The sequence below is a fragment of the Chiloscyllium punctatum genome, chromosome 11 (genome assembly GCF_047496795.1).
Source record: "Chiloscyllium punctatum isolate Juve2018m chromosome 11, sChiPun1.3, whole genome shotgun sequence".
Classification (NCBI taxonomy): Eukaryota; Metazoa; Chordata; class Chondrichthyes; order Orectolobiformes; family Hemiscylliidae; genus Chiloscyllium; species Chiloscyllium punctatum.
Genome location: NC_092749.1, coordinates 109,011,576 through 109,155,754, shown reverse-complemented (window position 1 = coordinate 109,155,754; position 144,179 = coordinate 109,011,576). Strand labels below are relative to the sequence as shown.

Sequence of the window (144,179 nt, the reverse complement as noted above, 5' to 3'; positions counted from 1 at the left end):
CAAGAGTTGGAAAACGGGATTGTAATAGTGAGGTGGTTGTTTTTGACTGGTGTGGACACAATGGGCTTTCTCCCTTTGTTGTCAGATCTCTATGACTCTATGTCCACTGCAACAAGAGTGTTCGCTATTGGGTCAACGGCAGATTGTAAACAAGTGGATTCTGCAGAATCACTGCAACACAATGCCAGTTTGCTCGTGCTGGTGGACAGAGCAGAGCTGTGGTGTTACAATGACACACACTCATACCCTCACACACACACACACACGTGCGGACACACATACACAGACACAGACACACATACTGTCACACACATACACAGACACAGACACACATACTCACACACATACAACCAAATACATAGACACACGGACACAGACACAGAATAGAGAACAGACAACAGATGAAATCTGACAACAAGACCCTTGCTCTTGCCTTACGGGGGAAAGCCTTTTATTGCTTTAATAGGAACCAGATGAAGGTGTTTAAGATCAATGGAAACAAAAAATAAAGCAGGAATTTAACCCTTAAACTCTCATCAGCACCTCGGAAAGCATGGTTTTTAACAGATTTCCTCTCAGTTAAAGCGATGCTATGATAAACTCTGATATAAATCATACTGCTGCCCAGAAAGAGGTTTCACATGAATTTCAAACTCAGTAAATATGCACTTAAAATGTAATTTTAAATATAAATGTGATTTTAAATATAAACCTAAATGGAGCAAACTTTAAGGGAAAGCAATGGCCTGTTGGTGTGGAATGTGAAGTTATTCACCCAGTGACCTGGGTAATGTTCTGGGGACCTGGATTCAATTCTCACCATGGCAAATGGCGGAGGTTGAATCTAATAGAAATCTAGATCGTTAGGATATTGTCAATCGTCAATCGTCATCTGGTTCAGTAATCCCATTTCGACTCATGGGCTCATACATCACGCAAATGGACCCTTTGGCCCTACCAGTGCATGTCGAACATAATCCCAACCTAGACCAGTCCCACTTGCCTGCTCCTGGCCCATATCCCTCCAAGACTTTCCATATTCATGTCCTTATCCAAATGTCTTTTAAACGTCGTAATTGTAGCCACAATTCATTCCACACATGAATCACCTTCTGTGTAAAAAAATTTGCCCGTCACTTCTTCCTAAAATCTCTCTCCTCTCGCCTGAAAAATATGCCCCCAGGCTTGAAATTCCCCATCCTAGGAAAAAGACACCTACCATTAACATTATCTACACCCCACATTATATTGTAAACTTTTACCAAGTCATCCCTCAACCTCCTACGCTATCCTTACGCTTGTCTGACCTACATGTGACTCCAGACCCACACAGTGTGCTCAACCCTCTGGGCAATTAGGGATACTGGTGTCCTGTGAATGAATTTTTAAAATTCTTTAAATTCTTTCAAAATTTATCGTAAGCTAAATCTTTGTATTCAAATACATTGCCCTCCAAACTCAAGCTTTGAAATACTCTCCCTGCCTTGATTCTGGCTCTTTGATCATTAACTGGCTGGGTACAAAGACCACTCCTCTCACTCCATAAAATGAGCCAAAATAGAAATACTGATTTGTTCAGAGTCTTTGTGATGTGTCCCAGTAGCACTGGGAGGCTTTTGGCAAACTCTTCTGTTGCTTTTGGAACCCTGTTATATATTATTTAACCATCACTGGCCCATTGCAAGCACAAATAATCCACAAACTAACTATTTATTTCGGTTGTTCGGCCGCTCAGGCCTGCTATCCCATTCAGTTAAACCAAGGCTCATCTGGTTGTGTTCTCCACCTCAGTTTCTTGCCTGGCCCTAACTCACTTGCCTACCAAAGGTCTCTCTTACTCAGTCTCAAAGAGAAGTAAAGACTCTACTTCCACTTCCTTCTGGGAAGAGGATTCCACATCCTCTGAGAAAGAAAATAATCTTAGCAAGTTTTGAGAAGACTTGTAGTTCAGGATGAGGTTCTGGATGTAGGTTTGCTCGCTGAGCTGGAAGGTTCATTTTCAGATGTTCCGTCACTATACCAGGTGACATCATCAGTGAGCCTCTGGTGAAGCGCTACTTATGTGTTTAGGTTTCATTGGGTTGGTGATGCCATTTTCTGCTGTGATGTCATTTCCTATTCTTTTCCTCAGAGGGTGTGTCAGCTGAGAAAAAGAACAGGAAGTGACATCACCACAGGAAATTACATCATCAACCCAAGGAAACCTAAGCACATAAATACAAAGTAGGACATAACACCAACACTTCACCAGAGGCTCACTGATGATGTTGGCTTAAAAATGTGTTGCTGGAAAAGTGCAGTAGGTCAGGCAGCATCCAAGGAGAAGGAGAATCGATGTTTTGGGCATAAGCCCTTCTTCAGGAATCCTGAAGAAGGGCTTATGCCCAAAACGTCGATTCTCCTTCTCCTTGGATGCTGCCTGACTTGCTGCGCTTTTCCAGCAACACATTTTTAAGCTCTGATCTCCAGCATCTGCAGTCCTCACTTTCTCCTCACTGATGATGTTACCTAGTATGGTGACGGAACATCTGAAAATGAACCTTCGAGCTCAGTGAGCAAACCTACATCCAGAAAAGCATCTTCTCATTTCTTTCTTAAAAGGGAGACATCTTATTCCCAAACTATGTCCCTAGCTCTAGTTTCGACCAGAAACTTCTTTCTGCAATCCATTCTATCAAGGATCCTGTATGTTTCAATAGTATCGACTCTCATTTATCTAAACTTCAACAACAGGCTCAAACTTTAATCTTTCTTCATAAGGCTAACCCCACACCCTGGGAAGGACTTGTGTGAATATTTCTCTGAACAGTTTCTAATGCAATTATATATCTATTTTAAATAAGGAGTCCAAAACTAAATACAGTGGTCCAGATGTGAAATCTCACCCAAGCCCTGTACAGCTACAGTAAAACTTCTATATTCCATTCCACTTTCAATAATCCTAATCACTTGCTAACTAACTTATTGCAATTCATACACCAGGACATACAAATCCCTCTGTACCTTAGAGTTCTGCAATCTCTCTCTATTAATAACATGCTGCTTTTCTTTGCTTCCTGCCAATATGGATAAGTCCCTGTTTTCGTACATGATATTCTGTCTATATTTTAACCTGTTTCTATTCCTAGGCAGACTCTCTACTTCCTCTGGACAAGTTATTTTCCAATCTATCTTGGTGTCTTCAGAAATTTAGCTACAATATGTTCAGGTCCCCTCATCCAAGTCATTGATACAATTGTAAATAGTTGAGGCTTGAGCCCTGATCCTTGAGAACATTCTATTAGTTACAGTTTGCGAACCTTGAAACAGACCAATGTATCTCTACACACTGTTTCCTGTTAGTTAACCAATCCTTTAATCCTTTATTTGTGCTAGTGCGTTCACCCCACTCCTCCACTGCACCTTATCCCCACACGCACACACTTGCACACTCACACACACACACTACACACACTCACATATACATGCACACTCACAGACACACACGCACACACTTAACTCACACTCACATATACATGCATATTCACAGACACAGACACACACACTTAACTCACACTCACACACACATATTCACATATACATGCGTACTCACACACACACACACATATACATGTACACTCACAGACACAGGCACAGACACACACACACTTACACTCAACACACACGCACTCACATATACATGCATACTTATACACACACTCACACACACATATACATGCACACTCACAGGCAGACACACACACACTTAACTCACACTCACACACACACAATCACATATACATGCGTACTCACAGACACACACACATACTCACATATACATGCGTACTCACAGACACACACACACATATTCACATATACATGCGTACTCACAGACACACACACACATACTCACATATACATGCATACTCACAGACATACTCACATACTCACAGAATTCCTGAAGAAGAGCTTATGCCCGAAACGTTGATTCTCCTGCTCCTCGGATGCTGACTGGCCTGCTGTGTTTTTCCAGCACCACATTTTTCAACTCTGGTACTCCAGCATCTGCAGTCCTCACTTTCTCCTACTCACAGATACACACACACATACTCACATATACATGCATACTCACAGACACACACACACACACACATACTTACATATACATGCATACTCACAGATACACACACACATGCTCACATATACATGCATACTCACAGATACACACACACATACTCACATATACTTGCATACTCACAGACACACACAGACATGCTCACATACACATGCATACTCACAGATACACACACACATACTCACATATACATGCATACTCACAGACACACACACACACACATACTTACATATACATGCATACTCACAGATACACACACACATACTCACATATACATGCATACTCACAGACACACACACATACTCACATACACATGCATACTCACAGACACACACACACATATACTCACATACACATGCATATTCACAGACACACACGCACACACATCTGCTCACATATACATGCATACTCACAGACACGCACACACATACTCACATATACATGCATACTCACAGACACACACACATACTCACATATACATGCATACTCACAGACACACACACACACACACACTCACATATACATGCATACTCACAGACACACACACATACTCACATACACATGCATACTCACAGACACACACACACACACTCACATATACATGCATACTCACAGACACACACACACACATACTCACATACACATGCATATTCACAGACACACACACACACATGCTCACATATACATGCATACTCACAGACATGCACACACATGCTCACATATACATGCATACTCACAGACACACACACACACACATACTCACATACACATGCATATTCACAGACACACACACACACATGCTCACATATACATGCATACTCACAGACATGCACACACATACTCACATATACATGCATACTCACAGACACACACACACTCATACTCACATATACATGCATACTCACAGACACACACACACATGCTCACATATACATGCATTGTCACAGACACACACACATGCTCACATACACATGCATACTCACAGACACACACACATATTCACATATACATGCATTCTCACAGACACACATACACATGCTCACATATGCATGCATACTCACACACACACACACACATGCTCACATATACATGCATTCTCACAGACACACACACACACGTGCTCACATATACATGCATGCTCACAGACACATACACACACATGCTCACATATACATGCATACTCACAGACACACACATACTCTCACACATATATACATGCACACTTGCAGACACACACACACTCACATTCATGCTCACAGACACACACCCATACTCACATATACATGCGTACACACACACACACTCACATGCATACTCACAGACACACACACATATACATGCATACTCACAGACACACACGCATACTCACATATACATGCATACTCACAGACAGATACACATGTTCGCATATACATGCATACTCACAGACACACACACAAATGCTCACATATACATGCATACTCACGGACACACACACACACACACACACACACATACTCACATACACATGCATACTCACAGATACACACACATACTCACAGACACATAAACACACATGCTCACATATACATGCATACTCACAGACACACACACACATACTCACATATACATGCATACTCACAGATACACACACACATACTCACATACACATGCATACTCACAGACACACACACACACCCACACACACATACGCACATACACATGCATACTCACAGACACACACACACATGCTCACATATACATGCATACTCACAGACACACACACATACTCACATATACATGCATTCTCACGAACACACACTCACGTGCTCACATATACATGCATACTCACAGACACACACACACATGCTCACATATACATGCATACTCACAGACACACACACGTACTCACATATACATGCATACTCACAGACACACACGCATACTCACATATACATGCATACTCACAGACAGATACACATGCTCGCATATACATGCATACTCACCAACACACACACAAATGCTCACATATACATGCATACTCACGGACACACACACACACACTCACATACACATGCATACTCACAGATACACACACACACACACACACATACTCACTTACACATGCATACTCACAGACACATATACACACATGCTCACATATACATGCATACTCACAGACACACACACACATACTCACATATACATGCATACTCACAGATACACACACACACATACTCACATATACATGCATACTCACATACACACACTCACATACTCACATATATATGCATACTCACAGACACACACAGACATGCTCACATAAACGTGCATACTCACAGACACACACACACATGCTCACATAAACGTGCATACTCACAGACACACACACACTCACATATACATGCATACTCACAGACACACACACATGCTCACATATACATGCATACTCACAGATACACACACACACATGCTCACATATACATGCATACTCACAGACACACACACATACTCACATACACATGCATATTCACAGACACACACACACATGCTCACATATACATGCATACTCACAGACACGCACACACATACTCACATATACATGCATACTGACAGACACACACACATACTCACATATACATGCATACTCACAGACACACACACATATTCACATACACATGCATACTCACAGACACACACACACATGCTCACATATACATGTATACTCACAGACACACACAGACATACTCACATATACATGCATACTCACAGACACACACACATGCTCACATAGATATGCATACTCACAGACACACACACACACATACTCACATATACATGCATTGTCACAGACACACACACATGCTCAAATATACATGCATTCTCACAGACACACACACATGCTCACATATACATGCATACTCACAGACACACACACATGCTCACATATACATGCATACTCACAGACACACACATACTCTCACACATATATACATGCACACTTGCAGACACACACACTCACATTCATGCTCACAGACACACACACATACTCACATATACATGCATACTCACAGACACACACACACATGCTCACATATACATGCATACTCACAGACACACACACATACTTACATACACATGCATACTCACAGACACACACACATACTTACATACACATGCATACTCACAGACACACACACATACTCACATATACATGCATTGTCACAGACACACACACACACATGCTCACATATACATGCATACTCACCGACACACACACACACATACTCACATATACATGCATACTCACAGACACACACACACACATATGCATGCATACTTACACACACACACACATGCTCACATATGCATGCATACTCACAGACACACACACACATGCTCACATATACATGCATACTCACCGACACACACACACACGTGCTCACATATACATGCATGCTCACAGACACACACACACACATGCTCACATATACATGCATACTCACAGACACACACATACTCTCACACATATATACATGCACACTTGCAGACACACACACACTCACATTCATGCTCACAGACACACACCCATACTCACATATACATGCGTACACACACACACACTCACATGCATACTCACAGACACACACACATACTCACATATACATGCATTCTCACAGATACACACACACATACTCACATTTACATGCATACTCATAGACAACACACACTTAACTCACACACGCATACACAAATACACACACTCATAAGCACAGTCACACACTCATACTCACGCACATACACACTCATGCACACTCATACATACTTGTGCACACACATACATGCACACATACTCACATGCACATACACACTCACACACTCATACTCATGCACACACACACACACTCTCAAATACTCACATATACATGCATGTACATACACATATTCATACTCACCCACACATACATGTACACACTCCACACTCATACTCATATGCACGCACACACTCATACTCTCTCTCACACACACACTCATACTCTCTCTCTCTCTCAGACACACACTCACACTCATATTCACATGCACACGCACAAACACACACACACACATGTGCATGCACATCATGTGCTTATATCTTGTGCAGCAACTTTTGTTGTGGCATCTTATCAAATGCCTTTTGGAAGTCCATATTTATCAATTTCCTTCAATCCCATGTCAATGCTGTTTCCTTTACATTACTAATGTATTAGTTAAACATGATTTCCCTTTCACAAGGCCATGTTGACTCTGTCTGACCACTTTGTGATTTTCCAACTATCCTGTTATCACCTCCTTAATAATGGATTCGAGTGTTTCCCTCAAGACAGAAGGAAGGCTAATGAGCCAACAGTTCCCTGCTATCTGTCTTCTTCCTTTCTTGTATAAAGTTGCTACTGCTGGTATTCTCCAATCTGTTACGATCCTTCAGAATTTAAAGACTTTGGGAAGATTATAAGCAGAGTTATTTGTGGTGTCACTTCTTTTAAGACCGAAAGATGCAAACAATCGGGGTCTAGGGACTTGGCAGCTTCTAAATTCAAAAGTTTTCTCAACACTTGGTAACAGTAGGAGAAAGTGAGGACTGCAGATACTGGAGATCAGAGCTGAAAATGTGTTGCTGGAAAAGCGCAGCAGGTCAGGCAGCATCCAAGGAGCAGGAGAATCGACGTTTCGGGCATGAGCCCTGATTCCTGAAGAAGGGCTCATGCCCGAAACGTCGATTCTCCTGCTACTTGGTAACAGTAATTGTTTAAAGCTCATCTCTTGATTTTCAACTATCTCTGGGATGTTTTCCAAATCTTGGAATGTTAAGATAGACACAAAATACCTGTTTAAAGCCTCTGCCATTTCTTTCTTGTCCATTACCAATTTCCTAGAACCATCCTCCAGAGAACTGACACAAGCCCTGTTCCTGTTCAAGTATTTGTAGAAACTTTCTGTTTTATATTTCTAGCTAGCTTTCTCTCATACATTGCTTTCTCCCTTTTCATTATCTTTTCAGACATTATTTACTGGTTCTTAAAGACTGCCCAATCCTCTGATCTACCACTAGTTTTTGCAGATTTGTGGAGTGCTTCTTTCGATTGAATATTATTTTTACGTTCTTAATTTAGTCACTGATGATGTAGCTTTCTTAAAGAGCTTTTCTTCCTAACTGGGATAAATCAGAGTTGGCAAATACCTCCTTAAAAAGCAGCCACTGTAGCTCTACAGTCCTACCTTCTAACCGAGCTTCGCACTTCATCTTAACCAGCTCTGCTTTTGTAACCTTCTGCTTGTAACCTGCTGGTTTTCAAGGGGGTTTTTCAGACTAGTATATTCCAAGGTCCAGGATAAGGGTATAGAACACACTAAAGCTTGGAGCAGCCTCCTTGGTGGTGCATTAGAGAAGGGTCTGTGTCTAAGACCCTGCTGCCAAAGGAGGGTGGATTATATGTAGCATAATCTAGCATGAAACAAAAATGAAAACTGTAAGTATAATAAGCAATGGCCAGTGTGGTGAGATACCTTAGGGGACCATGGATTGTGTTGAAAGAAAGGGTGACTGTTTGCACTTTATGGAACGTCAAAATTGACAAATTGCACAATGATAAATTTACAAATTTTACATTTACTTGTGGAAAAGGGCGTCTGGAGACTTCTAGGGATGTTTCAAGGATTGAGTTCAGCCTGCTATTTTGTGAAAATTGCACATACTTGTTTATTTTAAAACTCAAAATACTCTGTTATGTGTGGGGGGAGGTGTGGGGGGAGGTGTGGGGGGGGGTGGTGGTGGTCTCTGATCCACAGGTGAATTGGTGACTTCACCCCAAGGGCAGGGTGAGGAGGAAGTACCAAACCCAGCTCAACCAATGCAGGAATAGAACCCGGTGTTTTTGATGTTCTCCTAAGCCATTGTTAGCCAATTGAGCTAACTACTCTCCTGCTCCTCGGATGCTGCCTGACCATCTGTGCTTTTCCAGCACCACACTATTCAACTCAGACCTCCAGCATCTGCAGTCCTCACTTTTTTCAATATAGCTGCTGTTATATTTAAACATCAAAATGCCCGACGAGATTGTACAGAATCTGTCTCACTTGTACACACCCATCACGCTAAGATGGCATGCCTATATCACAGACAAATTGTCAAAGCTTTCAAGATTATTCATCAATATCAAATGCCATTCTCCAATACATTTCCTTTTTATGCTGATCAGGAAACAATCTTCCAGTTATAATTGATATAATGAAGGCTATTGGTAATGTAGAGCTTCAGTTTTATTTCAAAGTTCCATAGCAACTTCTAATCTCAAAGAATGTTAGAGCTGTACAGAACAGAAGCAGACCCTTCGGTCCAACTTGTCTATGCTGACCAGATATTCTATATTAATCTAATCCCATTTGCCAGCCTATCCCTCTAAACCCTTCCTATTCATATACTCATCCTGATGACTTTTAAACACTGTAACTGTACCAGCCTCCACCACTTCCTCTGGCAGGTTATTCCTCTGTGTGAAAACGTTACCCTCAGGTTCCTTTTATATCTTTCCCCTCTCACCTTAAACCCCTTTCACCTCTAGTTTAGGACTCCCTCACCCCAGGGAAAAGACTTTGTCTATTTACCCTATCCTTTCCCCTCATGAGTTTATAAAACTCTATAAGGTCACCCTTCAGTCTCTGACACTCCAGGGAAAACAGTCCCAGCCTATTCATCCTCTCCCAATAGTTCAAACCCTCCAACCCTGGCAACATTCTTATAAACTTTTTCTAAACCCTGTTAAGTTTCATAAAAACCTTCCTATAGCAAGGTCTTAGTATTTTTTGTGACCTGCTTTAATTCAAATTTTGGGTATTATCTCTTGTCAACAACAGCCCTTCAGGTAGCCACATGTTCCAACACATTTAAAAGGCATGTAATCTTGCTGTGTTTTGATATCACATTAGGACAAGAACATCACTTCCCCTTGGGTGAGGGACACTTGGGTCTCATGCTGTGATTCCAGATTCACAGCCTCATCTTCTTCTGCCGAAAGCAGAACACACCTAGAGTGCCACATCCTCCACCGAAGGTAGGACTGGGAGTCTTGTCCCATTTCCACCCCAGCGGGGGTCAGGGGATTGAACCCTGTGCTGTTGACAATGGCCAGCCATTTGGTTGATCTGGTTTCCAAGGAGTCGAAGTTGCTGTGACGGCATGCAGTATAAGATCGTAAGACACAGAATTTTTGCTATACCATCTTATACTCCACAACCTTTCCTGAAGAAGGGCTGATGCCCGAAACGTCGATTCTCCTGCTCCTTGGATGCTGCCTGACCTGCTGCGCTTTTCCAGCAACACATTTTCAGCTCTGATCTCCAGCATCTGCAGTCCTCACTTTCTCCTATACTCCACAACCATCTGATGAAGAGCAGTGCTCTGAAAGCTAGTGCTTCCAAATAAACCCAGTATTATCACAGATTTGTAATGGTGCAGGACGAGGCCATTTGGCCCATCCTGCCTGCACCCAATCTTCAATTGAGCATCATTACCAACTGCCAATCTCCTGCTTTTCCCCTTGCACATTGCTTCAATCTAAATAATACTTTCTAAAACGCTTCAGTTGAATCTGCTTCCACCATATTTCCAAGCAGAGCACTCCAGACCTGGATGAATCACTGCAGGATAGAGCTGTTCCTCATCTTATGTTTGCTGCTTTTGCATATCACTGTCAGTCTGTGCTGTCTTGGCTCTTGACCCTTTTAAGAATGGGAACAGCTTCTCCCTATCTCTTCTACCCAGTCCTTTCATGATTTTGAAAATTTCCATCGGCCTTCCCCTTAACCCTCATCGCTCCAGGAAGAACTGCCCCAATGTTCCCAATCTTTCCACATCGCTGAAATTTCTCATCCGTGGAACCATTCTTGTAAATCACATTAAGCACTCTCTCCAGTGCGTTCACATCCAGAATGGAGGAGAGAGTGAGTGCTGCAGATGCTGGAGATCAGAGTCAAAAAATGTGGTGCTGGAAAAGCGCAGCAGGTCAGGCAGCATCCGAGGAGCAGGAGAACTAACGCTTCAGGCAAAAGCCCTTCATCAGGAATGAAGCTTGTGAGCCGAGGGGATGGCAAGATAAATGGGAGAGGGGTGGGACTGGAGGGAAGGTAGTTGAGAATGTGATAGGTAGATGAAGGTGGGGGACAAGGCGATAGGTTGGAGAGGAGGGTGGAGCGGATAGATGTGAAGGAAGATGAACGGGTAGGACAGTTCAAGAGGGTGGTGCCAGATTGGGAAATTGGATCTAGGATAAGGTGGGGGGAGGGGAAATGGGGAAACTGGTGAAATCCGCATTGACCCCGTGTGGTTGGAAGGTCTGAAGGCGGAAGATAAGGCATTCTTCCTCCAGGTGTTGAGTGGTTAGGGAGTGGCGATGGAGGAGGCACTGAAGCAGATGCCCACTGTGTATTATTTCCAGGAGTCAAGTAAAGCCTGCTTTGGAAGTGTTTTGTAAAAAGGTATAAATGATCTTAACTCCCGGCAGGCAGGATTGGTTCGTTTTGGGACATAATGGAAGACAAGAAGCAAGTGACAGCTGCAGCCCACCTTCATTGTGACTAATAACGCAGTCACCTTCCGAGAGGGTGATCCGAGCCGAAAACTCAGCAAGTCACAGATGTGAGGAATGAGATGAAAGCGTTGAACAGAGCAGTACTCAATCAATTACTACTGGGCCGTAAACTCTCCAGGATATAGAGTGGTTTTTCCTCCAGGATCATTTCTCCTGCTCCATTCCATCTGTGCTGCTGTGCGGGATCACTGATCAAAGGAAACATACAGCTCATGTGAGGTTCCCACATTTAAGCAGCTCCCACCTCAACGACAAAGTGTTTCGAAGAGTTGTATTTTGTTTACAGTGAAATAAGGGACGTGTTACCCAGGGCTTTACACCTTATGCGCATCAGGACAAACACAAGGATGCCATATTTCAGAGGAGCACAATAATTTATACCATAATAATTATCATTTATCCTGATGAAGGGCTTATGCCCGAAACGTCAATTCTCCTGCTCCTCGAATGGTGCCTAACCTGCTGTGTTTATCCAGTGCCACACTCTTCACGTTTATCCTGATGGGCCATGACAACTGTTGCCAGTAACATGATGGAAGAGAGCATTACCAGGGTGGGAGCATCTTTGATGATGTTGGCAGCCTTTCCGCACAATGAGCCGTGTAAATGGAGTCTATGGATGGAAGGGTGGCTTCCATGATGATCTGGGCTGTGCACACCATCCTCTGTAGTTTCTTATGGCAATGGGCAGAGCAGCCACTTGTACCAGGTCGTAATGCACCCTGACAGAATGCTTCCTTTGGTGCATCCTTCGATGTTAGTGAGGGTCCTTCTGAAGCAAAGAATCATAGAATCCCTACAGTGTGGAAACAGGCCATTTGGCCCAACAAGTCCACAACAACCCTCCAAAGAGTATCACACGCAGATCCATTTCCCCTACCCTATTACTCTACATTTACCCTTGACTAATGTACCCAACCAACAAATCTCTGGACACTATGGCCAATTCACCAAACCTGCACATCTTTAGACTGTGGGAGGAAACCGGAGCAGCCGGAGGAAACCTACGAAGACACAGGGAGAATGTGCAAACTCCACACAGTCGCTCGAAGGTGGAATCAAACTCGGGTTCCTGGTGCCATGAGGGAGCAGTGTGAACCAGTAAGCCACCGTACTGCCCAAAGAGAAGAATAGTTTTGGTCAGTGCTTGACTGCGATTACCTTCCTAATCAACTTGTTCAGAGGTGTTGTGATACGCCTCTGGCACAGGTGAGATTTCTGGCTCAGAGGTAAGGATGCTGCCACTGCATCACAAGTGCCTTGCGGTTGCTGCCTAGGATTGAAGCCCTTGATGCTGAACCTGAGTGACAGAGGTGTGTCTTACCCCCAACCCTGGCATGTCTCACTTTGAGAAGAACAGCCAACAGCTGATTTCCTAATTGGAGGTGGATACTGATTTTAATATTGATTCTTGAAAGCATTAATCCAAATGAGCTAAGAAAAAAGATATTTTAAATAAATGCCTTGTCTTCCTTTAAACCTCTCCCATTCTACTTGAAGGCATACGATACTGACGATGACTATGATCGATACTGATCGATGACTTCTTCACACCCCCCAGTCAGACACCCATTCTTCATCTAATCCTGCTGTGTTTAAGTCTCTCATTACTACATCTTCCCACCCGGTCCGAGACTTCCTCCTTCTCTTTCATTTCTCCGTCATCTACCTCATCACATTTCCTCTTTCTCACTCTCCATGATAGATGACCACACTATCTGAAGCCCGGCTGGGTTACTTTTTTTTGACGCTCCCTTTAATCTTCATCGACTCGCTGAAGTATTGTTTCCTGATTTTTGTCCTTTATCGTTATTCCCCAAGTCCATCTTGGTATTGGCACCTCGTTAGTATCGAGTCATTGTTCCTCTCTTACGGTCTTGGAGATTTAAGCATGGAAACAGACCCCTCAGTCCAACTCATCTATGCCGACCTGATATCCTGAACTAATCCAGTCCCATTTGCCAGCATTTGACCCAAATGCGTCCAAACCCTCCCTATTCATATACCCATCCAGATGCCTTTTAAATGTTGTAATTGTACCAGCCCCCACCACATCCTCTGGCATCTCATTCCATACACGCACCACCTTCTGTGTGAAAAAGTTGCCCCTTAGGTCCCTTTTATATCTTTTCCCTCCCACCTTAACCTATGCCCTCTAGCAGTGGACTCCCCTACCCTGGGGTAAAATTCTTGAGTGTACACCCTATCCATGCCCCTCATGATTTTACAAACTCCATAAGGTCATACCTCCGACACTGCAGAGAAAATAACACCAGCCTATTCATCCTCTCTCTATAGCTCAAACACTCCAACCCCAGCAATATTCTTGTAAATCTTTTCTGCACCCTTTCAAGTTTAACATCTTTCCTACAATTGGGAGACCAGAACTGAACAAAACTGAACTCTTCTCGCGCAATGTGACAAAGCCAGTCTCTGAACTGTCTTACCTCTGCCTTTCAATTTCAACAATACTTTACTATCATGCAACATTTCACTGCACTCCTCCCAATTTCTCCACCCAGAACTAATCCTTTGCTTAATTTCCCATTTCTATATTTCGATCTTCTGTCACCGCTGACCTCAGACACCTCACGTTCTGTAAGTCTTCACCTGTAATCTTCACAGTTTCATTTGGATGTACCTCTCTTAACTCAAACTAAGCATCCATAAATAGGGTCTTCCATCTCCTGATCTTCATCACGCTGTCTTCCAGTGCTTGTCTCCTGCTTTCCAGACATCCAGTCATTTTCTCACCAACCCCATCACTCTGCTCAATAGTCATCGGTTGGTCTCATTGACCATGACACTTGCAACTTCACCTGCTCAGAACATTCATGATCATTGAGAAGAGGAAGGAGGTTTATTGTCAATCCATGGTGTGATTCAACTTTGCCTTCAAAGCTCTCACTCTTCCCCTCACTGCTCCTTTTTCTTCTCTGACCCTCTTTGCACCTATTTCATAATAATCCCACATCCTTCTCAGGGACTTTTTGTGAATTCTAGTCCATCCTCCCACGACACTCAGTTATGGACCTTCTCTCAATCAAAGAGCACAATCTTCAAATTGCATTGGCCCTCCCGATATTTCTCGCTAACCTGCCTCAAAACAAAAATGGCATCAGTGTGAGCACTTCTGGGTGTGCCCGAACTGGTCTACATGGGTTTCCACTGTTTCTTTCAGCCTCTGGTCCCATATCTTTAAGGCACGTGGTAAAACTTTAAATCCTCGGCAGATTTTACAATTTTGAATGTTTCCCTTTCCTTAGAGCCACAATAAAAATTGAAGGAACTGCAGATGTTGTAAATCAGAAACTAAAACCAAAGTTGCTGGAAAAGTTCAGCAGGTCTGGCAGCATCGGTGGAGAGAAATCACAGATAATGTTTTGGGTCGAGTGACCCTTCCTCAGAAAACACTTGACCCGAAACGTTAACTCTAACTTTCTCTCCACTGGTGCTACAATGCTGTGTTTGCATGATGTTCACCCTGTTCATAAGGGAAAAGTGTTGTTTGGTTTGGACCTTGGATCTGTGTTCACCCAGCCAGGTCCATACATACGACAGCACCTCATCTGATCCTACACTCCTTGGCCAGCTTTAAATCCTGTTCTGATTTCTTCCACAGATTGGAATTTTCACTCCCTGACTTGCAGCTCCCTCTTCTGTCTTTGTTCTTGGGCTTTCTTTGTTCATAAACCAGTTAAATTGTTGGCCCCATCTCGCTTTGATTTCCTTCTCTTATTTCACCTGCACCTTTCATTCCTCTTTTCTCAGCCTATCTTTCTTTTTCAGGCAGTGTTGGCGAGGGCAGCATTTGCAGTCCAACTCTGATTGCCCTAGAGCTGAATGGCTGCCCAGGCCATTTCAGGGGGCAGTTAAGAGTCAACCATATTGCTCTGGGGTCAAATCTAGCCTAGGCGAAAGTGAGGGCTGCAGATGCTGGAGATTTGAGACAAGATTAGAGTGGTGCTGGAAAAGCACAGCAGGTCAGGCAGTATCTGAGGAGCAGGAAAATCAACATTTTGGGCAGAAGCCTTTCATCAGGAATCATCAACAGGATTCTTGATGAAGGGCTCCTGCCTGAAACGTCGATTCTCCTGCTCCTCGGATGCTGCCTGACCTGCTGTGCTTTTCCAGCACCACTCTAATCTTGACTCAAATCTAGCCTAGACTGGTTTAGGATGGCAGTTATCCTCCCTGAAAGGAAATTAACGAACTAGATAATTTTTTTTTAAACAACAATTGATAATAGTTTCGTGGTCACTGTCGCAGAGACAAACGTCATGATTCAAGGTTTATTAATTGAATTGAAACTCCTAGCTGCTGTAATGTGATTTGAATCTGGGGCACTGGATTACAAAGTCCAGTGACAGAACCATAACCATTATCGCTACAGCAGCTGCTAGCCTGGTGATGTCTTTGAGCACCTGTTTTATATTCAGCTTTTTATTTTGATTTCTATGGCCAGGGGTCTTTGTTCAGCAGTAACCATCTTTGCATTTCTCTATATGCTGTCCTGTGACTTTCACGCTGGGCTGTTTTCATTTCTGTAACCGTTCCTTCACTTCCTTCACTACATTTCCCGAGGTTTGATCCTGCTGCTTGGTTTCTTTGCCTGCCTTAATTGCTGATGACCTCCTTAGCCAAATATAGAATTTGTAAATTGACGATTTTAATATGTGGTATTAAAACAGGACTGATACCATCTGTAGAAATTTGCATGAGCTTTTGATTTACAGTTTCTGAGGAAATCTACTAAACCCAGATATAAGCGGATTAAAGATATTGCAAATGTGCCTGAAACATTACAAAATATTAACAGGTCTCAGACAAACACTCTGCAATATGGTGTGCGTGTTATATCAACCCATGGTGAACAAGACAAGTATATCAAAAATTAACAGAGTTGGGCATTTAGTAAATATGTTTAAGGGATACTGGCAGTGTTAAAACAGTCACTATTTATTACCCAATCCTAATTGCCCCTTCAGAGGGTAGTGGTGAGTTGCATTCTTAAACTACTACAGTCTATGTGGCATACGTACACCTACTATACTGTTAGGAATGGGGATTTTGACCCAGTTGACACTGAAGGCTAGGCAATATATTTCCAAGTCAGGATGGCGAGTGGCTTGAAGGGAATGTCCTCATTCCTGGATAGTACAGGTTGCAAATTTGGCAGGTGCTGTTGACTAAAGCATTGAAGTCGATACAGCACATTGTGTAGATTACACAGAGACTCTGAAAGCTGGTTGTGACTTAGTGACTGCTCCAAGTAGTGAAGAGGGTGGAAATCGAGCCTGCTGCTTTGTCCTGGATAGGGTCCAGCTTCTTGAGTGTTGTTGGAGCTGCAGTCATCCTGGCAGGTAGGGAGGCACTTCTAACTTGTGCCTTGTGGACAGTGGGATAAAATTTGGAGAGTCTGTGGGGTAAGTTGTTTGAAGTAGAATTCTCAGCCTCTGACCCTGCTTTTGTTGTCACAGGATGCCGTGGTTGTGGGGTATGTTTGCTGAGCTGGGAAGTTGATTTGCAGATGTTTCATACCCTGTCCAGGTGGCATTTTCAGGGCTTTGGAGCCTTCTCTGAAGTGCTGCTGTATTCCAAAGCACTGAAGATGTTACCTAGACAGGGGATGAAAGGTCTGAAATTAAATTCCCAGCTCAGCGAGCATGCCCAACAATCATGGCAACTGGCACCAGAGCTACATATCTTTACACAACAGCATCTATATGGTTAGTCCAATTCAGTTTCTGGTCAATGGCAACCACCAGGATGTTGATGGGGGATTCAATGATCGTGATGCTGTCAAAGGTCAAAGGCGTCAGGACGAAGGACATTTCTTGCGGGGTGTGGTGATGAAGGATGGGTGTACAGAGTTGTTTGTTTACTTTCTGTGGAAGATGGCCAACTATTATAGACACCACAACATTTCCTGCACTTGTCAGTTTCCCTGGGTAACATGAAATACTGTTTTGGCCAATTTCACCTCAGGCTTCGAAAGGTTCTGACGATTTGTGAAGCTTTTATTTCAAAAGTCGTAGTCGAGGGAGTGAGTGGTGATTTTTTTTTTGCTTTTGTTTTTGAGCAATCCGTTAAGTGGAAACTCAGCCAGATTCATCAAATAAATCCTAAATGAGGAGCTTCATCTAGTGGATGGTTCACTTGCAGTGAAAGGGAACAGAGAGAGGTGAAATTCCATCCGTCACCTCCAGTTTACTTTCAATCCCCGATCGACTTGTTTAACTTTGTTACTATTTGCAAAGCTATCATTTAGTAAGAGAGACCAGGAGCTCATTTTAAAGTTAATTACACCATCCCCATATCAAGTGTTACTTCTGAACATTCTAATTTAGATCATTTAAAACATCTTTAGAATTAAACATGCAGAATTTAAATCTTTTTATTACTTTTTCCCAGTGAGCTGTTAAGTCTCTGAAGCTGAGGGATTTGAATACTCACCATTTCCGACACTCGATGGTTACATTTTGCATTCCTCTGTCACTTGTTGCTGAGGTTAAGTGCAAAGCAATGATTTGACACTCTGCCCCAGTTGTGTACTTCAGTAACGTGCTATGGTTAGCATCAGGGAGCTGGGTTCAATCCCAGCCTTGGGCTACTGTGTGGAGTTTACACATTGTGCCTGTGTAGGCTTCCTTCCCCCAGTCCAAAGATGTGCAGGTTAGATGCATTGACTGTGGTCAAATTACCCATAGTCTCTAGGTACGTGCAGAATAGGTGGGTAAGCCACGGGGAAAGTAATGTGACACCAAGTTAAGTTCCAGCAGGTTTATTTGAAATCACAAGCTTTTGGAGCACAGCCTTCCCCTTCAGTGGAAGTGCTTTCAAATAAACCTGTTGGACCCGATGTCACGTCACTTCAGCTACCTCAGTCCAACAACACCACCTCCACATAACAGCTATGCAAAATGCAGGGTTACAGTGATAGGGTGGGATGTTCTTCAGGGGGTTGATCTACTTGATGGGCTGAACGGCCTGCTTCCACACTGTGGGGATTCTAGGAGATCCATTTCATACAATTGACTGCACAGGTCCAGATGAAGAAATCTCCATCCCAGGAATGACAACCTCCCCTATACATGGTATATTCACTTTGCACCCTTTTGGGGTGGATCCATTTTGAAACACCCCCCCCGCCCAGGTGTTGAGGTTGCTTCTTCACAAATGTTCAAAAGCATTGGTGTGATTCAAATTATACAGGGCTTCCGCTGTCATTCGCAATACTCCGGTGATTGTCTCAGGGGGTCTCTTCCACCTGAATTGATGCAGCACCTTTGAGTTTTTCCTGCATTCACAACACATGGATAACACTGGCTTGACCAGCATTTACTGCCCACACCTATTTTGCCAGTGCACATTTGAGAGGCAACCACATTGCTGTGAGTCTGGAGTCATGTGTTGGTCAGACCAGGTAAAGGTGGCAGTTTCCTTCCTGAAAGGGCTTCAGTGAACCAGATGAGTTTTTCTCATAATCAACAATGGATTCATGATCATCATTAGACTCTTAATCCCAGATTTTTTTGTTAGTTGAATTCAAATTCTACTATCTACCATGGTGGGATTTGAACCTGGGACTGAGGACATTACTTGAGTGTCTGGATTAACAGGCTAATGAGCGGCACAGTGGCTCAGTGGTTAGCACTGCAGCCTCACAGCATCAGGGACCCAAGTTTGATTCCAGCCTCAGGCACCTGTCTGTGTGGAGTTTACACATTCTCCCTGTGTCTGTGTGGGTTTCCTCCCACAATCCAAAGATGTGCAGGTTAGGGTGAATTGGCCAAGCTAAATTGCCCGTAGTGTTCAGGGATGTGTAGGTTAGTCAGGTGAAAATGTAGGGTAATGGGTCTGGGTGGGATATTCTTTGGAGGGTCGATGTGGACTTGTTGGGCTGAAGAGCCTGTTTCCGCACTGTAGGGAATCTAATTCTAGTGATAACACCAAAGAGCCATTGCCTTGGAAATTGTCCCAAAGATGCTTCCTGAGTCTAGGAGCAGACGGCATTTAATAAGGAATCACCCATTTAAGACAGAGGGTGAGGAGGAGTTTTTTCTCTTGTGAATCTGTGGAATTCGTTAGAACAAAGGGTTGTCAAATATATTGGCTGAGATGGACAGATTTGTCATCAGCATAACTATCAAGGGTTATGGGGAAAAGCTTTTACTGTGGAGTGGAGGATTTCCAGATCAGCCGCATTCTTATTGAATGGAGCAGCAGGCTCAATGGGCTGAATGGCCTATATCTGCTTCTATGACTATGCTCTTATGGTGTCTGACACTGAACTACACGGGAGGGGCCATAAGACAGATGATCAAAATCCCAGTCAGAAGGGTACATGTTTTAAGCCATGGCTTCAGTGGAGAGACACAGATTGAGAGATACATGCAGGAAATTCCAGAACTTGGGGCGAGAAACTGAAGCCAAATTCACCAAAGGTGAGGTGAATGGAGATTGAAATCAGGTGGGGTGTAAATTAGCTGTTCAGACCTCGACCCACCTATTCCCCTCAGACTGGGTTCACTTCAAGTGACTTGCACTACATTTTGAACCTAGAAACCATAAGCTCCTATTGGAAGTAGGCAGCAACGTGGATGTGTGGTTACAATCGAAGGGTTGACTCCTGTTTGGATTTGATTGCTGAAATATCGAATGGTTGCATTACAAAAGAATGCATTTAGGTAGTTCTTCTAAAATCGATGGTTGCATTATTGTGCAACCCCGCATTATAGAAAAATTGTGCTTTAGAAACAGCGCTTAAAGTGTTGGCGATGTAATCAGCTTACAGCCAACACATTTTAAAAGTTTGCACTTTAGAAACAGTGTCCCCAATTTGTCAATCGGGTTCCGGCAAACCCCTTGTTAACGAAGCGTGTGTTACAGCAGAACGACCCATTCATGGGATGTTGGCGTCATTAACTGGAGCAGCATTCATTGCCCACGTCTAATTGCCTTTGAGAAAATGGTGGTGAACTGCCTTCTTAAACTGCTGCAGTCATTGGCGAAGGAACGCTGCTATGATAGGAGCTCCAGAACTTTGACCCAACCACAATGAAGAAAGGGCAATATATTCCCATTCAGGTTGGTGAATGGCTCGGAGGGGAACTTAGAGTTGGTGGTGTTCCTATGTATCTACTGCAATTGTCCCTCCATATGGAAGTAGCTGTAGGTTTGGAAGGTGCTGTTGAAGGAAACTTGGCGAATTGTAGATCGATTTGGTCCATTATGTCCATGCTAGCTCTCTGTAAGTCCATACAAACATACACACGATAGGAGCAGGAATAGGCCACTCAGCTCCTCAAGTGTGTCTGCTATTGAGTAATCTGATCTGATTACTCCGCATTCCCACCTAGATCCATAACTTTTAATTAAGCCTTTGTCCATTAAGAGGAAGTGAGGACTGCAGATGCTGGAGATCAGAGTCAAAAAGTGTGGCACTGGAAAAGCACAGCAGGTCAGACACCAAGTCAACGTTTCGGACATTAGCCCTTCATCAAGAATGCTGCCTCTCAGGGTAGCTCAGTGGTTAGCATGCTCCATGCTCCTCAGTTCGGGCATCATTCCTAGTGAAGGGCGTATGCCCGAAACGTCGATTCTCCTGCTCCTCGGATGCTGCCTGACCTGCTGTGCCTTTCCAGCACCACACTCTTCGACTTGTCCATTAGGCATCCATCTACCTCCGCCGTAAATGTACTCAAAGATCTTGCTTCCACTGCCTTTTGAGGAAGAGAGCCCCAATGGCTCATGACTGTCTGAGAAAAAAGCAATTTCTCTTGAGCAATTCCAGTTATTCCATTCCATTCTGCCGTCCAACCTCTCTCCTTAGTCCTGCTGTCAAATAGTTACTTGATTTCCTTCTGAAAGCCATGATTGAGTCTGTCTCTACTATACTCTTAGACAGTGGGTCCAGATCCTAACCATCCACCACACAAAAGTGTGTTCCCTCATGTAAACTCTGGTTCTTTGTCCAATAAATATAAATTGGTGTAATTTAGTTCTTGGCCAGTCGACCATGTTTTCTCTATCTGCTCTGTCCCTCACGATTTTGAACATCTCTTTCAAGTCTCCTATTAACCTTACTTCCTCTAAGCAGGACCACCCAATCAATCCCTACAACCAGCGTCCTTCATCCCTGCAACCATTCTCATGAAGCTCTTCCACTGGGGGTCAGACTGCATTGGAGACTGTGCAGAAAAGGATCGCGAGAATTATTCCCGGGATGATGGACACTTACGAGGATAGATTGGGCAAGCTGGGATTGTTTTCCTTGGCAGTAGAATGACTGAGGGGTGATTTGATTCAAATCTTCAAAATCACGAGACGTCTGAATAACATATCATCAGAATCCCTACAGTGTGGAAACAGGCCCTTCGGCCCATCAAGTCCACACCAGCCCTCCAAAGAGTAACCCATTCCCCTATTACTGTACATTTGCCCCTGACTAATGCAGCCAACCTACACATCCCTGCATGCTATTCGCAATCTAGCATGGCCAATTCACCTAACCTGCACATCCTTGGATTGTGGGAGGAAACCAGCACAGACACGGGGAGAATGTGCAAACTCCGTACAGTCGCCTGAGGCTGGAATCGAACCCGGGTCCCTGGTGGTGTGAGGCTGCAGTGCTAACCACCGAACCACCGTGCTTGTCGACAGGCAAAACTGCTCCTTCTTGCAAGAGGATCAAGAACGAGAGGAGACACATTTAAAATGATTTACAAAATAAGTAAGTGCAAAGTGAGAGAACTCTTTTTCATGCAGTCAGTAGTTCAGCTCTGGAATTGTGGAGGCAAGTTCAATCGAGAATTCAAAGAGGACATTTGATGGTTTTTCAATAGAAACATAATCGGGGGATGGGGTGGGAGAGTGGCACTGTACATGAGGCTCCTATGGAGAGGCAGTGGAGATATGATAAACTGATTGACCTCCCTTCTGCACTTTAACACATCTGAGATTCTATCTTAATGTTTGATGGCTGCTTCAGAAATGGAACAGCTGACAGCCATTCACTGGTTAATATCTCAGGGCAATGTCTTGACCCACCAGAGTGACTCTGCCTGGTTTATATTTAAACAAAGCTCAGGAGTTAACTGTCGGTCATCATTTAGCTGGTGCATTCTCCTCTTTGCCAACCAATCAGCATTCTTTTCTCATACAGAATATCAAGGTTGTTTTCCATTTCCACTGGTTTTTCTTGCACGTTGTCCCCATGAGTACAGGACAAAAACCTTTGATAAAATGTGCTTTTACAGCAGTACTCAACTTAATTTCTTCTTTGGTGTGATGGTGCTGCTACAGGTTACTTAGAAACATCTAAGTTACTACAACAACAGTTTCACAGACATGTTTAGGGCCATGGTCAGTGACAGTAAAGGCTCCAGTATTCATTCCTTCACATGGCTGACCTGGAATTTCTCCTGCTCTTAAGCGGGAATGGGAAAGTGTGCATGGGAAGGATTTGGAGGTTAATGCGTGACCTGTTCGCCAACATTACAAGTGCACCTTCCTCGGTCATTAGTCCCTGGGGGTGCATCCAGGACCCAGAGTTTAGGGTGTAGGGGCAGCTGAAAACCTCAAAAGGTTTACGGCTGTGCGCATACACTCAGTGTTGCAAAGAACTTCTGAATATCACAGCACATGCAGGAATCAAATGTGGTCATCGACAGGGAGCTAAAATAACTTTGATATTTTAATACATTATCTCCCTATTAGAATAAAAATAACAAAGGTTTTGAATAAAAGCCATGGATTGTAATGTGAAATTGGGTCTGAGAATTGGAGCACGTTCAGCTTGAGGCGGCATGGTTAAAGTCTTTTGAATTTGCAACATTAATTTGTTTTCAGTCCAGAATAGGCTGACACTTCATAATGAAAAGTTTGAGCCGTAAAAATAAATTAGATTAAAATGACAGGTTATAGCCAGAGCATGGAGTCATAAATGAGATTTTTTTTTTCTCTGAACAATGTTCTTGCTTCTAGGAATTCAGAATGTGTAACTACATTTCTGGTTAATGTGCTTGTTGCTCTGCAGACATTTCAAACGCAGAAAATGACGCCTGAATCCGGGAGAGCGAGGACGGTAATTGGTTTGAGGATACAGTTTCTCACAGCGCTTTGCATTGTCGTGATCATTTACTGGAACTACAGGGAACACCTAGGGGAGAATCACTGCCACCAATCCTTCTTGATATTAGTTCATGTTACCGATACCAAATGGGTAAGGATGCAGGGCTTTCTGAAGTATGTACCAGAGGCTAGGACACCATTCTCATTTGCTGCACTATTTTACCGTTTACCATGATAGGGCTGTGGGTGGTCAAAGAACTAAACACGTCCAATCACCCGTGCACTTTTGCATATGTGTTGTTGGGGCTGAGGTGAGTTTTTGGAACAGGAAGTCCCACAGCAGCAGTACAACTGGGAGCTGGCTGGACAAACATCGCAGCTCCATACACAACCAGATTGAAAAACCATTCAAGAGCAGTGCAGAGTCTGAACTGACGTTGAAATGAAAATCAATTTGGGCACAGAAAGCAAAATAAAGCGCGTGACAACGAAAGATTAGATTGTGTGACAGAAAGGAAGAGGAGGAGACAAACAGGAAGCGTTGTTCAATTATTGCCAATTTGTTAAATCTCTGACAATAACTAACATCTGAAAGAATAAGAAGCAACACTTGTTAGAGTTAATTTAGAGTGTCAGGCTGTTTGGAAGTAATTATTAAAAGCCACTCTTGTTAAAAAGCTTACAAGTGAATGAATAACCCTTAATAATTTCTGGCCTATTGAATGGGCATCTCATGGATTAATTACAGGAATGTCAGACCCATCATCGGAATGCTGAATCTGTCAGTGATAGACCTTTACTGGGAAGCTGATGGATATAGAACATAGAAGATTACAGCGTAGTACAGGCACTTCGGCCCTCAATGTTGTGCCAACCTGTAAAACCAATCTGAAGTCCATCTAACCTACACTATTCCATTCTCATCCATATGCCTATCCAATGACCATTTAAATGCCCTTTAAGTTGGCGAGTCTACTACTATTGCAGGCAGGGCATTCCACGCCCCTACTACTCTGAGTAAAGAAACTCCCTCTGACATTGTCCTATATCTAACACCCCTCAATTTAAAGCTGTTAAACAGTGTATATTAGACAGAAACCTTTTGATTTCTATGTTTAATAGGGCACAGCTGCTGGAAATTGCTGTTCAATTTAGACTCACCAACATTTCTGTTACAAAATCTAGCTCATTATATTTCAACACTTTCAGAAGGCTATTGGATCTTCTGAGGGGGATAACTCACAAGTCGTTGTGGATGCCAATGTTGACATGTGGAAGCGAGTGACCAGAGCTGCTCACGAACAGGTTGTATGTAGATTTACACCTAAGACGTAGAAACATTGAAAGTCACGGTGGCACAGTGGATAGTACTGCTGCCTCACAGCACCAGAGACCCGGGTTCAATTCCTGACTCAGGCGACTGTGTGGAGTTTGCGCATTCTCCCCAGTGTCTGAGCGGGTTTGCTCCGGTTTCCTCCCACAGGCCAGGTGAAATTGCCTGTAGTGTTAGGAAAAGGGGTGAATGTTGGGGAATGGGTGGGTTGCACTTCGGTGGGTCGGTGTGGACTCATTGGGCCGAAGGGCCTGTTTCCACACTGTAAGTAATCTAATCTAGAAGGAGGAGGCTATTCAACCCTTTGAGCCTGCCCCCCATTCAATATGATCATGGTTGATCATCCAAAGCAGTCTTCTGGTTCTGCATTCTCTCTTGATCCCTTTAGCCCTCAGAACTATATTTCACATCTTCTTTAAAGGATTCAATCTTTTGTTCTCCTGTGGCAGAGTGCTCACCAGGATCAATACTCACTGGGTGACAAAATGTCTCCTCACAGAGTCATATAGCGCGGAAACAGACCCTTCAGTCCACTCCGAACATAATTCCAAACTGAACTAGTCCCACCTGCCTGCTCCTGGCCCATATCCCTCTAAATCGTTCCTAGTCATTTACATTGGAGAAAGTGAGGACTGCAGATACTGGAGAGTCAGAGTCGAAAAGTGTGGCATTGGAAAGCACAGCAGGTCAGGCAGCGTCCAAGAGCAGGAGAATCGATGTTTCGGGCACTTCATCAGGAATGTTGGGACTTATGCCCGAAATGCTGTTTCTCCTGCTCCTCAGATGCTGCCTCACCTGCTGTGCTTTTCCAGCACCACGCTTTTCAACTATTCATGTACTTATCCAAATGTCTGTACCCACAATTGTACCCACATCCACCACTTCCTCAGAAAGTTCATTCCACACGCAAACCATCCTGTGTAAAAAATTTGCCCTTCATGTCTTTTTTTAAAATCTCTCTCCCCTCACCTTAGAAATGTGTCCCCTTGTCTTGAAATCACCCATGCTAGGGATAAGGTGACTCCCACTAACCCTATCTAAACCCCTCTTGATTTTATAAACTTCTATCAGGTTGCCTCTCAACTTTTGTATGCTCCAGTGAAAAAAGTCACAGCCTATCCGACCTTTCTTTATAATGCAAACCTTTCATACCCGGCAACACCCTGGTAAATCTCTTCTGAACCCCCTCCAGCTTCATAATATCCTTCCTATAACTGGGTGACCAGAACTGGACACAGTATTCCAGAAGAAGCCTCACCAATTTCCTGTACCACCTCAACATGGCTTTCCAACTTCTATACTCAAGGGACTGAGCAATGAAGGAAAGTGTGCCCAACACCTTTTTAACCATCCTGACACAAACTTCAAAGAATTATGTACCTGCACCCCAAGTTCCCTCTGTTCTACAACACTACTCCAGGCCCTACCATGGCCTACATTTTATCCTGAGACTATGACCCTTATTTCTGGACGTCTTGGTCATCAGGAAGATTCTTCCGGTGTTTGTTCTGTCTGCTCATGTTAGCATTTTATAGTTTTCTATGAGATTTCGCCATATTCTTCTAAACCCCAGTGAATGTAGTCCCAACCGATCCAGTCTCTCTTCATGTGTCACTCTTGCCAACCCAGGAATTAGTCTGGTAAACCTTTGCTGCACTCCCTCCATTGCCAGAACATCCTTCCTCAGATGAGGAGACCAAAACTGCGCACAAAACTCCAGAGAGAATGAATCTGTCATCTGAAAAGAAAGTCAGGGCAGGGTTACGGGATATAAAGAACGACACAAGGTGAATTGCTCATGTGGACAGCAGTGATGGGCTGAATGTCCTGCATCTGGGTTGTAGCTTTTCCCTGATCCGCTGAATTTTATTTAAAGGGGCCACTGTTATTTTTGTTTTGAATGAGGCATCTTTAAAACAGGCTCCAATGCAGCGTTAAGTAGGCGAGATGGAGAGCTCACCTTAAAATTACCTATAAAAGTAAACGAATTTATCCAAGTTTGGTTAGTTTAACTTCTAGGAATCCAGCCTTGCTTCTCTGTAACCTTGCTGAGGTTTCAATGCATTTTCTCTGAATTATTGTGTAAAAACAATAAATATACTGTTTTAGGAGATATTTACGACACAAATAAATGTATGGAGCAAGAAACCTTCCCAGCAGATGACAAGATGTTGTAGAATCAATGATCACGGGAACGATCGAGGCATGGATAGGGTGAATGCACTCTGTCATTTTCCCAGGGTTGGGAATCAAGGACCAGAGGGGCATCAGATTAAGGTTAGAGGGGAAAGAATAAAAGGGAACCTGAGGGGAAACTTTTTTACACAGAGGGTGGTACGCATATGGAATGAGCTGTCAGCAAAAGTGATTGAGGCAGGTACATTAACAACATTTAAGAGGCATTTGGACAAATACATGGATAGGAAAGGTTCAGAAGGATATGGGCCAACTGCAGGGAAAATGCGGTTAGTGTGGATAAGCATTTTATTCGGCATGGACCAGTTTGGGTCAAAGAGCCTATCTCTGTGCTGTAGGACTCTGTGACTCTAACTGCATTTTTATCACAAAATAATTCACAGTTTGTCACTGGAAAATGCACAAACGGAGAGATTATGTTGGACTTGTATGGAACTTTGGTTAAGTTACACCTGGAATACTCTGAGCAGTTCCAGTCTCGACAGTATTGTCAAAAAGGCTAACACATCAAGGTCTGGAGAAGGTGTAAATTATGATTTACTAATGATACACTGTCTCCAAACTGATACCCTGGAGCAAGGCTAGGCTGGAGTTTGGATCTTGCTGTATTTCAGCTCAGGTGGCTTGAGTCCAGCCAGGGTTGGACATGGTCAAGGGCCAATCAGAGAACTGACCAGAGTACAGGCAGCCATGGAGCTGACCAGTCTGGGACCACACTGTAATGAGTGGATTGTAGGCAAATTATCCTGGTTAGAAACTCAATTATAATGGTACACTGGAGAAATGTCCAGTGTGGCAACAGCTCTGGCTTTTGGACAGCTCGATATGAGATGATGTACCTATGAAATGATACCAAAACTAAAAGGTCAAAACTAATTAGGGAAGTCCCATCTGGGGCTCTTTCTCCAGGAAAGACAAGACTACAGCACAACCTGCTGGTTCTTCAGGACTCTGACGCTCTGACACCACCTGCTCCTCATTGTCATTGAACAAATGATTCATAGGCCTTGGGCCTAAAGCTCGGGAGACATAGACTCAAACCCCATCTTGGTAGCTGGTGGAAATTAAATGTAATTAACAGAAATCTGGAATTGAAAACTAGTCTCTGTGACACATCAACTCTCATCAACTGTTGTTAAAAAAACCCATCTGGTTCACCAGTGTCCTTATCAGGAAGGAAATCTGCCATCTTTACTTAAACTGGTCTACAGGTGACTCCTGACCCACAGAAATGTGATGGGCTCTTCAACTACCTTTTGCAATGTCCCTTACAGGCCACTCAATTCTAGGGCAAATGGGGATGGACAACAAATGCTGAACTTGCCTGGGGTGCCCAATTCCCATGAAAGAGCAACTTATAAAAGACATATTGAGATTGTCATTGATATATCAGAGAAAGAATTGAAATAAGAGATTAATTTTGTGGGGTAGAATCAGGCAGAAACAATGGGTCTGCCCAAGAAGCCCTGTTTATGGATTTGGAAAGGAGATAGAAGCTGGCTGTGCAGAGTTGGGAGACTATGATGTTGGAGGCAGTGGAGGAGAGATCACCAGACGAAAGTAGATTACTGATCATTGTGGATACAATGGCCTGGTGGGTGTCATAGTCCAAGGGGAGATAGGAGGAGGTATCTGAGAGCTGGCACTCAGCCTTTATTCCTGATGAAGGGCTTTTGCCCGAAACGTCAATTTCGAAGCTACTTGGATGCTGCCTGAACTGCTGTGCTCTTCCAACACCACTAATCCAGAATCTGATTTCCAGCATCTGCAGTCATTGTTTTTACCTCTGCAATGAGAGGTTAATATGTCAGACTATAACCGCACCACCTTTAGTGCAGTTTGCATTTGCTGGAAATATTTACGAGGATGCTATCTGGACTGGAAAGTTTGAGTTATAAGAAGAGGTTGGATAGGCTGGGAATTCTTTTCCTGGAGCGTAGAAGTCTGAGGGGTGACCTTTATAGACGTCTGTAAAATTATGAAAGACAAGATAGGTAGCAGACAGCATTTCCCAGGGTGAAGGAGTCAAGAACTAGACAGTATAGGTTTAAGGTGAAAGGGCAGAGATACAAAAGGGTCTGTTTTTTTCTCATACAGAGGGTGACAAGTGTCTGGAACAGGTAGTGGTGGAGTTGAGTACGATTTCGTCATTAAAGAAACGTTTGGACAGGTACATGGAGGGATATGGACCAAACAAATGGGACTAGTTTATATGTGAGAACTGGACGGCAAGTCTGGCCGAAGGGCCATGCTGTAGACCTCAGTGACTCTATGCTGGCAAGACGTAGAAACATAGAAAATTGGAACAGAAGGAGGCCATTCAGCCCTTTCAGCCTGCTCCACCATTCCTTTTAATCATGGCTGATCTCATCTCAGTCCCCTGTTCCCACTTTCTCCCTATTCGCTTTGATTGCTGTAGCCTCACGAACTATAGCTAACTCCTTCTTGAAACGTAAAACTGAAACGTGGCGCCATAAATATAAGGCAGTTACTAGTAAATCTGATGGAACTTTACGAGAAACATCTTTACCCAGATAGTGATGCGAATGTGGTCCTCTCTACCACAGGGAGAGATGCAAGTGAACAGATGCACTGAAGGGGGAAAAGGCAGAAGAACACAAAGACAGGAGTGATGGGGATAGATGGATACGGAGATGGGGATAGATGGATACGGAGATGGGGATAGATGGATACGGAGATGGGGACAGATGGATACGGTGATGGGGACAGATGGATACGGTGATGGGGACAGGTGGATACGGTGATGGGGACAGATGGATACGGTGATGGGGACAGATGGATACGGTGATGGGGACAGGTGGATACGGTGATGGGGACAGGTGGATACGGTGATGGGGACAGATGGATACGGAGATGGGGACAGATGGATACGGTGATGGGGACAGGTGGATACGGTGATGGGGACAGGTGGATACGGTGATGGGGACAGGTGGATACGGTGATGGGGATAGATGGATATGGTGATGGGGACAGGTGGATACGGAGATGGGGACAGATGGATACGGTGATGGGGACAGTGGATACGGAGATGGGGATAGATGGACACGGTGATGGGGATAGATGGACACGGTGATGGGGATAGATGGATACGGTGATGGGGACAGGTGGATACGGAGATGGGGATAGATGGATACGGAGATGGGGACAGGTGGATACGGTGATGGGGACAGATGGATACGGTGATGGGGACAGATGGATACGGTGATGGGGACAGGTGGATACGGAGATGGGGACAGGTGGATACGGTGATGGGGACAGATGGATACGGTGATGGGGACAGATGGATGCGGAGATGGGGATAGATGGATACGGTGATGGGGACAGGTGGATACGGAGATGGGGACAGATGGATACGGAGATGGGGACAGATGGATATGGAGATGGGGATAGGTGGATACGGAGATGGGGACAGATGGATATGGAGATGGGGATAGATGGACACGGTGATGGGGACAGATGGATATGGAGATGGGGACAGGTGGATACGGTGATGGGGACAGATGTATATGGAGATGGGGATAGGTGGATACGGAGATGGGGACAGATGGATATGGAGATGGGGACAGGTGGATACGGAGATGGGGACAGGTGGATACGGTGATGGGGACAGATGGATGCGGAGATGGGGATAGATGGATATGGTGATGGGGACAGGTGGATACGGAGATGGGGACAGGTGGATACGGTGATGGGGACAGATGGATACGGAGATGGGGACAGGTGGATACGGAGATGGGGACAGATGGATGCGGAGATGGGGACAGGTGGATATGGAGATAGGGACAGATGGATACGGAGATGGGGACAGGTGGATACGGTGATGGGGACAGGTGGATACGGTGATGGGGACAGATGGATACGGTGATGGGGACAGATGGATACGGTGATGGGGACAGATGGATACGGTGATGGGGACAGATGGATACGGAGATGAGGATAGATGGATACGGTGATGGGGACAGATGGATACGGAGATGGGGACAGGTGGATACGGTGATGGGGACAGGTGGATACGGTGATGGGGACAGGTGGATATGGAGATAGGGACAGATGGATACGGAGATGGGGACAGGTGGATACGGAGATGGGGATAGATGGATATGGAGATGGGGACAGGTGGATATGGAGATGGGGATAGATGGATATGGAGATGGGGATAGATGGATATGGAGATGGGGATAGATGGATACGGTGATGGGGACAGATGGATATGGAGATGGGGACAGATGGATACGGAGATGGGGACAGATGGACACGGTGATGGGGACAGGTGGATATGGAGATGGGGACAGGTGGATACGGTGATGGGGACAGATGGATACGGAGATGGGGATAGATGGATGCGGAGATGGGGACAGATGGATACAGAGATGAGGACAGATGGATACGGAGATGGGGATAGATGGATACGGAGATGGGGACAGATGGATACGGAGATGGGGACAGATGGATACAGAGATGAGGACAGATGGATACGGAGATGGGGATAGATGGATACAGAGATGGGGACAGATGGATACGGAGATGGGGACAGATGGATACGGAGATGGGGACAGATGGATACGGAGATGGGGACAGATGGATACGGAGATGGGGACAGATGGATATGGAGATGGGGATAGATGGATATGGAGATGGGGATAGATGGATATGGAGATGGGGACACATGGATATGGAGATGGGGATAGATGGATACGGAGATGGGGATATGGAGATGGGGACAGATGGATACGGAGATGGGGACAGATGGATACGGAGATGGGGACAGATGGATACGGTGATGAGGACAGATTGATATGGAGATGGGGATAGATGAAGGGGGATGGGAGGAGACCAACACTGAAAGAATCCTTGGGCCAACAGCTGTCAATATTTTGTGACACTGTCTGAAATGGATGACATAGACGGAGAAAGTTGAGAATCTTTAGAATTCCCTTCCTCAAAAGGCAGTGGACGCAGGATCTTTAAATATTTTTAAGGCAGAATGGGATAGACCCTTGGAGACCAAAGGGATGAAAAGTATCAGAGATACACAGGAGTATAGAGTTGAGGCTAAAATCAGATCAACCACGATCTTGTGCCTTGGCGGAGCAGGCTCAATGGGCCAAGCGGCCTACTCTTGATTCTCGGTTGTATGTTTATCTTCATCATGGCAACTGGTTGCCACAAGGGCAGAGGAAATGCCTCCAGCATCTGACTACTGCGCCATCTTAAGACCCACAGCTCCAGTGTGTAAGGAAGTCACCCTCAGTCCTGAGGAAGCCAAAGCAGAAATTGCTGGACAAGCTCAGCAGGTCTGGCAGCATCTGTGGAGAGAAATCAGAGTTAACTTTTCGGGTCCGGTGACCCTTCCTCAGGACTGGGGGACAGACCAAGAAGAAGAGAAATGGTTTTATTTAGTTCAGAATAGAAAGGACACATGCCCCTTAGCTGTGAGCTGAACTCGGAGCTCACTGAGAAAAGAACTCCTCACGATTCTCTATCCAGCAAACTCCCTGCCAATCTTTAACTTTAAGCACGTCTGAAAAATGATAATTTAAATCACTTTGATCTTGCTCCATTAACCATGATAAATGACCTGGTGCGGAAAAGGGAGCTGTACAAATACATTTAGCAGCGAACGATTTAATTAAAAAAAAGCCTGTGTCTGTTTAACGTGAGATAATACAGAAGGGGAAATGTATTCAAGTCAAATCGTTACATTATTAAAATTGATAGCCCCCAAATAATTGCAGAACTACTAGTGAGACGCAACAGCAGAATAAATATTTATGTGAAGCACCAAAATTGACCAGTCACAGCCCCATCAAACCTCAATTACCATCTGCGGTGTTTCAAGGTCCATTCATACGGAAAAAAAACACATTTGCTGGTGTAAATTAACTTCCTATCAAAATGTTTACTTTACCCAAGTAGCTCATTGTATATTTTAACAAAGTCCCTTATTTACATGACTTCCTACACACAGCACCTCAGGCATGAGGTTATTGGTAACACTAGGAAGGGAAGATCAAGAGGGGACAATTGATCAGAGACACATTCTGTTATTCTGACTTGTTTTAAGCTTGTAATCTTTATAAAAGAGTTTGATGTTTGATCAGATGTGAGGCATGATGTGGATAGGCTGTTCCCACATGAGACAGAAAGATCTTCCATTTATATGCTCTTTGGGAATGGAGGCCATAGATGCTTTCTCTTTAACAGAATATTCACTGATACATCCCGGCTTCACATAGAGCAAACTAAAATTAAAAATAGCTTTACAGATTCTCTGACATCTTCCACACAGCTTCACACTTGCTCATTAAGAGAGTCTTCTCTCTTTTTGTAAATAGAGTCACAGAGATGTACAGCATGGAAACAGACCCTTCGGTCCAACCTGTCCATGCCAATCAGATATCCCAATCCAATCTAGTCCCACTTGCCAGCACCCGGCCCATATTGCTCCAAACCCTTCCTATTCATATACACATCCAAATGCCTCTTAAATGTTGCAATTGTACCAGCCTCCACCACATCCTCTGGCAGCTCATTCCATATACGCACCACCCTCTGCGTGAAAAAGTTGTCCCTTAATGCAAATGACTTTTTTCTTGTTCACTTGTAAGAACATGGGCATCGCTGGCTGGGGCAGCATTCATTTCCTGTCCCTAGTTGCCCCTTGAGAAGGTAGGAGTGAGCCTGCCTTCATGAGCTACTGCAGTTCACGTGCTGTAGGTAGACCCACAATGCCTTCAGGGAGAGAGTTGCAGGATTTTGACCCAGCAACAGTGAACAACGATGTATTTCTAAGACGGTTGGGAATTTGGCAGGGAACTTACAGGTGGTGCTGGTGCTCCCATGTGTGTGTTGCCCTTATCCTTCTAGGTTAAACTGGTCATAAGTTTAAAAAAAAAAGCTGTCTAAGAAGCATCTTCGTAGAAATCATAGAATCCCTACAGTATAGAATTCAGCCCTTCGGCCCAACAAGTCCACACTGACCCTCCGAAGAGTATCCCACCCAGACCCATTCCCCTATCCTATTACTCTACATTTAGCCCTGACTAGTGCACCAAACCTACACATCCCTGAACACTATGGGACAATTTAGCATGGCCAATCCACCTAATCCGCACAGCTTTGGACTGTGACAGGAAATCGTAGCACCCAGAGGAAACCCACGCAGACACGGGGAGAGTGTGCAAACTCCACACAGACGTGCAAGGCTGGAATTGAGCCCAGGTCCCTGGCACTGTGAGGCAGCAGTGCTGACCACTGAGCCACTGTGCTGCCCCTATTCTTATTGGCATACACTTCTGCTACTAATCATCAGTGTTAGAGGGAATGGATGCTTGTGAATGTGCTGCTTTGTCCTGGATGGTATCCAGTTTCTTGAGCATTGTTGGAGCTGCACTCAAAGTGAGGAGTATTCCAACACACGTCTGACCTGTGTCTTGTCAGTGGTGAACAGGCTATGGTGTAATGTTAAAAGATTAAATGGGAATATCTCTCTGGATATTAATGTAATATTAAAGGGTTAAACTATATTATTTTCGGGTGGGGACGACAATCAGGAAGGAATGCAGATGACCCTCCATTATAATTCCCACAATATTTAGGCAGTCATTTGCTATTACTCCCCTGCTATTGTCAAGTTAAACTATCATTCGATCTCTTCCATTCAGAAATGCTTTCTGACCAGAGGTATGCAGTACCTGCATTGTCTTGGGGAATCACCGAGTCAGGAAATCATCTGCATAACAACTCCCCGGGATTAAGGCATTAGCATGTGCATTATCTCCGAGGACGATCTCATCCTGCCCATGCACCTGGGGTAACAGGTAACTGTGAGTGACTGGGGGTTGCCTTGAGTAGCATGTGACTGTGAGGAAGTGGCCAGAGTATCTGTGAGCATTACCAACTGACCTGTATAAAAGGGATGTGTTTTCTTTGTTCAGGGCCTCATTTTGACTCAACCTCACATGCCTGTGAGGGGTGGTCAACTAGCTTGTACAAGCTTTAACAAACTTTAATTGTTTGCAAATGTTGGTGTGTGCAAAACCTTGGAAAAAGAACCTAACAAGGAGAGTCAGGGTGTGAGTTACTCACTGTAGGACCCCTAGCCTCTGACTTGCTCCTGTAGCCACAGTACTTATATGGCTAGCCCAGTTCAGTTTTTGATCAATGGTAACCCACAGGATGTTGACAGTGGGAGATTTAGCAACAGTGATACCACTGAATGTCAAGGACTGGGAGTTAGATCGTCTCTTATTGAGATGGTCATTGCCTGGCATTTGTGTGGGGCAAATGTTCCTTGCCACTTGTCACCCTAAATCTGAATGTTGTCCAGATCATGTGCACTTGGATATGGACTGCTTCAGTATCTGAGGAATCATGAATGGTGCTGAACATTGTCCAATCATCAGTGAACATTCCCATTTCTGACCTTACGATGGAGGGAAGGTCAATGATGATGCAGCTGAAGATAGGATACTGCCCTGAGGGACTCCTGCAGAGATGTCCTGGAGCTGAGATGATTGAGCTCCAACAACCACAGCCATCTTCCTTTGTGCCAGGTATGACTCCTATCAGCACTGAGATTTCCCCCCAATTCCCAATGACACTCATTTCGCTCGCACTTATTTATGCTACAACCAAAGGGGACCTTGCTGTCAAGTGCAGTAATGCATACCTCACCTCTGGTTTTCAGCTCCTTTATCCTTGTTTGAAGCAAGGTTTTAAAAGGTCAGGAGCTGAGTCGCCCTGTTCTGAGGAAGGGTCAGACCTCACTCAGATCTGATCCAATGGTGTTCGAATCGCGCAGTTCTATTACTTATTGAAAATGCTAGTTGAAACCTCATTTATCGGTATGCCTGATACTGCTCCTGGAATGCCCTCCTGCACTCTCCAGTGAACCAGGGCTGATCCCCTGCTTGATGGTAATGTGGGGGAGGTCTGCTGCAGTATGTTTCTGCTGGTTTTGATGTCCACAGCACCTCATGGATGCCCAGTCCTGAGTTGCTAGGTCTATTTGCATTTAGCACTGTGGCACTGCCACACAACATGATGGAGGGCCACACGTTGAATCGGCTGGGGCTGTTTTCCCTGGAGCGTCGGAGGCTGAGGGGTGACCTTGTAGAGATTTATAAAATTATGAGGGGCATGGAGAGGGTGAATAGACAAGGTCTTTTCCCTGGGGTGGGAAAGTCCAGAACGAGAGGGCATAGGTTTAGGGTGAGAGGGGAAAGATATAAAAGAGACCTAAGGGGCAACTTTTTCACGCAGAGGATGGTACGTGTATGGAATGAACTGCCAGAGGATGTGGTGGAGGCTGGTACAATTACAACATTTAAAAGGCATCTGGATGGGTGTATGAATTGGAAGGGTTTGGAGGGATATGGGCCAGGTGCTGGCAGGTGGGACTAGATTAGGTTGGGATATCTGGTCGGCATGGACGGGTTGGACTGAAGGGTCTGTTTCCGTGTTGTACATCTTTATAATGGTATAATTCTATAACAACACGATGGAGGGTATTCTCACTGAAAGATGGGACTTGGTTTCCACAAGGACTGTGCAGTGGTCACTCTTATTGATACTGTTATGGACAGATGCATCTGCAGCCGGCAGATTAGTAAAGGTGAGGTCAAGTATGCTTTTCCCTCTTGTTGGTTTATTCATCATCTGCCGTAGACTCAGTCTAGCAGCGATGTCCTTTAGTGCCCAAGCAAATTGATCAGTAGTACTGCTGCTGAGCCGCTCTTGAAGTCCTCCACCCAGAAGCCATTCTGCATCCTGGTCACCCTCAGTGCCTCCTCCAAGTGGTGTCCAACATGGAGAAGCACTGGTAAACCAGCTCAGGAAGGACAGTCCATATCTGGGGTTAATGTTGAGAACTCCCCAGGGCAACTCACTTCTACATATCACTGTGCCACCAACTCCACTGGCACTGTCCTTCCACTGCAAGGCAGGACATACCTGGGGACAATGGTAGTGCTGTCTGGGACATGTTGTATTCGTAAGGTATGGTTCAGGCTGTTGTTTGACTGGTCCATGAGAAAGCCTGCCCAATCTTAGTCGGGGGAAACACGCAATGGTAGGCACAGCTGAGTTTGCCAGCATTGGTTCCTGTGCTTTAGTCACTGCCAGGTGGCTCATCTGCTTCCATTCTGATTTTGAGGCATTTCAGTAAGTCAATGAACCTGGCCATTTTCGAGGGTAGTTCAGAGTTAATCACATTGTAGGGCAGTAATTAATAGGGCAGACATTAGTGAGTGAGAAGTGTTTTTATGACAATTGATGATAGTTTTGTAGTCATCATTAGACTCTCAATTCCACATCTTTAAAAAGTTTGATCTCTACTCTCTGCCGTGGTGGGATTTGAACCCAGGACATGACCTGTGTGTCTGGATTTGTAGCCTGGCGACAATACCTTCCATCCTCTCTGATATATTGGTTAAGAGTTACAGCTTATGGCAACTGACGTTTGGAAACAAACTGGCTTGTTCAGGCTTTTATTACAGAGAGGAGGACAGCTCCTTCCTCTGTGCAGGTCCAATGGCTTCTGAATGATCATTCACATCCACAAGCTGTTCAGCTACCTGGGAGCCAACCACATTGTTGGCCAGCAAAAGGTCATTGTCATTAACAACTCCAGGACCAATCAACTCCGTGTTACTGGCAGATCTCCCTTTGTACACACTAGCTCATCCTCCCTCCCACTGATCGAACAAACAGCAATTCACAGTTAATGCTGGGCAACTTGGTGTTTAAAAAGTACAGTAATCTTGTGCTTTCAAAATAGTTTGTAAAATAGACCTTTTGCCATTTCAGTCCACAATGAAAAAACAAAAAGTCAAAGCCTTTAGACCAGACTAATGTACCCTTTAATATGTAAGGAGATGAAAGCTGCACACAGTACAATTGGGGAAACTCAAATTCCCCCATTATACCGTGGTATCTTTGAAAAAACACAGCCCAGAAATTCAAACTCAACATGCCCACTTCCAAGAGCCAAGTGGGAATAATAACCTCCAATAGGGAAGGCAGAAAGAGTAACAATCTAAGAAACAGGAACACAAGGAAACCGTACAGCCTGTCGATCCTGCAATATAATCTGGGTTTTAAATTCACTTTCCACCCATTTCCAATATCTCCCAGGAAACTAAACGTCTCTCACTGAGCCTAATGGGAAGAGAATCATCATATTCCTCAGGAGGACAGAGGCTGATGGGAGAAAGAGACACAGGATCATTGCGAGGGCAAACGTGAAGCAAGGCCAACTGCAAAAAGGTGACAGAAACCAAACTGTACAATAGGGCAGGGGACCGGAACAGTAGGAAAGTAGTGGCTGTTTACAAACTTTTGTGGTTGGTAGGTCAAGTACAGAAGGCTGTTTAAAAGAAAAAAGGATCCTTGTCACTTCGTAAAGACAGCATTTATTAGATTGTCTGATGGCCAATAGCTCCTGAAGTACAAATTGGAATTGTGCATTGGGACCACATGGAATCCCCAGTGGTGCAGGCTCTGAGAGAATTCCCTGGGAAATCAAAGATTCTACTGGTCAAACCTGCAAACCACAAAAGTACCTGCTTAAATCAGACAGTACTGAAGGTTTGGCTGAACTAAACTAGGCACTCAATTGGGAAAAGTTAGGAAAAAACCTCGGTCCAACTCCTTGACAACTATTAAACTGACACCTCCCACAAGTTACTACATGTATCCCAACTACATCATCCCAGACTCCCTACAGCAACCACCCCCCCCCCCACCACACCCCACTTCCTACACCCTGACCTGACCACGTCTTCCCCACCATGTTCAGGACCCAATACCACTATGCCCACCATGGAACTCCCTCCACTCAGACCTAACCACTAGGTGCACCCTTAAACCTGACCATCTCCCACCTATTCTGACCTACTTTAAACAGAGCATCACTGACTGAGCCCCTTGCCTCCTTGCAATCCAGCACCTTACCCACTACTCACTATCTCTCTATGTCCTCTACCCACATGGCACCTTACCCCCTACCCACATGGCACCTTACCCCCTTACCCACGTGACACCTTACCCCTTACCCACATGACACCTTACCCCCTTACCCACGTGACACCTTACCCCCTTACCCACATGACACCTTACCCCCCTACCCACATGACACCTTACCCCCTTACTCACATGGCACCTTACCCCCTACCAACGTGGCACCTTACTCCCTACCCACGTGGCACCTTACCCCCTAACCCACGTGGCACCTTACCCCCTACCCACATGGCACCTTACCCCCTACCCACATGGCACCTTACCCCCTTACCCACATGGCACCTTACCCCCTACCAACATGGCACCTTACCCCCTTACCCACATGGCACCTTACCCCCTACCCACATGACACCTTACCCCCTTACCCACATGGCACCTTACCCCCTACCCACGTGGCACCTTACCCCCTACCCACATGGCACCTTACCCCCTTACCCACGTGACACCTTACCCCTTACCCACGTGACACCTTACCCCCTTACCCACGTGACACCTTACCCCTTACCCACATGACACCTTACCCCCCTACCCACATGACACCTTACCCCCTTACTCACATGGCACCTTACCCCCTACCAACGTGGCACCTTACTCCCTACCCACGTGGCACCTTACCCCCTAACCCACGTGGCACCTTACCCCCTACCCACATGGCACCTTACCCCCTACCCACATGGCACCTTACCCCCTTACCCACATGGCACCTTACCCCCTACCAACATGGCACCTTACCCCCTACCAACATGGCACCTTACCCCCTACCCACATGGCACCTTACCCCCTACCAACATGGCACCTTACCCCCTACCCACATGGCACCTTACCCCCTACCCACGTGGCACCTTACCCCCTTACCCACGTGACACCTTACCCCTTACCCACATGGCACCTTACCCCCTAACCCACGTGGCACCTTACCCCCTACCCACATGGCACCTTACCCCCTACCCACGTGGCACCTTACCCCCTAACCCACATGGCACCTTACCCCTACCCACATGACACCTTACCCCCTTACCCACATGGCACCTTACCCCCTACCCACATGGCACCTTACCCCCTACCCACATGGCACCTTACCCCCTACCCACATGGCACCTTACCCCCTACCCACATGGCACCTTACCCCCTAACCCACGTGACACCTTACCCCTTACCCACATGACACCTTACCCACATGACACCTTACCCCCTTACCCACGTGACACCTTACCCCTTACCCACATGACACCTTACCCCCTTACCCACGTGACACCTTACCCCTTACCCACGTGACACCTTACCCCTTACCCACGTGACACCTTACCCCCTACCCACGTGACACCTTATCCCTTTACCCACGTGACACCTTATCCTTCTTACACACCGACCTCATGACGGAGCTGTCAGAGTGAACGTGGTTGTGTTAGTGTCTGCAAAGATTTATCTTGAAACTGACAGCTGAGGGAGAAAAGACGTAGTTGGTTTGCCGTCCCCGTTTGCTGCTGCACCCGCCTGAGATTAAAGGACAGTTCTATATTCCTGATAGAGCCTTTAGAAAGCTTCAATCTGCGGGCATCCACTGCCACATCTCCGAGAATCACTTCAGGAGGGGAATTGCGCTCAAACCTTTAACACACCTCCTGGTCCTCCCAGGGCTATCCCGGCGTGCAGCGCGCCGTACGGTCCTCCCAGGGACGGCTCGGCTATCCCGGCGTGCAGCGCGCCGTACGGTCCTCCCAGGGACGGCTCGGCTATCCCGGCGTGCAGCGCGCCGTACGGTCCTCCCAGGAGCAGGTCGGCTATCCCGGCGTGCAGCGCGCCGTACGGTACTCCCAGGAGTAGGTCGGCTATCCCGGCGTGCAGCGCGAGGTGTAGGTGGGTTCGTCCTTCAAGGGCCGCTCAGAATCATTTCCGTCCCGCTGTCGCCATGGCTGGAGTTGTGGCCCGCAAGGCCCTGGACTATGTGCGGAGCAAGGACTTCCGAGACTATCTGATGAGGTGAGGGAGGGGGAAAAGGATGATGAGTGAGTGGGGGAGGCGATAGAGAGGGGAATGGAGGGGGTGGGGGAAGAGAGAGAGAGAGAGAGGTGGGGGAGGGGCAATAGAATGAGGGAGGGGGATGAGGAGGTGGGTTACTGTCGGGGAAATGGGACGAGAGAGGGCATTGAGGGGGCAGTGGGGCGAGGAATGGGATGGGGAGGAAGGGGAAGGGGGTTATGAGGGAAATGGGACTAGAGAGGGCAATGGGGGTGAGGGTGGGGGGATGGGGTCATGGGGGGGGTGAGGGTGGCGGGATGGGGTCATGGGGGGGGTGAGGGTGGGGGGATGGGGTCATGGGGGGGGTGAGGGTGGCGGGATGGGGTCATGGGGGGGGTGAGGGTGGGGGGATGGGGTCATGGGGGGGGTGAGGGTGGGGGGATGGGGTCATGGGGGGGGTGAGGGTGGGGGGATGGGGTCATGGGGGGGGTGAGGGTGGGGGGATGGGGTCATGGGGGGGGTGAGGGTGGGGGGATGGGGTCATGGGGGGGGTGAGGGTGGGGGGATGGGGTCATGGGGGGGGTGAGGGTGGGGGGATGGGGTCATGGGGGGGGGTGAGGGTGGGGGGATGGGGTCATGGGGGGGGGTGAGGGTGGGGGGATGGGGTCATGGGGGGTGAGGGTGGGGGGATGGGGTCATGGGGGGGGTGAGGGTGGGGGGATGGGTCGTGGGGGGGGGTGAGGGTGGGGGGATGGGGTCGTGGGGGGGGGTGAGGGTGGGGGGATGGGGTCGTGGGGGGGGGTGAGGGTGGGGGGATGGGGTCGTGGGGGGGGGTGAGGGTGGGGGGATGGGGTCGTGGGGGGGGGTGAGGGTGGGGGGATGGGGTCGTGGGGGGGGGTGAGGGTGGGGGGATGGGGTCGTGGGGGGGGGTGAGGGTGGGGGGATGGGTCGTGGGGGGGGGGTGAGGGTGGGGGGATGGGGTCGTGGGGGGGTGAGGGTGGGGGGATGGGGTCGTGGGGGGGTGAGGGTGGGGGGATGGGGTCGTGGGGGGGGGTGAGGGTGGGGGGATGGGGTCGTGGGGGGGGGTGAGGGTGGCGGGATGGGGTCATGGGGGGGGGTGAGGGTGGGGGGATGGGGTCGTGGGGGGGGTGAGGGTGGGGGGATGGGGTCGTGGGGGGGGTGAGGGTGGGGGGGTGGGGTCGTGGGGGGGTGGGGTCGTGGGGGGGGTGAGGGGGGGGGTGAGGGTGGGGGGGTGGGGTCGTGGGGGGGGTGGGGTCGTGGGGGGGGTGAGGGTGGGGGGGTGGGGTCGTGGGGGGTGGGGTCGTGGGGGGGGTGAGGGTGGGGGGTGGGGTCGTGGGGGGGGTGAGGGTGGGGGGTGGGGTCGTGGGGGGGGTGAGGGTGGGGGGGTGGGGTCGTGGGGGGGGTGAGGGTGGGGGGGTGGGGTCGTGGGGGGGGTGAGGGTGGGGGGGTGGGGTCGTGGGGGGGGTGAGGGTGGGGGGGTGGGGTCGTGGGGGGGGTGAGGGTGGGGGGGTGGGGTCGTGGGGGGGGTGAGGGTGGGGGGGGTGGGGTCGTGGGGGGGGGTGAGGGTGGGGGGGGTGGGGTCGTGGGGGGGGTGAGGGTGGGGGGGTGGGGTCGTGGGGGGGGTGAGGGTGGGGGGGTGGGGTCGTGGGGGGGGTGAGGGTGGGGGGGTGGGGTCGTGGGGGGGGTGAGGGTGGGGGGGTGGGGTCGTGGGGGGGGTGAGGGTGGGGGGGTGGGGTCGTGGGGGGGTGAGGGTGGGGGGGTGGGGTCGTGGGGGGGGTGAGGGTGGGGGGGTGGGGTCGTGGGGGGGGGTGAGGGTGGGGGGGTGGGGTCGTGGGGGGGGTGAGGGTGGGGGGGTGGGGTCGTGGGGGGGGTGAGGGTGGGGGGGTGGGGTCGTGGGGGGGGTGAGGGTGGGGGGTGGGGTCGTGGGGGGGGTGAGGGTGGGGGGGTGGGGTCGTGGGGGGGGTGAGGGTGGGGGGGTGGGGTCGTGGGGGGGGTGAGGGTGGGGGGGTGGGGGTCGTGGGGGGGGTGAGGGTGGGGGGTGGGGTCGTGGGGGGGTGAGGGTGGGGGGGTGGGTCGTGGGGGGGTGAGGGTGGGGGGGTGAGGGTGGGGGGTGGGGGTCGTGGGGGGGGTGAGGGTGGGGGGGTGGGGTCGTGGGGGGGGTGAGGGTGGGGGGGTGGGGTCGTGGGGGGGGTGAGGGTGGGGGGGTGGGGTCGTGGGGGGGGTGAGGGTGGGGGGTGGGGTCGTGGGGGGGGTGAGGGTGGGGGGGTGGGGTCGTGGGGGGGGTGAGGGTGGGGGGGTGGGGTCGTGGGGGGGGTGAGAGTGGGGGGGTGGGGTCGTGGGGGGGTGAGGGTGGGGGGGTGAGGGTGGGGGGGTGGGGTCGTGGGGGGGGTGAGGGTGGGGGGGTGGGGTCGTGGGGGGGGTGAGGGTGGGGGGGTGGGGTCGTGGGGGGGGTGAGGGTGGGGGGGTGGGGTCGTGGGGGGGTGAGGGTGGGGGGGTGGGGTCGTGGGGGGGGTGAGGGTGGGGGGTGGGGTCGTGGGGGGGGTGAGGGTGGGGGGGTGGGGTCGTGGGGGGGGTGAGGGTGGGGGGGTGGGGTCGTGGGGGGGGTGAGGGTGGGGGGGTGGGGTCGTGGGGGGGGTGAGGGTGGGGGGGTGGGGTCGTGGGGGGGGGTGAGGGTGGGGGGGTGGGGTCGTGGGGGGGGTGAGGGTGGGGGGGTGGGGTCGTGGGGGGGGTGAGGGTGGGGGGGTGGGGTCGTGGGGGGGGTGAGGGTGGGGGGGTGGGGTCGTGGGGGGGGTGGGGTCGTGGGGGGGGTGAGGGTGGGGGGGTGGGGTCGTGGGGGGGGTGAGGGTGGGGGGGTGGGGTCGTGGGGGGGTGGGGTCGTGGGGGGGGTGAGGGTGGGGGGGTGGGGTCGTGGGGGGGGTGAGGGTGGGGGGGGTGGGGTCGTGGGGGGGTGGGGTCGTGGGGGGGTGAGGGTGGGGGGGTGGGGTCGTGGGGGGGGTGAGGGTGGGGGGGTGGGGTCGTGGGGGGGGTGAGGGTGGGGGGTGGGGTCGTGGGGGGGTGGGGTCGTGGGGGGGGTGAGGGTGGGGGGGTGGGGTCGTGGGGGGGGTGAGGGTGGGGGGGTGGGGTCGTGGGGGGGGTGGGGTCGTGGGGGGGTTGAGGGTGGGGGGGTGGGGTCGTGGGGGGGGTGAGGGTGGGGGGGTGGGGTCGTGGGGGGGGTGAGGGTGGGGGGGTGGGGTCGTGGGGGGGGTGAGGGTGGGGGGGTGGGGTCGTGGGGGGGTGAGGGTGGGGGGGTGGGGTCGTGGGGGGGGTGAGGGTGGGGGGGTGGGGTCGTGGGGGGGGTGAGGGTGGGGGGGGTGAGGGTGGGGGGGTGGGGTCGTGGGGGGGGTGAGGGTGGGGGGGTGGGGTCGTGGGGGGGTGAGGGTGGGGGGGTGGGGTCGTGGGTGGGGTGAGGGTGGGGGGGTGGGGTCGTGGGGGGGGTGAGGGTGGGGGGGTGGGGTCGTGGGGGGGGTGAGGGTGGGGGGGTGGGGTCGTGGGGGGGTGGGGTCGTGGGGGGGGTGAGGGTGGGGGGGTGGGGTCGTGGGGGGGGGTGAGGTCGTGGGGGGGGTGGGGTCGTGGGGGGGGTGAGGGTGGGGGGGTGAGGGTGGGGGGGTGGGGGGGTGGGGGGGTGGGGGGGTGGGGGGGTGGGGTGGTGGGGGGGGTGGGGTGGTGGGGGGGTGGGGTGGTGGGGGGGGTGAGGGTGGGGGGGTGGGGTGGTGGGGGGGGTGAGGGTGGGGGGGTGGGGTGGTGGGGGGGGTGAGGGTGGGGGGGGTGGGGTGGTGGGGGGGGTGAGGGTGGGGGGGTGGGGTGGTGGGGGGGGTGGGGTCGTGGGGGGGGTGGGGTGGTGGGGGGGTGAGGGTGGGGGGGTGGGGTCGTGGGGGGGTGAGGGTGGGGGGGTGAGGGTGGGGGGGTGGGGTCGTGGGGGGGTGGGGTCGTGGGGGGGTGGGGTCGTGGGGGGGTGGGGTCGTGGGGGGGTGGGGAGGTGGGGGGGTGAGGGTGGGGGGGTGGGGTCGTGGGGGGGGTGAGGGTGGGGGGGTGGGGTGGTGGGGGGGGTGAGGGTGGGGGGGTGGGGTGGTGGGGGGGGTGAGGGTGGGGGGGTGGGGTCGTGGGGGGGGTGAGGGTGGGGGGGTGGGGTCGTGGGGGGGTGAGGGTGGGGGGGGTGGGGTGGTGGGGGGGGTGGGGTCGTGGGGGGGGGTGGGGTGGTGGGGGGGGTGAGGGTGGGGGGGTGGGGTGGTGGGGGGGGTGAGGGTTGGGGGGTGGGGTGGTGGGGGGGGTGAGGGTGGGGGGGTGGGGTGGTGGGGGGGTGAGGGTGGGGGGGTGGGGTGGTGGGGGGGGTGAGGGTGGGGGGGTGGGGTGGTGGGGGGGGTGAGGGTGGGGGGGTGGGGTGGTGGGGGGGGGGTGAGGGTGGGGGGGTGGGGTGGTGGGGGGGTGAGGGTGGGGGGGTGGGGTGGTGGGGGGGTGGGGTCGTGGGGGGGGTGGGGTGGTGGGGGGGTGAGGGTGGGGTGGTGGGGGGGTGAGGGTGGGGGGGTGGGGTCGTGGGGGGGTGAGGGTGGTCGTGGGGGGGTGGGGAGGTGGGGGGGTGAGGGTGGGGGGGGTGGGGTCGTGGGGGGGGTGAGGGTGGGGGGGTGGGGTCGTGGGGGGGGTGAGGGTGGGGGGGTGGGGTCGTGGGGGGGGTGAGGGTGGGGGGGTGGGGTCGTGGGGGGGGTGAGGGTGGGGGGGTGAGGGTGGGGGGGTGAGGGTGGGGGGGGTGAGGGTGGGGGGGTGGGGTCGTGGGGGGGGTGAGGGTGGGGGGGTGGGGTCGTGGGGGGGTGGGGTCGTGGGGGGGTGGGGAGGTGGGGGGGTGAGGGTGGGGGGGTGGGGTCGTGGCGGGGGTGAGGGTGGGGGGGTGGGGTCGTGGGGGGGGTGAGGGTGGGGGGGTGGGGTCGTGGGGGGGTGAGGGTGGGGGGGGTGGGGTCGTGGGGGGGGTGGGGTCGTGGGGGGGGTGGGGTGGTGGGGGGGGGTGAGGGTGGGGGGGTGGGGTGGTGGGGGGGGTGAGGGTGGGGGGGTGGGGTGGTGGGGGGGGTGAGGGTGGGGGGGTGGGGTGGTGGGGGGGGTGAGGGTGGGGGGGTGGGGTGGTGGGGGGGGTGAGGGTGGGGGGGTGGGGTGGTGGGGGGGGTGAGGGTGGGGGGGTGGGGTGGTGGGGGGGTGAGGGTGGGGGGGTGGGGTCGTGGGGGGGGTGGGGTCGTGGGGGGGGTGAGGGTGGGGGGGGTGGGGTCGTGGGGGGGGTGAGGGTGGGGGGGTGGGGTCGTGGGGGGGGTGAGGGTGGGGGGGGTGGGGTCGTGGGGGGGGTGGGGTCGTGGGGGGGGTGAGGGTGGGGGGGTGGGGTCGTGGGGGGGGTGAGGGTGGGGGGGTGGGGTCGTGGGGGGGGTGAGGGTGGGGGGGTGGGGTCGTGGGGGGGGTGAGGGTGGGGGGGTGGGGTCGTGGGGGGGGTGAGGGTGGGGTCGTGGGGGGGGGTGAGGGTGGGGGGGGTGGGGTCGTGGGGGGGGTGAGGGTGGGGGGGTGGGGTCGTGGGGGGGTGAGGGTGGGGGGGGTGAGGGTGGGGGGGGTGAGGGTGGGGGGGTGAGGGTGGGGGGGTGGGGTCGTGGGGGGGGTGAGGGTGGGGGGGTGGGGTCGTGGGGGGGGTGAGGGTGGGGGGGTGGGGTCGTGGGGGGGGTGAGGGTGGGGGGGTGGGGTCGTGGGGGGGGTGAGGGTGGGGGGGTGGGGTCGTGGGGGGGGTGAGGGTGGGGGGGTGGGGTCGTGGGGGGGGTGAGGGTGGGGGGGTGGGGTCGTGGGGGGGGTGAGGGTGGGGGGGTGGGGTCGTGGGGGGGGTGAGGGTGGGGGGGGTGAGGGTGGGGGGGTGGGGTCGTGGGGGGGGTGAGGGTGGGGGGGTGGGGTCGTGGGGGGGGTGAGGGTGGGGGGGTGGGGTCGTGGGGGGGGTGAGGGTGGGGGGGTGGGGTCGTGGGGGGGGTGAGGGTGGGGGGGTGGGGTCGTGGGGGGGGTGAGGGTGGGGGGGGTGGGGTCGTGGGGGGGGTGAGGGTGGGGGGGTGGGGTCGTGGGGGGGGTGAGGGTGGGGGGGTGGGGTCGTGGGGGGGGTGAGGGTGGGGGGGGTGGGGTCGTGGGGGGGGGGTGAGGTCGTGGGGGGGGGTGGGGTCGTGGGGGGGGTGAGGGTGGGGGGGTGAGGGTGGGGGGGTGGGGGGGTGGGGGGGTGGGGGGGGTGAGGGTGGGGGGGTGGGGTGGTGGGGGGGGTGAGGGTGGGGGGGTGGGGTGGTGGGGGGGGTGAGGGTGGGGGGGTGGGGTGGTGGGGGGGGTGAGGGTGGGGGGGTGAGGGTGGGGGGGTGGGGTGGTGGGGGGGTGGGGTGGTGGGGGGGGTGAGGGTGGGGGGGTGGGGTGGTGGGGGGGTGGGGTGGTGGGGGGGGTGGGGTGGTGGGGGGGTGAGGGTGGGGGGGGTGGGGTCGTGGGGGGGTGAGGGTGGGGGGGTGAGGGTGGGGGGGTGGGGTCGTGGGGGGGTGGGGAGGTGGGGGGGTGAGGGTGGGGGGGTGGGGTCGTGGGGGGGTGAGGGTGGGGGGGGTGGGGTCGTGGGGGGGGTGGGGTCGTGGGGGGGGTGGGGTGGTGGGGGGGGTGAGGGTGGGGGGGTGGGGTGGTGGGGGGGGTGAGGGTGGGGGGGTGGGGTGGTGGGGGGGGGTGAGGGTGGGGGGGTGGGGTGGTGGGGGGGGGTGAGGGTGGGGGGGTGGGGTGGTGGGGGGGGTGAGGGTGGGGGGGTGGGGTGGTGGGGGGGTGGGGTCGTGGGGGGGGTGGGGTCGTGGGGGGGTGAGGGTGGGGGGGTGGGGTCGTGGGGGGGTGAGGGTGGGGGGGTGGGGTCGTGGGGGGGTGAGGGTGGGGGGGTGGGGTCGTGGGGGGGTGGGGAGGTGGGGGGGTGAGGGTGGGGGGGTGGGGTCGTGGGGGGGGTGAGGGTGGGGGGGTGGGGTCGTGGGGGGGGGTGAGGGTGGGGGGGTGGGGTCGTGGGGGGGGGTGAGGGTGGGGGGGTGGGGTCGTGGGGGGGGGGGGTGAGGGTGGGGGGGTGAGGGTGGGGGGGTGAGGGTGGGGGGGGTGAGGGTGGGGGGGTGGGGTCGTGGGGGGGGTGAGGGTGGGGGGGTGGGGTCGTGGGGGGGTGGGGTCGTGGGGGGGTGGGGAGGTGGGGGGGTGAGGGTGGGGGGGTGGGGTCGTGGGGGGGGTGAGGGTGGGGGGGTGGGGTCGTGGGGGGGGTGAGGGTGGGGGGGTGGGGTCGTGGGGGGGTGAGGGTGGGGGGGGTGGGGTCGTGGGGGGGGTGGGGTCGTGGGGGGGTGGGGTGGTGGGGGGGGTGAGGGTGGGGGGGTGGGGTGGTGGGGGGGGTGAGGGTGGGGGGGTGGGGTGGTGGGGGGGGTGAGGGTGGGGCGGTGGGGTGGTGGGGGGGGTGAGGGTGGGGGGGTGGGGTGGTGGGGGGGTGGGGTGGTGGGGGGGGGTGGGGTGGTGGGGGGGTGAGGGTGGGGGGGTGGGGTCGTGGGGGGGTGAGGGTGGGGGGGTGGGGTCGTGGGGGGGTGGGGTCGTGGGGGGGTGGGGTCGTGGGGGGGTGGGGAGGTGGGGGGGTGAGGGTGGGGGGGTGGGGTCGTGGGGGGGGTGAGGGTGGGGGGGTGGGGTCGTGGGGGGGGTGAGGGTGGGGGGGTGGGGTCGTGGGGGGGGTGAGGGTGGGGGGGTGGGGTCGTGGGGGGGGGTGAGGGTGGGGGGGTGGGGTCGTGGGGGGGGTGAGGGTGGGGGGGGTGAGGGTGGGGGGGTGGGGTCGTGGGGGGGGTGAGGGTGGGGGGGTGGGGTCGTGGGGGGGGTGAGGGTGGGGGGGTGGGGTCGTGGGGGGGGTGAGGGTGGGGGGGTGGGGTCGTGGGGGGGGTGAGGGTGGGGGGGTGGGGTCGTGGGGGGGGGTGAGGGTGGGGGGGTGGGGTCGTGGGGGGGGTGAGGGTGGGGGGGTGGGGTCGTGGGGGGGGTGAGGGTGGGGGGGTGGGGTCGTGGGGGGGGTGAGGGTGGGGGGGTGGGGTCGTGGGGGGGGTGAGGGTGGGGGGGTGGGGTCGTGGGGGGGGTGAGGGTGGGGGGGTGGGGTCGTGGGGGGGGTGAGGGTGGGGGGGTGGGGTCGTGGGGGGGGTGAGGGTGGGGGGGTGGGGTCGTGGGGGGGGTGAGGGTGGGGGGGGTGGGGTCGTGGGGGGGGTGAGGGTGGGGGGGGTGGGGTCGTGGGGGGGTGGGGTCGTGGGGGGGGTGAGGGTGGGGGGGGTGGGGTCGTGGGGGGGTGGGGTCGTGGGGGGGTGGGGAGGTGGGGGGGTGGGGGGGTGGGGTCGTGGGGGGGTGGGGAATGGGGTCATGAGGGGTATGGGGTCATGAGGGGGGTGGGGTCATGAGGGGTATGGGAGGATAGAGGGATGGGGTCATGAGGGGGGTGAGGTCATGAGGGGGGGTGGGGTCATGAGGGGTATGGGAGGATAGAGGCCAATGGGGCGCTGATGGAGCGAGAAGATATACGGGGAAGGGGAAAATGGGACGGCGGAGGAAAGGTTGTGGGGTGGTGGGGGGGGGCGTGGGGTGTGAGGGCCATTGGGAAGGGTGGAAGGGGAAAACCATCAGCGAAAGAGAGCAAATGGTAACTCCTTTTTGGGAATCTGGAGAGGGAATGGGTTGGAACGTGTTAATAGTTAATTCACCGAGGAGTGCGGCATAGAAACAGGCCATTCGGCCCACCATGTCGACACCAACCCAACAAGCACCAAACTGCACTAATCCCATTTACTTGCACTTGGTCCATAGCCTACTACGCCCAGGCATTTTAAGTGCTCGTCCAGATGTACCCTTGATGTGCAAAAGTTCATTGCGCTATAGGGGAGTAGTTTGGAGCATGTTAGCGGTTGATTCATTTCACAGGAAAGCACATTAGAATTTTAAGAAATATAGATGTGTTAATTGAATTTGGAGCTGAAAGACCAGCACAGGTCTATCAGGTAATTGACCTGTGCACCATATTCTGTTTAATGTCATTCTCCTGCAGCTTGTCTGAATTCAAGTCTTTTGGACAGCGGCTCAATTTCCGGGTGATGTAATGTAAACAAATCGGGCTGAGTTGTTGCTATGAATAATTGGCAGTAAACTCAATGTTCAGAAGTTCTATGCTGTTAGTTTGACTTTCTCCCTACTATATATTCCTCATTCCTGCCCTGATCCAAATATGTCATGAGGTTATCCCAGTTGCCAAGTTACTTGCAGCAATTCGCATTCATTTGGTTACAGGGTTAATGATGATAACGTGGGAAATATTTCTGGAAAATAATTCTGCCTGGTAATTCTCTACTCTGATCTGTTCCCTTCCAACCTTTTGTCACTCACCTCATCTTGGTTCTTGTTTTGTGTATAATCCTGTTGATTCACAATAGCAGTCTTTTGTCCAGTTCTCTGAACATAATTGTATGTGATCAAGAGTATAATTTTAACCGATCCCTTTTTATTTTTGAACACATGATTCAGACATCTATGCGGTTTAGTGTGGTGACTTTGAGCTAATTTTAGAGCTGCTCTCTAGTTTTTGAGGCAACTGGATAATATATTAGGTTGATTCAATTTTTTTTTGAAGAACTGAAATAGCATTAAAATAGTTAGGGCTTTTTTTAAAGCGATGCTGGAATTCTCAAAGGCACTTTTGTTGATGATTCTGTTGGATATGGATGTTGCAAACAAGTCGTTGATTCAACAATTGTCCTTGAGAAGGTGGCTTTATTACTGATTGTTTTCCATACAATGCTGTGCTGATTGCAGTAATCCAAAGATGACACCGAATGGTTAGTGACTGATGTGTGACACTGAGAACTTGTCCATTGGCTACTCTTGCTGCACCTTTTCTTGTTAAAGCATCACCTTGGTTAACCTTTTATAACTTCCACAGCTTTTCAATGTCAAAAATAAGCACTTTTTAAAATTCTTGGAGCTGCCAAATCTTCTCTTTGTGGCATAAATCACTTCGCTAAAACTTATTGGTAGAGAGCCTTCGTCACGATCATACAGTAAACTTCCTGTATTTCAGGTATTTAATTGTTGCCTGTTCATAATATGTTGTTTTAAAGCAAAGTTTGCTATAGTTGCTTTAGTTTGCTATAGAGCGGCACATCAGAGTAGCAATTTAACATGTGTCCAGGATAACTTAAATTGGCTGACTTTACAGTAAATGTATTCCACCAACATTGGGCTTGTGATGGTTTGAGCGAGTTTATAAGGCACTTCACATGGTTTGATCATCATGGGATAGACTGTTGGACTGCAGAGGGAAACCTAGGAGGTTGTTATAATTTTTGCCTATAAGTTCAAACATTGTTAATTCTGTAATAGTTCGTTTCACAGGAAATTATACATTTGTGACTTGCATACATGAATGAGTGCAGTGTGAGAGGTGTGACTGAAGATGTAATCTTTATGGAGAACTCAGTGCTAGGTTGTTAATAAGTCATCTCAGTCTGTTTTAAGAGTTGGTGAGTTCTTTATTGCCAGTAGTGTGGGTAGAAGCTTACATTCACCTGTCTCAAGTACACTTGCACCTAAAAAAAAAGAGTGCTGGAACGCAATTGTGACATCTTGTTTGGCAATGTGCCAAAGAGAGTTGTGTGCACTCTATATAAATATAAATACTCATGACTAATACCAGAGTATGGAAGAAAAATCCAAACAAAGATGGCTTGTCATATGACACCTGAACCAGTGCCAGAGAATTTAACTCTGCAGTAGCTTGGCTTAGCGTCAAGTTGTAAAATATTCCTCCTTGTACCTCATGCCTTATCCACTCTCTGACCGATGTCCAATTTAAAATGTTGAGCAGCAAATGTTTTTGAGGGGAGCTTAAACCATTTGTCCATTTGGTCAGTCTGTCATCTTTCTTGCCAGTTAATGTATGTTGAAAAGTGGTGCTGCGATATTTTGGCTAGCGAAATCAATATTGATCAAAAGTATGAAGTCAAAGCTAGTGCAGGATGGTGATGCATGATTGCAGTGGGATTTCATTCAATCCCTGCTCGAGGATCATCCTCCTTATTAAAAGTTTCCATCATTTATCCCATTACCCTCTGGTGGCAAAGGGATGTTTCTGTTATCATGGTGGCAAGTTTGTCTCAGTGATTTCCATTCTAAATCTGGCTATAGCAGCGTAATGGAAAGAGTGTGGGTCAGGTGGCAGGCTGAAGGTTGTGATTGTGCTCCGAATTTGAATTATCTGTGATGGGTGGTTGCACGTGGAGAATGTGATCCGTCTTGTTTGTTGTGACAGTAATTTTTGGCTTCTCCTGCTTCCCCTTTTACCTAGCACTTTGGGCAGTCTGTCAGATAGTCAGCAGTGCTAGAATCTGTTCTTTCAGGGTTGGCTTCAGTGTATAAACATTGTTCTTTATCTTGCTTGCACTTTATACAAACAGCATTTGAAGGCATTTAGAACATACAAGTTAGAAGCAGGAATGAGCCATTCTGTTCGACCATTTGATAAAGTTCTGACTGATTGGATTGTAGCCTGAAGCCCACTTTTCTGCCTGCCCAGTCACCCTTTGACTCTCTGGGCAGTGACAAATCTAACGATTGCTGCCTTAAAAAAATATTCCATGCCCTATCTCCAATCTCTCTGATGAAGAGAGTTCCAAAGGTACCCACCCCTCTGGGAAAGACCTGCCTCATTTCCAACTTGAAAGGAAGACTTTATTTTTAATCTGCCCCTAATTCTAGTCTGATCGACAAGGGGAATGTTCCTCTTGGCATCCATCCTACCTATTAGCCCCAGACTCTCAGGGTTCACTGTGAGCACCCCTATTCTTCCAAACTCCAGTGGGTACAAGTCTACCCCTTGCATGTGGGATAAGCTCTCATCCCAGAAATCAGCCAGATGAGCCTTAAACTGCTAATTTAGTTATTAACTTAAAGTAAAGGGACTCAAACTACACACACTGTGCCATGTACAACTTTTATATTTGCACTGAAATGAACTATCCGTTTGCCAAATCATTTGCTGCCCCTGCACGCTAATTTTATTGGATTCATTCCAGCATCCAGATCGCTCCTGACCTCCAAGTTCAGCGTTCCCTCTATTCTTAAATGTACAATTCCACAACAATATGCTGCTAGATTAGATTACATTACATTGTGGAAACAGGCCCTTCGGCCCAACAAGTCCACACCGACCCGCAACCCACCCATGCTCCTACGTTTACCCCTTGCCTAACACTACGGGCAATTTAACATGGCCAATTCACCTGACCTGCACATCTTTCGACTGTGGGAGGAAACCGGAGCACCCGGAGGAAACCCACGCAGACACGGGGAGAATGTGCAAACTCCACACAGACAGTCACCTGAGGCGGGGATTGAACCCGGGTCTCTGGCGCTGTGAGGCAGCAGTGCTAACCACTGTGCCACCATGCTGCCGTGCTTTTACGCTATTGCTGCTAAAGTAGACAAGTTACTGCTTTTTCATGTTATATGCCATTTGTCAATGGTTTGCATGTTTTCAACCTGGTTTGTCCCTTTGCAGACACCTTTTCACAATTTATTTTCTAACCTATCTTTGTGTCATCACTAAACTGAGTCCCATGTGTTTGGTGCTCTCATCCAAGTCATTGATGTAGATGATAAATATTGGGGGAGAGCCATTGACTCCTGAGGCATTCTGCTCATTTCATCCTGCAAACCTGAAATTCACCATTTACCTTTTTTCTGTTAGCTGCTCAATCTTCTGTGCATGCTAGTGTGTGACTTCCTGCACCAGCCTGGGTGGTAACTGTAGTTGTGTAATGGCAGGGGCACATCCTTGTGTCTTAATGCAAAACGGAGGTACAGCATTTCATCTTCCCTCTCGGCACCTTCCAGCCAGAGGAAGTGGTGGGGTCTGGTACAATTACAATATTTAAAAGGCATCTAGATGGGTATATGAATAGGAAGGGTTTAGACGGCTATGGACCAAGTGCTGGCAAATGAGACTAGAAGTTAGGAAATGTGGTCAGCATAGACGAGTTGGACCCAAAGGTCTGTGTCTGTACTGTACACCTCTATGACTCAATCAGTCAAAAATTGTGAACCAACTTCTGTTTCTTTCAGCTTGTTATCCTGTCCTTTCCCCCCTCTTCTCCTCTCCCCCCAATCCCCATCCCACTTACGGTCTGACAGGAGACACACCATTGTTCTGCAATTCTCACATTCCCATCACTTAATCTGAACTATCAACATCTTTTCTCCATCAGCACCCTCCGCCCACTACCCCCACCCCTCCCAAACTATAGCATAAATGCTGTCCCCTCCACACTTCACTTCATGTTCTGATGAAGCCTCATCCAGGCTCTCTGTCCATGGATGCTCCCTGACTCACAGTGATCTCCAGCATTTGTTGTTTTCAGTACATCTTTGTTAATGTCATGTACCATCCAACATGCCTGCTTTTGGCTTTTCAATAAATATAACCCAAGTTGATTCCTCAAGCCCCCTCTGGACAAACTACATCCAGTCCTGTTACCCCATTCAACTGTGGATGGGATAAAGTGGCAGATTAGTATGATGGTGTGACAGGCAGGATAGGTTTTTGAAGGGTTGCTAAGATGGCACCATGTGTTGGTGATATTGTTTCACTGTAACTAGATACCTGACTAACTGAGATGGCACTGTTAAGTGGAGTTGATAACATGTGGAGCTGGAAGGGCACAGCAGGTCAGGCAGCATCAGAGGAGCAAGAAAGTCAATGTTTTGGGTCAGGACCCTTCATCAGTCCTGATGAAACGCGACTCTTCTGCTGCTTGGATGCTGTCTGACCTGCTGTGCTTTTCCATCTCCATGTTTTATCAACGCTAGCTCTGTAAGTGGCAACTTATAAACTTTTCGTTGTACTCGTTTGCGTATATATGGCAATAAAGTTAATTCTAATTTATGTTCTCACGTAGGTGATGTTGACCTGTTTCCCTGGCCTGGTTAACAGTTAGTGTGTATTGAATATTACTAGTAATCAAGTTGACTTCTTAAGTTAACTTTTCTGAAAGAAATCTGATTTGTGTACAAAATAAGGGATCATTTGTGTTATGCTGTTTATAGAGTGAAATTATTATCATTTTGTGTTCTTGGACTGGAATATCAGTAAAGTGACATTTTGCATTCATTAATTTTTTTTGTATTGGAATGTAGTCTAATTTTATTGATCGTCATTTTGAAAGAATGTTTGCAGAAGTTTCTGAGCATGCAAGATTGTCTTTTTAAATAAAAACCTCCCTGGTTCAAATGACTTTCAAACCCCAGCAAATACAGGTGACAAAACTCCTTAGTTTGGGTTCTGTGCTGTAGCTGCTTTGGTCAGTCAGCAGCTTGGAAGAAGCTGTGCTTAATGCTGTTGCCTCATTCATAAGTTTTTCCCGAAGTTGCCGAGGAGCAAAATCCTTCCTCCTTTTCAAAGCGCCCTAAAAGGAACTTTGAAGGATCGCACGCAGAACCTGTAGGGAACTTTGGAGGTGACCGGCTCTTCTAAGAGTGTGTTGTGTAGAAACTTGTTTCAGGCACGTGCACAGTGCACACCCTCAACCAACTGCCAAGATTTTGGAATGGAGTGTAGAGTTTACAGTATTACTGAGCAATTTTACATTACAAAAAAAATTAATTATCTTTTTTCTTTTTCCCTGCACGCAAACTTCACATGGACTGATCATTTGTCAGCACAGTAAGTCTTAGTAATTTTAAATGCATTGCTTAATCACTTTTGCTGTAATTCTTCTCAATTATGATTCCACTTAACTCCAGGCAATATTCACATTGGTAAATGAGGTGCCTAAACTATATCTGCTTCACTCTGCACCCTCCATCCAGTACAAATAGCGTGATGACAAGCAAGTGTATTGAAGTAGCAGTTTGCTTGATCCTCATGTGCAGCAGTGTTTTGTTGGTCAACAGTGGCTGTGTTTTGTGAGGTGAATGAACTCACTGGCAATTCAACAACTAATGAATGGGTACGGTGCCTCACAGTCTCGAAGTCTGGGTACTGAGCGATAGATTCGAGAGAAACAAGAGTAGGGGATTCTGCATTCTGGTTGCACCAGTTCAATCTGCCCCTTGACCCCATTCTAATGGATTAGTCCCAAATCTTTTCATATCTCCAAACAAAAATGATTGGAGCATTGGGAGCGATGATTGATCTGTCATCGGCAGGCAACAGTTCAGATCGCCACCACCTTTTTGTGTGATGTGGTGCTTCCAGATTCTACTCCTATATGAACCAGCTGTAATTTTGGTAAATTCAGACAGAACCATCAGCGAAGTAAATCGGTTCTTCCTTCACCCATGCCACTGTTAACCTTAGATCTGACAGTTCCAGGTCTGTACTGATTGCTGTTTCACCTTCCGTAATCTTACCCCTGAATCTCTTCCACCCATATCCTGCCTCACAGCAAGTTGCACTGCCCTCTCTTCCCACCATCCTGCGTATGAACCTGAGGGCTTTCGCCTGCTTTTTATAAACAACTAACAGCAAAATCTGTTGGACTAGCATACTGTCTGTCTTTCTGCTTTTCTGTGAAAGGGTGAGAATCTAGAGTTGTAAAAGATGTTGCTTTGCTTCAAAGAAGTGCAAGTCTCTTTATGAACTTTTCTAATTGTGGAACTAAAGAAAGCTCTCATTTAAGTTTGACTCTCCTTTTACTTTCTTCCCATTTCATAGCATTTTTGGGGCCCTGTTGCTAACTGGGGGCTGCCCATCGCTGCTTTCAATGATATGAAGAAAACTCCAGAGATTATTAGTGGCAGGATGACATTTGGTAAGTCAAGGCAGCTTAAAGTTTTGTGTGCTGTTGCAGTGAGCAAATAATGGCACTTTGAATCTCTGGTAAATCTCATTTGGCCAGCTATTTATTTGAAGGTGATGAATTCACAATCTCCAGTAGTGCCTATTTAGAAACATTGGAAGGACAAAGGGCAGAACATACTTGTACCTTCATTAATAATGAGTCTATGGTTCCAAGGGGACTATCCAAGACTTGGTCTTTTAAACTTGTACGCATCAACTAAAACAGGATATTCAGAAATGTAGCAATTTCTAAACCTTCAAATGGTCTGCCAACTGCTTTATGATCTCCTCGGGTTTCCCTGCAGGGAGCTAAGATTTAAGGTCCTCTCTCTACCAGAGCCACACTCAATGATGACCCGATGGAGTGGGAAAATTGATCCGTTTAATTTTTCGCTGATTTTTTTTTCCTGAGGAAGTGGCACTGCTTTGCTCCCACTCCATGGTGACTTTGCTTCCTTGAGAAGTCTTGGACAAAGCATGTAAATCTATTGACCTGCCAGTGTTCCCTTGGTAATCAAGTGTTTCTGTACACATGCAGGTTCCTAGATGTATCAGTATCGTTTTAAAATATTTTTATTCAACATAATGGGACATGTTATTGTCCATCCCGGGCTAGTGGGACTCACTCAGACCTTCTGGCCAAAAAGTAGGTACACTACCACTGTGTCACAACAGCCTATCAAACACTCGCTCAGGGTAAGTAAATGGTTGCCATTAAATACTTCTCTTCAGTACCTTGTAGATGTGTTTTATTTCAAATCAGTTGAAAGTAAATTGTTCTTGTGTACTCTGTTCTTTCGTGACACACTGGGAATAATGTAATAACTCACTGGAAAGATTGCCCCTCATGTGTTTTCTCCATCCAGGTTACCCATATTAAACCACATTAGTACTTTAGATGCACTTCAGTTCTCTACACCTCTTTAAAATGAGTGGTTTTATTTGATTCATCATCAATGAGTTGGAATCTTATAGGCTGCGTGCCCAAGAGGTTTACTGATCTTTAATCTCGACTGATCCACTCAGCTCAGTAATGACAAAGATGAGTGTAATATTTGACAAGTTGGTTTATTCCCTCTCTATCAGTAGCCAGATTGCTCATGTGATATGTGGGTTATTTTTATTTGTGGCCTTGGATCAAGCTGCAGATACTGGTTGGTGGAAGGGTTAGAAGTGAGCTGAGAAATATTACCATCCAGAGAGAAGTGGGGAGCCCGGAACTCATTGCAGTGGGTGAATTGGGAGAACCAGCACTGATGTGATGGATCAAATGGCCTTCTGTATTATAACAATTCTGTGATCCTATGATCATCGTCTTATTTTGCCATGAGCTTAGAGGTAAAGGAAGACGGCTATTTTGCAAAACCATCATGTGGGACAATCAAATAAATTTGCAAAAAAGCCATTTTTTAACCAATTATTTCATTTATCCAATTAGCAGCAATTCATATTGGTAACTATTGATGAGGATATTTGTTAAAGCATTGATATTAGTTTTGAACATAAACCTTTCTGGAATAAAATCAGTCAGTGAGGTAACCAAATCTTCCTGCGTTAATTTTTATTATTTTGGAATTTTTCTGTACCACTTAGGAGTATTACTCCACTCTTTTAAGATTTTTTTTCCTGCAGTTTCCACATTTTTTAAAAATTCAGTAATCACTGGCAGTTTTCTGGAACTAAGGCTAAGATCCCACTTGTGTGTGAATGCCTCCCATGGGTTTATATGAAAATGTCTGAAGTTTCTTTGTACACTGATGGAATTTTCCTTCCAAATTACTTGTATTTCTCTATTCCACACTTCTTCTTAACTTTTGAAGTTGAATCCTGGATGGAGTCATAGAGCTGTACACAGAAGCAGACCCTTCGGTCCAACTTGTCTGTGCCAGCAAGATATCCTAAATTAATCTAGTCCCATTTGGCTCACATCCCTCTAGGCCCTTCCTATTCATGTACTCATCCTGATGCCTTTTAAATGTTGTCTTTGTACCAGCTGCCACCAGCTCTTTTGGCAGCTCGTTCCATGCACGCACCACCCTCTGTGTGACGAAGTTACCCCACAGATCCCTTCTAAATCTTTTTCCCCCTCACCTTAAATCTGTGCAGTCCAGTTTTGGACTTCCATACCCTGGGAAGAAGTCCTTGTCTATTCACCCTATCCATGCCCTCATGATTTTATAAGCCTCTATAAGGTCCCCCCTCAGCTTCCGACACTCCAAGGAAAGCAGCCCTAGCCTACTCAGCCTCTCCCTATAGCCCAAACCCTCCAATCCCAAGGCAGGTGGGACTAGATTACATTGGGATATCTGGTAGGCATGGAAGAGTTGGACGGAAGGGTCTGTTTCCATGCTATGACTCTATAAATCCTTTCTGAACCCTTTCAAGTTAACAACCTCTTTTTCATAGCAAGGAGACCAGATTGAATGCAGTGTTCTAAAAGTGGCCTTGCCAATGTCCTGTACAACTACGACATGTCCTCCCAACTCCTATACTCCATACACTGAGTGTGTGGATGTTGATAACAATTCTCTGGTCCACATGTTTTCTTGTACTCAGGATGTTATTGAACAATGTTTGAGCAGGTTGATGCACCTTCTGCATTTCACGAAGAGCTGATATTTTAATCATCTGTCTACTACTTTTACAAGTTACACTGGCTTTAAATAACTTCAACATCACCTGGCCGTCTATCTTAAACCTTGTTCTGTGCGATGCGAACAAATAAGGGTATTGCATTTGCTTATTGCGGCGCCTTTTTATGTGTTGACCAACCTTCGTATGAAATGACCTGCCTGTATTCTCTCCTGCAGCATTGTGTTGCTATTCTCTGCTGTTCATGCGGTTTGCATACAAGGTCCAGCCCAGGAATTGGCTCTTGTTTGCCTGTCACTTCACGAATGAAAGTGCACAGATCATTCAGGGATGTCGGCTGATCAAGCACAAGTAAGTCCCACTGTTTATGCAAACGATTTTGAGTTAGATGCTAAACACTCTGGCCAGCTTGGGTTGCCTTTGGGAGTTATGCTGTTGTTGTAAAAGAGTCAGCTTGCTGTTGGCTCGCTCGTAGATTCAGACTGCACATGTGTGAATTTGAGAAAGAAGATGGTGAAGCTTGCATCAACTTACACTGGATAGTGCATCATGAGAAGCATTCCTGATTTTGGAACAGAAAAGGCTGCAGGAATAAAGGCAGAATTGAGGAGCCATTGACACAACTGATGTCCTCTTATCTCCAGAGTATTTTCAGAAGATAGAATCCCTGCAGTGTGGAAACAGGCCCTTCGGCCCAACCACTCCGTACCGATCCTCCGTACAGTATCCCACCCAGATCCATTCCCCTATTACACTACGTTTACCCCTGACTAATGCTCCTAACCTACACTTCCTTAAACAATATGGGCAATTTCCGATGGCCAATTCACCTGACCTGCACATCTTTGGACTGTGGCAGGAAACCAGAGCACCCAGAGGAAACCCGCACAGACATGGGAAGAACATGCAAGCTCCTCACAGATAGTCGCCCAAGGCGGGAATCGAACCAGGGTCCTTGGCGCTGTGAGGCAGCGGTGCTAACCACTGAACCACCAGGCCACCCGTGTTTATTTTGTAAAACACTGGCTGTTTCATGCTGGGGTGAAGTAGTGATTGTAAAGCCTCGAATCAGTGAGCGCATGCGAGATCAAACCTGTCTACAACCCTTGTCTTTCAACTCGCTTTCTGCATGGTTTCTTTAGCAGCTGCCTTCTCCTACACAAGCAAAGTAGTTTGGTGAAGTCAGTAAGTTTTTCAGAAGAATCAAGCACAGGTAGAACACATGGTCTCTTAACCCTGCTCTCCATCACTATGACCATGGATGATCTTGAGTTTCAACTACATTTCCCACCCACTTCCCATAAATCCCGAGAGACCAAAAAACATGCTATACCATCCTTAAGTATGAATAATGGCACATTTACAACCCCCTCAAATTGCAAATTTGTCGAATTCTCTACCCTTTTGGAGAAATTATTTCACTAGTCTCAGGATAAGACACGATGTCCCTGTGTTTTAGATTCCTACTTTATTTAGTTATTAAAATGGTTAAATTTCTACATTTCCTTCATACATTGTTCATCTACAATAAAGCAATCCAGGACACTGGGGTTACAGTTCATGTTAAAATCTACAATAATGTGTAAGGGAGTCATTTGAAATGTATATTAGTTAGATGCTCAATAAGTCCATCCAAGCTTTACAGCAGAGTTGCATTTGAAGTGGTGTTAGCTTTCTGTCTGAAGGGTTTCCTCATGACCACTCTTAAACTTAATTTGACCTCTTCCAACTATTCAGTGTGCAGAAATATTCTTGTCTGTACCATTCACCCTGCCTCCTTCCAGGGTAATAGGTTTTGAGTTTATCCCAGTCTTCATCTCTTGACACTAAATTTCTGGTTGTTCCATATTCTGCCATCAGTGTTTGCACATCTTCCTTGCATTTTGCGTACCAAACTGACCTTGTATTGGTTGGGCATGTTGGTTTTAGATTCTTCCAAAACTGTTAGTTTGTTAATCTCCTGTGTCCAGTATTGTGGGCGAATCTGTGTCAATTCAGAAAGCAGAGTTTAATTCTTAACACCGTTGTCTTGCAGTTCATCTGGCCTGTTCGTTATCTTCAGAGCTTTACCTTCTGTGGCTTGTGTAATGAAGAAATTTTTAACATGGGCAAACTTTAGTCTGGTTCTCAATCCTTTTGGACAACAAAACAAACAAATTTTAGTCTGTGTCCTAACCTTTTGACTGATGGGTCTGCCCTGAGGGGGTCAAGGGAGTATTCAACTGCACACGAGGGTCTTGAGGTTCTGGGAGCTGGTGAACCATCCCACCATTTGAGCATGTGTCTGCTGTTTGTACTCATTGCTGGGTGCCTTCAGCTTTGTCGCCAATGGAACACAAGGGGTAACCTCAGTGAGGTCACGTGGTTACCCTAGTAATGGAGAAATTCTTCAGCGATTGGACACACTAGGCTGGAAGGAGATCTGTGAGAAAGTGAGGACTGCAGTTGCTGGAGATCAGTCAAATGTGTGTGCTGGAAAAGGATGTGCGTCATGCAGGTCCTGGGCCACCTCCATCACTAAACCCCCTCCACCCGACGCCTGGAGGAGGAACTCCTCTTCTGCCTTGGGACCACTGTGGGTTTCAGCACCACCACCACCTTGTCCCAGATCCAGTCATGATGTGGAGGTGCCAATGTTGGACTGGGGTGGACAAAGTTAAAAATCTCACAACACCAGGTTATAGTCCAAAAGGTCTATTTGGAAACACTAGCTTTCAGAGCGCTGCATCTTCATCAGGTGGTTGTGGAACAGGTCCAGGAGAGACAGTATTTATAGCAAAAGGGTTATAGTGTCACTGAGTTGTAATGATATATTGTGGTTCTGTTCGCCGAGCTGGGAATTTGTGTTGCAGACATTTCGTCCCCTGTCTAGGTGACATCCTCAGTGTTTGGGAGCCTCCTGTGAAGCGCTTCTGTGATCTTTCCTCCGGCATTTATAGTAGTTTGTCTCTGCCACTTCCGGTTGTCAGTTCCAGCTGGCTGCTGCAGTGGCAGGTATATTGGGTCCAGGTCGATGTGTTTGTTGATAGAATCTGTGGATGAGTGCCATGCCTCTAGGAATTCCCTGGCTGTTCTCTGTTTGGCTTGTCCTATAATAGTAGTGTTGTCCCAGTCGAATTCATGTTGCTTGTCATCTGTGTGTGTGGCTACTAAGGATAGCTGGTCATGTCGTTTCGTGGCTAGTTGGTGTTCATGGATACAGATTGTTAGCTGTCTTCCTGTTTGTCCTATGTAGTGTTTTGCGCAGACAAACAGGAAGACAGCTAACGATCCGCATCCCTGAACACCAACTAGCCACGAAACGACATGACCAGCTATCCTTAGTAGCCACACACACCGATGACAAGCAACATGAATTCGACTGGGACAACACTACTATTATAGGACAAGCCAAACAGAGAACAGCCAGGGAATTCCTAGAGGCATGGCACTCATCCACAGATTCTATCAACAAACACATCGACCTGGACCCAATATACCTGCCACTGCAGCAGCCAGCTGGAACTGACAACCGGAAGTGGCAGAGACAAACTACTATAAATGCCAGAGGAAAGATCACAGAAGCGCTTCACCGGAGGCTCCCAAGCCCTGAGGATGTCACCTAGACAGGGGACGAAACGTTTGCAAGACAAATTCCCAGCTCGGCGAACAGAACCATAACAACAATCACCTGAGCTACAAATCTTCTCACAAATGTAATGATATATTAAATAAACTTTAGCTCAGTGACACTGTAACACTTCGCTACAAATTCTCTCTCTTCTGGTCCTGCTCCACAATCACCTGATGAAGGAGCAGCACTCCTAAAGCTAGTGCTTCCAACTAGTGATTTTTAATCAGATCCAACCTTCCAACTCGGCACTGCCCTCTTGACCTGTCCTACCTGTCCATTTTCCTTCGCACCTATCTGCCCCACCCTCCTTTCTGACCTATCACCTTCTCCCCCACCTTCATCTACCTTGCTCCCAGCCCCCAGCCCCACCCCCTCCCATTAATCTTTCAGCTCCCCGGGCCCACAAGCCTCATTCCTGATGAAGAGCGTATGCTCGAAACATTGATTCTCCTGCTCCTCGGCTGCTGCCTGTGAGGATGTTTGTGTCTGACTCTGTGCTGTTTGGAATTCTAGAGTCATAGGGATTTACAGCATGGAAACAGGCCCTTCTGCCCAATTGTCCATGCTGCCCAGGTTTGACAATTAATCTAGACCCATTGCCTACATTTGGTCCATATCCCTCCATACCTATCCCATCCATGTACCTATCCAAGTGTTTCTTAAATGATGAAATTGTGCTTGTGAATTAAGTCACACAAATGATAAAGGTTGCCAGTTAGACGTGATGTCTTTGTGATTCCAGCTGCAGTGTAGATGCTCAGATCCCATTTACCCATTTGCACTTGGTACTGGTCATGACTGGGTGGCCGAATTGAAAGGACAAAGTATTGCTGATGTCCTCTACCTTGATGAATACATGGAGTTGAAGAGTGCAGTCTGCAGAGAGATGGATTGTGTGTATTAGGGTGGTAAGGGGTATTATTTTAGAAGCAAGTTAATTCCTAGCAATCTGTTGATAATTGAATTTGTACAAATCTGCTTGACAGCTGTATGGTATTAATCAGCGATAATGTTTCTGTTGATGCAGTGCTCAGAAGCGGATGCACCATTCTGAGTGATATCAGTCTGCACCTCCTGAAGCACTCCTTCATTACTTCCATATGTCACCAACGATGGTTTTTTTACGCACAAGATTCCACAGGAAAGGCTTTGGACCCTGGATGACTAATCTTTCAAACATATTTAATCCTGACTGTTTTGTGATATAATTAATTGTAACAAATTTGTTTTATTATCTCCTAAAATTGCCTTAAATTAAAATGAGAGATTATTATTATACATGCCTTTTTAATATGCATTATATATATATATATTCCACCCCTCCCACTCTTCATTCGAAATGAACACTGACTGGTACTATTTATCAGTGTGTAGTAAAGTTAGAAAGAAATAATATATGATCATGGATATTTCCTTGTGTTACAATCAATATTTTGTTGGAGATTAATGGTTTTTGCAGTTTCGAGCTGCATTTAAGTAATGTCTCATGGCAATCTGTCAATTAAAAGGTGTCCAATTCATAAGCAATAAACTGACCTCATGTGTTTCTCTAAAAGCAATAAGATACAAAAACAATAATGTGGCTGCATTACTCCTAATAATGAGTGCTTCCAGTACCGTCCAGTGATATTATTGTGTGTAAACAGGAGCCTGTACTGTTAAACCCAGTACTTTACTGTGCCCCATGGAAAAATGGGCTGTTAGAACAATATGGTGGGGGAGATTCAAAATGCTGTACTGTTCAAACAAAATCAGAAGTCACATACCACCAGGTTATAGTCCAAAAGGTTTAATTAAAATCACAGCTTTCAGAGTGCTGCTCCTTCATCATCTTCAGACCAACCCGTGCATAACAATCATAATCCCAAACTAGTCCAACTGCCTGCCCTTGGCATTTCTTATTCATGTACTCCCCTAAATATCTACTAAGGCATTGTAAATGGACCTGCATCCACCACTCCCTCTGGAAGTTCATTCCAAACGCGAACCACTCCCTGTGTACAAATAAACAACAAAGCTCCTCTGACTTTTTAAAATTTTTCTCCTTTCATCTCAAAGCTTTAACATTTTGCCATCCAGTCCAAGGACCTGAGACTCCAATTACAAGGTGTGTTGGTCATTCATTTCCAGAAGCTGAAGGGGTTTCAGTGTCTCGATGGATGCTTCTCAACATTTCCCCCCCTCCCCCTTCTCTCTCTCCCCCCCCCCCCCCCCCCCCCCCCCCCCCCCCCCCCGCACCACCACCACCGAGTGGCAGGCTTGAAACAATTAAATGTGAAATTACAAATGACAGGGGCTTCTTGAGGATGGTGTGCTGTTCTGCAAGTTTAAAGCTTAAACATCATTGCTGCCTCATTATAAATGGGCTATAACATGGCTGAGGGTGTGAGGCTGAAACTGTATCGCTGCACTCAGTATTTGAGAGAAGCTTGGCAGAAGTGAGGACTGCAGATGCTGGAGATTAGAGCGGTGCTGGAAAAGCACAGCAGGTCAGGCAGCATCTGAGGAGCAGGAAAAATCGATGTTTCGGGCAAAAGCCCTTGAGGAATGAGCTGAAGCTATGAAGAGGACTGAATGATCTCTATGGTGCTAACCATTTTATTGTGTTCACTTTTTGAAGGTTTTTTAAAATTAGATTAGATTCCCTACAGTGTGGAAACAGGCCCTTTGGTCCAACAAGTCCACACCGATCCTCCGAACAGTAACCCACCCAGACCCATTCCCCTTCTCTATATTTTCCACTGACTAATGCACGTAACACCATGGTCAATTCACCTGACCTGCACGTCTTTGGATTGTGGGAGGAAACCGGAGCACGCAGAGGAAACCCACACAGACACGGGAAGAATGTGCAAACTCCACACAGTCATTCGCCCGAAACCTGGGAATCGAACCTGGGTCCCTGGCGCTGTGAGGCAACAGTGATAACCATTTGATTATTCCGACTCCTGCTTCTTCCCCATCACTCTTTAGAGATCCTACATTTTCCTCTGTACAGCGACATTATAAACTGGGTGGATGTTTTCATTATCTGTGAGCTCTGGTGTAAGTGATTTCTCTGTGTTTTGGGTAAGTCTCCTTACATTCCTTATTTCTTATGTAGCTTAACAAAGCCGAGGAATTTCCTGACTTAAAAGGAAGGTCAGGAGTGAATGAATCTCAGCTGGGTTTCAATCTGTGATGTGGTACAGTTGTTTAGTCAGCAATTAGCTATCCTATGAATTACAATGTGTTTCGCCACAATGCTCTATCAGTCCACCCTGCAGTGAAGCAGTCTTTACAATGATCTGTAGCAGTACAATGGGTTGTTGTAATCACAAGAGGTGCATTGTTCCAGCAGACATTCTGTTTGTGTATTTTAAGGTTCTGTGGCAGAGGGAGCAAGATCTCTCAGTACCAGAATTTCTGCACTTGGTGCTGTCAGTAATTCCATCAGCTCCTCCTCTGAAGCATCCAGTACACAGATCTCATTCACTTCCACGAGTCTGCAAGAAAGCAGGAAGCAAGCACATTAATTACTGGCAACATTGCTTTGGAATTACAGCTGCTGAGCACACTGTGATGATACATTTTGGAGTTCCAAACATCCACGTGACCACTTCACTGGGTTAAGGAGCGGGCAGCGTCTGCCTTGAACTTCAGCCTGACCCTGCTGGAGTGTCAGGGGTCAGGAGAAGAGTGTTAGTGAGCACTGTCAATGTGGCTCAGGTTGTTGGAATGGGACACATACGAGGCCAATGCTGTGTGTCCTGCAGCACTACTGACACGAAAAGCAATTTTAGTAAGATGTTACTATTAACACATCAATGTTGCATTTGTCCCTGAATCACCACATGTTTAGGTTGGATTGGGGGTATCAAATACCAAATGTAACTTTATATTTTCTTCTCGTTATTTATATATTAAAAAAATATATTTGTGAGAAGGTTCTGAATCCCCATGTTAGAAAATGTAACTCTTTTAAATCTAATGCATGAAAAAGCACTACCTGTCGTTGCCTCACCAAAAAAAAACCCTCATCAGGTAAATTGCAATGGTCCAAGAAAGCAGTTCACCCCCATCTTCTCAAGGGCAGCTAAAGGATGCCAGTTTAACCAGATAGATGGACTCAAAACTCAAGTGAGTCAGTCCTGTGCCCCTTTCACCATTATGTCTCAAATAATTGCCACTGCGAAATTATTGGTGTATATCCGTGAGCTGGTGCTTCTGAATTTCGGCATTACTCTGTATGCGGTCTGTTAGTCAATTCTGTTGTGGTTGGGTTGGAATCTTTGCTACTTTTTTAACAATTGCACAAACAATAATGTATTGCTTTGCACTTTGGGTGGGATTGGAAACATATCGCCGTTCCTTCCCTGTTGCTGGGTTAAAATCCTGGAATTCCCTCCCCAAGGGCATTGTGGATCAACCCACAGCACACGGACTGCAGCGGTTCAAGAAGGCACCTCACCCCCACCTTCTCAAGGGGCAACCATGGTCAGGCAATAAATGCTGGGCCCAACTACTGACACCCATATCCTACAAAATGGATTAATGAAAGGCAGCAAAAGAGAGTGTACTCAGGAGTACAGCATTAGCAGAAGTGTGCCTTCTGCTCATGGCCATACACCCTCTATAGGACCCAGCTTCCTGATGTTCACAATCAGGAAAGGTTTCTGGGCCCTCACGGGGAAAGTAGACCTTAAAGGAACTGCTCCTTGCTGTTGTGCTTGAAACCATTGGGTCTGTGGTGATTGATGTAAGAAAGACTTGCACTTCTCACAACCTCAGAACGTCCAAAGCACTCTATAGGCAATTAGGTCCATCTGGATTGGCGAGACTGTTTGTAATGTGGGAAACAGGGCAGTCGAAGTCCAAGGGAAATTTGCATGCAGCTGGCTCCCACAAACAGCAACATCCCAGACAATTTGATTTTCATGTTTGAGTCATTTTAGTTGAAGGATAAATTTTGGTCAGAGCATGATGGAAATCTCCCCTGCCTGTCTTAGAAATGACACCATCTAACCTCTTACATCCAGCTGAGAAGGCAGGCATGCTCTGGGTTTAATGTCTCATCTGTAAGGCACACTTCTGCTAATGCTGTACTCCTGAGTACACTCTCTTTTGCTGCCTTTCATTAATCCATTTTGTAGGATATGGGCGTCAGTAGTTGGGCCCAGCATTTATTGCCCGACCCTAGTTGCCCCTTGAGGAGGTGGGGGTGAGCTACCTTCTTGAACCGCTGCAGCCCGTGTGCTGTGGGTTGACCCACAATGCCCTTGGGGAGGGAATTCCAGGATTTTAACCCAGCAACAGTGAAGGAACGGCGATATGTTTCCAAGTCAGGATGGTGAGTGGCTTGGAGGGGAACTTTAAGGTGGTGGTGTTCCCATGTATCTGTTGCCCTTGTCCTTCTGGGTGGAAGTGGTGGTGGGTTTGGAAGGTTTTGGGCAATGTCCTGGCTTTTTGAAATTACTTTTCAGGTTGGGTGCTTGGAGATGTCTCAGAACAGCATTCTAGTAGGTGGAAGACTGTATGAAAACTCAGTTGTATTGAGAAAAGGTCAGATAAATTATAGTAATGTAGAAACATGTGGAAGTGCAGATGTTGCGCTGCTCTGTATATTTTTTTTGCTGTTCTTGAAATTTCATAAGCCTACTTTTCTTTCCTGCAATTGGTAGAGGCACATGATCAAGAGGCATTGAGCTCAGTAAAAGTTCCATGTCGCCATGACGAGGTGGGTTCTTGTTGTTTAACATTCAAATAATCTGATAGGCTGCTGTTAGGGATTATCTGGGACCATATTAATAAGAAGTGAAGCTGCTTTTATTCAAGAAGTGAAATACAGGAACAGAAATGTTTTGCTGAGGCTGTATAACACTCTGGTCAGACTGCATTTGGAATATTGTGAGCAGTTTTGGGCCCTATATCTAAGGAAGGATGTGCTGGTGTTGATGGAGAGGTTTACAAGAATGATCCCAGGGATGATGGGCTTGTCATATGAGGAGCGGTTGAGGACGCTGGCGTTTAAGATGAAGGGAATCTCATTGAAACATGCAGAACACTGAGAGGCCTGGAGAGAGTGGATGTGGAGAAGATATTTCCTCTCATAGGGCAGGGCACAGCCTCAAGAGTGAAGGGAGATCAGGAATATCTTCAGCCAGGGGGTGGTGAATCTACAGAACTCAATGTTGCAGAGGGCTGTGGAGCCCAAATCATTGAACAAAGAAAATTACAGCACAGGAACAGGCCCTTCAGCCCTGCAAGCCTGCACTGATCCAGATCCTCTCTCTAAACCTGTCACCTATTTCCTAAGGGTCTGTATCCCTCTGCTCCGTGGCCATTCACGTATCTGTCTAGATACATCTTAAATGTCACTATCGTGCCTGCCTCTTCCACCTCCCCTGGCAACATGCTCCAGGAACTCACCACCCTCTGCATAAAGAACTTTCCACACATATCTCCCCCAAACTTCTCCCCTCTCACCTTGACCTTGTGATCCTGAGTAATTGAGTCCCCCTCTCTGGGAAAAAGCTTCTTGCTATCCACCCTGTCTATACCTGTCATGATTTTGCAGACCTCAATCAGGTTCTCCCCTCAACCTCTGTCTTTCTAATGAAAATAACCCTAAACTATTCAACCTCTCTTTATAGCTAGCGCCTTCATACCAGACAACATCCTGGTGAACCTCCTCTGCACCCTCTCCAAAGCATCCACATCCTTTTGGTAATGTGGTGACCAGAACTGTATTCAGTATTCCAATTAATCTAATCTAATCTAAAATTAAGACAGAGATGGATAGGTTCTTGATTAGTAAGGGGATAAAGGATTATTCTTTGTAATGTTATAGTCTTATGAAAGAGCAGGGTTATAATTTCAGGTGAACCTTTTCCAAAAGCTAAACAGCAAATTGGTGAATTGACTGTAAGCCAAAAAAATTTCTTCACAGCTAATATCTTCCTGACACAACGTGAGTGGGGAATTTACATGATTACCTCATGAGGAAAAGTCAGAATGTTTTAAGATAAATGAGATTAAAGCTGAATGAGGTAGTAGGTCCAAACCAGACATAACTTGGGCATGGCCTGACCAAGCTTCAGAAGGACAGTGAGCTACTCAGTAAGGTCGAGGTGCAGTGAGCATACTGGCAATGCAAGACAATTGCCTCTTGTCCCAACCCAATGATGGTAAAGTGAACCTATTTTCTCTTCATAACTTTTATTGGTACCTATTTAACATCTCTATCTCTGCTTAACTGCTATTAGTCTTTTAATCTGTTTGTCTTTTGCTCTGAGCACCCTCACCCTCTGTCTTCTGTCAACAGTATAAAAACTCCATATTCCAGCCATACAGCATGGAAACAGACCTGTCGGTCCAAGTCAAGAGGGTGCTGCTGGAAAAGCACAGTCGGTCAGGCAGCATCCGAGGAGCAGGAGAATTGATGTTATGGGCAAAAGCCCTTCATCAGAAATGAGGGTCAGGAGTCTCAAGTCTCCAACATTAGCCATATCTCATCTTCATCGCTAACAACAAAAAGCACTGGAGAAACTCAACAGGTCCAGCAACATCTATGGGGAGAGAAGCAGAGTTAACACTTCAGATCTGATATGAATGTTCTTCAGAACGCAGGGTGTGGTTCATGTGTGGAATGAACTTCCTGAGGAATGTCAAAATGTTAACTCTGCTTCTCTCCCCATAAATGTTGCTGGAGTTTCTCCAGTGCTTTCTGTTGTTATTGATGAAGACGAGTTACTGTTAATGTTGGAGACTTGAGCTTCTTTGAGCCAATGCAGATGTGATTTAGCTTTTTTGTCAAACTCTCCTGATCACCTTGTCTGTCAGACTCACCTATACCTCCCTTGACTCCATTCAGCCTAAACTGTTGATCAGTCTACTCCCTATTTGATTTCCATTCAAGCCAACAACATTAATTTCCCCTCACATTTGAATCCTCCCTTTCCAAAATCCCCCTCTCGAACACTTGGTTCTTGTAATGTTTCACCCAATCTCAAAGGTCCCTTTCCTTTCCAAAGCCTTTGGAAAACTAGGGAACGGCATTTTCCTTTTTCAGTTCGGAAGGTAACATCCTGGGGAGTTTTGCTGAACAAAGAGACCTTGGAGTGCAGGTTCATAGCTCCTTGAAAGTGGAGTCGCAGGTAGATAGGGTAGTGAAGAAGGCGTTTGGTATGCTTTCCTTTATTGGTCAGAGTATTGAGTACAGGAGTTGGGAGGTCACGTTGCAGCTGTATAGGACACTTGGAATATTGTGTGCAATTCTGGTCTCCTTCCTATCGGAAAGATATTGTGAAACTTGAAAGGGTTCAGAAAAGATTTACAAGGATGTTGTCAGGGTTGGAGGGTTTGAGCTACAGGGAGAGGCTGAACAGGCTGAGGCTGTTTTCCCTGGAGCGTCAGAGGCTGAGGGGTGACCTTATAGAGGGTTATAAATCATGAGGGGCATGGATAGGGTAAATAGACAAAGTCTTTTCCCTGGGGTCGGGGAGTCCAGAACTAGAGGGCATAGGTTTAGGGTGAGAGGGGAAAGATATAAAAGGGACCTAAGGGGCAACATTTTCATGCAGAGGGTGGTGTGTGTATGGAATGAGCTGCCAGAGGAAGTGGTGGAGGCTGGTACAATGACAGCATTTAAAAGGCATCTGGATGGGTATCTGAATAGGAAGGGTTGAGAGGGATATGGGCCAAGTGCTGGCAAATGGGACTAGATTGGTTTAGGATATCTAGTTTGCTAGAACAAGTTGGACTGAAGGGTCTGTTTCCGCACCCTACAACTCTATGTAACTTTACAGCCTTCAGGACTTAACACTGGGCAGCGATTGCAGGTCTTGCCAACGGTGCCTACATCCCCTGAAAGAGAAGTAGGAGCACAAACTCGTCTGTTGCTGATGCTCCCAACCATGAGTAATTTCACCCCCAATGCTGCCACGCCACCTTGCGTTTCACTTTCTGAATGGCAGTTATAACTTTACCTGTCATTGGGTTGTAGATGTGAACTCTCTGCTGTCACAACCTGCAGCCCTTGGCCTACACACCATCTCACGGTGAGTCCACAGTGACCAGGCCTTACTGCCAGCTGCACCTTCACCAGCAGTGCCATTGAATGAGGTACAATGAGCTGTGACAACGTCATCGACTGCAGCTTGCCGACTGCCTGTGAACATACACATGATACAAAGCATTCTTACTGTGTGTGAGGCTTTGGGGAAATGATACAAGAGCCTTCCAATTTACCATCAATCATAAAACACTCCGCAAGGAGATAATCTAGTTATATTCAAAGGCCTAATTTCTTCATATCATTGTTACAGAAACAGTAAGGTATTCAGGGTATACCTTTGTTCTCAGGTACTCCTGAATGTTCTTCCATTTTGTCTGTTCCTGTGTTCGATAGAAGGTAAAGACTTTTTCCTTCAGAATCTGATAGTCTTGTTTCATTTGTTCAAGGAGCCCTTTGTCAATGCAGCTACAGCACCCAGGCAAAGAGAGACAAAACATTCATTTAATTCCAAATTACTGAGATCCTCCGACTGTGCTCAAATTTAAGCAAACTTAGTGATTTCTTGATTTATCTATTCACTTGAACTTGCTCTCGGTCAACATGGTGTTCATACTAACCCTTTCAATACCAGTCAGACGTATATTTAAATGAAGTAGGATGTTTGTATTTGTTACAACATTGTGGCAATCAGATCAAACTCAGTTGGTGCATCAAAGGACGTCATGTTACAACTGTACAATACATTGGTAAGGTCACACTTGGAGTACTGCGTACAATTCTGGTCACCCTGCTTTGGGAAGGATGTTATTAAACTGGAAAAGGGTGCAGCAAAGTGTGATACTGAGACCGGAAGGTTTGATTTATCAGTGTCTTGGACTTTTCTCCCTGGAGCATCGAAACTGAGAGGTGACCTTATAGAGGTTTATAAAATCACGAGAGGCAGAGAAAAGGTGAGTAGCAAAGGTCTTTTCCACGTGATTGAGGGGGGGGGGGGGGGGGGTCCAAAACTAGAGGGCATAGGTTTAAGGGGAGAGGGGACAGATTTAAAAGAGACCTGAGGGACAACTTTTTCACTCAGTGTGTGGTGTGTACATGCACCAAGCTGCGAGAGGAAGTGTAGAGACGGGCACACATACAACATTTAAAAGACATTTGAACAGCTTCGTGGATAGGAAAGGTTTAAAGGGATTTGCTAAATGCAGGCAAACGGGACTCTTTTCTGTGCTGTACGACTCTAGAACCTGTCCTGAAAAGGTGTTGCTGGAAAAGCACAGCAGGTCAGGCAGCATCCAAGGAACAGGAGAATCGACGTTTCGGGCATAAGCCCTTCTTCAGCTTATGCCCGAAACGTCGATTCTCCTGCTCCTTGGATGCTGCCTGACCTGCTGCGCTTTTCCAGCAACACATTTTCAGCTCTGATCTCCAGCATCTGCAGTCCTCACTTTCTCCTCTAGAACCTGTCCATCAACCATGGCTGGATAGCATGCCGGAACACCTCTTCAATACATTTTCAACCCGTGTCTCTTACCAAACCTCAGTTAGGTAGGCTCCTGGGGAAGGCAAAGCAGAAATTGCAGGGTCCAACTGTTCTGGAAAATTGCTCTTACACTGCCACCCCACACCCCTCCCTCCTCCACCCCACCCCACTCCCCAAACCCCCCTCAGATGGCGAAGGTCAGTCCAGGATTCAAATGAGCCAAGTAGTTTCTATAAAGGCATTTGGGTTAATGTACTCCCTATGATCATTAAGCCATTCTTTGTGCACGTACGGAGTTATTACTGCAACAGAAAGAAAGACATTAATAGAATGAAACATTATCACTGAAATGCATCATGTCAGAGAAATTTTCAGTAATAATAATCCTTATTTCCTTTTGTCATTTCTGGATTCACTTGTTTGTCTATCAGAGTAACCAATTCATGATTTTTTTACTCACTCATGGGCTGTGAGCATTGCTGGCAAAGCCAGAAACTTGCCCAACCCTGACTGTCCTTAAGGAGGTGGTAGTGAGCTGTCATCTTGAGCTGCCATAGTCCATGGTTCTGGGTACATCTGCAGGGCTGTTAGGGAGGGAGTTCCAGAATTTGACCAAAACCAGGTTCAAGAACAGCTTCTTCCCTGCTGTTATTAGACTTCTGAATTGACCTCTCAAATCTAATGTTGATCTTGCTTTTTGTGCATCTTCTCTGCAGCTGTAACAGTGTAGGTATGATCCACCTGTACTGCATGCGAAAACAGAATTTTTTACCATGCTTAGGTAAGGGCTCATGTCTGAAACATTGACTCTCCTGCTCCTCGGATGCTGCCTGACTAGCTGTGCTTTTCCAGCACCACACTCTTCGACTTAGGCACATGTGACAATAATAAATCGAAAAAAGTTAGCACATCTAAAAGCTGACCTCTGACATTCTGCTGTCTGGGAGTTCCAACCTCTACAGTCTGTGTACTAACCCACACACATTTATCCCTTCATTTATCACGCATCCTCACTGACCTACTGTAGCTCCTGATAATAATGTACTTCCGTTTTCAGATTCTTACAACCCTCTCAAAAAGTAAAGACACTGAAGTCTGGTAAAGGAGATGCGTTGGCGTAACTGGCCAGCCATTTTGAAGTATACGAGTCTACTTATTTCATTTTGGCTCTGAGATCTTTCCAAATCTAGCCTCTTGAGGATCCCAGATTCCCAACGCCAACATCCCACTGACATGCAGCTGCCAGGGCCCAGAGTTCTGGAATTCCATCCTTAAACCTCTCCTCCTCTCTTTCCTCCTTTATATCCTTTACATCCTGAACATACAAGCTTTAGAGCACTGCTCCTTCATCATTACTACCCTGACAAAGGAGCAGCGCTCTGAAAGCTAGTGCTTCCAAATAAACCTGTTGGACTATAGCCTGGTGTCGTGTGATTTTTAACTTTGCCCACCCCAGTCCAACACTGGCACCTCCATTTTGTTATATTGTTGTCAAGCTCTGTTTGATGAGATTCTTGCAAAATGTCGTGGGATATTTTAAAGACTCCACCCAAATGCCATTGTTCATACAGTACTGCAATCTTTGAGGTTCCTGTGCAAAACTTGTCCTTCACTTTTCTTATCGAAGTGATTGAGTTGTTTTCACTATGAGCAAAACGGATTTGTTTTTAGACTCCCTCCAGTGTGGAAACAGGCCCTTCGGCCCAAACAGTCCACACCCACCCTTCGCAGAGTAACTCACCCAGACCCATTTCCCTCTGACTAGTGCACCTAACACTATGGGCAATTTAGCACAGCCAATTCACCTGACCTGCACATCTTTGGACTGTGGGAGGAGACCGGAGCACCCGGAGGAAACCCACACAGACACAGGGAGAATGTGTAAACTTCACACAGACAGTCGCCTGAGTCTGGAATCGAACCTGGGACACTGGTGCTGTGAGGCTGCAGTGCTAACCACTGAGCCACCATGTGCCAATGGTTTCATCGTAAACATTTTATTTAAATTAATATGTCCAGCTTGCTCAATCCCTTCACAAGGCGGATGAGGATAGCTGCCTTATTTTATTGATTCAGGATCACATCCTTCCTGTGGGCTGAATGGCCTACTCCTTTCCAATTTGCATTCATGAAACCTGAGATTTAATCTTGAAACATTGCAATTCAGTGCATCTATGGGCAATATATAACATAATTCCATTGCACAGTCGATGACAAATTATAGCATGAATTTATTGACTCTAATACTTAGGATTTACCCTTACATTTTCACATAGACCATCAGACCTTAAAGTATAGGAGCAGAATTAGGCCATTCAGTCCATTGAGTCTGTTCGGCCAATCGATCATGGCTGAAATGTTTCTCAGCCGCCCACCCACCCCCTTCTCCTGCTTTCTCCCATTGACCCTTGACCCCCTTACCAACCAAGAACCTGTCTATCTCTGTCTTGAAAAAAGTGATTTAAAATTAAATTCAAAATTGTTGAATAATGCGATCATATAGTATAGCAGAGGCCTTTCAGCTTGTCATGTCTGTACTACCGAAAGTACACCACTATTTCTACATGTCCCACTTTCCCACTTTAGCCCCACAGCCTGGAACGTTATGACATTACAAGTGGCTCATCCAATTACCTTTTAAAGGTTGTGAAATTCCCTGCCTCATCTCCCCACCCAGGCAGCGCATTCCAGACCCTCACCACCCTCTGGGTGCAAAGATCTTCCCTCTAATCACCTCGAAACCTCCTGCCTTCCATTTTATGCCCCCCCTTATTACTGACCCTTCATATGAGAGGAACAGCTGCTTCCTATCCACCCTGTCCATGCCCCTCCCCCATCAATTTAAACACCTCCATCAGGACTCCCCACACAACCTTCTCTGTTCAAAGAAAACAGCCTGACCTTATCCATTCTCTCCCCATCACTGAAACGCTCCATCCCAGGCAATATCCCCTCTGCACCCCCTCCAGTGCAATCACACGCTTCCAATAGTGTAGGGACCAGAACTGCACACAGTACTCCATATGTGGCTGAAGCAAATGTTCTGTACAGTTCCAACAGGACTTCCCTGCACTCATAATCTATGCCATGACTGATAAAGACCACCAGTTCGTTATTGAAGAAGCGATTGCCGAAATTTTCCAAACCAGAAGTCTCGCTCTATCACGTCATTACTGCACAGATACATGAATGTACAAATGAACAAAATATTCAGGCTGTACACCAGATGGCTCTGCTCGACAGTTCTACAGTGAGCTAAGTTGTTCAGTGATCTGCCAGAGACCAGTCACCTCACGACAGATCATTCCCATTCTCACATCTGTGAACAGCATCAGCAGGCTGACCCCTGCACTGATGGGATTGTTCTCTGTTCAGAGATGGAGACAAGACTCAGTCCTGAGGAACGGTCACTGGACTTGAATCATTCACTCTGATTTCTCTTCATAGATACTGCCAGCAACCTTTGTTGTAGCTGTTGTTTGAGACAAGATCTGTGCCCTCCAGAGTTTGCAGGAATCAGAGAATTATAAAATTCCTACAGTGCAGTAAGAGGCCATTCAGTCCATCTAGTCTGCACCAACCCTCCAGACATCATCCCTCTCAGACCCACCCCTGTGTTTTCCATGGCTAACCCACCTAGCCTTCATATCTCTGGGCATTTTCCCATGGCCAATCCACCTGACCTGCACATCTTTGGACAGCGGGAGGAAACCCACACAGACACAGGGAGAATGTGCAAACTCCACACAGACAGTCACCCAGGGTGGGATTGAACCCAGGTCCCTGGTGCTGTGAGGCAGCAGTGCTAACCACTGAGCCACCGTGCCACCCGTAATGGTAAGGAGCTCCAAATGAAGATCAGGTTGTGTTGCTGAAGACAGGATCCACTCCTCTTTAAAACCCCTCTCCAACAACCAATCAAAAAAGTCATGACTGACTTGATTTTAACCTCAACTTTACATCCCTGGATAATCTTTCATCCCCTTTGGAATCATGAATCTATCTGTCTCTGCTTTAAAAATATTTAAAGACTCTACATTCACTGCCTTTTGAACACAGAACAATACAGAACAGGGACAGGTCATTTGGCCACCATAACTGAGAAAGGGAATTCCAAAGACTGAGAGAGAATAATGTTTCCTTATCTCTGTCTTTAAAAAGGGGGTTCCCCCCATCGCCAGAACTTTCCAACAAGCACCAAGACGTGGCTTGGCTGGTGGTGAGAAGGGCTCTGCCTGTGAGATCCTTTATGCACGCCCGGACTCTCTGCTGCACCGCACGCTGCCCTCGAAGTGGCTGCGGGGGGGACGAGACTGTCACACACCTCCTTCTGGAATGTGCCTATGCAGAGGAAGTCTGGAGAGGAATGCAGTGGTGCTTGTCGAGGTTCGTCCCGAGCAGCGCCGTGACGCGGGACTCCGTGCTCTACGGCCTGTTCCCTGGGACTCACACCGAGATGAACATTAACTGCGCCTGGAGGATCATCAACTCGGTGAAGGACGCTCTCTGGGCGGTCCGAAACCTGTTGATCTTCCAGCTGAAGGAGTTGACCCCGACCGAGTGTTGCAGACTGGCACATTCCAAGGTCCAAGACTACGTGTTGAGGGACGCGCTGAAGCTTGGGGCAGCTGCCGCCAAGGCGCGGTGGGGAAAGACCACCGTGTAAGATCGGCCTGCCGAAAGAGGAACAGGGGGCCCACACAGACGTTTTTTTGGGCTCTGCTGATGCCTCAGCCAAATATATGTATATATACAAGATTGAAAAATGCACAGGATTGTAAAGGACAATGATAAAGTCGAATCTGTGTTTGTAAATATGGACATATGTATGGCATGATCCAATGTACAGACCATCAAATCATTTATGAATAAAGTATATTTTTGAAATAAAAAAAAAATGGCCGCTGTTCTAGATTCTTCTGCAAGAGGAAGCGTCCTTTTCACATCCACCCAGTCAAGTGTTCCCAGGATTTGACATGCCTTTGGAAAGTCAACATTATATCTACTATGATCACTGTTCCAGACCATACCTCACTGTCTGGAACAAAACAATCGCTTCTGTTTCTCTTGTCCATCTCCTTTGAAAGGGAGCATCCATTTACGATGGAGATGAGGAGGAACTCCCTCTCTCAGAAGGGAGTGAATTTTTTACCACAGAGGGTTGTCGAGACTGGTCACTGAGTATATTCAAGGCTGAGACAGAGAGACCGATTTGTAACCAGTAAGAGAATGAAGTGTTCTGGGGGAAAAGCAGGAAAGTGGAGTTGAGCGTTATCAGACCAGCCACCATCTCGATGGGCTGAATGGCCTGGTTCTGCTCCTATGCCTTATGGTCTTAAGTTTTTCTTGCCTAGTTACCAATTCCTCTGCCACTCAAGGGAGACACTGAATAAGCTGGGGTTGTTTTCCCTGGAGTGTTGGAGGCTGAGGGGTGACCTTATAGAGGTTTATAAAATCATAGGATAAACAGACAAGGTCTTTTCCCTGGGGTGGGGGAATCTAAAACTAGATGGCATAGGTTTAAAGTGAGAGGGGCAAGGTTTAAAAGGGACCTTTTCATGCAGAGGGTGGTGCGTGTATGAAATGAGAGGAAGTAGTGGAGGGTGGTACAATTACAGCATTTACAAGGCATCTGGATGGGTATATGAAGAGAAAGGGTTGAGAGTGATAGGGACCAAATGCTGGCAAATGGGATGAAATTAATGTAGGATATCTGGTTGGCATGGACTGGTTGAACCGAAGGGTCTGTTTCCGTGCTGTACATCTCACTGACTCTAATAAAGACATTAATAATGTTGAGTACCTCTACCAAATCTCCTCAAATCTTCTGTGCTGTGAGGAAGACAACCATATGACCATCAGAATTATGATCAGGAGGAGGCCATTCAGCCCTTGAGTCTGCTCAACCATTCAATCGGATCATGGCTGATCCAACACTCCTCACTTTCCTGCCCTGTCTCTATAACCTTACCTCAGCCTCTGTGGCAAGGAGTTCCAAAGACTCTCAACCCTCTGAGAGAAGGAATTCCTCCCCATCTCAGTCTGAAATTGGTGCCTCTTTATTCTGAGACTATACCCTCTGGTCCTGGACTCTCCCATGAGGGTGAAACATCCTCTCAGCATTGACCCTGTCAACCCCCTGAACAATCTTCTCCATGAAGTTTCTCAGCCCCTTCACCATCCGAGTCAATCTCGTTCACTAACCCCCTGAGTGCAGCGTTCACAACGCCTTCAGTTGGAGCCAAACCAACCATCTTTCCAGCCCCGACATCAATTTAAGATTGTAAACAAAAAACAAGTATTGCAGGAAAAGCTGAGCAGGTCTGTGGAGAGAAATCACAGTTAACGGTTCAGGTCTAGTGACCCCTCTTCAGAACTGATGGTAGCCAGGAAAATGTCGGCTTAAATGCAGAAGACAGGGTGAGGGGAGAGGGGTAAGGAGTAAATGATGGGAGGGAATAAAGCCCAAAGAGAGAGAAGAACAGTTGGACAGTCAAAGGAGTGGATAACAATCAGCCTGGGACAATCAATGTAGACAAACAGAAGATTGGAAGAACCCAGAAAGCCAAGCAACATCAGGGAAGTGGAGAAATCTATGTTTCGGATCAAGACCTTTCATTAGGAGGGGGGAGGAGGAAGAGAGCTCAAGAAATAATTAGCGCAAACAGTGGACTCAGTTAAAAATCACACCACACCAGGTTCTAGTCCAACAGGTTTATTTGGAAGCACTAGCTTTCAGAGCGCTGCTCCTTCATCAGGCAGCTGTGGAGCAGGATCATAAGACACAGAATTTTGCTATAAATCTTTTCTATAAATTCTGTGTCTTATGACAGAGCTACCTGATGAAGGAGCAGCACTCTGAAAGCTGTTTCCAATTAAACCTGTTGGATGATAACCTGGTGTTGTGTGATTTTTAACTTTGTCCACCCCAGCCCAACACCGGCTCCTCCAAATCAGAAATAAATATAGAGAATGGAGTTGGGCTGGGGGAAGGGTGGGTGGGATAGAAATAGGTTATTGTAATAGTCAGTGGGAAATGTGGAGCGGAGAGGTGGGAAGGAAGACGGACAGGTCAAGGAGGTGGAGAGGAGAGTAAGGGCTGGTCATGGGATGAGGTTGGCGGTGGGGAGATAGTGAAGCTCGTGAGGCAGGAGGTGCAATGGAAGGGAGGAGGTGGGGCTGGGAAGGGAGCCGGGGAATGGGTGGGAAGGTTATTTGAAATTGGAGAACTCAGTGTTGAGTCCTCTGGGCTGTATGCTGTCCAGGCGGAAGATGAGGTGTTGTTTCTCCAATATGTGGTCTGATTCACTGTGGCTATGGAGGAAACTGAGGTTGGACTTGTCAGAAAAGGGAATCGAAATGGGCGGTGACTGGGAGATCAGGCTCACCAGTTAGGGCCTTGTAATGATGCTCGGCGAAATGGTTACCTACTCCACGCTGGGTCTCACCAATGTAGAGAAGACCACACCAGGAGCACTGGATGAATCAATAAATAGCTCTTAATAAGGATTGTTAGTGGCTAATAATGGGTGCTTTGTAAAGACAGACAATGAGATAACAAGGCCTGGGGTGTGGGGGCTAGTGTAAGGACATGGGAGAAGCTCGAGCCCTGGAATTGATGAACTTAATATTGAGTCCAGAAGGCTATAGAGTTCCTTTCGCGGTAATTTAAGATGGTAATCTGGGCTGTGCCAATCAGTAAGGCCTGTACCTCTCGTTCGCCAGCTCTTTCTGTGCCAGGGTTAGTCGCTGGATGAACATTTCCTTCTTGGTCAGTTCAGCATCAGCACGACATGAGCCCTCCTGTGGATTTGTGGGACAGACAGACTCTGTGAGAAGGGAGACTGCCTCTCGATGCAGGGAGCGGGAACACTGCAGAAGTTGAAGGGCCTGGAGAGCAAGAAAGCTTTGTGAACTCCCTGAGGAATATTTCAATGTTTGCAAATGCATTCACGCGATTGGGTGTCGCTGGCTGGGCCCTGCATTTGTTGCTGTCCCTAACTGCCCCTAAGGAGGTGGTAATGGGCTACCTCTGTGAATCAATGCAGAGACACCCACAATGCTATTAAGGAGGGAGTTTCAGGAACTTGACGGCGAAGGAGCAGTGAGAAACGTCCAAGTCAGGATGGTGACCGGCTTGGAGGGGAACTTGCAGGGGCTTCCCATGTATCTGCTGCCCTTGTCAATCTAGGGTGTAGAGGTCATGGGTTTGGAAGGTGCTGTTGGATGAGCCTTGGTGAATTGCTGCAGTGTATCTTGTAGATGGCACACACACGGCTGCTACCGTGATGGAGGGTGGTGATGTGGAAAGAGGTGGAAATTTAAGACAGAGATGAGGGTGAATTTCATCTCTCCGAGGATGTTGAACCTGTCGAATTCCTTACCACAGAGAGCTGTGGAGGCTGGGCCATAAGCTATAAACAAGGCTGAGAGAGAAAGCTTTCTAATCAGAAAGTGAATAAAGGGTTATAGGAAAGGTCAAGAAAACGGAGCTGAGGATTTTCAGATCACACAGAATGGCATCGTGGGTGGCACGGTGGCACAGTGGTTAGCACTGCTGCCTCACAGCGCCAGAGACCCGGGTTCAATTCCCGCCTCAGGCGACTGACTGTGTGGAGTTTGCACGTTCTCCCTGTGTCTGCGTGGGTTTCCTCTGGGTGCTCCGGTTTCCTCCCACAGTCCAAAGATGTGCAGGTCAGGTGAATTGGCCATGCTAAATTGCCCGTAGTGTTAGGTAAGGAGTAAATGTAGGGGTATGGGTGGGTTGCGCTTCGGCAGGGCGGTGTGGACTTGTTGGGCCGAAGGGCCTGTTTCCACACTGTAAGTAATCTAATCTAGAATGGTGGAGCAGACTCGATGGGCTGAATGGCCTTAATTCTGCTCCTATGTTTGAATGGATGGGGTGTCCAATGAGCAGACTGTTCTGTTCTGGATGGAGTCAAGCTTCTTGTGTATGTCTGGTCATGTTAATACCTGTTACCTCACTTGAGTAATTAGGCACGTCACCAATATCTGATTCAGAGGCAAGTGTCAATATCTGAATCCCTTTGAAGTTATGAGAAAATATGTCTTTTACTTTAAGTCTCAGTGATGAGATATTCCTGACGTCCAAACATTCTCACTGAAGTACAGAGGACCTGGAATCCCAACACCTCTAGTTATTTGCACTGGTCAATGTGCTCAGACTAATGACGGCTGTTAATCAAGCCTGGGAATTCTGCAGTAGATCTGAAAGGAATGTTTTATGAAGTTGGAGGTGGAAAAGCAACACACATTGTTGATACCTCACAATGGAAAATGGTCAGCATCTGGTTGACAATTCCCCTTCAAGTTTTCTTTTCACTCACCCCTTCAACACACACACACAGACATACACACAGACACACACAGACATGCACACACACTCTCTCACACGCACACACATACAAACACACACACGTACACAGACACTGATACTCTCCGACACACATGCACACTCTCTCAAACACAGACACACGTACCCTCTGACGCACACACACTCTCTCACACGCACAGACACACATACTCTCTGACACACATACAAACACACTCTCTCTCTTCACACACACACACATTCTCTCACACACACACTTACAAACACACACTCTCACACACACAGACACACATACCCTCTGACACATGCACATATAAACACACACATTCACACGTGCTCTCTCACACACATACCCTCTGACACACACGAACATACAAAAACACGCACACTCTCTCACGCAAGTGCACACTCTCACACACACAGACACACATACACACACACTTATACTTGAATGATGAATTCAATCAAAATTACAGCAACATTTGAAAATGAGGAGTTTGCTGCAGCCAGGGTTCATTAATGTAACAAGAACCATTACCTGCTGATGATTCGCTTTGATGCTTTTTATGAGCTGCTTCAATTTGCTTATCTCGTCTTCTTGAGCTCTCAACTCCATCTGACGGATCCGAGCTCCAGGCGCCAGAATGCTGAGAGGTGAAACTGAAGCAAAGCCAGACTCTGGCACCTAGACAGACAGGGAAGAGTCATTTTTCAAATTGGATGGTTCTGGTCAAAAGGATCTTTCTAAATAAAAATTGCACAAAACTCAAACTAATGAATTTAGTTGGCAATCCACAGCCCCACTCAATACTGGAATTTCACAAGTGAAGATTTAATTTTTTATAATTCGTGCTGTCTGGCTGTTGTATAAGATGTAGTTGTACACTCATAGAATTAAAGAGTTATTCATCACAGAAGAGGCCATTCAGCCTTTTATGCAATGTTGGCTTTTTGAAAGTGTTACCCAATTAGTCCAATTCCTTCCCCTGTCAAACATGAAAATAATGCACCACGATGCAGGGCAGTGAATGGAGTTTCGATCAAGTCAGCTGCTTACTCCTGGAGGGTGTCGAGTTGCCTGAGTGTTGTTGGAGCTGCCCCCATCCAGGGCAAGTGGGGAGTATTCCATCACACAGTCCTGACTTGTGCCTTGGAGATGGTGAGACAGGCTTTGGGGAGTCAGGAGGTGAGTTACTCACTTCCCAGTCACAGACCTGCTCTTGTAGTCACAGTGGCTGGTCCAGTGGGTTTCTGGTCAATGATAACCCCCAACAATATCACTAGTGGGAAGTTCAGTCATGGTGATGTCATTGAATGTCAAGGCATGATGGTTAGATTCTCTCTAGTTGGTGATGATCATTACTTAGCACTTGTGTAGCATGAAGATTAATTATTTGGTTTGCCATTGTGTTTCAAATGGATCACTGAGATCATCAACTAAGAAGTAAGTTAATTTTTAAACTTTGATATAGAGATTTTGTTTCAGGCAGTTAGTTCCTGAATGGGTTAATTGATCTCATGAGATAAGCTCTGTCCATCAGGATGCAAAAGATTTGATTTGATTTAATTTGATTCGAGCTGTTGTTGTCTTGTGTGCCGAGGTACAATGAAAAGTGTTGTTTTACATGCTTTACAGGCAAATCGCACTATCCAGGTGCATCAGGGTAACAGAACAGAGTGCAGGGTACAGTTTTACAGCTGCTGGGAAGGTGCAGAGAGAGATCAGCATCAACATTAAAGTGGTCCATTGCAATCCTGCTAACAGCGGGGAAGAAGCTGTTTTTGAATCTGTTTGTACGTGTATTCAAACGTTTATATCTCCTGCCTGATGGAAGAGGTTGGAAGAGAGTATAACTGGGGTGGGAGGGGTCTTTGATGATGCTGGCTGCCTTCCCGAGGCAGTGGGAAGTGCAGACGGAGTCAATGGATGGAAGGTTGGTGATGGACTGGGCTGTGTTCGTGACTCCCTGTAGTTTCTTGTGGTGTTGCGAAGATCAGTTGCCGTATCACACTGTGATACATCCAGAAGGGATGCTCTCTATGGTGCATCTATCAAAATTTGTAAGACTGATACTGGGAGGAGTTAAATGGGTTCTACATTTGTTACAAAGTCAGTGTGAGAGTATTTAAGTTGCTGTTACACTGAGTCTGATGTCTCTATGGACACTATCGTGTATCTTGTTTATATAATAGCCATTACATTCAAAGCAGTGAATGTTTACCGTGTATGGAGATTGAGCCTCACTTGCTGAAGACTGTGTATGGTAATTCCTCCCCACTTGTAATCAGTAAGTTAGGCAGTGGCCAAACAACCATAGGGATTGGTGACAATTAATCTACCCAAAGCATCTCAACATGGCCGTAGCACAGAAAAGGAAACCTGGAAAGTCATCATTGTAGTGCAGCTTTCTCATTAGGGTGGTTAGCACTGCTGCCTCCCAGCGCCAAGGACCTGGGTTTGATTCCACCCTCAGAGCACCCAGAGGAAACCAGCGCAGACACAGGGAGAATGTGCAAACTCCACACAGACTGTCGCTCAAGGCAAGAGTGGAACCTGGGTCCCTAGTGCTATGAGGCAGCAGTGCTAACCACTGAGCCACCATGCCACCCCCAAAGCAGAGCATAAAGACCAGCATGGGCCTGTAATGTGGAATTGGTGTAACTTGCCTTTGTGTAAATCCGGGGAGATTGTTTCTCCCAGCTCTCCTGCTAGCCCACTCTGTTTGGCCTCCCCATTCTCCCTTTGTCTGTCCCAGGTTCTAACTGGAGAGTCACTTGGCCATTCCAAATGCAGAAAGTGCTGGAGAAACTCAGCAGGTCATTGGAGATAGAAACAGAGTTATTGTTTTGGTTCCAGTGACCCTTCTTCAGAAGTGCTTATAACTGCAAAGAAAATTGGAATATACACTGGAGATGGGATGGGGGCAGGGGGTAGGTGTAAATGATGGGTGGGGATGAGCCCAGAAAGACAGAAAAACACTTGGGGGGGCAGAGGAGTGAATGAAGACCAGCCTGGAAGAATGCACACCCGCTAATAGGGACCCACTAATAATGGCTGCCAATGGATAGTATGTGATAGCAGCTCAGGCCTGGTGTATGGGGGATGGGGTAAGGACATGGGAGAAAGTGCTCTGGCCTTAAAGTTATTGAACTCAATATTGAGTCCTGAAAGTGGCAGGGACCCCAAGCGGAAAACGAGGTGCTGTTCTTCCAGCTTGCACTGAGCTTTACTGGAGCACTGCAGCAAGCCCGAGACAGAGATGTTGGCCAAGGAAACAGGGTGGGGTGTTGAAACCTGGGTCACTTTTGTAGATAGTACGTTGGCGTTCTACAGAGCGGTCACCCAGTCTGCCCAGTGTGGAGAGACCAGTGCAGAATGCGCAGCACAACCTGAATCTCAGAATCAAGGCAGCTGCCTCTGGATGTCCGAGTGCTGCCTGCAGATCGGCACCGGTGCGGTGACAGGGCCTGAGGATTAGGCCCTAGGCCTCAGTGTTCGCTCGTAGCACACCGTCGTAAGTGCAGGCTCCAAAACAGGCCTAGGCCAAAGTGAAGCCTATTCTGCACCACGTCACACCAGGTCAGCAAACAGCTTCAATAAAATAAACGCATAACTCAGTCGGAAAGCTCCTTTTAAAACACGGTTGTTGAAGTAAAGACATACTTTCTTCTTATTTGTTGTTCAATTTCCCAGCTTTCTATTTAAAGATGTTGAAAGAGAGAAAATCAGAATGGTCTTGGAAGCTTTCAAGCCAAGTCCAGTTTTCAAAGGGTTAAGAGCCAAAATATCAAAGTGTGTGATTCTTTCCTTGACCTTTCACGAGGGGTGAACCCAAAGGCCGAAGGCTTAACTCCCTCCACACTGAGACCACCCTGACAGGAGAATTCCAATTCCCCCCAGTCCCCACATCCCCCCACCCCCACCCCCCAACTCCCAACCACAAGCTAAGATTCGGAATGAATTTTTTTAAAAAAGCTTTGCACCTTCAATTTTAACAGCAGCCGATTGTTGAAAAGGAGATTGGAAAGTATTCGATTTGCTTTTGAGGTTCCAGGTTTGCAGACCACACAGTGGCGGGTGGGAGGGGGGAGGTGTGAGGTGAACGTAGAGATGCTTCAGTGTGACTTGGTCAACTCGAGTGAGTGGTTGTATAGTGTGGATAAATGTAGGGTCGTTCACTTTGGTGGCAAAAAACAGGAATACAGGCTATTACATGAATGGGAATAGATTGGGAACGGGGTAGGTGCAACAAGACCTGGCTTCCCTTGTACTGCAGTCACTGAAAGTGCAGGGGCAGCAGCTGGTGAAGAAGGTAAATGGGGAAATGTTGACCTTCATAGCAAGAGGATTCGAGTACAGGAGCAGGGCTGTCTTACTGCAATTGTACAAGGTCTCAGTGAGACCATATCCAGAGCTCTGTGTGTAGTCTTGAACTCTTTATCTGAGGAAAGATGGAGGGAGTGCAGTGCAGGTTTCCTAGACTGATTCCTGCAGATGGTGGGACTGATTTATGAAACGAGACTGGATCGGTTAGGATTATATTCATTGGGGTTTTGAAGAATGAGGGGAGGACCTCATAGAAACATATAAACATCTAAAAGGACTAGACTGAGGTAGCAATCCACTGCCAAGCTGGGAGAGGGTAAAAGAATACTATGGGAGATTGATATTGGCACGATGACCAACCTTCCTGGATATTACAGAACTGCCTACCATTCGGCAGCTGTGCCATCTCCTGGATCATTTGTTGCTGGGATGGTCTCTGTCTCGTATGTTTTAATGAAAACATTTTGTTACATTTTCCTCTGGGAGTACTCAAAGGGAACCCACGCAGACACGGGGAGAATGTGCAAACTCCACACAGACAGTCACCCGAGGCTGGAATCAAACCTTGGACCCTGGTGCTGTGAGGCAGCAGTGCTAACCACTGAGCAACTGTGCCACCTCAAGCTTTCAAAGGAGTGGAGTGGGGTGGGGTGGGGGTGGGGGGGGGGGGGGAGCGGGGGTTGGGGAGGAAATTCAAATTCAGAGCTTCTGGTCCACTACCACATTCCATCCTCACTAAAAGGAGTAAAGCCTAACTGTTTCAGACCCATTCCTGATGAAGGGCTGATGCCTGAAATGTTGACTCTCCTGCTCCTCGGATGCTGCCTGACCTGCTGGGCTTTTTCAGCACCGCACTTTTCAACGATTACTCTCCAGCATCTGCAGTCCTCACTTTCTCCCTGTCAGAGACTGTGTCTGTATGTGCACCTATGTGTGTGTGTGTGTGTGTGTGTGTGTGTGTGAGAGAGAGAGAGAGGGACTGTGTCAGTATGTAAGGGTTAAACATTGGTACAGAAACACTGCATGTAAGTGACTCGCTGGAACCAAACCATCTGCAGAGCCCTGGAGAGGTCTGTCAATCTTGAAGGGGTGTTTACCCATTCAGTAACCTTGCACAGGATCAATAGTATCATTTCCTCTCACTACAAACACACCAGTTTGCATTACCCTGTCCTTTTTTCTTTTTGATACTATTGAAGGGGGTGATGTCTGGTCTTTAATATTTATTTTTCTTCTGAAGCTACTCTTCTGCATTCACACAGCCCACACACTAATTCCCCGATTTGTAACCAGCAGCATTTGATATCCCCTGCGTGATTGCAAAAACATTTTGCTAACAGCTGCAGGAGTGGCCCTAGTATTCCTGCATCTTCAAAAGGTACATGGAGAAATAAACTAAATTAAAGGAATGTTATAACCAAATGAGATATAGCAGCCTGTAAGAGGGTGTGTGTCCTTGTGTGTTTCTGTTTGTGTATGTGTTGTTGTGTGGGTACATCTGTGTGTGTGTGTGTGTGTGTGTTCGCATCTGTGTGCGTGTACCCCTGAGTGTGTGTTTCTGATTGCTTGTGTGTGTTTTTCTGTTTGTGTATGTGTATGTCCCCATCTGTGTGTGTGATTCTGTTCGTGTGTTTCTGTTCTGTGTCCCATGTTTGTGTCTGTGTTTTTGTTTGTGTATTTGTGAGTCCCCACGTGTGTGCTTCTGATTGCGTATGTGTGTGGCTCTATGTTTATATCTGTGTGTGTTTCTGTTTATGTATATATGTGTCTCTATGTTTGTATCTGTGTGTGTTTCTGATTATGTATATGTGTGTCTCTATGTTTGTATCTGTGTGTGTTTCTGTTTGTGTATATGTGTGTCTCTATGTTTGTATCTCTGTGTGTTTCTGTTTATGTATATGTGTGTCTCTATGTTTGTGCCTGTGTTCCTGGTTATGTATATGTGTGCCTCTGTGTTTGTTTTTGTTTGTGAATATGTGTGCTTGCATGTTTTGTGTGTGTGTTTATGCGTATGTACTTGCGTGTGCTTGTTCATGTTTTTGTGTGTGTGTGTGTCTGTATGTGTACTTGCACCTGGGTGTGTCTATGTGTATGTATATTTGTGTGTCTGTGTGCTTGTTTGTATGTGTATGCATGTGTTAGTGTGTCAGTGTCTGTGTGCGTGTTTTGTGTGTCTGTGTGTGAATGGGAGAGGGAGAGAGAGGATATCAGTTAATATAGCTAAAAAGTGGAGCATTTTGCAGAAGTTTTCCATTTTACGCTCATCAGGACACATGCAAAAATATTAAATTTCAAACAATCACAATTTACACTACAGGAGAAAAAGGTGCTGATTGTTCGGCCTGATCAGCCCATCCACAGCTTGGAACGATGTGAAAAGTTGGTCATTATCCCATCCAGATCAGGACAGACAGTCAGAAGTGTCATGAAGACAGGAAATAGTAAGCAGCTGGCTTGGAATATTTTGGTAAGTTCTAGGAATGACTTTTAGTTGTTAATAAAAACAATTCACCTGTTCTGCAGTAACTATTGTATTTTGACAATATTGAGCAGAACCCCATGTTTTCAGTTTTATCCATTTCCTGACTATATAGAGCAAAAATGTTAAGATTCTTTTGTGGAACAGTAGTAAAAAATAAAAACTGCCTGGGATTTTGGGGTCAGGGTGGTATGACATTCCTGTTAATTTGTGAATACTGTCGCAGTCAGTGCTTTCAACAATGTGGGTCATCAGCTAAAAGGGAGAAGTAGCATTGTATTGCATTTCTTTCAAAGGTGGATTTACTTTGTTAGCTTCAGTTATGTTAGCTTTTCACCTCCCATTCCGACATGAGTGGAATTGTGTTGAGAAAGCAAGGCATATTAACAAAATGTTTCATTTTATACTTACCAAGACAAGCACACAGAAGGCCAAAATTTTAAACAACCTCAAAAAGATAGATCTCAGATTAGATTCCCTATGGTATGGAAACAGGCCCTTCAGCCCAACACTAACCCTCAGATGAGTGACCCACCTAGACCCATTCCCCTACCCAATATTTACCTTTGACTAATGCACCATGGGCAATTCACCTAACCTGCACATCTTTGGATTGTGGGAGGAAACCCAGACACGGGGAGAATGTGCAAACTCTACACAGACGGTCTCTCGAGGCAGGAATAGAACCCGGGTCTCTGGTGCTCTAGGCAGCAGTGCTAACCACTGAGCCACCATGCTGCCTCACAGGAAATTTCCCAACCCATTAGCACCCGTAAATCTTGTTCTATAAATTATTGCGATCATTTTGGCATTCTTGCATGTGTCCTGATGAGTGCGAAGTGAAAAGCTGCAGCTACAGGTCCCTCCTTTATACTAGATTTACTTTTCTTCATCTTCATAGCCTTGTACAGGCCATTCTCCCGTAAAGCACATTTTGTCAGCACGGTTTAGCTGTACCGTGATTGATGAACTGGGGAGCAGCTTTTTAAAAACCACGACTTTTAAAGTGTATGTTGACTATAACGTGATTACATTGTCAACACTTTAGGTGTGTTTGTATTGCTCAATATGTGTATACCACAGGATCGCACAGGAATGCAACTACCACGTAATACTGGAACCACCTGTACTCACGTACTGAAATCTCGATGACGAACCTACCCCATTCTCCATGCCATTGGAATTGTGACTTGCTTTCCTGCACAGTTGCAGTTTGAGATCTTTTCTCTCCAAAGCCTTCAATTCGCTTATCTGCATCTCTGCTGGCAGCTCCTCAATCACTGTTAGCAAACACAGTACTGGGTTTCAGTTTTGTAGTCTGGGGCCTCAGACCTCCCTCTCCCACCCTTCCCCATCTTCGCAATGGACTCCTGACTGGAGACTTTTTTCAGAAGGAGGAAGAGTCTGACTGGGTCACACAACGCTAATTCTGATTCTCCTCCTTATGGAGTCATACAGTCATACAGCACGGAAACAGACCTTTCAGTCCAACCAGTCGACGTCAACCATGCTCCCAAACTAAACTTAGTCCCACCTGCCTGCTCCTGGCCCATATCCCTCCAAACCTTTCCTATTCATGTACTTATCCAAGTGTCTTTTAAACATTGTAACTGTATCCAACGTCCGCTACTTCCTCAGGAAGTTCATTCCACACACAAACCACCCTCTGTGTATACAATTTGTCCCTCTTGTCTTTTTAAATCTCTCTCCTCTCACCTTAAAAATGTGCTCTTTAGTGTTGAAAACCCCCATTCTGGGGAAAATACAACCGTCATAAACTCTATCTATACCCCTCATTGTTTTATAAACTTCCTTCAGGTCACCTCTCAACCTCTTACGCTCCAGTGAAAAAACATCCCAGACTATCCAACCTTTCTTTATAACTCAAACCTTCCATACCCAGCAACATCCTGATAAATCTCTCCAGCTTAATAATATCCTTCCTATAACAGGGTGGCCAGAACTGGACACAGTGTTCCAGAAGAGGCCTCACTTAATGTCCTGTACAACCTCAACATGGCTTTCTGACTCCTATATTCAACGAACTAAGCAATGAAGGCAAGCGTAGCAAATGCCTTCTTAACCACCCCGTCTATGTGTGATGCAAACTTCAAAGAATTATGTACCTGCACTCCTAGGTGCCTCTGTTTTACAACATTACCCAAGGCCTTGCCATAACTCTGACTCCTAGTCCCAGATTTTCCAGCCTTGTGGGAAAAAAACAATGCCAGAGAAAAACATAAAGGGACTTGGGGTTACTTGGACATGAAATACCTAAAGTGCAGCAGGTAATCAGGAAGGCTGTTGGAATGTTGACTCTGATTTCAATGGGGTTGGATCTAAGACTGGGGAAGTCTTATTGCAGCTGGACAAGTTGCTGGTGAGACCACATCTGGAGTATTGTGAGCAGTTTTTGTCCCTTTATTCCAGAAAAAAAAATAATCTCATTGGAGGCTGTTCATACATGTTTCACTAGGATGATCCCTGGTATGAATAGATTGCCTTATGAACAAAGGTTAAACAGTTTGGGCCTCTACTCACTGGAGATTAGAGGAATGATCTCATTGAATTCATAAGGGGCTTGACAGGGTCAATGCTGAGAGGATGTTTCCCCCTCATGGGAGAGTCTAGGACCAGAGGATAGAGTCGCAGAATAAAGGGGCACCAATTTCAGACTGAGATGGGGAGGAATTCCTTCTCTCAGAAGGTTGAGGGTCTTTGGAACTCCTTGCTGCAGAGAGAGCTGTGGGGGCAGCGTCCCTGTGCATACTTAAGGCTGAGATAGATTGATTCTTGATTAGTCGGAGGATCAAGGGAAAGGGCAGAAAGGTAGATATGAGGAATGTTGGAACAGCCACAATCCTATTGAATGGTTGAGCAGGCTTGAGGGGCCAAATGGCCTACTCCTGAAAGTATATCTAATGGTCTTATGGAATAACTATGATGGATGTAAGTAATGAAGCTAGACGTGAAGAAGATGGGGAGAGTGTGCATAAATTCCTCTCCATCCTAACCTTCATCCTCCCACTCTCCATTTAACCAACCCTCACCCCGTTTCTTCCCAAATTCCCAATGTCTTCCCCTCAATCCTCAACACAATCAGCATGTCCATGCCACCTACTCCATTGCCCCTTCCTCATCGTTCCCACTTTGTACAAAATTCTCATTGCAAATCCTCCCCTGGAGACTCACTCTTCATCACAATGAAGGTGACAGGTGAATTTGTATAATTTCCAGTGGGAGTAACAGCCTCAGAAAAACTGATCTGCCAAAAATACTGAGTACGCTGTGACTTAACATCTTGCAGGAAGATGCGTTGCAACATCAAATTGATTGTGACTTGATTTTACAAGATATTAAATGTGGCCAGGGCTGAGATTTGTACCTAGCAAGGTTTATTAGCCCGACTACGTTGATCTGTGCTAATTTTTTGCTGAACTGATCTTCGAAACAACAACAACTTGCATTTGAGTAGCATTTTCTAAGTGAGTAAAATGTTCCGTGGTATGGCACCAGAGTGACTGTGAACAAATTGGGGTGGCATGGTGGCTAGCACTGCTCCCTCACAGCACCAGGAACTCGGGTTCGATTCCAGCCTCAGGTGACTGTCTGTGTGGAACTTACACATTCTCTCCGTGCCTGTAGGAGTTTCCTCCCACAGTCCAAAGACTGCAGGTTAGGGTGGATTAGCCATGCTAAGTTGTCCCATAGTGTCCAGACTAGGTGGATTAGTCACGGGGAAATGCAGGGTCACAAAGGTGGGGAAGGGGGGGTAGATCTGTGTGGGATGTACTTCAGAGGGGTCAGTGTGGACTCGATGGGATGAACCGCTTGCTTCCACACTGTAGGGATTCTTTAAAAAAAATGTTGTCACCCACCAAACTGTGTAAAATGACAGCTGGTGACTAAAAGTGTGAATAAAGAGATGGGGGGGGGGCGGGGGGGAGGTGGCAAGGCAGAGGGGAGAATGGGGAGCGGAATTATGAGAATTTAGGATCCAGGCAATTGAAGGACCAGCTGCAAAATGTGAAACAATGAGAACTGGGGGTGGAGAGGAGACAGCAGCAGATTGGAGAGGCACAGAGATATCTCAGAGGAATATTGAGGTGTTGGGGGGTGGGGTGTGTAGTTAAGGTTCTTAGTTAAGTGGATGTTTGATGAATTGAGTTACAACTTGTGAACCAGCAGATTGCCCATGCCATTGGCCACTGGAGGAGAATGCCTCACGTTTGCCTGTTTTGCTGGCGATGAGATTGAGGGACAGGTGCCTGGCGTCTTCCTTCAGTCCCAGGATCTTCCGGCACGCGTCTGTTACTTTAGCAACTGTGGAATTCCTCGGGACCTTCAACTGCAGGTTTTGCTTAAAGGCTGAAATAGAGTAAAGAATGGGAAGGATGGAGTGAGAGAGAGAGAGAATAAAGACACCTCACACGTGGAATCTACCAATGTAGGCTGGAGCAAATCAATGTGAAATACCACAATTCCAAGTGTGTAACCCACAGTGAGTACTGAGCTTCTGAAAATCTTAAAGTGACCAGGCAGGAAAGTGGATGATCAGATCAGCCATTGAACAGCAGAGTGGACTCAATGGGCCAAATGGCTTACATTTGCTCCTACATCTTCTGCTCTGATGACTACAATAACGAGCAGAGGCATTATGGGATCCAATGATCACATTAGCGTCAAGGAGTTTGACCACAGCTGATGTACGATTCTGCTCATGGGGAATTCCCAAGAGTGTGGTTGCCTGTTCCGGGAGCGGTGAATGAGCTTGGAGCTGGGTGACCACTTCAGGTGCCGTTGTATCCACCACCAGCCACCTACTCATACCCACTGGTATTCAATAGTGGGCAGGAAAGGAAATGATTGACCATCTCATTCTGCCAGCCACAGAGACCTTACAGAGGCGAGTGAAGGACCAACACCCAGTTCTGGCTATAAACTTAAAACATGCTGTTCCTTTATTTATCAAAGTCAGAATTCACACAACACCAGGTTATAGTCTAACAGGTTTATTTGAAATCATAAGCTTTCGGAGCGCTGCTCCTTCCTCAGGTGAAGTGAGAGAGAAGCACACAGACACAGAATGTAAAGGCAGAGAGATCAAAAGATCATACAAATGGTGTGAGTGTTTACAAGCTGAATAATAAATCTCTGCAAGTGGCCAAAAGTGTCCGATGCTGTGAGTAAAGTGTCAACAGCTCGATAACAAGTGAAGGGATGATCTATAATCCAATTAATTGAGGCAGAGAGATAATTACAAAACATTAAAAATAAGGTGATGCTGGAGACAAACCAAATGGTTGGAATAACATAAAAGTTTTCAGAGTCGCATACCGAGGGTCTAAACAAAGTAACAAGTAATCCAAAACTGTCCAAACTAATTCAGGTAGAGAGTTCATAACAATTTATCAAGGTGATGGTGTCACAGCAGGACAGTAAGGAAGATTTCACAGATACAGAACAGTGTTTTGGGATCACATGTAGTGTGACGTGAACTCGAGATCATGGTCAAGACTGTCTTCATGGGTACGCAGCTTGACGATGAGTTTTTGCTCGACGATTCTGTTTTGTTGGCTATCTCCAAGGCTGTCTTGGAGGACTCTTGCCTGAAGATCAGAGGCTGAATCTCCCTGAGTGCTGAAGTGTTCCCCAACTGGGAGGGAACATTCCTGTCTGGTGATTGTTGTGCATGTCCATGTCATTGCGTCTGCTTGGTCTCGCTGATGTTGCATGGCTCAGGGCATCCTTGCCTGCAGCATATGTGGTAGACAACATTGGCCGAGTCATATGAGCATCTGCTGTGTACGTGGTGAGTGGTGTCCCCACGTGTGTTGGTAGTATCCATCGTCAATGGTCTGACATGTCTTGCAGTGGTTGCCATGGCAGCGGTGTGTGGTGTTGTGGTCGATATCATCCTGAAGGCTGGGTAGTTTGCTGAGAGCGACGGTCTGTTTAAGGTGGTTGTTTGAAGGTGAGAATTGGGAGCATAGGGATGATCTTGTTGAGGTGTTCCTCATCATTGATGACATGTTGAAGGCTGTGAAAAACATGGCGTAGTCTCTCTGCTCCGGGGAACTACTGGACAACGAGGACTCCCTGAAACATCTACACTACGATATGAACAAGTTTCATCTCACCATCAGACTTATCATCCACTACTCTTCAGAATCAGTCTCACTTTTGAATACACGCATATCCATCAAGGATGTGCACCTCAGCACCTCACTCTACTGCAAGCCTACGGATAACCTCACGATGCTGCATTTCTCTAGCTTCCAGTCTAAGCCCATTAAAACAGCCATCCCCTACAGGAAGGCCCTACGCATACACAGGAACTGCTCAGATGAGGAGGAATGTAACAGATATCTAAAGAAGGTGGAAGACACCCTCATTAGAACAAGATACGATGCTCAACTCATGACATGCCACAGCGAGAAACCGCAATGACCTGCTCAGAAGACAGATTCGGGACACGACCGATAGCGCACACTTCATTGTCCAGTACTTCCCTGGAGTGGACAGACTAAACCAGGTCCTTCGCAGCCTTCAATATGTCACCAATGATGATGAACATCTCGCCAAGATCATCTATACACCCCACTTCTCACTTTCAAATAACCATCAAACCTTAAACAGGCCATCGTTTCTTGTGATTTCAAATCAACCTGATTGACTATAACCTGGTGTCATGTGACGTCTGACCTTGTCCACCCCAACACCGGCACCTCCTTTATTAATCAACAATATAACCAGATTTAAAATGTTATATGTTTTACCTTTTATTGTTAAATTGACCAGATCAGACTTTATCAATCGTTTATCTTCTACTGCATCAGCTTCCCTGAATAAAATTAACATAATACACAAAGTGAGCTCATATTTATCACACACAGAATTGCAGACTTGATTTCCTTCTGCCAACAGTGTCCTGGCATTTCCTGCTTCCAGACCCCTCGGAATGTCAAGGAATCTGCTCTGTGGATGTTCCCTAAGGTTACTGATTAGGAAAGAGGGGAGAGGCTCAGGTGGATCCTAACAATGCAGATCCAATCAAATTGTGTATGTGTTTGCATGTGTGAGTGTGCGTGTGGGAGTGCAAGTGTGAGTATGTATGTCTGTTTCTGTTTGTATGTATACATGTGTTTATGTGTGTGTGTATCTGTGTGTGTGTGTGCGCAAGTGTATGTCTGTATATTTTCATTTGTGTGCGCGTATTTCTGTCTGTGTTTGGGTATAAGTGTGAGTATGTATGTTTGTTTCTGTGTGTGTTTATGTATATATGTGTTTATGTGTGTGTATGTATGTGTCTCTGTGTACATGTATGTGTGTCTGTGTGTATGTGCATATGTGGGTGTGTAAATGTGTTTGTGTGTGTACCTGTCTGCATATGTGACTATGTGTGTTTGTGTGTGTGTGTGTATGTGTGTGTGTATGTGTATGTGTCTGTGTGTGTGTATGTCTGTGTGTGTGTACGTGTCTGTGTGTGTGTGTTTCCATATGTGTATGTGTATGTGTATGTGTGTGCATGTGTCTGTGTGTGTGTATGTCTGTGTGTGTGTGTGTCCATATGTGTGTGTGTACGTGTCTGTGTGTGTGTGTGTTTCCATATGTGTCTGTGTATGTGTGTATGTGTCTGTGTCCGTATGTGTATGTATGTATATGTGTCTGTGTGTGTGTGTATGTGTCTGTGTGTGTGTCCATATGTGTCTATGTGTGTGTGTGTGTATGTGTCTGTGTCCATATGTGTCTGTGTGTGCGCGTGTGTGTGTGTAAGTGTCTGTGTCCATGTGTGAATGTGTGTGCTTGTGTCTGTGTATGTGAATCCCATGAGATTACACCAGAAACCATCCTGGTTTGGGTGGTTTCAGAATGCAGTAAGTGAACCACTGAACGAATGGGTGAAGTTTTCTCAGTGCCACAGGAATGAGTGACCTTGAGGAGGGAAGTGTGGCATTTGGCAAATTTGACATCCTTGCATCAATCCTGCAGGTAGCCAATGCTTTTTATTTTGTACTCCTTTTCCCCTGTACTGGAAATTGTTGTGGTCATTTGAAGTTTGGAATTCTTTCATGTGTCCTGATGAGTGCAAAATGGAAAGCTTCAGTAACACATCGCTCTTTTCAGTGACATTCCAGTTATACACCTGTCTTATCTGAAGCGTTGTCAGACAAGACCACCTTTTAACAAGAAGAGCTGGGATTGGATGAGAGTAACATTTGTCTCAGAGTATATCACAACTTTGTAAGGGGAGAAAATTCTTGCCAATAATTTGAGACAATCTACCTTGAAATGAGTGAGAAAAGTCAACATCATTGTTGGAGGTGGTTTAGAGGAGGTCTGTTAGATTGATACCTCGAATGAGTGGGTTGTCTTCTGAGGAAATATTGGATAGGCTGGAAGTGTTTCTCGCTGGGAGAATGCAAGATGCTGCGTTGTGTTGACAGGGTGGACGTGGAGAGGATGTGTCTTTCTGTCAGTGAGCGCAGAACTAGGGGATGCTGTTTTAAAACTAGGGACTAGGATAGAAACTCTTTTATCTCTGAAGGGTTGGACAACTTTGGAGCTGTCTTTGGTGATGAGGTAATTGAATATTTTTTAAGGGAAAGGGGAGTAGATTCTTAAATAAGAGACAGACAGATTCTTGTTAAGTAAGACAATGAAAAGCTATTGGCAGTAGGCAGGAGTGGGGAATTTGAAACACTACTAAGATGATCTTGTTAAATGACAGGTGGGGCTGAATGGCCTACTTGTGCTCCTAGTTTGTGTCTCTGTAAGTTCATGTGTTTGTACCATAACTTAATGCAACTCCAGTGTGTCACCATCTTGACATCTTGTGAAAGTATATCAGAAAATTCACCTGCAGTGCCATGAAACATCATTAAAGAGATGGTGTGATGTGTCTGTCGATTTCCAAACCCAGCCGCTCTGTTTTGTATATAACCACAGACTGATATGTTTCAAGAATGGTTTTCTCTTACCTGTTGTGTGTGTGGTTTGATGGAGGATTGGACCAATCTGATGACTGCAAGTCGCTCAGAGTTAACAGAGCTGCTGTAAATCTCTCGATATCATGGGGACCGATTGCCTCTTCAAGGAGAGATTAAGATTAAAAGGAAACTGACTGGTTAGATCACAAAATGTTAACAGTTGCTTGAACAGCAGCAAAGTGTTGTCTTATCAACAGTCCTGCCAGCTTTGGCATACATAGAACACAGAACATAGAACGGTACAGCTCATACAACATAGAACAGTACAGCTCATACACTATAGAACAGTACAGCACATACAACATAGAACAGTACAGCACATACAACATAGAACAGTACAGCACATACAACATACAACAGTACAGCACATACAACATAGAACAATACAGCTCATACAACATTGAACAGTACAGCACATACAACATAGAACAGTACAGCATGCCATAGAACATAGAACAGTACAGCACAGTACAGAATAGGCCCTTCGACGTTGTGCCAGCCTTTTATCCTACTCTAAGATCAGACTAACCTACACACCATTCATTTTACTATCGTCCATGTGCCTATCCAAGAGTTGCTTAATTGTCCCGAATGTATCTGACTCTACTACCACTGCTGGCAGTGCATTCCATACACCCACCAGTCTGTGGAAAGAGCCGCCCTCTGACATCTCCCCAAACCTTCCTCCAATCACCTTAAAATTATCCTCCCTCTTGACAGCCATTTCTGTCCTGGCGAAAAAAGTCTCTGACTATTTATCGATGCCTCTGATCATCTTGTACACCTCTATCAAGCCATCTTTCTTTGCTCCAATGAGAAAAACCCTAGCTCCCTCAATCTTTCTTCATAAGACATGCTCTCCAGTCCAAACAGCATCCTGGTAAATCTCCTCTGCACCCTCTCAAAAGCTTCCATGGTCTTCCAATAATGTCCAAAGCTACAACGCTGGAGTTTGTTGAGTAACTGGAGTTGGTTTTCCCATCAGGAATGGAGTAGCTCTTTACAGTTCAGATCAGGATTCTGAACCATTACAGATGACAGGTTCTGCTTTTCAAATGGCACACACTAATCAGACACGTATGTTGAATGGTGAGTGAGAACACTGGGGTTTCAAGGTTAAACTAACTTGAAAGGGGATTGCAAGATGCAGGAAGCCCTACGAGGGCTACAAATGGAAAGCTAAGCATAAGACCATTTGTTCTCATTAAGACTTCATATAGAGAAGTCATGCTAGGCATGGGTAGAATCTCTACAGTGTGGAAATAGGCCCTTTGGCCCAACAAGTCCACACCAATCCTCCGAAGAGTAACCCATCCAGACCCATTCCAAGTGACTCCGGACGCACAGAGCGATGTAGTTGACTCTTAGCTGCCCTTAGCAATTATGGATGGGAATTAAATGCTGGTCTCCACTTCCTGTGAAAGAATTGAGAAAATGCACTGTATTGAACCATAGAAATGAAATAGCACAGCAGGGAGCCATTTGGCCCATCTTGGCCATGCTAATCCAGATACCCTTTCTCACTCCATGTTCCTGCACATTGCTCATAGTCCTGCAGCTTACAGCACTTAAGGTGCCATCAGCATTAAGTTGGCCAGATCCTGAGTAGTCTACAAGGAAATTACTATGGATGCTGGAATCTGAAACCAAAAGAGAAAATGCTGGAAAATCTCAGCAGGTCTGGCAGCATCTGTAAGGAGAGAAAAGAGCTAACGTTTCAAGTCTAACTGACCTTTTGTCAAAGCTGACAAGGTATTTACTAAGACTTGCTTCCACAGCCATATTTCCTTCCTCAGTGACTGTCTTCGCCTCCGACTTACTCCACGTGGACTTTAACTCAAATTCCACCTTGCATGCAGCCTCCAGGATTACAGGTACTTGCACGATATGCAACATTTTTCCACCTGCTGTTCTAGCCGCATCCTAAAAGCCACACTCAGAGCTCTGCGCCGTCACATGAAAGCACTTAACACCTCTCTCCAGCAGCACCAATTTACTCTCAAAGCTGTCTGGTCCACAGTTTCATTTCATCCTTCGTATTATTCAACGCCTTAACTCCAAATTTTTCCTGTTTCTTGCAGGAACGCAAGCTTCAACTTCTCATCCACACCCTTGCCCACCCTCCACCTTCCAACAGTCCCAATCCCTCGAACACCATCTCTTCCAACCCCAGCCCTTGCTGTGTGCTCACCATATCCTCTGACCTTCCCCTGTCTGAGGCTGAGGGTGCTGTTCTCCACAAAGGCCAGCAGCTTTGACAAAAGGTCAGTTAGACTCGAAGCGTCAGCTCTTTTCAGTCCTTACAGATGCTGCCAGACCTGCTGAGATTTTCCAGCATTTTCTCTTTTGGTTCCTGAGTAGGCTATGATTTCCTTAGACAACCAGTTGTTACCGACACTCCACCCCCATCAGAATTACAGTGAAGATGATCCAGGATTAATTCAGGATGTTACTGAGGCCTCTCCACCTCGAACCAGACCCTTGTATAATCCGTGACCCAGGGTGGAAAGGAAATGTTTGGACTTTATTGCAAGAGACTGGAACATAAGAGAAGTTAATATTTTACTGCAGCTCCACGTTGAGATCCCAGCTGCAGTTCTGTAGTTGAAAACGATATTTATAAGAATGGCTTTAGAAGCAGCTCAAAGAAGCCTCAGTTGACTGGAACTGCTGGGATGAAGGTCTTACCTTCGGAAGAAAGGTTGGATAGTTTGGATCTTTATCTTTTGGAATTTGGAAGAATGAGAGGTGACCTTATTGTGAAATGCAAGATTCTGAGGTGATTTAACAGGATATCAACAGGATCTTTACCCCTGTGGGAGAGACTAGAATGAGGGGGATGCACTTTAAGGATAAGGACTCTCGCTTTTAAGCGAGGAGAATTTTTGATTTTCTTGGGAGGTTTGGGTGGGTCAATGAACTTATTTGATGTGGAGGAGCCAGTGTTGGGCTGGGGTGGGCTAAGTTAAAAATCACGCGACACCAGGTTAACGTCCAACAGGTTTATTTGGAAGCACTCGCTTCAGAGTGCTGCTACCTGATAAAGGAGCAGTGCTCCGAAAGCTAGTGCTTCCAAATAAACCTGTTGGACTATAACCTGGTGTCGTGTGATTTTTAACTTGAAGTTATTTGAGACTGAGTTAGAGAGATTTTTGATAGATGAGAGAGTTGAGATTGGGCGTTTTGGTGGGGGGGGGGGGAGGGTGGAAGAGGTAGGGAAGCAGAAACGCGAACATACCAGACCCACCACAATCATATCAAATGGCAGATCCAGCTCAAATGTCCTACTCCTGCTCCTAGGTCCTATATTGTTTCGACTCATTGCAAGTAAAGCAATGGGCTAGTTAGAAGATCATTAAAATGATATTATTACAAAGAACGGCATTAAGCAGAACTATAGCTGGACTATTGCTAACTCTCTCTCTTTCGATCTCTGAGGCTTTTGACATTCCTAAACCATTATCAGCTACTGCTTCTGCAGGAATCCTTTATAATGGGATCTCCCTTTTATCGACCCAACTCGCACTTACTGCACTAGGTGGCACCCCAGACCACAAGATGGGAGGTTGTTGGGATTTCACCCTAATGAAAAGTTGTCCCTATTTTGGGATTCAAGAGGCTAATTTGCAAATATCAACTTCATTGATTTAATTAAGGCATTGAACGCACTAACGTTGGCTTTTACCTGTGATAGTCCCACTAGCTCCCAATGTATAATCTAGCCTGCAACATCTCCAGTATAAACTTAACAGAAATAATGAGTTCACCAGGCGTAGCCCTAAAAATATCTAACGGATTTATAGCCGGGATGTCAATGGCATTGCAAGATCTAAGCAGTAGCTAGCGACAACATGGCATGTGTATTGAATTGAATTGAATTGAATTAAATTGAATTGACTTGTATTGAATTGAATTTATTGTCACGTGTACCGAGACACAGTGAAAAGTGTATAATCAGAATCAACGTGGGAACAGACTCCCCCCCTCTCTCTCTGAGTCTTTTTGTCAAACTCATAATAAGATTGTAATCTCAGAATGATGGCATGTTGTGAAATTAAAGCTAGGGCAATTAATACCAATTGTATACAGGGGTTGGGAGGTCATGGTGTGGCTGTACAGGACATTGGTTTGGCCACTTTTAGAATACTGCATTCAATTCTGGTCTCCCTGCTATAGAACGGATGCTGTTAAACTTGAAAGGATTCAGAAAAGACTTACAAGGATGTTGTGGGGTGAGAGGGTTTGAACTCTAAGGAGAGGTGAATAGGCTGGGGCTGTTTTCCCTGGAACACTAGAGGCTGAGGGGTGACTTTATAGAGGTTTATAAAATCATGAAGGGCACGGATGGGGTGAATAGTCACAGTTTTTTCCACAGGGTAGGGGATCCCAAAACAGAGGGCAGAGGGAGAGAACGGAAAGATTTAAAAGGGACCTAAGAGGCAACTTTTTCACGTAGAGGTTGGTGTGTGTATGGAATGAGTTGCCAGAGAAAGTGGTGGAGGCTGATACAATGACAACATTTAAAAGGCATCTGGATGGGTACATGAATAAGAAGACTTTAGAGGAATATGGGCCAAGTGCTGGCAAATGGGACTAGATTAATTTAGGATATCTGGTCAGTATGGATGAGTTGGACTGTGGGGTCTGTTTCTGTGCTGTACATCTCTATGACTCTAGTGCAATTTCTGATTTGGAGATACCAATGTTGGACTGGGTTGTACAAAGTTAAAAATCACACAACACCAGGTTATAGTCCAACAGGTTTAATTGGAAGCACTAGCTTTCGGAGTGTCGCTCCTTCATCAGGTGGCTGCTATCACCTGATGAAGGAGCGTCGCTCCAAAAGCTAGTGTGCTTCCAATTAAACCTGTTGGACTATAACCTGGTGTTGTGTGATTTTTAACTTTGCAATTTCTGCATGTCTTATTTTGACAGTGAGGCCTCAGCCCATTCATTTTCATTGCATTTTAAACGTATAAACACTGCAGTTTGCAGACCAGATAAAGAAAATTTTAGAAAGATTTATATGGGAAATAATGGCAATAACTTCAGAAATAGAGAGAAAGAGAGAGTTAGCTGGCGGATCACATACTGCTTTGCAAATCTCTGATTAGTAACAGTGTGGCACGTGTTGTAAAGGTAAAAATTCTGATTATCTGCCAATTCTTTCTCCCTTTGAGACTCCTGAACTCTGTCCTTCTTTGTCTGCTATCTTCAAATGCTCCTTTTCTCTCGGACATCCACATGACCAACACTTGCTCCTTGCTATCAACGGCCCAGTGTTTTGCTCTCTCTCACTCTCTCTCTCTCCCATTCAGCCTCTAACTGCCCCTCTCATCCCTCCCCCTTCACAGGAATCCCACCCTAAAGCCCTCAGTCCTGTCTAAAGTAAGAGTTAGGGGTTTGGTGTGACTTCCCCGTCAGTTCTTACCGAGCAGATCATCAAGACTTTGGCTGCCTGTGTCCATTGGGTGGAGCTCTTTGTAAATGGACGCCAGGAGAATCTCTTTCTCCTCCGTGGTTTCCAACTGAAGATGGGCGAGAGTGTCCAGGTCAATGGACACCAACTGCTGTCCTCGCAATTTGCTCTCTGGGGTGGCAGAAGGGGAAAGGTGCAGTTTAACACATCACAGGTCGATGCGGAGCCCTCGCGACAGGAAATGGTGGCTCCCTTCCCCCGGCCTTGGGTGTCACTGGAGCAGCTGTGGCTCACATAGCAAGGTGCCTGGTCTACCGGGGGGGTGGTCTGCTGGGGGGGTGGGGGGTCCCTCAGTCCTGTCCAAGACGCCGCTCAGTCACCAATGTCTGACAAGCTGGCACCATAAGACCAAAGCAAGAAGGAACTCTCATCCCCAGCTAACCGTGCCACCCCCAAACGCACCCCCCCCACCCCCCGATAGTTAATCATAGAATTCCTACAGTGCAAAAGCAGGCCATTCAACCCATTAAGTCTACACCTATCCTCTGAACAGTATCTGGCCCAGATCTAACCCTGTACCCTGTCTCTGTAACCCTGCATTCCCCATGGCTAATCCACCCATACACTATGGGTAATTTAGCACAGCCAATCCACCCTAACCTGCACTTGTTTGGATTGTGGGATGAAACCGGAGCACCCGGAGGAAACCCACACAGACACAGGGAGAATGTGCAAACTCTACACAGATAGTCACCCGAGGCTGGAATCGAACCTGGGTCCATGGCGCTGGGAGGCCGCAGGGCTAACCACTGAGCCACTGTACCATTGGGATATCATGCCAACCAGACCACACACCCAGCTTGACAACAATATGGCTCCCGCTCGTGCTCCCCTTTCACCAGCTGCTCATTGGGAAGAGTGGCAGACGGATTTAGGGAGATCACTCCAGGGCTCAGGCCCTCAGTCTCCACCCCCATGGATGTCAGAGGAGGAACACTTAACTCTGTGGAATGCTCAAGGGGCCGGAATGAGAGCAACGCCGGGATTTTGAAGGATTGTGTGGCTGCTGGTGAACCAGAAATGGAACATATCACCAGCACCACCAGAGGAGTCACCATCTGGCTCCATTTACAGAAAATGTTTAGTAAAATGTACAGCGGCCCCTGACATAGTGTGTATTCCCCAGGATCTAGCGGTGGAGCTGAGAACTGGAAGCATTACGGAACCCTGAAGCAACAGACATTAAACAGCTGCACTAAAAGCAGGGACAACTTGCACAGCACTTTATGAAGTGTTACTGAAACTGGGCCAAAGAGGCTCTTAGCATGAATGTCACCTTTGATTGTAGGAATACACCTCTCCAGTCCCAGCCCTCTGACCCACTCACAAACTTCTTCGGTGTTCATTTCCCCAAGGGATCTGTTCTTCAGTTCTTTGATGTTCTCCTAAAGAAATAGCAAAACCGAGTAAACTGAGCAAAATAAGATTCCATGCAATTCTGCTCATTTTGTACCTGACTGTTCCTGGTTGACATAAACAGACAACCATGGAACTGTTCATTTCGCCCAGAGCTCATTGTGTACCCAGACAGCTTTGGAGCCAAAAATCTGTGTCCTGAAACAGCAAGAAAACTTCCCTTATAAAACAGGGTAGCCTAATAATTATGCAACTGGCCAGTAATCGCGAGGACTAATGATCTGGTGACATTGCTTCAAATCCCATCGTGAGCACTGAAGATTCAAACTTGCTTTGTGAAATAAACATATCTCTGCTTTCTATCTTCTCTGAAATAAACAAAAACATTGGCGGTAATGGGGGTAGGGGGTGCAATAGTTGCTTGGTTTATTTTCCACGGCAATGCCTTGTCCAATCAGAGTCGACTTGCCGACTAATCAGAATCAACTTGCCAACCTCGCTCTCTCATTCAGTATAAATTGTAGTTCCCTTTGAAATTTGGTACTCTGTGCATCAACCCTGAAGTGGAAAATGAAAAGATTTGATACTCTTTTCAGCAATATTCATTTTCAGTAACACCGGGAGACTAATTAAATAAATGTGTAATAAAAGCTCCTGTCCGTAATGGTAACTGCCAGACTGTTGCTAAAACCTATCTGATTTACTAAATCCTTCATGCAAGGAAACTTCCAGGCTTTATCTAGTTTGTGACTCCATACCCACAGCAGTGTGATTGACTCTTCCCTGCTCCTCTGAAATACTTTACCATGTTTTATCCACAAAAGACTCCTGCACTAACTTCAGAAAAGATTTACAAGGATGTTGCCAGTCTTGAAGGGTTTGAGCTATAGGGAGAGGCTGAACAGGCTGGGGCTGTTTTCGATGGAGCATCGGAGGTTGAGGGGTGACCTTATAGAGGTTTCCAAAATTATGAGGAGCATGGATAGGGTGGGGGAGTCCAGAACTAGAGGGCATAGGTTTAGGGTGAGAGGGGTAAGATATAAAAGAGACCTAAGGGACAACTTTTTCACACAGAGGGTGGTGTGTGTATGGAATGCGCTGCCAGAGGATGTGGTGGAGGCTGGTACAATTGCAACATTTAAGAGGCATTTGGATGGGTATATGAATAGGAAGGGCTTGGAGGGATATGGGCTGGGTGCTGGCAGGTGGGACTAGATTGGGTCGGATATCTGGTCGGCATGGACGGGTTGGACTGAAGGGTCTATTTCCATGCTGTACATCTCTATGATTCTCTAAGTTGCACAGCTGTATTCATAGAATCCCTACAGTGTGGAATCAGGCCATTCAGCCCACACCGACCTTCTATAGTGCATCCCACCCTATCCCTGTAACCCTGCATTTCCCATGGCTAACCCACTTTGCCTGCACATCCCGGGACAATATGGGGCAATTTAACATGGTTAAACCACCCTAACCTGCACATCTTTGACTTGGGGAGGAAACCCACGCAGACACGGGGAGAATGTGCAAACTCCATGCAGGCAGTTACCCAAGGCTGGAATTGAACCCAGATCCCTGGCGCTGTGAGGCAGCAGTGCTAACCACTGAGCCACGGTACTGCCCCAAGTAGACAGCTCCACACCACACTCTCAAGGGCAATTAGGGAAGGGCAATAAGTGTCAACCCACACCCCGTGAATGAATAAAAAGTAAATTTTCAATCTTATGTCAGGAGGCACAATTTTTGTATCGCGTTTTTTGTAAACCCAAGCATGGTCAAACCTTTAGTTTCAGGTTCAGTCGGCGATGTAACTATATCATGTCGGACCAATTACAGAATTACTTGTGAAAGCGATCCCAGGCATCACTATGGTGATGGTGTGTGGCATTTCGCCCCCCCATCCTGTGCTAACTTTAAGAAAAACGTAGATATCGATAAACAAGGAATCACAAATACATTTCCTTCCTTACTACGACTGAAGGGAGGGGGTGAAATTCAATTCTTCGCTGCCTTGATTAAATCTGCAGCGTGTTTTTATTCAGCCTGTTCAGACATGCTGTGACAGCACTGCAGACCAGGCAAGGCTTAAACCTTCTGGTCCAGAATTAGGGACACTACTACTGTGCCAGAAGAACCCCTCTAAATCTCCAAACCTGGCGCTGGATACCCGTCAGATTTCAGGCTGTGATTGAGCCGGAGTGGACCTCTGCCAATCAGTCAGGAACCTGCCATACCAGGCAGGGAAGATTGACAACAATGATTCCAGGCTGGAAGGTGACGATGAGGCAGCACTCCAAAAACATAGGATTTCAAATAAACCTGTTGGACTATAACCAGGTGTCGTGTGATTTGTAATTTTCTCCACCCCAGTCCAACACCGGCTCCCCCACATCCTCTTGTAAACCAAGAGAGAGAGATCCTGGAATCTCTCAGAAGGGTCACATGTATAAGGTCTTACCTTTCCCTTGAAGCTCCCTTTCCGATCAGCTGAGGGTGGTATGTAGGATTCTGCAAAATAAAAACCAGTCTTGAGTCCAGGGTTCTTCCTAGTCCAGCAACTCAGAGATGTGACTACACACCTCCAGCGCAGTTGGCAATTGAAGCTGCTATCTCAGAGGTAGGGAAACTACCATTGTACCCCAAGAACTCTTTGAGCTACTGTGGGAGCACTGTTCAAATTTGATCCTTCAAACATAGAATTTCTCCAAATTGAACCAGAGGAGAACGTATTTAACACTCACCTTTTGCTGCGCCACAGACTAACATGAACTGGGTAAAGTTATCAATTGGACCTGATTAGGACACAGCATGGCATATTGGTAGTGTCCATCCTTCTGGCTTAGAAGACCCAGATTCCACCTATCATCACAGTCAACACATTTTCACCCATTAACGGTCCCATTAACAGCTTTGCTTTCTCCCTGGCTCACCAGTATCCATTCCTTTCTCTGCTGTTTTCTCTCTCTCTCTGGACTCTATCTCCATCCAGCAGTTACTCCTTCCCCTACTACCCAACCCCTCTATTCTGAGCTACTGTCAGATCTGAAGAAGGGTCAACAGACTCAGAGCATTAACTCTATTTCGTTCTCCACATATGCTGCCAAACCTGCTGAGTTTGTCCAGCAAAGTCTGTTGCTGTTTCAAGCCCTCCCCATCCTAGAAATGTACCACAACATGCCCTGAAAGGTTGATTTTAAAACAAAGAAAATACTTAGGCCAGTGATTTAACTTTGTACCAAGGGAATGCAGGGACAGGAGCCACGGGCAAAGGTTTTATGAGGAAACAGATCATTTCTTTCAGGAAGGTTCGAGTGCACTGTCCTTCCACTTCCTGAGCTTGGTTTGAATGGTATAAGGATAGATTGGGGAATCTTTCCTGCCTGTGTTGGTGATAAGAATGTTGCCGGATCAAAATTCTGGATCTGCCTCCTTACCAACTACATACCGACACTGCACAGGTTAAAGAATGCAGTTCAACACCAACCTCTCAAGGACAGTAAAGGATAGGCAGTAAATGTTGGCCCAACTAGTGTTCGATATTTACTGGTTTGCTTTATATTGTAAATGTTTAGTTTATCTCAGGCTAATGGAGAAATGATTCCTGTTGTGAATCTGCACCAGTTTAGCATGCAATACTTTAAAATACCTCAGAACTCAGAGGATGTTCTACGTGCAGCTGCGCATGCGTGCACACACACACACACACACACACACAGACACACAAATATGCACACACACACACACGCAAACACACAAACACACATGCACACACACACACATACACATGCACACACAAAAACGTACACTCCCACACACAAATATACATGCATGAACAAACACAACACACAGATATGTACACACACACAAACAGTCTCAGCCCAGATATCAGGTGAGCACTGTACATATCAATGCAAATAATTATGCTCTGTGTTGGAATGCTGGGACTGCTGCTCCTCTGTCTGTGTTTGCCAGCTTGTTACATGTTGTCCTGACGTTCGACACTTCACTTGTGACAGTGATGGGTGATGTTGGGAGTACAGTAGTGATACCCAAGCACAGATAGCTCTGGACCAGCAACTCTTAAAGGGCTGCAGCTTTCATTTTGAGTGTGATGTGTCCACAATGCTTCAAGACGTTCACCCAGATTAATTCCAGAGGTGAGGCGACTGTCTTGTTGAGATTGGGCAGTTTAAGCGGTCTGACGTTTCGAAGAATGAGAGGAGGTCTAATAGAGGTCCAAAAGATAACGTAGGGGATTGACACACTAGACACAGAGAGGATGTTCCTTCACATGGGGTGATCAGGAACGAGAGTTGGTGGTTTTAGGATCAAGGACAGTTGTTTTAGGATCTGTTTAGAGATGAAGAGAAATTACGTCTCTCAAAGGCTCATGGATCTGTGCAATTCACCTTCCCAGAGCGCAGTGGATGCTGGGACAATGAGTAAATTTAAAGTGGAGATGGACAGATTTTTAGATTAGATTCCCTGCAGTATGGAAACAGGGCATTTGCCCCAACAAATTCACACTGACCCTTTGAAGAATAACCCACCCAGACTCGTTTCCCTTCTGACTAATGCACCTTACACTGTGGGCAATTTAGCCTGGCCAAATCACCTGACCTGCACATCTTTGGATTGTGGGAGGAAACCAGAGCAAACCCACAGGGACACGGGGAGAATGTGCAAACTCCACACAGACAATCGCCCGAGGGTAGGATCGAACCTGAGGCCCTGGTGCTGTGAGGTAGCAGTGCTGACCACTCAGCCACTGTGTCACCCCTAATTAATAATAGGTTGAAGGGTTACGGGGCAATGGCAGGAAAGTGGAGTTGAGGCCGAGGTGAGATCAGCCATGATCGTATCAAATGGTGGGGCAGGCACGAGGGGCCGAATGGCATACTCCTGCTCCTAGCCCTTGTGTCTCTGTGTAAGGTTTTAAATGTTGACACAAGTCAGCACAGATACAAATCACACCAATGCCACCTAGACCCAACCAGATATCATTAAAGTTATCAGAATACATGATTGGTGAGCTTCTGGTGGCTTTTCCGTTGGTTTTGGGACTGTTTCCTTGGTTTGTCCAACCCCCATTCTCTTGATTTGAACTTTCAATGAAGAAAGAGTTGCATTTGGATCGTGCTTTTCACTGCCACCAGACACCTTTGCAACCGGTACACTTCGGAATGTAGCCTCTGTTGTCATGGAACCACACAGCAAGCTCCCACATACAGACATGTGACCACAGGGAAATCATCCATGTTCGGTGATATTGACTGAGGGGTTGATATTGATCAGACACTCGCAAAGGTTCCAATGTTCTTTCTCACACTGATCCCAGGAGAATGTTCAGAACCACCCAATCAGCTAGATGCGGCCTTAACTTACTGTCTCATCAGAAAGACAGCTCCTCTGACAGTACGGCACTCTCTCAGTACAGCACTGAAGCAATTATCAGCCTGGAATGATGTGCTTATGCCCAGTCTTGGTTCTTGAATCTGGGAGCTCTTGATTTTGCCTTGGCTTAGCTGCCCTTTGCAAGAGCCACAGGAGGAGGAGACCATTCAGTGTGAATCCCCCACGATCGAATTCCAGGGGGTTATAATTGGCCAGAAACCCAACTGGACCACCCAGATAACTACAGTGGCTACAGGAGCAGGTCAGAGGCTAGGAATCCTGCAGCGAATAACTCACCTCCTGACTCCCCAAAGCCTGTCAATCATCTAAAAGGCACAAATCAGGATTGTGAGGGAATGCTCCCCTATTGTCTGGATGGGTGCAGCCCCAAGAGCCCTGACACTATCCAGGACAAAGCAGCCCCCGCTTGATTGGTACCACATCCACAAGCATTCACTCCCTCCACCACCGGGGCTCAGTAGCAGCAGTGTGTACTATCTACAAGTTACATCGCAGGAATTCACCAAAGACCCTCAGACAGCACCTTCCAAACACACAACCACTTCCACCTGGAAGGACAAGGGCAGCAAATGAACGGGAACACCACCCTCTGCAAGCTTCCCCCCAAACCCACTCACCATCCCGACCTGGAAATATATCGCCGTTCCTTCACTGCAGCTGTGTCAAAATCCTAGAATTCCCTCCCTAAGGGCATTTTGGGTCAACCCACAGCAGATGGACTGCAGCGATTCAAGAAGGCAGCTCACCCCCACCTTCTCAAGGGGGCAACTAGGGACGGGTAATGAATGCTGACCCAGCCAGTAACACCCACATCCCACAAACGAATAAAAATAAGTGAGCCTCTCTAACCTGTTCTGCCGTCAAATGAAATCAAAGCTGACCCATAGATTAATTCCACCTTCAAGCCCTGAGCCAACAGAAATGGCAAAATGCTCTCCAGACACTAGCAATCCCCACTGCTCCATCTCTAACTTAGACACAATACCCAACGGAAGACGTTAACTTCAAATCCAGTCTCCAATGGAAAGGGAGACTTCACTGGAGGTTGGGACACTAGGTTTGAGTATCTCAGCTCCTGCTGAGGAGCTAACTCACATCCCTAACTCTGCATGTTCCAAATCGCCTCCGAGAGGAAGGAACCAGCAAAAGATCCAGGGATTCCTCCACAAAGCAGAGCTGGAATGGACCTTAAACATCACTTTGCAAAGTGTCTCTGTGCCATGGGACACTCAGATTAGCGTTGGTCAGCACAGATCCTCAGCTCAGCCCTGGTGAATGCTTCCGATTCTAAATCAAACTAACCCGGGGGCCAGAGGGAAACAGTTTGCAAAACCCCGTTAGCGGTCTCCTTTCGTGTACCGTCACCATGCTGCCATTGGCTTCCATCACTTGCTTCTGTCGTCAACTCCTGGCCAGTTCAGCACTCCTCCAGAGACTCTGCCAGTCTTACTGCCCATCCTTGTCCCCTCCACCCCATTAAAACATAATGGCAATCAAGAATCCACTTCTGCTTGTTGTAAAAACCCATCTGGTTTATCAAAATCTCACGAGAGAAGGATCTCTTCTGCACTAACTTGGTCTGGCCAACATGTGATTCCCAACCCACAGTAATGGGGTTGACCCTTATCTGCCCTCTGGGTGAGTAGAGATGGACAATAGCTGCTGGTCTAGCCAACCTCTTTCTGAGAATGGTTTTTATTTAACTTGGAAGAGCTCCAATGTTGATACAGTAGTCTATGTGATCACACCTTCTATACCCATCAAGTGGCGCACAATCCTGGAGGCTCCTTGTCAGAGGCAGGAGTGCTGGCCATTGCCATCACCTGACCTTACCTCTGCTACATGCACCCCCCCCCTTTCCCTGCTCCCATGATGCATTGTGGGACAGTTCGTATCATTGGCTCTCACCGAATGTGATGCGTCTCTGTCGCGGTGATCCAACTCCCCGTGTGTCAGTATCAGGAGCTAGCCCGAGGCTCTGAAGGTCTCCAGTCATGGTCTTCATGTCACCCAGACTGTACCTCCTGCTCACCGGCCTCTAGAGCAGAAAGGGAAGCAAATAGATCACGAGGAACGTCACAACGAGGGAACCACATTCTGCCTTCCCAGCTTGTTCCACAGAAAATTAGAAAAAATGGGATTTGGTTACTAGAAGCCAGTATCTGAGCTCCTCCCCCTTCACTCCTTATCCCCTCCCCACACCCCCACCTTTCTGAAGTCCTCTCACACCCCCATCCTTCCCAGTGAACCCTTGGCTCCCTCAATCCCCAGTGACCATTCATCCCCAAGCTACCCCTCACCCACCCATCCTCCTCAATGACCCTTCATCCCCCACCCTCCCCAATGACCCCTCATTTCCCCACCCTCCCCAATGACCCTTCAACCCCAACGCTCCCCAGCGACTCCTCATCCCCACCCTTCCCAGTGACCCTGCACCCCTCACGTTTCCCAATGACCCTTCACCTGCCCCACTCTTCCCAGTGGCCTTGTACCCCCCTCCCCAATAACCCTTCTAACCCCCCACCCTCCCCAGTGACCCCTCCTTTGCCATCACTCTGGGTGCCTCCATGATCTGAGGCCCAGGGCAGATGCAGTATCCCAGCAATGGTCACCTTCTCCCCCCTCACCGGCAGCATGACTGAGCAACAGGAGAGCTGATTGGTCAGCAGTTCTTGGTAAGGTCGGCCACCTGCCCAGAGGGTCCTCCAGGCCACGGCTGCCCTGTGAAGTGCCTGAGGAGACACTTCCCATCAAGAGGTAGAAGAACTCTGCCTCATCCTGAACGTCCCCCCGACACTCCCATTGTGGACATGTCCAGCCCAAGATGGCATGATGAAACAAAGAGACAAGCAATCGAATAGTTGGAAAGACCCACCTGGTTCACTCATGTCCTTTTAGAGAAGGAAATCTGCCATCCTTACCTGGTCTGGCCTACATGTGACTCCAGATCCACAGCAATGTGGTCAGCTCCGAACGGCCCTCAGAAATGGCCCAGAAACCCAGTTCTTTCAGGGGTAATTATAGACGAGCAACAAATACCAGCCACAGGCATGGAGATCCAGCTAAGATAGCTCTCCTCACAGGACAGTTGTCAGACCTTAGCCTAAAGCAGAAATTAATGGAGAAACTCAGCAGATCTGGCAGCATCCGTGGAGAGGGTCCTGACGAGAGGTTCCGACCTGAAACGTCGACTCCCCTGCTCCTCTGGTGCTGCTTGACCTGATGTGCTTTTTCCAGCTCCCCACTTTATCTACTCTGCGGAGGGAAAGCAAGTGTTGATGTTTTGAGTCCAGTGACCCTCCTTCAGAACTATCTCTGCACCATCCCAAGCATCCATCTGATGAAGCTTTGTTGAATTTTTCCCTATGACAGGTAGGTAAGGGTGCACACTGCTGTCTCCTCAAACTGTGGCATTGCCGCACTCAAATCCTCTTCAGAGGTCAACACTTCCAAAAACTTGCCTTTCAAAAATGGCTGCACATTTTTGCTGTGTTTTCCTACCTCACATTCCTCGCTTTATCTACCATCTGCTATGTTCTTGTTCAGTGACCAGATCCCCTTGAAGCCTCTTTACGTCTTCCTTACAACTCATGTTGCCATGTCATAGGCCATCCAGTGTGGATAAGCAGGAGTCAAGATTAGAGTGGTACTGGAAAAGCATCAGGATCATCCTGATGAAGGGCTTTTGTCCGAAACGTTGGCTCTCCTGCTCCTCGGATGCTGCCTGACCTGCTGTGCTTTTCCAGCACCACTCTAATCTTGACTCTGATCTCCAGCATCTGCAGTACTCACTTTCACCTAGTAGACAGGCAGGAGGCTGGAAGAACACAGCCAGCCAGGCAGCATCAGGAGGTGGAGAAGTCAACATTTCAGGTATAACTCTGCTTCAGAACCCTTTTTTCTGAAGAAGGGTTACATCTGAAATGTCAACTACTCTACCTCCTGATGCTGCCTGCCTTGCTGTGTCCCCCACCCTCCTGATGCTGCCTGCCTTGCTGTGTTCTCCCACCCTCCTGATACTGCCTGCCTTGCTGTGTTCTCCCACCCTCCTGATGCTGCCTGCCTTGCTGTGTCCCTCTCCCTCCTGATCCTGCCTGCCTTGCTGTGTCCCTCTCCCTCTTGATGCTGCCTGCCTTGCTGTGTCCCTCTCCCTCCCGATGCTGCCTGCCTTGCTGTGTTCTTCCAGCCTTCTGCCTGTCTATTTTGGATTGCAGCAGCTGCAGCTTTGTCTCTAACCATGTTGTGGTTCATCAGCAAATTTGGAATTGTTGCATCTAGTCCCATCATCCAAAACATTGACATAGACTGTGGACATCTGGGACTCTACTGAATTTGTGTCATACTTTACCAGCTATAGCCTGCCAACCTGACAATGACCCACTTAGTCCTACTGTGCCCATTCAACAATCCATGCCAGTGTGTAATCCCCTACAGTAACTGATGGCTATTCTCCAACACAAGGATGGTGCCAATGGTCCATTGTGCACTACAGTGTACATTTAACCCCCCCCCCTCACTCCGCTCACAGTGATAGGGGTTTGGTCATCAGAAGGCAGTGTCTGAGCTCCTCCCCCTTCACTCCTTATTCACTCCACATCTCCCCACTCTTCTGAAGTCCTGTCACACCCCTAGCCTTCCCAGTAACCCTTCACCCCCCCCACCCTTCACAGTGACCCCTCACCCACCGACCCACCCCAATGACCTTACACCTCCCCACCCTTCAGAGCAACCCCTCACCTCCTCCTACCCTCCCCAGGGATCCCAATGACAATTTTCACAGGATCCCTAGGAGCCTTCATTTCACTCTATGCCTCGTAGATATAATTAAGAAAAAGCTAGATCCACTACCAAAAGGCAACTTTATAAGGAAGCAAAAATGTTACAACAGAGCACTATTGTTGCATGTTTTATGGTTTTTACAGCATTGGCACTTGACTTTCTGTGAGCAGGAATCTTAGCCCTCTCGACCTAGCTCAGCCCTTGTGAATGGGAAGTGCGAGACCACATTCATACTCAGCGATGTTACCTTTGCATTTCTTACCTTGAACTGCAGCCTGGACCTCAGTTTGGTCTGAAGGGGGGTCAGCCAGAACTTTGCTTCCATCAGTTCCCTGGAGTTTGCTTCCTTGGAGATTTGGTCACCTGTGGAAAGTAGACCATGAGAGCGAGCACAGCCAACTCTCATAAAATGAAACACAAGGGAAGGGAGCAGGTGCCTTCACATATGGCTGATCTTCCACCTCCCCCCACAACCTCCACATCCCCCGAAAACATATTGATCTCTGTGTTGAACACATTCAGTGAGTCAGTCTCTATTCTGAAGATTCACCACAAACAGTTGAAGGGGGTTTCTCCTCATCTCAGTCTGAGACTGTGACCTCAAAGTCTGGTCTCTACCACTGGGGGTGGGTGGGGGGGTTGGAGGGGGGAGGGTGTGGTGGCATCCTCCCAGCATTCACCCCTGTCAGTCCTCTTGCACAAGACAGTGAGAATCTGAAAGGGTTAACCAACCTCATGGCACAATCTCCGCCCGTCAGGGGTGGGGTGGAATGGGTGGAACTAACCCAAGTCCACTTTGTGTCTTATTGGTTCCTGAATGATTGCACCTCGTGTTAATAGCACAGAGCTAAGGTCATAATGTGAACTTGGACAAAGTGAGGACTGCAGATGCTGGAGATCAGAGTCAAAGTGTGTGAAGCACGTGTCAAGGCCTGAAACATTGACTGCCCAGCCCCTCGGATGCTACCTGACCTGCTGTGCTTTTCCAGTGCCACACTTTTCCATTGTAATGTGAACCTCTGCATTAATTAGGCCTGATCTCTCACAAGAGACAATAATTAGTCTTAGATGCAATGTCAATAACTACTAAATTAATACATAATAATCCTTTACTATTTAATTGCTAATCTGTTTAATCAAGCCAAGTGGAACTTTTGCACAAGATAAAGTGTGGGCATCTCTCTTTAGATTGAATTACCAGTTTGACTCATGTCAGTTAGGGTTAGGGGATTTGAATTAACCCAATAATATGTTTGTAATCAGGAAACTAATATAACAACAAGATTGCTCTGTGGTCTGTGCGTGTATTGGTTATGGGTATTCATTAGTTACCTGAAAAAACCTGTTACTATCGTTTCGGCTACATTTCAGCCCCACGCTCCTGGTCTTGGGGTACCCGGTTAGAAGGGGAGGGGGCAGGTTGGAGGGTCTCCTAGTGGGTCTGCTCCTGGGCCTGGCTAGGCTGGCTGTAAACGTGGTTATGTTTGTACCTGGGTGTCCCTGGAGAGGGAGCATGCAGTGCCCACCAACACTCTCGATGTCTTGAAGGAGAGGTGGGCACTGTGGGAGGGTGGGATGCTTTATTTGTCTTTCCACCCTTACTTTGATTTAATCTCTACTCTCCCCCTTCACTTTGTCCACATGATGTGGAGATGCCGGTGTTGGACTGGGGGGGGGGGGGGGGACAAAGTTAAAAATCACACAACACCGGGTTATAGGCCAACAGGTTTATTTGGAAGCACTAGCTTTCGGAGCGCTGCTATATATTACTAAAAATATGATATATCGCATCAGTTGTATGACACTATGATCTTTTGCTATAAATTCTGTGTCCTATGATCCTGCCCCACTAGCTACCCGATGAAGGAGCAGCGCTCCAAAAGCTAGTGCTTCCAAATAAATGTGTTGGACTATCACCTGGTGTTGTGTGATTTTTGACTTGCTTCACATAAGCATTGCCCTCCTCAGGTTTTGCTTCTTACTGGTTCCCTGGCCCCATGGGGATTCCCTGCTGGTGGAAATATTGAATCAAGTTTTTTTCGCACAACGGTGTCTTCACTGAGTCACGGAAAAGGCAAAAAAGATAACAAGTCTCTCTCAGAATTGTAAATGTTCCATCAGGTTTTTGTCAAAACTCCGGAGAGGATAAGCCTAGCGTGCTCGGTCTCTCCTCAAAATACAATCCCCAAGTTCCCATGAATTGGAAATTTACAAGAATGGCGGATGCTGAAATGAAACAGAAATTGCTGGAGAAACTCCGCAGGTCTGGCGGCATCTGTAGAGAGAGAAAGCAAAGCTAACATTTCGGGGTCTAGTGACCCTGCTTCAGAAATGCGCTACATTGCAAACCAGCCATCCAGCCAACTGAGCTGGTCTGAATTTAGATTGTTTGCATTCCCTGTAGGGTGAGTAGAGTCATAGAGTCATAGAGATGTACAGCATAGAAACAGACCCTTCGGTCCAACCCATCCATGCCGACCAGATATCCCAACCTAATCTAGTCCCACCTGCCAGCACCTGGCCCATATCCCTCCAAACCCTTCCTATTCATATACCCATCCAAATGCCTCTTAAATGTTGTAATTGTACCAGCCTCCACCACATCCTCTGGCAGCTCATTCCATATGCGTACCACCCTCTGTGTGAAACGTTCCCCCTTAGGTCTCTTTTATATCTTTTCTCTCACACTATAAACCTATGCCCTCTAGTTCTGGACTCCCCCATCCCAGGGAAGAGACTTATTTACCCTACCCATGCCCTTCATGACTTTACAAACCTCTATGAGGTCACCCCTCAGTCTTCAACGCTCCAGGGAAAACAGCCCCAGCCCATTCAGCCTCTCCCTATAGCTCATACCCTGAAGCTACTTGGATGCTGCCTGAACTGCTGTGCTCTTCCAGCACCACTAATCCAGAATCTGGTTTCCAGCCTCTGCAGTCATTGTTTTTACCTCATACCCTCCAACCCTGGTAACATCCTTGTAAATCTTTTCTGAACCCTTTCAAGTTTCACAACATCCTTCTGATAGGAAGGAGACCAGAATTGCATGCAATATTCCAACAGTGGCCTAACCAATGTCCTGTACAGCCGCAATATGACCTCCCAACTCCTGTACTCAATACTCTGACCAATAAAGGAAAGCATACCAAACGCCTTCTTCACTATCCTATCTACCTGTGACTCCGCTTTCAAGGAGCTATGAACCTGCACTCCAAGGTCTCTTTGTACAGTAACACTCCCTAGGACTTTACCATTAAGTGTATGGGTCCTGCTAAGATTTGCTTTCCCAAAATGCAGCACCTCGCATTTATCTGAATTAAACTCCATCTGCCACTCCTCAGCCCACTGGCCCATGACTTTGTTTAGAAACCAAATCAGGAGAAAGTGAGGACTGCAGATGCTGGAGATCAGAGTCGAAGAGTGTGGGGCTGGAAAAGCACAGCAGGTCCGAGGAGGAGGAGAGTTGACGTTTTGGACATAAGCTCTTCATCAGGATTGCTTTTGCTGATGCTCAAACCGTCGATTCTCCTGCCCTTTGGATGCTGCCTGACCGGCTGTGCTTTTCCAGCACCACACACTTTGAAATAGAAACCAAATCAGTCAAGCACAAACATCCCACATTCCTGCACTTGAACACATGGGCAATCCTGCAATGTTACTGGGAATCTGTGGACTCATCACTGTCATCTGCTTTACTGAATAAACCTAACGTAGACACTGGGCCACAGACAGCTATTACTAGACTATGTTTATTTCCACCTGCCCAGCAGAGAGAGCAATAAAACAAGACACTCAGAAATCACAGTACACTGTGGGCATTGTATCTGTACATATATATTACACAACATTGATAGTTGCATGATATGAATTAACAACTATTTACTTATAAGATCATCAGTAAAACTTCCTGATATTTTAAATGTTGGGTGTTCAACAATGTTGTGGAAATAAGCAAGTTCAAAGTAGCACACAACACAGCAAAATAATCATTTCACATGTTTTATAATGCCCTTCCCGAACAGAACATTCCGGAAGGAAAGAAAGCAATATTTTAGAAGCAGCTATTCCAAAAATGTGCCTGTGAAGATGCTTAGGTAATAATTTTTATGTGTATGCAGGTAATTATGAGTAATTATAGCTTGGGAATTATTTGCAAAGCTGGTTCAGATCTCTGATTGGTTTTGTGGTGTAAAGCCAATTCGAGATCATTGCACACCACTGCCATTCACTTCATCTGTAACTCTATCCTTGTATTCAGGTCACCTCAGGGCTTCCATGTTTTACAAAGGCTCATTGACTGTCCCTTTGTTGGTGCTTCACTGGAGAAATTCCTTCTTTTTGCTCTCTCTCAGCCGCTTTGGTTTATTGGCTTGGGTTGTTGTGGGCTGTGAAAGTAGTCACTTGTTATTCAGTGAATCTGAGTGGATTTGTCGGAATGGTGGCCAGGGTTAAGGCTCCCAGTATAACTTGGCCTGGAGGACTGAACCCAAACTGGGACCTCAGTGATATGAGTTCGAGGTCAGAATCTCATTAACAACTCAAAATACAATAGTGCATAACCCTCCGGAAGATTAATGGTGTTGTTCTTTATTTTTTAATAAGGTCCTTGATAGTGAGTGAATAATGCAGCATGTGGTGTGGTATCTAGCTGTATAGGTGCATTTATGTAGCACCTGTCATGCCATCACAATGAGCTTTAGGGCCAATGAGGTGTTTTAGAAGTGCAGCTGCTGTTGCAACATAAGTGCAAAAGCAGCAGATTTACGCACAGCAAACTCCAACAAGGAGAACAGTAATAATAAACTGATATGACGAGGGGGAGCCGGTGTTGGACTGGTATGTACAGAGTTAAAAATCACACAACACCAGGTTATAGTCCAACAGGTTTAATTGGAATCACTAGCTTTTGGAGCGCTGCTCCTTCATCAAGTGATATTGGAGGGCTCAATCCTAACACAGAATTTATAGCAAAGATTTACAGTGTGATGTAAGTGAAATTATACAGTTTCACCATCATGGGATTCGAACAGATGAAAGACTCAACAGACAATCAAGGTATTTTTCAATGTATAATTTCAGTTACATCACACTGTAAACTTTTGCTATAAATTCTGCGCCTTACAATGTGTCCTCCACTACCACCTGATGAAGGAACAGTGCTCTGAAAGTTAGTGTGCTTCCAATTAAACCCGTTGGACTATAACCTGGTGTTGTGTGATTTTTAACTTTGTACACTCCAGTCCAACACCGGCATCTCCAAATGTATGAGAGAGCGTCTGCATGTGTGTATGAGAGAGAGTGCATAGTGCAGTAGGGTCACCCCAGGTCCCAGTTGCGGTTATCCCCATGGGTACTGAAGTTGGCACTCAGTCTCTGCTGATAAACTGATAATCTGCTCTTTGCTGAGGGATAAATATTGGCCAGGAGACAGAGAAAAGCTCTTTCTCAGAACAGAGATAAGGAGAAACATCTTCAGCCAGGGAGTGGGGAATCTATGGAATTCACTGCCACAGAAGGCTTTGGAGGCCTGTCATTAAGTACATTTGAGACAGAGATAGATAGATTCTTGATTGCCAAGAGAATCAAAGGTTACGGGGAGAAAGCAGGGAAATGGGGTTGAAAAACCTATCAGCCATGATCGAATGGTGGAGCAGACTCGATGGGCCAAATGGCCGAATTTCTGCTCCTGTGGTGTTATGGACGCTATATAAGCCCGATCCTGAAGCGGTCCATGCCTCAGAGCAATGCCTTGAAGGCGCACACTGAGGGACTTATCACTAAGCATCCTGACTGATTTTTATGCCCCCTCATTTATAGAAGAGACGATTAGGCCATTGTCGTGATGCTATTTGTGGGATCTTGCTGTGCCCAGGCCAGCAGCCGTGTAGCAGCATTGAGCGAGCTTCCAAAGCGCACAACCGGCCGCACCGCACCTTCCAAGGTGTCCCATAAATGCAGGCTACTGATAGCCTTCCTGATTTGGCAACCAGATGAAAAAGGGGAGATGGTCTCACAAAGAGAGAGAGAGAGAGAGAACTGAAGGTGACGGGTTTGTAGGAGAGAGAGTGGGAAAGAGAGAGAGAGAGAGAGAGAGAGAGAGACAGAATGTCACTTTTAAGACAAATAAACAGGTAACAGAGTGGATCGTCATCCACAGGGCTGGGAAATGGCCTTGCTGCCTCATCCCGCAATGCTTGCTGGTTAAACATCAAAGGGAAGCCTCATATCAAATTAGCGATGTGCGCATTTTCTCACTAAGGATGAAATCCTAGCTGCGATGGTTATCTGCCCTGAAATCAAGCCTTTGAACCAGCGATGAATGGCTGAGGCCTCATTCTGTTCAGTGTGTAAATTTGATTCTTTAGAATGGAGATGTATTTGCTCTCAGTGAGAGGACAACACAAAGGTCTGGGAAGGAGGAGCTGTGAATAGCACAGAACAAGCTGACAGCTCTGGGGAGGACAAATTATTAGGTACCCTGTCCAGATTGCAGGAGGGGGGGGTTTTGAAAGAGCTACATTCTCTCCCTTGTCTCCCCCTTGAAAGAAACAGCAACTTGGTCCACTTCTTTCAGATAAAATACTCTCGCTTTGCTTCCAAAACGGAAGACTTTTTGTTTGTCTTTGTGCATGGGAAAAATGCAAGGGAGGAGGGTTGTATTTTATATATATGTGTATATTAAAAAAGGACTGCTCTCTTAGGGACTGGCCAGCTGCCTTATAGCCTGCAGTGCTGGTACCTGATATCACAATCCAGCCTCTGAGTCCTCTGGCCTGTCCCTGAGAACAGCAGGTAATCTATTCAGCCGCCAAACAAAGAGAAATGTCAGGACAGAGGAGAGCTCAGACTAAAAGAGAGCTGATTGACAGCTAGCTGAGATCAAAGTGGGATATTTACCAGGTATTTGTCAGTAAAAATGTGAATGCAGTCAATAAAGCAATGTGAAAGGGAGAGAAACATAACAATACACACACAGACACACATGCGTACACACGCACACGTACATGCATGCACACAGACAGAGACATGTTCACAAGACACAGACACACACACACACACAGACAGAGGCATATACACACAGACACACACACAGACGCACACACACAGAGACATATACATACACAGGCACAAAAAGACAGAGACACACATGCATACACACAGACAGAAGCATATACACACAGACACACACACAGACACACCGCAGAGACATATCCATACACATGGACACACGTATACATACACACACACGCACATGCCTACGCACAGAGGCATATACACACAGACACACACACACACAGAGGCAGAGACATATATACACAGACACACACACAGCCGCACACCACAGAGACATATCCATACACACAGCCACACGCATACACACACACGCACATGCATACACACAGACAGAGACATATACACACAGATACACACACACAGATACACACACACACACACACACACACACACAGACATATACACATAGAGTTGAGAGTGTGGTGCTGGAAAAGCATAGCAGGTCAGGCAGCAGCCGAGGAGCAGGAAAATCAAAAAGCCCTTCATCAGGAAGTCAGTAAAGCAATGTGAAAGGGAGAGAAACATAACAATACACACACAGACATACATGCATACACACGCACACGTACATGCATGCACACAGACAGAGACATGTTCACACAGACACAGACACACACACACAGACACACACACAGACACACACACACACAGACACACACACAGACGCACATACACAGAGACATATTACATACACAGGCACAAAAAGACAGAGACACACATGCAAACACACAGACAGAGACATATACACACAGACACACACACACGCACATGCATACACACAGACAGACAGAGACATATACACATAGACACACACACAGACGCACACACACACAGACGCACACACACAGAGACATATACATACACATTCTCCTGCTCCTTGGACGCTGCCTGACCTGCTGTGCTTTTCCAGCACCACACTCTCGACTCTGATCTCTAGCATCTGCCGTCCTCACTTTCTCCTATACACACACATAGACACAGACATATATACACAGACCACACAGATTCACGCACACTCTGCCATGCTAATTTTCTCACATTGATTTCAATTTCTCTTTAATGTACACTGTCTATCCTGTGAACATGCTGACATCTGATAGCAGAAGCTACGCTCTGTACTGTTGGCTTTTGTTCATGCGAAAGAGGCTTCCTTTATATTTTTATTGGTGTGCTGTCAACTGTTGTAACATAGCAGCTAATTTGTGCACAGCAAGCTCCCACAAGTAGCAATGCAATTATCTCCGTAAAATATTTGTCAGTTGTCAACGTTGTAGAAGCTCGAGGTTCTGAAAGGTTTAATGCTACATTCTGTATTAAGCTCGGGCCAATCTTTCATGTGACATGGTCTTGAGGGGGTGTAGGGAAAGAGAATTAGAATTAGGTTTTATTGCTACGTGTACGTTACAAAAGAACAGGTGTACAGTCAAAAGTGTACAATGTCACCAACTCACAGCATCATCTTAGATACAAAGTACCAATGGACAAACCTTAGGTATAAAAAAATAGAGAAAACAAAGAAAATATGTTGCACAGCATTTCAATAATACATAGAAAAAGTGAATGTTATGAAAATAAGAAATGAAACTAAAAAGACAGACATTACAATCTTTCCATAAGGCATCTAGCTTAAGATCCTGATGGATTAGACAGGCAGGAGGCTGGTGGAACACAGCAAGGCAGGCAGCACCAGGAGGGTGGGGGAACACAGCAAGGCAGGCAGCACCAGGAGGGTGGGGGAACACAGCAAGGCAGGCAGCACCAGGAGGGTGGGGGAACACAGCAAGGCAGGCAGCATCAGGAGGGTGGGGGAACACAGCAAGGCAGGCAGTATCAGGAGGCTGGGGGAACACAGCAAGGCAGGCAGTATCAGGAGGGTGGGGGAACACAGCAAGGCAGGCAGTATCAGGAGGCTGGGGGAACACAGCAAGGCAGGCAGCATCAGGAGGGTGGGGGAACACAGCAAGGCAGGCAGTATCAGGAGGGTGGGGGAACACAGCAAGGCAGGCAGCATCAGGAGGGTGGGGGAACACAGCAAGGCAGGCAGTATCAGGAGGGTGGGGGAACACAGCAAGGCAGGCAGTATCAGGAGGGTGGGGGAACACAGCAAGGCAGGCAGCATCAGGAGGGTGGGGGAACACAGCAAGGCAGGCAGCATCAGGAGGGTGGGGGAACACAGCAAGGCAGGCAGCATCAGGAGGGTGGGGGAACACAGCAAGGCAGGCAGCATCAGGAGGGTGGGGGAACACAGCAAGGCAGGCAGCACCAGGAGGTGGAGAAGCCAATGTTTCGGGTGTAACCCTTCCTCAGGACTGGGGGTGGGTTAATATCCGAAACGTTGAGTACTCCACCTCCTGATGCTGCCTGTGGTCTCCCAGATTCCTGTTTTGCCTATTTTGGGTTCTAGCATCTGCAGTTTCTTTTGTCTCTAACTAATATCCTGATGAAGACTGATAAGTGTAGTGGTTATGTCTAACTAGCTGATATCACCTGTATATTAGAAGAAACCATATTTAGTTGTGAAGTTAAGTCCTCTTCTTGCTATGACTGAAGAGAAGGTCATTCTCTATCACTGTTGACAAGACTGGTCTCCAGACCCAGTATTGAAAGGAGAACAGACCAACCCTTTGGTGCAGTTACATCCATGTTCGGGTGTGAGAGAGAATGCAATGTGTGCTGGCTGGTGGGAACTGCAGGGGCTGGGTTTGCATGAATGATATTTTGATTAGATTTTGATAATTTTCCGATCTAACATTAACCACTGAGTCCCACCAGGAGCTGCATATCCTGTTAAAGGTCATGTTCATTTAAAAGAGTAGAAAGGTGGATTGTCCGGATTCAAGTCCTACCTGATCTACACTCAGTGACTTACATAACTGAACAGGCCAATTCTAAACTACGTGTGAAGTAACTGTTGAGACTCTTGTGGTGTAGTGGATACTGTCCCTCCCTCTAAGTCAGGAGGCAGGGGTTCAAATTCCATCTGCACTAGAGAGGTGTAATATCATCTCCTAACAAGTTGGTTAGAAGATATTGTTATGAAATTGAAGGCGTGTACTGTACCTTTAAGAGAGAGTGATAGCTGGTAAGCCCCTTTCATGTGACTGACTGGCAGGCACAGAGTGTGTTGGAAAATCGAAAGGTGTAACATTTGGCTGTAACCTAGATACCTCAGTTGCTTTCACAGAAGTTCAAATTTAATCAATCAGCTTAAATTATGCCCCAAGATACTAAAATCCAATTGAATTTGAATTTTACTGTTTTGACAATATTGAGCCAATGAGATGATCTGATATTTGGGGTATAAAAAAAAAGCAGACCTTTTGGACAGTTGGCCAGAGCAGGCACCAATTGAAAGCCTGTTATTCACCACACTCTCTGTCAAATCTACCTTTTCCATATGAAATATCTTTGCAGCAGAAGACTGGAGATGCCCAGGGAGATCTACAAACAGGAAGATCAACACCGAAAATGACAGGCTGCTGTCTGGGTTTGAAAGCATTAAGTGGCTGTAAATTTAATTGGGGCTTTTATTGGATCAGTACATTTTTATAGAGTGGGAGGTAGATAATAAATCTTTAAGAGAAAGAAGCATTAGAGTCGTAAATAGTTGTTGTTTAATCTTCACTTTTAGTGTTAAAGAATAAAATTGATTTTTTTGTTAAATAGTGAAATTCAGGTCGTTTTTCTGTCACTCATACTTTAATAGATTACGATGGGAGGTGAGCTTTTCAGGGGGTTTGGTTTAATTAACAGAGGGGTACACCGAGGTGTGTTATGACATTATCTAAATTGCAGAACAGGGGATCTTATGGTTGGGTGGTAGTGTCCTTACCTCTGAGACAGGAGGCATGGGTTGAGGTCCAACCTGTTCTAGAGATGTGCAATAACATATCTGACCAGATTTATTAGAAAAGGAAAAGAAGCTGAGGGCTCATCGATAGGGAGAGGGTCTGGAAAGAAAATGTGGAAACTGACGCTTGTGCTAAACTATGGAGTTACAATAAGACTGCTGTAAGTCTCCAAAGCTCTGTTGCCACTCATTCAATTGGTCTGTTAGCCTGATGTTGCTTCATTTGTGCCTTTTCAACAGTGACCTCACGTTTGTAAATGTTACAATGCCTGTAAAGTGCTTTGGGGCATCCCACAGGCTCCACAGTGTGCTATATAAATGCAAGTCTTGAACTTTGTGAAGGAGCTTGAAGCGTTGCCCCATGAGTTTTCGATAACCGCCCAAAGTGACAAATTGCTCCAGTGTGCCACGACTGGAACTGGCTGTTTTTTTCGATTTGCAAACCAATTATTGGTTGCCAAGTGGCCTGTGCAGAATGCTCGAGCTCTGCCTTATCATAGCGCAATCACCTCTTTCTCTGAAGGCAAATTGACTGACTATCACTCATCCATTACATGTGGGGCGCTGTCCCTGTGCAATACATTAATATTGCAAATCCTTTGCTGCTGTTCTACCTGGTGCACATTAGGATTGTAACAAGCGTTAACCAATAGGCCTCACCTAATGTAACCCTTCGAGCACGGAGACAACGCCAGTAGTATTCCTTAAATGGCAGTCATTGAGTCATACAGCACAGAAACAAACCCTTCGGTCTAACCAGTCCATGCCAAGCATATTCCCAAACTAAACTAGTCCCACCTGCCTGCTCCTGGCTCATATCCCTCCAAACCTTTCCTATTCATGTCCTTATCCAAACGTTTTTTAAACATTTTAACTCTACTCACATCCACCACTTCCTCAGGAAGTTCATTCCACACACGAGCGACTCCCTGTGTAAACAAGTTGCTCCTCATGTTTAAATCTTTCTGCTCTCACCTTAAAAAATGTGATCCCTAGTTTTGATCTCCCCCACCCTAGGGAGAACACCCTTGCCATTCACCTTATCTATGCCCCTCGTGATTTTGTAAAGCTCAATAAGGTCATCCCTCAATCACCTTTACACCAGCCACCCTCTGCGTAAAAAAAATTGCCCCAATGTCTTTTTAAAATCTCTCTCCACTCACCTTAAAAATGTACCCCCTTGCATTGAAATCCCCCACCCCTCGGGAAAATACAACTACCATTAGCCTTATCTGTATCTCTCATTATTTTATAAACTATGAGGTCACCTCTCAACCTGTTATGCTCCAGTGAAAAACGTCCTAGCTTATCCAGCCTTTCTTTATAGCTCAAACCCTCCATACCCGGCAACATCTTGGTAAATCTCTTCTGAGCCCTCTCCAGCTTAATAATATCCTTCATATACCAGGGAGACCAGAACTGGACACAGTGTTCCAGAAGAGGTGTAGTGGACAGCGAAGAAGGTTACCTCAGATTACAGCAGGATCTGGACCAGATGGGCCAATGGGCTGAGAAGTGGCAGATGAAGTTTAATTCAGATAAATGCGAGGTGCTGCATTTTGGGAAAGCAAATCTTAGCAGGACTTATACACTTAATGGTAAGGTCCTAGGGAGTGTTGCTGAACAAAGAGACCTTGGAGTGCAGGTTCATAGTTCCTTGAAAGTGGAGTTGCAGGTAGATAGGGTAATGAAGAAGGCGTTTGGTATGCTTTCCTTCATTGGTCAGAGCATTGAGTATAAAAGTTGGGAGGTCATGTTGCAGATGTACAGGACATTGGTTAGGCCACTGTTGGAATATTGCATGCAATTCTGGTCTCCTTCCTATCAGAAAGATGTTGTGAAACTTAAAAGGGTTCAGAAAAGATTTACAAGGATGTTGCCAGGGTTTGGAGAATCTGAGCTACAGGGAGAGGCTGAACAGGCTGGGGCTGTTTTCCCTGGAGCGTCGGAGGCTGAGGGATGACCTTATAGAGGTTTAGAAAATTATGAGGAGCATGGATAGGGTAAATAGGCAAAGTCTTTTCCCTGGGGTTGGGGAGTCCAGAACTAGAGGGCATAGGTTTAGGGTGAGAGGGGAAAGATATAAAAGAGATCTACGGGGCAACTTTTTCACACAGAGGGTGGTAGGTGTATGGAATGAGCTGCCAGACGATGTGGTGGAGGCTGGTATAATTGCAACATTTAAGAGGCATTTGGATGGGTATATGAATAGGAAGGGCTTGGAGGGATATGGGCCGGGTGATGGCAAGTGGGACTAGATTGAGTTGGGATATCTTGTCGTCATGGACGGGTTGGACCGAAGCGTCTCTTTCCATGCTGTACATCTCCATGACTCTATGACTCTAAGAGGCCTCACCAATGTCCTGTACAACCTCGACATAGCTCTCAACTCCTGTACTCAAATGGCCTGAGCAATGAAGCCAAGCTTGCTAAATGCCTTTTTAACCACCCTGTCTATATGTAACGCAAACTTCAAAGAATTATGTACCTGCACCCCTAGGTCCCTCTGTTCTACAACACTACCCAAGCCTGACCATTAATTGTATAAGCCCTACCCTTGCTTGCTGGACCAAAATGTATTACCTCACATTTATCCAGATTGAACGCCACCTGCCATTTTCCAGTCCATTGACTCATTTGATTGAGCAACAGATTATATTTTATTAACCCCCAAAACAATACCAGGGGATCCATAGATTTAAAGTCCATGGCAAATTACCTAAGGGGGAGATGAACGAGAAATGTTTTCACTCAGAGAGTTGTCAAATTGATGGGATGTAGGCAGTTCATTGCAATAGCTAGAGGTGGCTCAGTATTTAGCACTGCTGTCTCACAGGGCTAGGGGCCCAGGTTCGATTCTACCCTTGGGTGACTGTCTGTGTGGTGTTTACACGTTGTCTGCATGGGTTCCCTCTGGGTTTTCCAGTTTCATTCCACAGGTGGAGTAGCAGTGAGAAATCGCTCCATAGTGGCTTGGGGAAATACAGGGTGGCAGGGATTGGATGAGATGCTCTTTGGAGGATCAGTGTAGGCTGAATGGCCTTCTTCCATACTGTAGGGGACAAAAGATGATAGTTTTAAAAGGGATTTGGGCAGTGATTCGATGTGAGTGAGTTGGTGAACATGAGCAAACCAATCCTTCAAAGTGCTAGCACAGGTTTGATAGGCCGACTGGCCTCCCTGCACGCTTCTATGATTCTGTGAACAAAGTGCAGAGAAATGTCAGGACTTTGGAGCAAGTAGCCGCCAACATTGACCTACATCAAGGTCTGGAATGGAAATTCCGATCGGAAAGGTTCACGTCAATTTAGTTCAGTTTGTTTGCCCGGGTTTCGTTCAGCGGACTGAAGCAAACTAATGACTAAGCTGACATTCGCTGCAAAAGGGAGTTAGTTACGAGTGTGAATTATTTCTTTCTAATTAAAATAGCCATTCAGTTGAAGAAATTACCTGTACGTCCAGCAGAATTGATTTAAAAGCTTGAGGTTTAATTGTCACAGATTTGTATGACTGACCACAGGCATGCTCCCACAACATTGTATTGCTCACGGTGGGCTGCGCAGGGAAGGTACAAGGTAAAGCTTAAATCTACTGTATGAGTAATTTCAATGGACAAGGTAAACCAGTCTGAGAACAGCAGGCACGATACAGGAAGAACGCCATTGAACGGCTTGATAATTTCATCAAAACTGAAAGAACTGCGGATGCTGTAAATCAGAGGCAAAAGCAGAAATTACTGGGAAAAAACTCAGCAAGTCTGGCAGCATCTGGGGAGAGAAATCAGAGTTAATGTTTTGGATCCGTTGAGCTGAATGTTCTGAGGAAGGGTCACTCGATCTGAAATGTTAAGTCTGATTTCTCTCCACAGATGCTGCCAGAACTGCTGAGCTTTTCCAGCAATTTCTGTTTTTGTCTTTGATAATGTAATTAATGGGATTACCCAGAAATGCTAGGGGAAGGGGCACTGTTTAAGGCCTTTCAGTCATTGTATGCTTGAGGGGATGGATACTGTGCCATGACACTTTTGGCCAAAGAGCAGACATAGATTATTCACCCCATCAAGTCTGCTCAACAACTCAATGGGAGTGTAGCTGATCTAAAAGGAGCATACTCCCTATCAACCCTGTGAAGGGGAAGATACCACACACATGGAAGACTAGCAGCTGCTTATCTATTAGAGACAGAGAGATGACTAGTTGTCAGTTTAACCTGAGGGTTACCATGTCTCAGGTGAGGGGGGGAGATGGAGAAGAGGAACCGTCATGGTATCCTCAGCTGGAGTTAGCAATTGCACCCTCTCTATTGGCGTTGCTCACATCTCAGCTGTCCAGCCAACTGAGCTACCTGGTCCTCAAAGGGCACTGAGGGCTATACCCACTCCACTCGGACTGCAGTTTGCTTCACCGTCATCTTCTTAAGGTCAGTTAGGGGTGGGCAGCAGATGCTGGTCTCGTCAGTTGGAGGCCAGATCCTGTGGAGGTTGGGCTAACAAACTGGATTGGTAAGGGGGCCAAAGGTTATAGGGAGAATGGGGTTGAGAAACGTATCAGCCATGATGGAATAGCAGAGCAGTCTCAATGAGCCAAATGGCCTAATTTGCTCCTATATCTAATGGTCTTATGAAGCAGATCCTGGGTGGGCTCCCCAGGTTCTTCCAGTTCCAGATGGGTTCTATCTGCCAATTGCCAAGCTCCCAGGTGTGGAGGGGTGAACTGGTTCCCCTTCTACATTTAGCCCCCCTCTTGAATGGTCATGCCCTCACAAGTTTATTTGCAAACAATCCCTTCCATGGCACAAACAGAATAAGCTAATGTTTTAAAAGGAGCCAATTTAACCAGGTAACAGAAGAGTAAGTTTCTAAAACAAAGAGCTGTGGACGCTGGAGACCTAGAGTCATAGAGACATACAGCACAGAAACAGACCCTTCAGTCCAACCAGTCCATGCTGAACACAATCCCAAACTAAACTAGTCCCACCTGCCTGCTCCTGGCCCATATCCCTCCAAACCTTTCCTATTCATGTCCTCAACCAAATACCTTTTAGACGTTGTAATCATACTCACATTCACCACTTCCTCTGGCAGTTCATTCACACACGAACCACTCTCGGTGTAAAAGCGTCACTCCTCCTTTTTAAATCTTTCTTCTCTCACATTGAAAATGTGATCCCTAGTTTTGAGCTCCCCCAACTTAGGGAAAAGACCCATGTCATTCGACTTATCTATGCCCCTCATGACTTTATAGACCTCATCCCTCAAACACCTACACTCCAGTGGAAAACGTCCCAGTCCATCCAGGCTATTTTTATATCTCAAACCCTCCATTCCCGGCAATATCCTGGTAAATCTTTTCTGAACCCTCTCCATTTAGTAACATCCTTCCTACAGCAGGGCGACCAGAACTGGACACAGTGTTCCAGAAGAGGCCTCACCAATGTCCTGTACATGACGTCCCAGCTCCTATACTCCAAGATCTGATCCACTCCCATCATGTGGCCGGTATGGTTAACGTATGACTCCAGACCCACAGTAATATGCTGACTTTTATCTACTCCCTGAACTGGTCAAGTCAGCCATTTCAGTTCAGGGGGTAATATGGAGGAAGAGTGAACAAATGGCAGCAATACCCACATCCCATGGAAGAACATTCAACACAACAAAACAAACTGAGATTCAATACCTACTCTGTTTGGGATCCTTTAGAAGTAGAATCTCTTCACAGTTTTTTAACAGATCGGTCTGGCTCGAGGTGACCTCTAGATCCATCCTTTCCTCCCTTGTCCAATCGGACCTCAGCTCTCGCTGGAGGAGAGTATTTTCAGAATGCAGATGGGAAAGATCGTCAAGCAGGTCAGTATCTGATTTCACGCCAGGCCCAAAAGCTGATGGTACATTTGTCTCATTGTCTCCCTCAGCACCGCCCCCTGCCACTCCTCTCCCGCTATCAGCTCCACAGCCCCCAGAGTCCCCGGCCTTCGGACCCTCTGAGCTGCCTGACTTTGTGTTGCCCGCCTCTGAGTCAATCTCAAAAAAATGGTCATCATCGATCAGATTGGATGGAGTTGGCGGGATCAAGTTGATCACAGGAGGTGTGAGCTGGTCTCCTGGGCCCAGACCCGCCCCCTGTCCTAGACCTCCCTTCCCATCACCGGAGCTCCTCTCCGCGATTTTCATGGAGGATAAAGAAGACAGAGGGGTCAGCTTCCTCTTCGTCTTCAGCCCCCCAGCCATGGACCCCGAGCTGGATGGCCTTCGATTGGATGCTCCCCCTCTCAACGCCCGACCTCCAGGACAGGAGTGTCCCTGCCCCTCCTGCTCGACCACCTCTGCCCTCGGGTGCAGGGAGACCATGTCGCCCTGTGCCAACGTTCCCGGCTCATCCTGGGATCCTCCCGCCAGGCACCTGAGGACTCGCCCGATGCCAACCCTGAGAGATGCCAGCCTCCTTCTCCAAAACCCCCGACAACAGAAGGTGCCCCGTGTCATGCGTCCATTGCCTGGCATTTGGTTGGCGGGGAGTGGGGGAGGGCGGTGTGGGTACAGCTGCAGAATTTCAGAGAATTTAACAGACGTCCCCGACGACCATTGCTACCATCTACGCCGAGCAGTTGGGAGGAGTTTGTGTCCCAATATCACGTGACCTGTGAGGTGGAACACAAACAAATATTAATCATTGCCTGGATGTGAGGGAAAAAAGACGTTTATGAGTACACCCGCTTTCGTTAATAATCTGGTTGGACTGAATGAGACAAACCCTTTTCAACAGAGAGAAAGGAAAACTTGGACGGCTCAAAATAAAAGCATTTTTCACCACAATTCGAAGGATAAGAGTTGATTATTTGCTGCTCAGGTAGGTTTCAGCTCAGGAGAGATTGGCTTCATCCACTCAAAATGTCACGAGTGCCCCTGTATCTTCAAAAAGCCAGTCAGAGCGCATTGTAAAAATGAGAAGCACTTCAAATCAGGGACATTTAAAACAAAACAAAATCAAATTTGCACTTGCTTTTCATATGCAAAAACAGCTGTTTTTCAGACTGATCGCTAATAAGGCAGAGGCTGGTTCGTGAGTGGATGGAATCCCACAATCCCTCAGCGAGAGACACATTTGCAAAGATCCCAGGACTGCTCCAGCACTCAAGGAGACCATTCAGCCTGCCGTGACCTCACCAGTTCTATCCCCCAGTGCAAATCTCCTGCCTTCCCCTCCCCCCCCACCCCAACTCCCCCACCCCACCCCCCCCTCCCCGCGTCCCTGCATGCTATCTCTCTCCAAATAATCTGGAAGGCTGGACCTGTCTCCACCACATTTCCAGAGAAACCCTGCAGATGCTGGAATCCAGGGTAGACAAGCAGGAGGCTGGGAGAACACAGCAAGGCAGGCACCATCAGGAGGTGGAGAAGTTGACGTTTCGGGTGTAACCCTTCCTCAGGACCCCGGGCAGTGGCCTAACAAATTGCTGGTGAAAAGGTTTTTTTCCCCCTATGCCAACCTCGCTTTGTTTGCAAATCTCTTGAAAAGGATAAAGGTTAGTGAACCGAGAAGATGTACACACAACCACCATTTTACAATGAAATGGTTCAGTGATTACAGCCACTGAGCTAACAAAGAAGTGATGACCATCTTGTTTGCTATGGCGGTATTCAGCCTAGCACCATAGAGTGATTCAGCACAGAAGGAGGACATTTGACCCAGTATGCCTGTGCTGACATTATGAAGGTGTTAACCTATTGGACCCATGCCCCTTACATTTGCTTTTTCAGTTATGTCCAAAGAACAGGGTCACTATGCACTGGGCTACCACAGTGGGAGTGAAAACAATGTGCATCCTGCAAATGTTATACCATCGGACAGAAATACACAATGTGGCACACACTTGCAAATGTTTCTTCAAGAGATCTCAGGGAGACAGTAATGCACTTAAACCAGCATCAGTGCCAAAAAGTTTAATTAAGCCAACAACGATATTTACTGAGAGGAGAGAAGGAGAAAGGAGAAGAAAGTTGCCAAAACTTTTTTTAAATTTTACATTCATCAGGACCAGTGCAAGAGTGCCAAATTTCGAATGATCAAAAACTTCGTGCGGTTATGTCAGCTGGCAACGTGTATCTCTTTTCAGCAATGCACACACGCAAATCTCCTGTTTGTAAATCGTTCGCTCCACAATCGTGGAACAGACACAAATAGAAACTTTGTTCTATCAATTTACAATGCTGCATACAATTAGGTGAATTGTATGCAACATTCCTTTATCTGTTTTGTCAGTGAAGTAATGAAACTGTTAGTTTTAAATGACTGCATCTTAACTCACAGACGGAGGAGAGTCTGAAAATGCTTGCGAGCTGACACAGGCATTATAATGTCAAGCCTTTTTCCCAAGTCTTGCTTCTCCCAGATAACATAGGAACTGGAATAGGCCATTCAGCCCCTTGCTCCTGTTCCGCCATTCAGTGAGATTATGAGCACTTTGTGAACTAAGTCCATGTGCCTACCTTTGGCCCATGTCCCTTAACACCTTTACTTAACAAAGCATTATTGGTCTCAGATTTAATACTAACAACTGATCCACAGTCCACTGCCATTTGAGGAAGAGAGGTTCAAACCTCGCCCACCCTTTGTGTGGAGAAACACTTCCTAACATCTCTCCTAAACAACCTGGCCCTAATTTGCAGACTATACCTCCTGGTTTTGGAATAATTTATTGACCTTGTCCTTGCCTGTTAATATAAGACCATAAGACCATAAGACAGAGGAGCAGAAATTAGGCCATTCAGCCCAAGAAGTCTGCTCCACCATTTGATCATGGCTGAAATGTACCTCAACCCCATCCTCCCACTTCTCCAGGATATCCAACTTTGTCTTGTATTAAGCTCATAGAGTCATACAGTCATACAGCAGGGAAACAGACCCTTCAGTCCAACCAGTCCATGCCAAACATAATCCCAATCTAAACTAGCCTCACCTGCTGCCTCCTGGCCAATATCCCTCCAAACCTTTCCTATTCATGTACTTATCCAAATGTCTTTTAAATGTTGTAATTGTACCCACATCCACCACTTCCTCAGGATGCTATTGTACAGACGAACCACCCTCTGTGTAAATATTTTGCTTCTTATGTCTTCTTAAAACTTCTTTCCTCTTACCTTAAAAATGTGCCCCCTAGACTTGAAATTCCACACCTTAGGGAAGAGACAACTACCATCAACTATATCTATGCCTCTCATTCTTTTATAAACTTCTATCAGGTCACCTGTCAACCTTCTACCCTCCAGTGAAGAAAGTCCCAGCCTATCCAACCTTTCTTTACACCTCAAACCTTCCAGACCCGGCAACATCCTGGTAAATCTCTTCTGAATCCTCTCTAGCTTAACAATATCCCTCCTATAACTGGGAGACTAGAACTGGCCAAAGTGTTCTAGAGGAGGCATCAACAATGTGCTGTACAACCTTAACGTATCGTCGCAACTCCAAAACTCAAAGAACTGAACAATGAAGGCAGGCAGGCCAAATGTCTTTTTAACCATCCTGTCTATATGTGATGCAAACTTTAAAGAATTATGTACCTGCACCCCTCTGAACTTAATACGTTTTGGTTTTTCTTGAAGCCCTGAATTCTAGTATTTCTTAATTGGCAGCATTTCGAAACGACACTGGTCACTGCGCTCACAACGTTGTCCCCGTTTTGTGTTAAATGTACAGGGCAGTCCCTGAATTACTAACGCCCAAATTCCAAACACTCATACTTACAAATGGGATTCATACAGGCATGTATTAATATTAATTTTAAAAGATCTGACATACAAATGTTTGCTAGCACTTATGAATGGCTGTTTTATATCACATTGTATTGTGTTCTGATTTAGGTACAAATTAACTTACAAACGTACTCAGGAACAGAGACCGTCTGAATGTAGAATGGGACATCCACCTTAATTGTAGGACCATGTACCACGCCAATGAAATAGGCTATTTGTATCCTTTGAAGTAAGTGGAGATTTTGCCGCATTAATCCCCATAGCATGGAGGAAGTGCTGAGTTGCAAAGATCTGTGTCGACAGAACTTTCTGCTACTGACCCTGATTCACATTGTTCCAATTGTCAGTCAGCAGCAGAATTCAATTGCAAATCTCTCCCATTCACTAGTGGGGCTAGAAAGTAGATGTGCAGGATAAAAAGAGATCCATACAAGAGACGTAAGGTTCCTAATCACTGCCGTAAATCATTTATTCATGACAATGGAACCAGAATAGAAGTCTAGTGCAACAAAAGGAATGCCAAGGGACAGAACAATTGCCCTGGAAAGACTGTTGAACATTATCTCACTGAGAAGGGGCTGGATAAACTCAGGTTGTTTTCTTTGACCTGGAGGTGCTGGTGTTGGACCGGAGAGTACAAGGTCAGAAGTCACACGACACCAGGTTACAGTCCAACAGGTTTATTTGAAATCACAAGCTTTCAGAGCGCTGCTCCTTCGTCAAGTTGGAGCTTCTGATTTCAAATGAACCTATTGGACTATAACCTGGTGTCGTGCGATTTCTGACCTTAATTCTTTTGGAGCGGAGAAGGCCATCTTCTACTGATACCTCCTTTAGCAGGGTGCGAATCTAGACACTTCTTCAATTGACCTGCTGTGATGTGCCATGGCTCTGTCTAAACAAGGTGCTGTGGTAATCCAGTCTGGTACTGTGGTAATCCAGTACAGTGCTGTGGTAATCCAGTCTGGTGCTTGGTAATCCAGTCTGATGCTGTGGTAATCCAGTCTTATGCTGTGGTAATTCAGTCTGGTACTGTGGTAATCCAGTCTGATGCTGTGGTAATCCAGTACAGTGCTGTGGTAATCCAGTACAGTGCTATGGTAATCCAGTCCGGTGCTGTGGTAATCCAGTTTGATGCTGTGGTAATCCAGTACAGTGCTGTGGTAATCCAGTACAGTGCTATGGTAATCCAGTCCGGTGCTGTGGTAATCCAGTCTGATGCTGTGGTAATCCAGTACAGTGCTATGGTAATCCAGTCCGGTGCTGTGGTAATCCAGTCTGATGCTGTGGTAATCCAGTACAGTGCTGTGGTAATCCAGCACAGTGCTATGGTAATCCAGTCCGGTGCTGCGGTAATCCAGTCTGGTACTGTGGTAGTCCAGTACAGTGCTGTGGTAATCCAGTCTGATGCTGTGGTAATCCAGTCCGGTACTGTGGTAATCCAGTACAGTGCTGTGGTAATCCAGTCTGGTGCTGTGGTAATCAGAGCGGTGTTGTGGTAATCCAGTACAGTGCTATGGTAATCCAGTCTGATGCTGTGGTAATCCAGTACAGTGCTGTGGTAATCCAGTCTGGTACTGTGGTAATCCAGTACAGTGCTGTGGTAATCCAGTACAGTGCTGTGGTAATCCAGTTTGGTGCTGTGGTAATCCAGAGCGGTGTTGTGGTAATCCAGCCTGGTACTGTGGTAATCCAGTACAGTGCTGTGGTAATCCAGTCCGGTGCTGTGGTAGTCCAGTACAGTGCTATGGTAATCCAGTCCAGTACTGTGGTAATCCAGTAAAGTGCTGTGGTAATCCAGTCTGGTGCTGTGGTAGTCCAGTACAGTGCTATGGTAATCCAGTCCAGTACTGTGGTAATCCAGTACAGTGCTGTGGTAATCCAGTACAGTGCTGTGGTAATCCAGTCTGGTGCTGTGGTAATCCAGAGCGGTGTTGTGGTAATCCAGCCTGGTACTGTGGTAATCCAGTACAGTGCTGTGGTAATCCAGTCTGGTACTGTGGTAATCCAGTCTGGTACTGTGGTAATCCAGTACAGTGCTGTGGTAATCCAGTCCGGTGCTGTGGTAATCCAGTACAATGCTGTAGTAATCCAGTAAAATGCTGTGGTAATCCAGTAAGCAGTCTGGGTTGTGGCCCCCACCCCCACTGTGGTTCCATTCAAACAGAGGCCTTTAGCTGGGAGGCAAAACCATCATATTGCAATGAAAGGGGGTGTTTCTATACCTCTTGGTCTGAACCATTGTGAGTCACATCCCTTTTTGTTCCCTCTAGAGACAAGATAGTGTCTTAATGCACAGAAAACATCTGGTGACCCTTGGAAACCATTTTGATATTCAATTCTGTAAAATGGAGCTTGAAGAATGCAACTTTAGAGTTTCATATTAGAGTCATGCTGCTAGCACCAGCTGGAATCATAGAACCCCACAGTGTGGAATCAGGCCATTTGGCCCATCAAGTCCACACTGACCCTCTGAAGAGCATCCCACCCAATCCCTACAGGGCTAAACCACTTAACCTACACACCCCTGGACATTATGGGGCAATTTAGCATGGCCAATTCACCGAACCTGCACATCTTGGGATTGTGGGAGGAAACCGGAGCACCCGGAAGAAACGCACACAGACACGGGGAAAATGTGCAAACTCCACACAGACAGTCACCCGAGGCCAGGATTGAACCCAGGTCCCTGCTACTCTACGGCAGCAGTACTAACCACTGAGGCACTGTGCTGTGTCTTGCTCTAAGGCATATGAAATGTAGAACACCAGTTGGGACCAAATGGTTTATTTCTATGCTGTCGGCCCTATGAAATGAATGAGAATTGGATAGACACAAAGGGAAAAAGTGCACAATTATAAAGAATTGTTTGGAAAATGGGATTAATTAGATAGTGTTTCCAAAGAGTTGACCTCCACATAACTGGTAGAATGGTCTTTGTCTGTGCTAAACCATGCAATTCAAGAAGCACTTGGATGAATGCACGAATAGGAAGAAAATTGAGATATGGATCCTGTAAGTGTATACAGTTTTAGTATGGAAGGGCAAACTGGTCTGGAGGGCCGAAGGGCCTGTTCCTGGGCTGTACTGTTCTTTGTTCCATAATTCTATGAGTGGTCTGGTCCAAAGGCTTAATGGTACTCAGCAGGGTCCGTCTGGATAGTGTGCTCAAAATTCTGAGGTGGAGCTTCCACAAACAAACCTCTGAAAGACCAGACCTTTACATCAAGCTGACTGGCTCAAGGGAGAAGCAAACCCAAATAAGTTCCATGTTGCCTCCCACCAACCCCGCAATGGTGTGATATCAGCATTTTCTAAACTGTAGGTCGGAAGGGGATGGGGGTGTGAGCATTAAAGATGATCTTTGATGTCACGAGTGTTCTATGAGGCAATGGTTCTGAAAGGGTTAATGTTGGGGATTGTATTGAGTCCAAACTGATCTGAAGGTGTTTTACAGTGTTGGGGAGAGAAATTGGAAAGAGTAGTTAGGATCTTGAAGTGTTCCCAATAGTCCTAGCAAGAATAGTGAACTAATTAATATAACCTGCTATCATGCCATCAACTGCATCTTGTTAAGACAACATCCTCTTCTTTTTGAGACTCATTAGTGGTTGTTCCTCTACAACTGTAAACCAAACAGACCCTTTAGACACAACCAAAGGAAAGAGGATTGGTGGCAATATCCTTTGAGGTACAAGTAGTGGGGGGGGAGGCACAATGGCTCGCATTGCTGCATTATAGCGCCACAGACCCAGGTTTGATTCCAGACTCTGTGTGGAGTTTGCACATTCTCCCCGTGTCTGCGTGGGTTTCGTCCGGGTTCTCCGGTTTCCTCCCACAATCCAAAGATGTGCAGGTTAGGGTGCATTGGGCCATGGAGAATGCAGGGTGACAGGGAAGGGGTGGGTCCAGATGGGATGCCCTTCAGAGGGTTGGTGTGGACTTGATGGGCCAAATGGCCTGCTTCCACACTATAGGGATTCTATGTAGGGCCAAACCTGGCACTAATATAGCAGTCAGGATTAGAGTGGTGCTGGAAAAGCACAGCAGGTCAGGCAGCATCCGAGGAGCAGGAAAATCAACATTTTGGTCAAGAAGTCGATTTTCCAGCACCACTCTAATCTTGACTCAAATCTCCAGCATCTGCAGAACCCACTTCTGCCACTAATATAGCAATATATTAGTGATACCTGGCAGCTGGGAGTCCCCTTTAAATCCTCTTTTTTTTATTGGTATGTGTGGTCTAATGGGACTGCTCCCTCAGGTCTAATTGCTGCTTCAAAAAAAAGGTGAAAAAACTTATTTTCTTCTAGATGCCCATTCATCAACTTGGTTCCCAATGCTCAGCTCCAGTTTCCCCTTCTGCCCTGGCCAAGAACTAAAGCTCTCTGCACCACTCAATGAATAAAGACCATCATCTCCTCCAATCAAGTTTCCTTATGCTTCACAGTCACACAAAGACTGAGGCCTTAAGATGGAATCACCACCGGAGGGTGGTTTGGGAAGCACTGTGCTTTTTTAAGCAAACTTCAGAAGTCTATGGTAACTGATGGCATTAACCTAACTGGAACAGTTATTATCTTTCAGTTAAGATGATTACTTGTTTATGCTGGCAGTTGTGGCAAGGTATTGTTTTTTTAAAAGCTCATTCACAGAATGAGAGTGCCGCTGGTTCAGCAGCATTTATTACCTCTTCCTAATTGCCCAGAGAGCGGTTAAGAGTCAATCTCATTGCTGTGGGTCTGGAATCACATGTAGGCCAGACCTGGTGAGGATAGAAGTTTCCTTACTTGATATACTTTAGTGAACCAGATGGGGTTTTACCAACAATCAATTCATGGTCATCAGGATTTGGAGGTGCCAGTGTGGGACTGGGGTGTACAAAGTTAAAAATCACACAACACCAGGTTATAGTCCAACAGGTTTATTTGGAAGCACTAGCTTTCAGAGCACTGCTCCTTCATCAGGTGATTGTGGACAGAGCAGTGGTCTGAAAGCTAATGCTTCCAAATAAACCTGTTGGACTATAACCTGTTGTTATGTGATTTTTAACTTCAAGGTCATCATTAGACTCTTAATTCCAGATTTCTTTAAAAATTCAAATTGTACCATCTACCATGGCAGGATTCGAACCTGGGTCCCCAGGACATTATCTTAGTCTCTGGATTAATAGTCCAAGCAATAATATCACTAGGGCCATTGCTTCTTCTCCCAGTGGAGGGCCAAGGACTAAGGGCCTGAGCTCAAATCCCATTATGGCCAATGGCGTAACTTGAATTAAATCAAAATCTGAAATTAAGGGTCTGATAATGACAATGAAGAGATTGCTGGGGGAATGGTAATTGGTAATGTCCTTCAAGGAGGGACCTGGTCTGGCCTACAAATGACTCCAAACCCACAGCGAAGTGGATGACAACTAGGATTGGGCAGTATATGGTGTCCCAGCGAACACAAAATCTTCCTCGCTGGGTCAATATCGTTACCACAGAAACCTGGCCTTTCAAATTTGTAGGACGAGGTTTGTAAACATTTTCTCTTTTCATAAAATATGTCCCACATGACTAAACTTCCTAATGTGCCTTCAAGGAGTTTACTACGTGAGGGGTGGGAACAGAATTGAACATGAAGGGATGGGTTAGTCATTAGGACGCTGTTATCCAATGGTCTAGGTGTTTTCTTATTCCAGAAATAGATTGGGCAAATGCGTCATCCAGGATGTAAGAAATTATAACCACCTTTCTTCAAGGATATCTTATCTACAAAGAACCCCGGGAATGCTTTTTGAAGTTGGAATTGAGTTTTGTAGGTGTTGCTGTGCTTACCATCTGAAGAGGCTTGAGTTCTGCTCAGCTTCCTTTTGATATCAGAGCTAATTTGTTAAGAGCCATTCTTCAGTTCAAAGCTGAGGTAATTTGATTCTCCACAACCACACCCCGCAGTCCCCACTCCACAGGGGCTAAATTGAGCACAGCGCAGGTGAGGGAGCGAGAGTTAGCCATTGTGAGCGTTTATCTTGAAAGGATCAAAAGGACTTGATAAATGCCTTACTTTCATGGTGTGTATTGTTCTCTTTCCTCCCAGGAGGATCGAACAGCTTGCCAGGAAAAATTGCTCAAAGTGTCTCCTGCACAACCTCCCCCAACTCCCTCCCTCCCTCTCCCTCCACTCACACCTTGTTCCTCAGTCCCATTGACAACTTTGTTACCTCATCCGCAATAAATAGCATTATCTTGTCATGTAATCAAAACCTCGAGTTATTAAGCACTTTCGAAAGAAGCAAAAAGCTTTTGGCAAATGGTGTTTAACTCAGAGCAGTTGGGAAACTGCAAATACTCAGCAGGATAATCATCGCTGTGCAGCAACATGTCAACAATTCTTCTCATTTCTTCATTAATCTTCCTTGCAAAAGTGAGCCTTTTGGCTTTTAATGAAAAGG

General features: G+C 47.2%; 2 protein-coding genes across 3 annotated transcripts; one reads left to right on the top strand and one right to left on the bottom strand.

Moving 5' to 3' along the window:
- Window positions 1-42,174: 42,174 nt before the first annotated feature.
- mpc1 (mitochondrial pyruvate carrier 1) lies at window positions 42,175-65,950 on the top strand. Of its 2 annotated transcripts, XM_072581508.1 has the most exons (5): window positions 42,175-42,343; window positions 57,092-57,095; window positions 58,089-58,185; window positions 61,025-61,157; window positions 65,447-65,950. In XM_072581508.1, exons 1-5 carry the CDS (start codon window positions 42,273-42,275, stop codon window positions 65,475-65,477), a joined length of 336 nt encoding a protein of 111 aa, XP_072437609.1. In that variant the 5' UTR covers window positions 42,175-42,272; the 3' UTR covers window positions 65,478-65,950. The 2 variants fall into 2 exon arrangements, with proteins under 2 accessions (XP_072437609.1, XP_072437608.1); XM_072581507.1 differs by lacking the exon at window positions 57,092-57,095 and having other exon boundaries at window positions 42,189-42,343.
- A 731-nt stretch (window positions 65,951-66,681) lies between these two features.
- Window positions 66,682-106,863, bottom strand: LOC140482623 (uncharacterized). Its single transcript, XM_072580137.1, has 11 exons — window positions 106,846-106,863; window positions 105,471-105,629; window positions 100,031-100,139; window positions 97,829-97,893; window positions 95,277-95,417; window positions 92,211-92,329; window positions 84,782-84,928; window positions 82,603-82,781; window positions 73,750-73,879; window positions 73,386-73,567; window positions 66,682-67,904 (listed from the first exon to the last, which is right to left on the bottom strand). The coding sequence occupies exons 2-11, from the start codon at window positions 105,505-105,507 to the stop codon at window positions 67,778-67,780; spliced, it is 1,236 nt and encodes a 411-aa protein (XP_072436238.1). The 5' UTR covers window positions 105,508-105,629; window positions 106,846-106,863; the 3' UTR covers window positions 66,682-67,777.
- Between the last annotated feature and the right edge of the window lie 37,316 nt (window positions 106,864-144,179).

Excerpts from the sequence above, each read along its gene's own strand:
- mpc1 (XM_072581508.1), top strand. The coding sequence starts at position 42,273 with ATGGCTGGAGTTGTGGCCCGCAAGGCCCTGGACTATGTGCGGAGCAAG. Across the intron at positions 58,186-61,024 it reads TAGTGGCAGGATGACATTTG|CATTGTGTTGCTATTCTCTG; the intron begins GTAAGTCAAGGC and ends TCTCTCCTGCAG. Across the intron at positions 61,158-65,446 it reads TGTCGGCTGATCAAGCACAA|TGCTCAGAAGCGGATGCACC; the intron begins GTAAGTCCCACT and ends CTGTTGATGCAG.
- LOC140482623 (XM_072580137.1), bottom strand. The coding sequence starts at position 105,507 with ATGGACACAGGCAGCCAAAGTCTTGATGATCTGCTCG. Across the intron at positions 73,568-73,749 it reads AGGAGTACCTGAGAACAAAG|GCAGTCGGCAAGCTGCAGTC; the intron begins GTATACCCTGAA and ends GTATGTTCACAG. Across the intron at positions 67,905-73,385 it reads CATCTACAACCCAATGACAG|ACTCGTGGAAGTGAATGAGA; the intron begins GTAAAGTTATAA and ends GCTTTCTTGCAG.